The following is a 144,179-nucleotide window of genomic DNA, read 5'->3' on the forward strand; positions in this document are numbered from 1 at the left end:
AACCGAGGGGCACACGATCTGGTCGCTCATTTGTCTCTCGTTTCCCCACCTGTCTATCTTACACCCTGCTCTAGACCGCAGTGTTATGCTAAAACACTCTAGGTTAGAGCTCCCAATGAGCAGTTCATCGAAACAGGTCGCCCTGGTGACAACCATTGGATTCTAAGAGCAACAAATAACAAGCAAGAAAATTTGCAGCCATCTTTATCTCTAAAGTCCTATACTGCATACAACACGATAGCTAAATTACGATGCCTTTCCCCTCCCCCCCCCCCCCCCCCCCGCCCCCCCCCCCTCCCCTCCGTTTATACTGCTATCTGGTTCAGGAGACGTTCTAACTCCTCGAAACCCCCAAAACCTAATGCAAGCAAACCAAAAACCAAAACACTCAATTACAAAGACAAGCTAAAGACAACAAGAGAAAAACAAAACCAAGTAAATGAGGGTGGAGAGGGCATTTTTTTTTCACGACTGCTGACCAGGCCTTTTGAACTCCATGTCTAACTAGACACATAATTCCTCTTCTAATTAGCATTTCTAAAACAAAAATATATATTTTTAGTTGGTGTACAAGTTCCGTACCTCATTCATTTATTTTAAATTGGCTTTTGGTTTAAGTCTGCAGTGCGAACGCCGGAGCAGAAGGCGGCTACTTTAACTTTTAAGCTTTTTCCTATATACCCCAACGCAAAATATGACTCTTCAGTAGACGAAGTAGGATGTAGGTACAGTGTGCAATTACATATTAATTAGTTTCTCGTCGTTTTAGGCACGCAGATAGCGTACAAAGCCGCTAAAGGATTGATACAGAAATAAGTTAGTCAAAAGAAGAAAAAAAAAACAAAAAACAACAACAGGCAACTGCAGGATTCACAAAAACTGTGGAGATCAGCATTATATGATTACTCACGTGAAGCCTTTCTTATATGACTCGGTAGAGTGCTTCAATCATGGACAAACCTTCGGGAAAATAAAAAAAAAAGTTAAACATATTGTGTCTGCAATATAATTATTTTAAGGATCTACAATAAACATTCCGAGTGGGCTACCTTTGTACAGCAGGCAAAATATTTTAATGAGTGAATTTTAAATGGGTTGTTTAATAAGTAAAGTATACATTTTAATCTTTGGAATACATGTGTAGTTTAATGAGCTTACGCTGGTGCACGCATATAAATCGGAAGCCGAATGCTGACTTTGGAATTTGTTGTAAATGGCGCGCAAGTCTTTTTTTCTGAACAGCTTCAAGTAAGTATAGGTTGGATTTTGTAAACGGACCCTAAACAGCGGACGCATACTCTGAGATTGGCAGTACACATGTTTTCTTCTCTATTCATTTCACGTCGATTAAAGCATGATTTAAACTTTGCCTGTTGTAGCAAATGTGCCTTAATGCTTTGAGTACAATAAGCTTAAGCTCTCCAACGTGTATTATTTCAACAAACTTTGAGTTATTTATACGATATTACTCCGGCAAGCACAATATTAATCATGCAAAAAATATCAGAAAATAAGCTTCGTTTTTTGGGGATATATATATTCAAACACGTTTTCAGGCTGCACGCATTGTTAGTCCAATATTCGAGTTACACGGGCAAAATATAGACCAGCAATGGTCCAGAGGAGCCAATCGCCTCTCATAACTGGCTGTGCTATTGTATAAGGATTCCAGTGATGGCACAGCTTATCCGTAGGAAGACCAATATTGGAATAACGCTGGTAAAAGCTGGCAAACGTTGCCCCGTCAATTTCCTTGGCTTACCCATGTGGGATGAAAAAGGAATGGAATGGGCAATGCTGCCTGGCAGTTCAATCGGCTTGACAGTATTGGAGGAACACTGGCATTAAATGGTAAATGTTGTCTTGTCAAAACCATTGACTTGGCAACCCTGGAAAAACATTGGCATAAAATGGCCGACGTTGGGCTGTCAGTATCATTTGGTTGTCCATATTAGATAGATATTGGAACAGAATTACCAATGTTGGCCGGTCGATGTCTTTGACTTGTGAACATCGGTAAAAACTGGCATAAAATGGTGATTGTCTACCTTGCATTACCATTGGCTTGTCAACGTTGCAAGTGGGTGGTAACATGCAGGATGATAAATATTGGTCTGCCATGTAAATATTAGCATGACAGGCGTAAAATTGCGCCTGCTGGCAGAATTTAACGCACCACTCGTAAATTCCACAGTTACTCGTGCATACTGCACCTATTTTGTTGTCTATTCTTCGACACGTTAAAAAACTTTTTCTGCCGTAGAAAATTCCCGGATCGTTAGCCAAACAATAAGTTCGAGTCTGCGCGAAAACGCTTTTGCAGCACTAGGTGTTAGTGGCACGTTCCCCGGTTTTTCGATGGTGCGAGCGTAAACAAAAATTTGCCGTGCTAAATTTTTCTAAAAAATTGACGTCGCGTAACCTATGCAAAAATGCAGTTTCCCCAAAAAAATTAGCGAAAAAATAATGCGTCACGTGAGCTAAGCACCTACGCAACTTCCCCGCTAAATTTAGGGAACATTGGTGTCACACGACCTGACGTCACGGGACCTACAGACAAATTGAGTTTCCCCGTTAAATGTAGCGATAAAGGTGACCTTCACGTGACCCACGCTCCAATTCAGTTTCGGTGCTAAATTTGGCGGGAAAAACACATCACGGCCTTGAAATCATTGATTCAGCAACAACGTATCGACGCTAAATCAACGCAACTTCATTTTGATATCGGATCAATGCACGACGCACGATGGGCCGTATCTCAATCGATGGTCACCGTCATATTGTGGAATAAAGAGAGCAGCTTACACTGTCTAAAAGCATCACGTCGTGTGATCGTCGCGCAATTTCTTTTTAAGGGTTGCGTATGATGAATAAGTAGAAACAAGGCGTGCGAACGACGTCATCGTTATTGAATCCATGAATCGGCCCAAGCAGAAAACAAGCTGAAGCTTGGCGAGAGTCTCCGCAAAGAAAGTTTCTCACTTCGGGCGCCCCTCTTAAGCACACCAGCTTTTGGGATGTGCTATAAAATACAGATTTCATTGATTGATATCTCCAGTGGCTAGCGCTTGCTTTTATTTCAAAGAATATATTTTTAATAGCGTTATCATTTTGGGGCATCGATGTTCCCGACACGTTTATTGGACTCGGCAAATATTATAATGGGGAATAACCGTTACAATGGGTGGGCTCATTATCGAAAATCCGTTCAATAATTATTTAAATAATGGTTCAGGGTCGCGCCGCAATGGCGGTTGTAAAGAAGGAGCCGTTATTTGTTAGGGGCTATGCCAAGCAATCCATAGAATTTGAGAAAAAGGCAACAGCTCTTGAGATGTTTATTGATTCGCTCTTACACTTGTGTCGCTCAATTCTTTTAACGAGTGCAGAAGGGGCACCGGAAACCATACCCAAAATAACTAAACCGAATAGCCATAGACAGCTTGGCGACTGCAGCGTGCGGTGGCTTCCTTCACCAACTACAACCTGCCAAGAAAACGGCGGAGGCCCGTCGTGGCCACAACAGTCTTTGACGTATATCTGTGCGCGTCGCTTTCAAAGTTCAGTGTGATCGATTGACGGATATTTTTGACGGTAATACCCAAAAGTTTATTTTTATCATTTTACAGAAATACGAAAAAATGAGAGAGCATCGAAATATTTTGCAATTTCCACTAATTTACTTCAAAATTACACGTAATAACTTTAGTCACTTCTTAGAGCATAATATTTTCTCACCTCAAGTAGTAGATTCGTTGCTCAAAATTTACCTATTTTAGTCAACTTCTAGCACAATTTCAGGCACGACTTTATTATACTTTAAATATTCTTAAAGTATGCTTTCAATGTCTTCTTCAAAGCATCTCTCTAGGCTTTTTAATTTTCTTTTTATATTTTAAAGCGTCATTCTCTAGCTTCTGAAAGTACCTTAAAGAATCATTATAATATTGTTACAGTATATCTCCAAGCATTCATCTAGGCTTCTTAAATGTAGACAATAGTAGTGTTTTTACATATACTTGGAACCACATACGAGCACATTTAATGCTCGGCAAAAATGTCCTCTCGCTCATCGTACAGATGAGTGGCTTTACGAGATATTACTTTTGTTGCTACTGTAGGACGAATCATGATTCACCGCTAGTATAGCTACAAACCCAACGTTTTACTCCTGGAGCATCTGATCTAAAATATGTATCAAAATATTGATAACAAAATAACTCTGGTGGAAATATTTTAATGATACCACATTTCTAAAGTATGACTGAAAATTAGTTGGAGTTTTTCTTTCAGTTTCTCCTCAAGGGATGCCTCCGGACTACCAGACTTCTTATTGTGCTTTTCCAAAGCTCCTTCTCCTACGACTATTCCCTTTCTGACTCATCCAAAACATCCGTAAAAGGAACGAATATTAATACCAATGAATTCTTGAATTTTTTTTAGATGCGGAGCATCTCTTGCTCGGGCTATGTCCCGCGGCGTCGTAGTCCGCACTCACACTACGCATGCGCAACTCTCCTCGCTGCGCGTGCGTTCTGTCTCTCTCCAACAGCTGCGCGAAGTGCACGCAGCTACCAGCTGCGTCCCTCTCTCCAACAGCTGCGCGTGCGTTCTCTCTCTCTTCAACAGCAGCGCGAAGTGCAGGCAGCTACCAGCTGCGTGCACTTCGCGTGCGTTCGCTTCTATTCACACCGCGCGCGCAGGCGCAACTCTCCTCCTCTAGTTTCTTCTCCTTCACGTTTGAATATAAGCAGCGGTAGCGCGCTGTGCGCGTTCAAGGGGAGGAAGTTGCCGAGTGGGCTAACGCGTCTCAGCTCGGAGCGTGGAGCGAAAGCTTGCGCTGGGAACCTCCTGGGTTCGAGTCCCCGCCACCCCCGCCCGTTTCGATCTGGATGAGTTTCGTACCGGCAGGCGCTCGTGTGATGACTACTGCGTGATGCACGTTCAGGATCCCAGGTTAGCGGTTGTACTGCACTGGCTAAATTTCTCATCTACGGCTAAGAGACCGATTACCCGTTGAGGCGCATCTCCATCAAGGCTGTATAAACATAAAGAACAAACCAATTTCTGCGCGCGTTCAGTTCACCGCTGTTGACTCCACTTCACTTCGTTCTTCCGATGAAGTGTGATGGAACGATGCTCCGCATCACCCCATGATTCCCCTCGGGAAGATGGTGTAATTTTTTGCAAGTGCAACTTTCGCCAGTAATAGGATCAACTATCTAACTTTATTACATGAAAGCGAAGTCAGTATCTCGTTCTTGTAACAATTATTGCTCTTCTATTTAGATGTCTACATCCTCTTTCACATGCAGTGCGGTCAGAGTGGCAAGCCACGCTGTTGTCGTAAAGCATAGTGTGCTTTCTGGCATGAGGGTAACGTTTACAGAAGCATACCTCTCCTTGTAGTCAGCACTAAAAAGGAGTAGTACAAACCGAGCACATGCCCGGCTGCCAGAAGGGTGACATGGCGCCACAGTCCCACAAATACAGCGGGAAAGGTTAGGCGCAGCCCCACACAGCGGGTCTATGCCCAACTACTTTCATTATCAATGTTTTCGCGGCAGCACAGTGCAGCGAATATCTATTTACCCACTCCAGATGTTGTTCAATTGTGCAAATCTTTTTAGTGCCGACTGTACGTCTGCAGCATATACAAACAAAAACTGAGGGAGAGGAGCAGACGAGAGCGCGTGGAAATGTCTAAGTGCGGAGCTCTGGTTGGAATGATGGGTGGGTAGACGTAAAACTAGCTGTCTTTGTACACACAGCACTTCACAAACGCGTTCGAATGCGAAAATTAAACGCCGACCGCCGGCGTTCCGTGTTTTAACACATTCGACGAGTGCAGTGTACACAGAGACAGCTAGTTTTACACCCACCCGCTAATCATTTCAACATGAGTTCGGCGTGCTCTCGTCTGCTTTTCTTTCTCAATTTTTGCCCAAATAAAGAAGGAAAGCAGTCTTAGGACTTAAGAGGAATGACACATGAATGGACAAAGCTAATTATTCACTTCGTTTCCCGTCTGATGTACCGCAGTGAACGCTACAAGCCACTATCCATAGCCCGGAGCATTTTGGGCGACCTTCAGGTTGGGCAGAGCAACGTTTTTAGCGTGTAGTCGCGTGGTAATGCATAGAGCGTCGGATTAGCCATGATGAATCCTGGAATTCGTTGCAGTCATCGCAAGGTAAAACGGAGTATAGAAAGGTTTTATAAGGTTGAATGAGGCCCAGCTTGTGTGAACATGCGCTGGTGCATTCCAATTCCACTCAGCGCTGGTGGAATATTTGGCCGCGAGAGCAATCTGTCCGACACCGATCTTTTCCGTGATGAAAACATGTTCGAACCGCTGCACTCAATCAGAACACGCGGGAAAGGGATATTTTTTTACATCATAGCCTGGCCGAATCTCAAGAGTTACAAATTTGTTCAAGTGGCACTGTCTTGTGTCAGGAAAAATAAGCAGGCTAAATCATCCAGCCCTTTTCGACAAGCCTCAGATGAAGAAAGGCAGTGCCAACAATAAAAAGGAGTGGAATAAAATTGGTGCAGAATTAGGCACGACGAGTATATATATATGCCCTGTTTCGCGTCTGCCCATTCTTTTATTACTGCGTTCTCAAATCAAAGTGCAAAGGGTATTTCGGCCATTCCATCGGCACTGTGGGCTCTTAGCTATTTTACATTGTGCACACTGCTGATTGCAAGACGAAGCCTGAGAGATACGTCGCCAGCAGACACCTGTCGTTTTTACTCCAGTGCCATAGACCAGCTCTAACATATTCTTTACTCGTATTTCGCAGTTATTGAATCACGTGCGGCTCATCACCAACTGATAAACTACGTGCAAGAGGGGGGAGAACCATCATATTTGTTTAACTGAAAAGCCGGAGTGTGAAGTCCCGGCGTCGCACGCGGAACCGTACTCACGCGAACGGCGATATCTTTTACCGCTGAGGAAATTCAGTCGGCGGAAAGATCATTTTCCGGAAATGTGAATGAGGCATTAGACAGCAATAAGGTCTCCTTTGACCTCTGTAAACTGCTTTCTAGGATATAGATTCATACATTGTCCAATAGTTAGCATTTCTTTTTTTTTTATCGCGGAGGTGTTTTCTGACACCAGTTGCCTTGGATACAGCAGTGTCGGCACTACTTTCACGGCCCTCACATCAAGTAACCCTAGTCCAATATGACAAGTTCAATATGACTTGTCATCAACAAAAACAAGGTTCGCACATGAAACGAATTTCAATTGCCACAAACCAATCCACGCAGTACGTGGAAGATGAAGTGGGAAGCTACACAAGAGAAGCCCACACTAGCACTACGGGAATGCTGACGATTTTTACGAAACAAATGAAATTATTGACTCAAAAAATAACGAGCCATTCCACTCCGTGAACGTGGATGACCAGCGAAGCTGTATTTAGCACACGACACCGACGTGACACAGACGTTTGAACAAAGCTACGAACACATTTATTGTCTTCATTTGTGGTCATCGTGACGAAAGTTACGCACACAGATTTCTTGTTGTCTTGATCGGTGGTCATTATTTTGCATGGACGACTATATCCGCCCCGAGAAGCCGGAGGAAACAAGAGCCGTATATGGGGAGAGTTTGGTCAGTCTATGATCTCGCCGCCGTGACGCTCTCCTTCAAAGTGAGCCAATCAGCACGCGGCGTAGAGCGAGAGGCATGAGCGCATTGGCGTGAACTCCCAGCTGCTCCCACCTGAGTGGGGAGGGCCGCCATCTTCGATCATTCTCCCGGCGGAATGCGTGGGATCGGCGTCTAAGTCTTGATTATTGCCTTTTATATCGCTGGGTCTGGCAAGAAAATGACATTCTGTTATTCCTCGGTGGGTTAAAAAGCTAATAAATTAAGATTTTTCGGCGTAAGGCCACAACGTTTATTCAGGCGAAAAGGAAGTCGGCCCGTAGCAGGCGACGCGTAGCCTCAGAAGTGCCCTTCTCCGACCAGTCCCCGAGAGCGTTGCTCAAAAATGGCGGTCGTCTCCTCTCTGCTCCCTTCTTTCTCTCTCGCTCCTTCGGCGCTCTCCTCCCTTTCACTTACTTTTCTCCTCTCCGGCGCCTTCGGCGCCACACCCATTGGCCAAACTCTCCCAATATACGGCTCTGGAGGAAACTAGACACGAGCGACGGGACCGCCCCCCGGGAGAGCGGAAGAAAAGAAAACTAGGCACGCAAGCGCTTGCAACGATGACAAAGAGAGGGCGGCGCCAGCGTGGACGTGGCCGACGCGGGTCGCACAGTGGCAAATCTTTGAGAAACCTTTATTCTCTACGTGAGAGTTTACTGATCTTGAAAAGAGTGCCTATTTATAACCAATCTACTGAATGGACCTATTGCTAAATTACCCTATCATCAAGAGGAATTCAGAGAATGGTGTTCACGAGCCGCATGTGCCGGCGTCTGCTGCAGTAACTGTTCTAAAGCAAAAGCCTAAAACAAATGACATTTTGTACCCGCGTTCGTCAACCTTTCATTTTGGTTATTTACCTAAAATCTTTTATACGAGAAGGCGTACGCGTGCGGCCTCGGCCCGGTCAGGTCGCCATAATGAGGCTCGTAGATTTGTTTATAGCGGCGGTGAGCCACTTCGCGAGAATCCGCTTTACAGCGACCGTCAATGGGTGTCACCTTCCACAAAACATCCTTTCCCTGCGATCAAAACCACTTAGAAACAGAGGAACGTTCCTTTCCCGCGTACGTGCGCGTGGATATTTATATTGCCAGCAAAATATGTGTTACCATGTGGAATGGCGCAGCATCCCCTACTGAAAGCAGCCAATCCTGCCACTTTAGCCCTTCCTGTTCTATTATGTACGTAGCAGAATCGAAGAGCGCCCGCCATATCGGTTTGCTTACTCAAGGAACGAAGCCTTTTTATTGCACGCCTAGCACGGAGACCTATTTTTAGGCGCGAACTGTAACTTGATACCCGAGCATGTGAGCTTCCCCGCGTGCGAACCCCGCTTCAGCCTCGCTGCCCGTGACTGTATAGGCTGTTCTTAACCTTTTTAAAGGTTAAGAACATCATCATCATTTTGAGCGTTTTCAACGCAACATATTTTTTTGAAAGAGCAAAAGTAACTGAGCCTAAAGCAGCAAGTACACTTGTCCAATTAAAAAAAAACTAGTTGTGGAAAGACTGTATAACCGAAACCGAAACTAACCTGCAATTTTACTGGTCCGCCGTCTTGGTGTGACGTCAGATGTTGTATACACATCAGCCCATGTGCAGGTGAAGCCAGTTTCGCCCAGCGTCACAAGCCGTCAGAAGGCCGTCGCGATCCTCCGTGGCAAATAATGGACTGCGATTCATCAAGCTTGTCTTAGTCAAGGAATGGCCAGCAAATGTTTTAAAATTATCAGCACGAAAATTCAGACGATACGCCACTCGCATCTGATCCGCCGTCATCGCCTCCAAGGGGGCCTCCCGTTGAAGTGGCATTCGCAATTCGCCGACATTTAGGTTCAAAGACTGCTTCGAAGCAGAATGGCTTGAAATGGTTTATTTTCTAGCAACGTGTGAACTGTTTCCTAGCACGATGTGAATGCTAGGAGCCAGCGTTTGCGTCGGATTGCTCAGACCCGTTTTCCGGCGCAGCGACTTCTCGGTCGGAAACCAATAAGATATCACGGCTGCATCTCTTCGTGGTGTTATGGCACACCACAGCCATTCACCAATCTCCCCCTCCATCGCATGCCAAACACAATCTAAACCAAACGCAATTCTCAAAACCAAAGACGCTGAATATCACTGCAACGCTCAATGCCGTGGAGTAGGGAGCGGCGTCTGCTTTCGGATACATTTGACCTCACGAGTTCACCTGGTCCTTGTTGCCAGGAGAGCGACAGCAAGTGATTCGCAGGTGTACGCGCAAACATCAATATTTATTTTATCAAAAGGAAAGGAATATTTTTATTAAATATTTTGTTGACCTACTCAAGGGTCCAAACTTAGCGTTCAGGAAGAATGACGCATCTTCCCCTTCTAGTGTCCCCACGAGTTGTGTCTTGGCATGACACACCGTCTTCTGTACTTATAGGCATGTTCTCGTTATCAACAACCGTACGCGAAGGCTGCTCGGGAAGCGGGAATGGGTGTGTGCGGTATCGGCGCAGTGATCGTCTGGTCTTGCACGTAGCTGCATGCATACTATACGACACTTCTACATGCTACTACACTTGCTACTACATATATGGCCTCTCTTTCAAATGATGTGTGCACGCCGTCGCTTCCACCTCTAAAGCTGAGGGTTGTCTTCACCACAGCCACTGTTGCTTACCCCGCACCACAATTCAGAAACCGAGTGGACTTTTTGCCTATTTCTTTCGTATTGTACGTTTACAATAGACGTTATTCGTTATTAGCGCCATCTCTCCGCTGCCCCGCAAACTGGCGTTCGTCTCCGCCATCTTATGAGGCTTCCCCGCCGTTCGTGCAGTGCCTGCGTAGAGTTATTCGCAATAGTTCTTACGATTTCGTTTTTCTAGGATAGGGTGGAGGTGTTAGGTGCTTCGAAATACATTATATTCGCAAGCCTGGTTCAGGAAGTTGCGTTGATTTTGTTCCGAATTTTCGAAAAGACACCACGAATATACTTACCGGGAAAACTGTTTTCCGCACAGAGCGTGACAAGAATTGCAAGAAGGAGCTTTGTAAAATAATCGTGATGCGCATTTGTCCCGGTGTCTTTACTCTCGCTTTCATGTTTGGTTGCTAGAGAGGCAACCGATACAAATGAGAGAAATAGTCCATTTTCAAGGCAAACGCCACCAGGCGGTGCTCCAGTCTTCGACGCCACGGAGAACTTCCGGTTCATAGAAAGAATGAACAAACCCCCATTAACACCGTTGCTTGAGATGTCGATGAAACGTTCAAACGATTCTCCAGATGAACGCCAAAATACTGAAGATGCGCGAGATCTGACAAGTTCTTTCGAGTATTTATGCAAACCAACTTGACTCCTCCAAGACTTTAATTTGTTCAGCCGAATAGTCTCGTTAAATCTCTAACTTTGTTGTCCGTGTAACATCTATGCTTTCTTGCACTGGTGACATAAGCAAACTCAACAGGCTTGAAACGACCTCGACAGGCTTGAAGCATCTCGTACCGGAAGTCGCTACGCTTGGGACGCAAGCGGTAGTTCTTGTTGGTAAACAGCAAAAGGGCCTGTAATAGAGTAATGGGGAACGTGACGTGTCAAAAGAATTTCAAAGAGCCTGCGTTAGATGCAAGCGGCGCGGGCCCTGCCATTTCATTACATGGATAATACCGGTACCAGTAAAACACTATGATTTCTTCTAAGTATCGCTGTAAAAACTTCAAACTAAAAACATAACAAACGCAATGCGCATAATTACTTTTGACGAGCTCTCATTTTTTTGTTGATTTCCCAACGAGACACATCAGTAGTGCAGCATCAATTTCCCCACAGCAGCGCTCTGCCCGTAACCTCAAATATGGGTCGCCAGGTTTGAGGCTACGGAAGAACGTACGCGTAACGTCCGACACATAGCGCGCAAATCTAAATAAGATTAAGGCGCTGGGTGGATTTCATGAAGTTTCAATGCACCGCCAAGCTCGTGCATGCTGGGGTGTGATTGAACCAAAAATGTCAGATCGTAACCGCGAATGTAGTGTGCCGCGGCGGCGCGGCGCCGGTACCTATCTCTAGACCAAGAGGAGCGTGCTCGGAAACTGCGGGTCGTCACTGGTAGCCAAAAGAAACCTCTAGGAGCGTGCGCACATAAATATGGGGTATGCATTCAGGGAAAAATGGCGACGCATCGCCGGCATCCAATGGAAACGCCAGCGGCACAGGCATACGATGCCCTGACATGGACAGGTCAGGATATCCAGCGCTTTATATAAGCTACGACCACGCCACACGTGAGTGACACCGCGCCCGCCTACAGACCGAACTGATTTGCACAGCCTCTTTCTTAGAAAAAGACAATCAGCTTACTAGAGCAAGTTGTCATGAAATGCTCCATTTTCATTCTGTCGCGGATCGCCTCGAAAGCATTCTCGATTCATGATACTTTGATCCACCTATCAATATACCCTGTCAACCTGGCTGTAAATTGCTTTCTTGTTTCTCGACCCCGGACTTCGCCTCTCGGAATCTTTCACGATAGCCTTCATTCGTGTACCAGAATCTTTGAAGCAGCGCCAGTTTCATCTATGTATAATCCTTCGCAGCCGCAGCGGTCATGCGACCGACGACAGTCAGGGCTTCTCCTGTTCGACACAGACTTTAAGTGGCTGCCAACTTGTCCTGTGGCCAATTGAGGCCGGCGGCCATACGATCAAACCTGTGCCAATACGCGTCGAGGTCGTCGCGCGTCTCGTTAGACTGAGGCATCAGTTTATGTGGACTGGCCCGGTGACTTGGTACAGCCGGACCGCCGTTTTCCCCTTCGTATCGTGCATCGCGATTTCCTCTTTCCTGGGGTGTGATTCTGAGTTTTAGCACTTCCCGTTCCTTACCCGGTAGGACACAATCCGCTTGACGTGCGCGTTTTTGCGCTGCGTGCTCTTCTCTTGCCGCCTCGTGTGCCTGCAGCCTTTCTTCTCTTTGAATATTTTTCTTCTACTCAGCACAGATCTTAAGCTCCTCTTAAGAGTATCCTAGTTCCCTTCCAGTCACCGTCGATTTATCAAGCTCTACAACCTCGGCCCCAGTCATGGGCGCGAACTATCTACTCAGGACCAACAAGATCAGGCCAGTGGACTAATGCACTCCTGGCAGGGTCACAAAATTGTCATCGTCAGTCGGGAAGAAAGAGAAACGACATCAATGATAGGATCAAAAAGAATTAATATGTTTACAAGAAGAAACAATAGGAAAAGAATTAGCAACAGTAAAGCAAAACACTGACAGCAGTTAAACTGACATCATCATGCTCATAACCCGTTCCCGCTACCGTCCTTGCCTTAAGTCCAAGTCTTTCCACTCGGCGTCTTCCGGACCGTCGCCGCTCTAAGTGATTATGCAGATTCCGGTGTCTCGTAATCCCCCTGGAGGTGTTCGTAGCAGCCGTCACCGATCGAAGCGGCTGGTCGTCCCCCCCCCCCCCCCCCCCCCCTGAGCTCTAGTCGTCACCTTGCCCGACCCTGGCTTTCGCCGCTGCAATTGTTTTCCCCCGCTCGCCCTGTTTTCGGAACGCACTAGTTCCCTTCATGTTCTTTTCTTCCACCCGTAATAATCGTCACCGGAACGTGAAACTGCGCAGCCGAATCTCCAGTAAAGTGAAATGCTGAGGTCATTTGAAGTGTACTAGCAAAATACGCGTGGCTTGCATCCAAGTCCTAAGAGGTTATTTTGAATATCCTGTCTAACTACTTTGATACGAGGAAGTTCATAAAGTTTGTATTAATGTCATGAAGGAATAGGAATTCAGCAATGAAACTCGAATAGAGGTTTAGTTTTTTTCTGCGTATTCACCTCCCAAAGTCAAACACTTTTGCTAGCGATGGACAAGCTGCCGGAGGCCATGGTTATAGAACTCCTCGTTTGGAGTGTTCAGGAATCGTTCCACCTCAACAATCACTTCGTTGTCGTCCCTGAAATGCTGTCCACACAGTGGAGTCTTCATGCGAGGGAAGAGGAAGAAATCACTAGGTGCGAGGTCGGGTGAATACACTCTCAGAAATAGGGGGTGTACAAAAATACATCCCTTGTCCTATATGTAACCCCCCAAAAGTACATTTCGACGTTCTGTCCACCGACTTCAACTTGGCGATACCAACTTTTGCGTTGGTATCGCCAAGTTCAACCTACCCGACGGCGCACGATAGGTTCTGGCACCAGAGATAGATGATTTTCATGAGTTGGGGAAGCGTCAGGTGCGATCCCTCGAAACAGGAACCGCTTCGTACCGAGACCTTGCCCCGGCACTGAACCTTGACCAGCTTCCTCTTGGGCGCATCACAAGTCATCCACACACCAAACCTCCACGAGTAGCCATCCGCAGATCTACCGCGGACTTTCAGCGTCATCGCAGCTTCGCACTCTGGGCACGCTCAAGAACCCAGAAGCAGGCCCATGCCTTCGAAACAAATTAATTGCTTCGAAAGCGTCTTTCATGGCGTCATGGAGACGGCACAAGTTAAACGCCATGGCACTGCGATGCTCGCCTCTGGAAGAATATAGCGCCGAGGGGGTTGAACGAGAAGAACTGAGCGCTCCTTTGCATTTATTATTTTTATTTGATCCACCATCTTATACCTCGTGACACCATTCTAACAAACTGAGTAGTTAATCGGTCGGACCACACCATCGCGTGACGAAACAAACGCCAGTGGTATGACTAGAACGGTTGCTACGGTTGGCATCGTTACAAAGAAGAAAACAGTCGGACCCAACAACAAAATGAAGTAAGAAAGTGAATAAAAATTAAAAATAAAAAATAAAAAGGGAGCCGTTAGATTTTCGGGGGGCGTGTTCTTTGATGAGAGGCGGAGCGGCTGTGTTGCTTCCAATGTGCCTTGTTTGTTTTCTTTTTTTTTTACCCCAGAAGGTGCCACGACTCTTATTTGAAGCTGATTAGTTAATTTAATAACAGACAACGCGTTGGAACGAAGGAGGGAGGGAGTCTTGGGCGTCAGAATTTGGCGTGATCTAAAAGAAAAGAAAGAATGCACAATATACCTTATTGCAAGACCGTTATACTCCGCACTCCGCGAGCCCTCATGACGCCGCCGACGGCGATTAGGCTATTTATTTAGTTTCTTTGGATTTTTTATCGTGACGACTACTCCACCGTGCCTCAGATTTTTCAGCGGAGATCCGGCAGTTTTTAATCATTATTATTATTGTCGTTTCAAGGGCACTCTTCCTATGCTGCTTCGTTCCTGACGACATAAAAATATGGGGCGGGAAAAGTTAGCGCCACGTATAAAAAAAATAACAAAGTTTAGTTCATGGTCGGATTAGTATGTGGATACAATTAGTCAAATAAAATTAGTCCAATAATCAATTACTCAAATTATTTAGCTTCGTTATTAGCATCTTTTGTGCGCATGCGTGAAATACAGCACCCAAAGAGAAGACATGAGAAGAACGCTGCAACTGCTGGACCGAAGACCATTTTACCAAAAAACTGGGCTGGAGAACACTTGGAGATATCAGTGTATCGTTTTGAAAGCGCTACAAAAACCCGTCGGGACACTGGACTTTTGGACCAACTTAGAGTGCGTGCGCGTGTGATAAGTGCGCATGTTATTCTTTCTCTTTAGATTATAGGCGCGAAAAATGCACACTGACTGGAGCCTGAGTAACAGCACCCAGATGCTGGCCGATACTCTCCAATCCACGGGCTACCCAGTCTGTACAGACATGGGTACAAACACGCTGGTTCCTTCAGTGTAGCGCGCGTGCGGCCCCGGACATCTAAGGGCATGACAGACCTGTTATTGCTCTATTTCGGGCGGGTAGGAGCCGCTTGTCCCTCTAAAAAGGATGCAAGGTGCAAAGAACCACTCACCTGTTTAATAGGCTAGAGTTTCGTTCGTTATCGGAATCAACCAGACAAATCGTATCTTTTGGAGGAGAGAGAAGGCGCGCGGAAGCACTGATAGATTCCAGTCGTTCGTCTTCGCGGCCGCCAAAAACTACAGCCCTGACGCAGACGTAGACCTTTTCTATAGTGCGGAGGACGAGAATTCTGACAGCTCCGGCGACTTCGAGTGATTCGCTGCGCTGAGTCCGTCGCCCGCCTGCGTGCACAAAGACAACTTATGCGCAAATCGATTGTCGAGTGCTCGTTACGTCTGTTAGGTTCTGGTAGCGGTCCAAACGGCCTTTTTCAGGGCCCCCATAATTTGCAAACGGAGCTGTTTTCTGAATGCGGCACCCCGTGTTTCTGTAAAAAGTTCACAGCAAAGACCCAGCAAAAGTATGTGGTCCGCAACTTGGATATCGCGTGTTATGATTCAAATAAAAGTGTTATTGCTTATTTCGCGCCCTTGATCCCAATAAATTACGCCGTTGCAAACGAGCTAGAGGGGCTTAGAGTGATAAACCGGAAGTTCCGAAGTGGCACCCCCCCGGTTGCCGCCATGTTGTACACAAATGTGACCAATCGTCAAGTGACCTCGCAAGACCCGTGAGGTCATCGGTAAGATGGCAGCGCCCAGAGCTGGCGAATGCGAGTTTGTTCGGTGCGCAGTAGCCGGAAGTGCAGCTCCTTTACGACGACTTCGGGCTTCTTCGTGCTCGCTGACGCAGGTATAATGTGAAAATATGAAGGAATGAGACTTTATGCCTTTTTTTGCACAAGATCGCTCTGGATCATGTGGATATTAACACCTATGAGGCAGCATCAGCCGTATCGCCGTACCGGTGCTCGGATTCCCGGATGTGTTCGAGAATCGATAAAACTTTGAGTGATTTTAGCATGCAATTTTCGCATTTTCTTAGGTTTGTTTGAACAGTTTAATGTCTGAGAATCGACTCGAAATGTATGCGTCGGACGTAGGGCCCAGGGAAATTTGTTTCAGCCCTAGGCAACTGCATGATCGCAGCAACTTTTAGCGAGGAAGCTCCTGAGAAAGTTGAAAAATATTGACTACCATCCCTTTCAATCTCTTCAATTTACTTTTTTTCAAACGTGTGGGCCGCCTATACTTTGTTTCACCATAACTTAGAAAAGAGCAACCGTCACAGCCGTCTCAACCCAATCGGAGACACGGAGTGAAGGTGTGTGACAAATCTGTGCAGATGAGCACTGCGCTGATATGTTGTCATGTGCCTCTCCCCAACGTACATACTGATTGACCGAAACTGTTGTACGGAACGGCGTTCCTGGAACGAGTTTTTTTTTTCGGAGGAGCGAAGGAACGCCACCGTTCCATTTTGCATCAGTGGAACTGGAACGGGAACGCGTTACTTTTTTACTGGAACGGAAGAAGGAACGGCGTTCTTTTTTTTTCGTCCAGTGGGGTAATTTTTAATTTATTTCTAAAAAGAGAAATTCAAAAATGTATAAAAACAATATCATTACGAAGAGCAGGGTCTCGTTAACTTTTTTGTTGCTTATCTTAAGGCACACTTGTGCAACCGCGTACGACCGTGAGAGACAAGACCTGTTTTTAAGCAACTTATGACGGCGAAGGACCTGCGCCGCAGCAGCACGTTCGGGCCTACGCCGTTGTAAGAGGCTTAAAAACCGGTATTGTCTCGCTGAGTCGTACTCGATTGCAAGTATGTGAATGGCACTTTAAGGCCCGTTCACACACTTGCAACCGACTCGGACCGATCGAGACAAGACCAGTTTTTAAGCTTGTTGCGACGACTTAGGACCGGACGCGCTGCTGTGAAGCTGGTCCTAGGATGTCGCAAGAGGCTTAAAACCGGTCTTGTCTCTCTCGATCGTACTTGGTTGCAAGTGTGTCAATGGCGCTTTAGGGTTTATTTTGTGAGGTTTTCTCTTGGTAACAGGTGGGTGCAGGAAAGCTAATGGACATCGATAGTTTTTTTTCAGTGGCCGAGACTGCAGCACAAAAAACCAAAACGTTTAGTCGAAAGAAAAGACAGAAAAAGAGGGACGTCTCAAACTCAGTTACTTTTTTTGATTCCACGAATCCTCATACACCAGAAATGTAACGCCGACTACAGCCATCACTGAACTTGCAGAAGAAGACCTACAGTGACAACAGAGCAACGGGTGACCAGACATCAAACGCAACCTTGTATCCCGAAGACTGGTCACTTAAAGTGTACACAAAAATTAACCTTATTTCATTCTCCCGTTTTCCCTCACCTTAAAACAGAACAAATAATCTAACCTTCACGAAGTACTGGCAGCTTTCAAGACTGGTCTTCCAAAAACCCTACCCTCTCCTCCACTTGCTCGTCTTGCGGGCAGAAACATTGAGAAGCAAGTGTTGTTAAGTTCGAACAAGGAACTTTGTTAGATTGAAACGTGTGAGATTGTAAAACACGCGTGAAACAGTACATTTGGCTCATTTGAATCGCCTACCACAAATATGAATATAGCCCAAAGTTGAGAGTTTTAAACTTGAATATATCAACAAATGAAACCTTGCTTCCGCTTGTCTTCTTCTCCTGTCCTTCCATCACGGCATTCAAACTCGTATGTTGCCATTTGATGGGATAGATTAAAAAACAACAAAAACTACTGTTTGATCCAATTGAATATAGTAATCATCAGAATACAAATGTAACCTATATGCTACGGTACGTTCCATTTTTTTAACTGTAACGGGAACAAGTTCCTTTTTCACAAATGGAACTTGCAACGGGAACGCGTTCCAAAAATCAGGAGGAACGAGGAACGATCTTTCGTTCCTTTTCTTGAGGAACGTGTACAACACTGCTCATAATTTGACAAGCCTTACGTGAAAAACCGTGTTTTTTTTTTTGGCCATTCCGTGACCTATTTTTTATTTATCCGTAACATGGGTTTAACGTATCAAACTGCTGGATGCTTAACAGAGACCTGGCCCCGTGCAAGAATCTCTGATAGCAGTTTTCTTCCTCCAGGTTATTATGTGGTTCGCTTAGACAGAGACTCTAACGGAAGGGGTATTAACTTTGGGGGCGGTCACTTGTTGCAATGCAGTCTCAAGATATGACTCACCGTTGCAAAGTTGGGAGTCTTGTGAAGAGTGTGTGTCTGTTGAAATACCCGCGGGTGATTGCTTTAACTTTTTGATTGGGAATTATTATTTCCCTCTGCTTTTTGATTGCAGCGTTTATTGAACACATTGGAGTAAATTAAAAAAAAAAAAAGAGACCTCGATAAGTTACGCATTGAAATTTACGACGATTTTAATCTACCAGGAATTGAGCAGTCATCTGGCACAATTTCTTCAACGGCAAGAGTGATTTTGGTAAAGGCTTACTGGCTACTTTACCTTTTAAGTTTTTTTCTTTCTTTTTTTTTTAATTTCCGTCAATATGAGTCAATTCTTTATACTCTTAGTAATTTGCTTGACATGTGCTTATCAAATGTTCCGCTTGATATTACAACGCCTCCATGGATCCCATTAGTTAACATTGACAGTGTGGGGTCGCTCTAAAATAATCGCCACCCGATCAGTCTGTGCTTCGCTCGTCTCCCTGGGAATAACGCAACACACCTAGAGGACAGCGAATGCGATTACTGTACTTCCAGTCGCCCGTTCACGAGAGCCGGAAGTCCGGGCCCGCCGATCCTGGTTGTCAGCCGTCGTTCACAGCTCGCAATGGAGTGAATGTTAAAGCCTCCGGATCGTCCTTTCCACGCCAGTGCTGCGTAGCCTATCTGGCCCGGGCTATCATAGCCCGAGTCTAGCTGCGGAACCACTCCGGGATCATCATGGCCCAGGCCGGTATGGCCAGGGTTCGCCGTTCTCGCCGGTCTTGGTCCGAACCTCGCTGGCGGATCGCTCTGGGGATCGCCATGGGTCAGACCGGTTCCACCTCTCTTGCCCGGCCCCAGCCTCGCGCAGCAGGCTCTGTGACGCGCCAACTCGTGTCTCTTCGGCCAACCGCCTGTCACGTGCCCTCCGGCCCGTCGTATTCAACTCTCGTATCCCACAATAGCTATCACCCTCCTTTCACTACAAATTTTTTCTTAACATGCAGGCAACGTGTAAGTGATAATTCAGTTGCCTACTCTTATTCCCGAGGGAATTATCTTGAAATATGTAAATGTATGACTTGTTTGATATCTTAAATGAAAACATGGTCGACGCGGCTACCGATAAATTAACCTCTGCTGCTAAGGACACACTAAATGTATTTGTCCCGAAAAGGCTTCCGCAGTCCTTCCAGTATCCAAGTTGGTTTTTGAAAGACATAAACAATGCCTCACGAAAAAGCTACACTATAACCGCATGCTTAAGAAGACAGAGTCGCAACTATGGTATGGACAGTTCAGTATATATCGTTATCTAATAAGACAGCTTTACGAACAAGACAACCCTATGCATTTAAGTAGAGTCGAACATAGCCCAAAGAACATCCCTAATGAATTCTGGAGCTTTAGTAAACAACATCTGCATGAAAATGACCAGTCTGCCTTCGAGATGCTGCCGGCGTCCAGAGTTTACCTGAAGGTACTGCTAACTGTTTGGCGAATATTTTTAGCTCTTGCTATTCCCCTATTAGAAATGGGTCTTGGTGTTGCTGTTGTTGGAGGAATCCTTTGCGAGTCGAACATAATCAATGATAGCGTACATTTCTGCTTGCGTGCTGTGGGCAGGTTCTGTTGTGGCATGATAGAGTCGCCCCTGAGTTGACGTAGTGGTTTAGACCCAAGCCGTGGCAAAACCCGTTTCATCTTGAGGACAAGCGCGTCCGTGTAGACGATGCCGATATTTTCTTCCAGGCAGGCGGTTTGGGTCCTCTTGATATGTGTCCTGACGAATGTTCGTCTTCCTTCTAATTGCTCTTTACAGATTCTCAAGCTGCACATCGGGCTTGTGCGGATGTTCGGCACACCACCGTTGCTGTTGAGCAGCTCAGACTCTCCGTGCAACACTTACGTGCTCTCGGGCATGACCTCACAATACACTGGGCACCCCGACACTCCGGAATATCCGGCAACGAAAACGCTCACCGCCTCGCAAGCGCGCTTTTACTATCCGTGCAGGCCAGAGCATGACCCGAAGATACAGTCTGCCTTCCTCACGAACAAGTAGAGTCCCGTGCACTACCATCCCACCCAGCGGAAAAGATACTCAAGGCACGGCACTACCGCAGAGCCTACCTCTTGGCTACCGCCAAACGCCGCCTTACACCCCCTTCCCTGCTTCTCAACTCTTCTCTCGCCAGCTGCTTGTCACGCTCCGCCAAATTCAGGCCGGGACAATCCTCACCCCTAACCTGCTACAGCGGTTCCGTCAGCACAGCAGCAGCCACCCCGAAAAGGGCAGTGGTGCTGCTACCACCAACCTTCTTGGTACATGCGCATTGTGCCATAAAAACGCTGATTTGGAGCACCTGCTCTGAGACTGCCTGCTATACTCGGAGCCCCGAACTCGCACCTTGGCTACCATCCAGCAGGGTTTCAGGCCTACCTCGCTGCATGCCAGGCCCTGCCCGGACCCCTCCTTACCCAAAGTGACCGCTATCGAACTGTGGCGATTGCTGCTCACGTACATCCAGGACCTTGCAGCTCCCCCTGTCGGCACGCGGCTTCAAGGCATTCATCTCTACACCACTGAGCCCGGACAAAACACCAAGCCTGAACCTACCGTACATCTATCCTCTGACGCCGTCGCACCAACCGGGCCAACAGAGACGAATGGAGGCCCCCTGTCCCCCGCTCTTGTACGCTAAACGCTTTCACCAGAGCTTTTCTTAATGCAAAAAAAAGTGAAATAAACGTTCGTACCTACATAATAGAAAGATGGCGGCTATTGTGGCTTAGGCATCCAGTGTACTGATCTTTTGTCATCATTCATTGTCGATGGTAGGGAACGTTACCTGAACATTAAGATAACTAAATTTTAGCACGTTTTTTTATGCACAATAAACTTTATGCTCATCCTCAGTTATTCCGTACCAGTAGTTTTCAGAAGAGAACAAGTAGATGCTATTTACTTCGATATGTCCAAAGCCTTTGACCGAGTTAATCAAACTATTCTTGTATAAGCTTGAGCTGTATGACTTCAGCCCTTATCTATTTGTGTGGTTTATTAGTTACCTGAGTGATCGCCGTAACTCTGTTTATGTTTTGGTAGGTGCTCCGATGAGTTTATTACAAATTCTGATGTGCCGCAAGGCTTAATCTTGGGACCTATTTTCTTCCTTTGGTTATTAACGATAGTGTTTCTTGTGTTAAGGATCCAATGATCATTTTGTTTGGTGACGATGTTAAGCTTTTTAGAAGTGTGAAGTTTGTGTTTAACTGTTCTCGTCTCAAGCTGATATAAATTCAATTTTTAAATCGTGCTCAAAACACTTTTTATCGCTTAACCCTCACAAGACGAAATCAATTGTGCGATATGACGTAAGTAAACCCTGGAGAAGGGGAACAAGAGGGACAAAGGACAAACATAAATCTCCAAACACAGCTAGGTGACTGGTGTCCTTTGTCCCTCTTGTTCCCCTTCTCCAGGGTTTACTTACGTCATTCTTGTCCAGCTCGCTTGCTCCTTTGCATTTAATTGCATTATAATTGTGCGATATCATTCGCTTTTCCTACAACCATGGGGACGTTTCCATTCCACCGGTTTCTCTCATCAGGGATCTTGGCGTCTCTATCAACAGTGTGCTTTCTTTTAATAAGCAAGTCACTGTAACCGCGTTAGGCATGGTTTCCCAAATATGTTGTCAGTTGTTCTCTCCTCTTTGATTACTTCATTCGTTGAAGTCCTTAGTTAGATCACGGTTGGAGTTTAGCTCTGTTATCTAGAATTCTCTGACTCTTACGCAGAGCGCTCTGATCGAAAAGTTTCTGAAGCATATGATTAGAATTGTTTATACTATGTATATTGAGAGAGAGAATAAACTTTATTCTATATATATTGACCGACATTTTTTTGATAATTTCGAACCACTGCTTCGCCGTTTATCATTGCATAAGCTATATGTGAGGCGACAGTGCAGAGATTTTATATTTTTACCCAAGTTAGTTTACGGAGAGGTGGATTCGATGGATTTAGTTCAGTCTATTTATTTCCATGCTCCGACCTGTGTCAGTGAGAACGTATCAAATGTTTACCCCCCTTGTTTGACCTAGGCGGCATTTTTAGCGAGGCTACAACTGACTATTAATTCTGTGCGTGAAATTAGCTTCAATATTTTTATCTGTCATCGTGATTTCATTTGGCACGTGCGCGAATGAATGTCTTCCTTATTAGCATGAGGATGCGTGTGTATCCTTAGTTACCTACTTTTTTGTGTTTCGTGTTTAGTTGTAATAATGACCAGTATATTCTTGCGTTTTATATGCATAGTATTTCACATGTTTTGTGCACCACTAAGTAGACCGGTAGGTTGTTTGTCGGCGCAGAAAAATGAAGATTATTATTACTATTATTATTTTATTTCTCTCGGCCTTTAGGATAATATCAAAGTGTAGCTCTGGGCCGATTTTGCCTCCCGCAACCTGGTCGAAAGTCTTGTAGCACTACAAAATAAAGGTGCTCTATTTATTTGTGGTATAACTACTCTCATATAACCGGTATTACGTGTTTAATGAAAAATACAATACACCCTTTGGTGTAACAAAAACAACAACATGATCTGTATTGATTGTAGAATATTTCTCATCCAACAAACGAGTATTCACGGTGGAATTTCAACGTTCACGTCCTTGCGCCCAAAACAAATGCAAGACCCCTATAAAAAATGTAACGAGATATATCCGCTCCTGATAATATCGCGATACCAGGACTACATCTAAAAATGTATTTCCATACAGAAATAAAAAACATAATTGAAAAGTTGTATCGGGATACAGAAATATAAATACAACACCTTGCAAAAACACCATCGCGATACCGCCCACCCCTGGTTACACCCAACACTTGCAGTCCTTGTACGTTGACCTACACCTGAACATCGTTCATAGAGCCAAAGAATCCTGGAATATTTGACTAGTTAGATTAACCTCAGTCTCGAGAAGTTATCATGGTCTAGTTGTTTCTTGTCTCCAAAGGGGGCACGACACCGCTGCGGAAGCCATGACACAATTTCGCTTGTTCGTTCAGGTGCTGCTCCTTTCTTCAATCATTTCACCGAAGCCATCCGTGGATTACGCGCCCGATTCCCATGGTCCCGGTGACAACGCTGTTTTTCTGTCTGCGGGGAAAGATTGCACATCTTGGCCGGTTCCACCCGCTGTTCCACCTCTGGACACTTTCATCAACCTCGGCTGGCAACCAGGGACGTCGACGGAAGGGCGTCTACCAACGTTACTAAAACACTCAGTTGGGAAACTCGCCGTCGAAACCTGGCCGCTGGCGTCCACCGAGACCGAGCTAAATGCGACAACAGCGCCACTCTTTTTCGTTTGTCTGTACTGTGGGCACCTTGAGCTTTTTGAAAGCCTGTTTTTGCGTAAAAACAAACGAAGAAGACTCTTTTTGTATGAAATTTATTGGAGTTTAGTACCAAAAGTGGGGCGCGTTATGTTTTTAAAATTTTTAGTTTGCAGGGTTTTGCGGCACAGTTAATATTGTTTTTATACAACCATGCCTCAGCGGGCCTTTCAGGTAGCACGTCCCGCCCTAGGTGCATTTTAACTTCGGTTGTTCAACGCGGCGCGTCCGCCGGGGAGACGGGGGTGGCACCCCTGTAACCTCTACCGCTATATCTGTTCATAAAGCCAAAATAGAAGTCACGTGCAGTTCCTCGAGTGGCCGCTGCGGGAGAAATGGTGGCGTTGTGTTTGTCATTAGCTCGGTGCACGGAGACAGTTTGGGGTCACTTATTGAAAGCTGTCTCTATGGGAGTTTCCCAACTGAGTGTTTTAGTAACGTTGGCGTCTACTTAAAGGGCCCCTGAAAAGAAAAAAAAGTTTTTTTTTTAAACAGTCTGGTTGGGACACGCGTGTCAAAAAATAAATTTTACGCGAAAAAAAAAATTTTTTAGAGCAATATTGACGGCGAGAGATTTATTTGAAATTTTGCGCGCAAATTCCAGGTCATTCAGCTCGGCTTCTCATTGGTAACCCTGGTCATTCAAATCGGCTTCTCATTGGCCAATAGAATGAGTGACAGCTTAGCTGTTGGTTATAACATCTTCGTGACCTCTTGAGATCGCCTTTTGAATGACATATTTTTAGGTTTAAGAAAGAATCCATCGAATGAATGTCGCAATTGCTTACAAACGTTTTACAAAATCGTAACTTCCGTTCGGATACTACAAGAAAACAACAAACAAACGCTTCGCCATTTTGTTTTCTGTCATAGTCGCCGTCGTTGTAACGCGTCTCGCGTACCTCGGGTGGTTTTATAGTTTTATCGCGTTTATATGGAAAACCTTCTGAAGAGGGCTTGTTGCTTGTGTTAGTTAGTCTACGTAAGTACTTAGAAGTGGCGCGGTGTGACAGGTTTTTGTTTTCCTGCTTTTCTTTGCGTGATTCGTGTGCCCCGTTTACCCCATCTTTTGTATGTTTTCTGGCGCGCGCCAGTGCCAATTTTTTTTTAGATGTCGGTTCCCGTAAAGAGTTAGTGAAGGCACGCGGCACCGCACTCAACGTTTAATAAAAAAATGAGTCAGCACTGCATGTCCTCGCGGCGGCTTGAAGGGTCGTGCGGCTCAGACGAACTCGTCGAGGCACCCGCTTCGCCGCCTTCCGCGGCGAAGTAGGTGCCTCCTCGCGAGCGGTTGTCTCGCGGCGATCGGAGCGGACGCCTTCCGGCTGGCGAGGCGTGTTTTCGTACGGGCGAAGGCCCAGTTCCTGGCAGCGTTGAAGGGTTGAAGCAACCGACGCTTCAGATCGGGGTCCATCGTGCACGATACGACGCGGTACGTCGTGCGAACGGCAGACACAGGGGCTGTGTTCCAAATCTCCAAATGGATCCGAGTTATTCCGGCGGATCGGATCACGTGACAGCACAGATTGAAAAACGCTGTACGCGGGTAGGTTTTAGAACGCCAAGGGTACAAAACTCTAACCCTGGGGTAAGATCGAGTAAATTTTGGAACACGGCCAGGAAGTAGCAATGGCTGTCGTGCGGGGCGCAGCCAAGCCGGGAAAGTAGCCAAGCCGATCCACTACGAAGAGGCGGGGTGTAGCTCTCCTCCACGCGCCCGAGATGCCGAGAGAGAAAAAGGTGGAAAGGAGGTGACTGCCGACTAAATTGCGTCTGGCGCGGTCAATATTGCTCTAAAAATTTTTTTTTTCGCGTAAAATTAATTTTTTGACACGCGTGTCCCAACCAGACTGATTTTAAAAAACTTTTTTTTTTCTTTTCAGGGGCCCTTTAAGCAGCTCCAGCAGTCCGGCCAGTCGGGGCACGACCCCGCTGCGGAAGCCATGACACAATTTCGCTTGTTCGTTCAGGTTAGTTACCTCAAACACGTCAAATGCTATCGCAGCAATGACCTTTGTCTGCTTTTGGTGTCGTGCCCCAACGACGATGTGTGCTCTTGCTGGAAAGCGTTTTGTTATTACTGTTTCCAGTACTCGTACGTTTTTTCGGTCTCTCAGTTACTCTTACTAATGTCGGGAGATGTCGAAATGAATCCGGGCCCTGATACCGCCATTGACCACGTGTATAACCCAGGACCTCATACCGACAGCGCCCACATAGCGAGTATTCTAGCTGCTGTGCAGAGGATCGAGGCTACGCAGACAGACATGTTGGCGAAGGTTGTGTCTCTAGAGAGAGGGCAAAAAGCTACCAATATAGCAGTTCAACAACTCTTCTCTAGGATAAGTGCTGTGGAAGCTAAGTTGGCTGCGAGTGACACTGCATCGGTAACTACGTTTCAGCCTTCCCAAGGCATGTCTGTCGAGCTGGCGAATATCCAGAAACAGTGTGAAGACAACGAAAATCGACTTAGAAGGTCAAATCTGTTGTTTTTTCGTCGCCCTGATAGCCAATCTGAAACGTGGGGGCAATCGGAAGAAAGAAATATCCAGTTTTGCGCGCAGAACTTGGGCATTGCACTCGACGCCTCAAATCTTTAAAGATCGCACCGGCTGGGAAAATTCAATTCCAAGAAAAATAGAACAATTAATGTCAAGTTTGCCCGATTTAAAGATAAAGAAAACATTTTGTCCTCTGGCGTGAAGATTTTTCCGAGTCTGTGCGACTCGCTCGAAGCAAACTTTTTCAATACGGAAAAAACTTAAACGTACCGTTTAAAGTGCGTTTCAACAAATTGCATATTAACAATAAACGATTCGTATTTAACCCTGAGTCTCAATCTGTCATCGAACTCTCCTAACTAGCTCGTCGGAATGAAAACAAAACCAAAACGTTATTGTCATCACATCAAGCTGCAACACGCGATAAAAACCAAAATGTTTCTGTCCTCTTCACAAACATTCGCAGTGTCATGCCAAAACGAGACGAGCTTCATGACGTACTCGAGGATAGCGCGTCAGACATAGTCATTCTCACAGAAACGTGGTTAAAACCAGATATTGAAAACAAAGAAATCTCTCCTATTAACTTTAACTATAACGTGTTTCGGCATGACCGGAGTGAACAGAGGGGTGGTGGCGTGCTCATTGCGATAAAAAGGCACATATCTTCTTTTGGCGTGTGTGTATTGAACAACAACTTAAAATTTACTTGCATATGCGTTTGTACTCCCTAGAGTAAGATTATCATAGGAGTGTGCTATAAGCCACCTTCCTTCCATACCGATTTGTGCTCTCTTCTCGTTGATATTAAAGGTCGTTTTCTTAAAGCCGACATGCTGTTATTTGGCGACTTTAATTTTCCTTTCATTAACTGGTCAAAGTTATCCTCTGGTGGTACAGCAGCATCTAAGCAATTCCTGGAAATGTGTCTCACTTTAAACTTCACACAGTTAGTTGATCAACCAACCCGTGCAGATAATATCCTAGACTTGATACTAACCACGTCACCAGACATCGTAAAATATATTCATTACTGTGAAGGGCTAAGCGACCACAGACTACTGCATATTACCTTATCACTTCCCGTTATCCTAAATCGTCCTATTTCTAAGATCATTCAGGATTATAATAAGGCAGATTATGTATGAATAAACCGTGAGTTGACAACTTTTTTTTACTCTTACGTTGATAATTTTTACCTTAGATCGGTGGAGGAGAACTGGGTGCTATTTAAAACAAAAATGAATGAACTTGTGAAAATATTTGTTCCTGCGATTCGTATTCGTACAGACTAACCCATGGTTTACAAAAGCTTTGCTTTCATTGGGAAATAGAAAAAAAGAGACTCTTTGCGAAGGCCAAACGTGTCGATACGACCGAAGTTTGGGAGGCTTACAGTTCTTGCCTCCGAGAGTACACCAGGAGCCTTAAGCTGTCCAAAAATAAATTCTTCTTCCATGACTTACGGACTATTCTGCGGAATAACCCAAGGAAGTTCTGGAACTTAGTATCACCAAAAATTAATAACCCTATCGCACATCTTACCTATGAAAATGACGACCTCATCCCTGAGAGCGAGTACCCTAAAGTACTAAATGACTATTTTTCTTCAATTTTCACTATGGAGTGCTTAGCCACTATTCCGACTCTCACTGAAGAGCTTTACGAGCGAATGCCCCCAATCAGTAGAGACCCCGCCGGTATCGTTAACCTAATAGATAAATTAAAACTTTCATCGTCCGCTGGTCCTGACAATATAAATTCGAAAATTCTCAAAAACACCAGCATTATTTTTAGTGAATTTTTGTCGCTCATATGTAATCAGTCCTTATATGAAAACGTCCTTCCTTCAGACTGGAAAATTGGCAAGGTTGTCCCGGCTTTTAAACATGGAATTCGCTGTACTGTCTCTAACTATCGCCCGATATCTTTAACATCTGTCTCATCCAAACTACTTGAGCACATACTTTACTATCACATCATGACTCACTTAACAACAAACAGATTCTTCTTTAAGCATCAACATGGATTCCAAAAAGGACTATCCTGCGAGACGCAGCTCTGTGACTTCATTCATGATCTACACACTAACCTCGAGTGTCATGCCCAGACAGACGCCGTCTTTCTTGATTTCTCCAAAGCTTTCGACCGTGTACCCCAAAAACGTCTCCTTTCCAAGCTGTCCTCTTTCCACCTTGATCCTTTAGTGTTTGCATGGATACGCGACTTCCTTTCCTCCCGCGTACAGTTCACGGTCATCAATGATCACAAGTCCCCCTTAACAAATGTCTTTTCTGGTGTTCCGCAAGGCTCCGTTCTCGGGCCTCTGCTTTTTTCAATATTTATCAATGACCTTCCTTCCACCATTTCCTCTAAAATACGCCTCTTCGCAGACAACTGCGTAGTCTATAACAAAGTAACATGTGTGCATGATCACAACCAGCTACAAGATTACCTTCTAAAAATTAACCAATGGTGCAACACCTGGTTGATGTCACTAAACAAATCCAAATGTAAATTAATCCGCTTCACCAGAAAGAAATCTGTCCTATATCATCAGTACTTCCTCGACTCCGACCTAATCGAAACCGTTTCAATGTATAAATATCTTGGTGTAAGACTAACATCGGACCTCTCATGGAATAACCACATTGAAGCCGTACATGCTGGCTCATCGAGAACTCTAGGCTTCATCCGACGTAACCTGCGCAGTGCTCCTCCACTCGTCCGCAAAATGGCGTACGACACGTTCATCAAACCAAAATTAGAATATGCAGCTTCCATCTGCAGTCCCCATCAGGCCTACCTCATCAACCACCTGGAAGCAGTGCAAAACCGAGCCGCTAGATTTATCTTGTCTACTTACGATTTTTCTGTCAGTGTATCCGCGTTAAAAAGTCAACTAACCTTGTCTTCTTTGCAGCTCCACAGAAAACTCTCTCGCCTCTGTCTTCTTCATAAAGTCTACTATCATTGCCCCGACCTCAAGAACTCTTTGTTATCACCTCCTGACAGAACATCTTCTCGTCTTAACAACTCTTGCACAATCAAACGTGTTTCCGGTTCCACAAACGCATTCAATCAGTCTTTCCTTCCTCAAGCCATCTCTGACTGGAACAGCCTACCATCCTCCATCGTCACCATAGTGGACCCAGAAGTATTTCTGTCAAGCTTACGGATTCATTTTTCTTGTTATTAGTATTTTTTACCAGTTTTGTACGATTAATGAGCTTGACCTGGATGTGTAAATTAGCTTGTGTTTCTTCCTTTTCTTGTTTGTATAACATGTATATACCCCCCCCCCCCTTATGTAATGCCCTAACCGGGCCCTTAAGGTGAAAATAAATGAAATGAAATGAAATGAAGTGGTGCTTAAAGATGTCAAAGGCATCCGCGTTGCAAGTCGCTGTCCTTGGCCATTCCGCGACTGCCGCTGCCGCTCTTCGGCTAGATACATTCGAAGGTAGTTGAGCTTTTTGCAGGTAGGCACAATTGGCTCCTTTGAATTATTTCGTCGAATTTCTCCCAGAACCGACCACTGGGAAAGGATAACCTTGAACGGCGCAATGGTGAGTTTCGGCAACCTGGTACCTGCATGTCTTGTGGCTCGGACGTACGTTGCTTATAGAACATGCACTCTGCTTTCCCTCGCAAATCTGGTATATCAGATTTTTTCTACATGTGAGATCGCTGAGGCCGCGAGTCGCTTCGTCTTTGTAGTTGACGACTTTCTTCAATTCAGTTCCGAAGGAACCTTTCGGTATAAGGGTCGCAAAATATTAATTTCCCTTCCTTAATTTATACTTCGTTGCGTGCATGCAATCGTTCTACTATGGTGGAAATCTGGCAATTGTTGCCAAGGCAGCACACAGTTTTGCGTCAAATTTGCAGGATTGTGCCGATACCATTTTGATTCAGGCGATAACTTTCAGGTTTCGGATGGGTCGTGCCGACGTCAACCTGCCATACCGTACTCGCCGTCATTTCTCATTTTGTTACGTTAATGTCGTATCTGAATCGGCTAAATTGACGAGGCAGTTCGATTCCTTAAGAAACTGAAAATCAACATTTCAGAAAAAAGAAAAATATTGAGCATAAAGATTTTCATTTCCTTTTGTTACGAGAACGACAGGCAAAGCAAGCCGAGGGAGCTTAGCAGCTGTATTATAAAACATTTTTTCAACAACAAATATAGGCTGGAAAATGTAAAAGAGAGGACATTAAGACGGAATAAAAAATTGCTGAACCATTTAGGAGGACGACATATGGAGAGACCACGAGGAATTATTACGTACCTAAGCTTTTCCATAAATTACCGGATGAGCTTACATAAAATAAAATGCCCCCAGAATAATAAAATTTAAAAAAAAACTTGAAAAAACGATGGATAACTAAACAGGAACACAAGGACCCATAGAACGAAAGAGGAATGGATAATGAAGTATCCCCGCGAAAACGCAAAATGTAAAGGGTTGTCTTTACTTTTTATTTATTAAAATTAGCTTATAAGACGAAAATTCTTGTATTCTCCACGGTATGCAAACACTAATTCAATATTATTCGACGTGTTTTACATATATATTTTTCAAGTTCAAGGAATTAATATTAGCTGTAAAAGGAGGTGGAACTGCCGTACTTTATACTTATGTTGGTGTGCTCTGCTGTGGGGGGGTTCGGTTATCTGCGCAATTAAAGGCAGAGGCTGCTATCGCGTCCCACACACAAGACAATATTGACTTTTGGTGGCTTAATAATAATCCTATTTAAACGAAAATAAAGAAAGAAGGTTATTGTATTGTATTGAATTGTATTGCACTTCCCATTTTCCTTCGCCCTCGCCTGTTCTTAAGCCTCCCAGCCTTCTTTTTATTTATTTATTCACGTATTGATTTAATTACCTCTAAAGGCGCCGATGGGGTATTATATACAGTGGGGTTTCATATAATGCATATGCATAATTTTAAAATTCTATCAATGCAAAATAAGAACAATTAAATGACACAAATACAAATATGAACGACAAATTCAACAGAAAATAGTCACAGTAACCCAAGCTGGGCAAAACAAAACCTGGTCGGTGAGTAGATTTAGTCTGCTGCCTATATTTCCGTGGAACTACGGCAGCAGCTGAAGAAACGTACACGGGTTCCAGCCGCATGACGACGTCGGGAACGCAAGATGCGAATCGGAGTCCGGCAGAGGCAAATGTGCAGCCATAGCCTCCTCTATCGGGAGTATTCACTGGCGGCCATAGCCGTGTGCGCGACTGCTGAGCGCCTGCTCCATGGCGAGCTTCCAGAGTTCTTTTGCAACGTGCGTCCCACACCATCAAGATTGCCGGTCTTAGCAATCTAGTAATGTGAGTTCGTTCTGAGCATGCGCTCTAAACAACACCCACAAATATGGCGTCGAGTAAATACTGCTTATACTCACAAAGCCTGGCATTTCGATTACGTAGCCATAGTACAGTGTACTAGAATACTTGGGTAGTGTTGGGACCGGAGCGGCTCGGCAACGGGAACTCGTGAGGGCGCGTGTATTGACAGTTTGTGGCGGCGCTGTAGTCAAGTTATTCAGAAAAAATCGCGCTGCCCGCCTCTTTTTTTTTTTTTTAATTTTAGCGGTGCACGTGTTGGTACCACGCTTTTATACACTCCGTCTCACCTTGTGTTGTACCGCAGCGAAGGCTAGAAGCGCGAGCTCATAGCGTTGGCAGCTGTCCTTGGTGCACGAGAGCTTGTTCCGCCGAGATGTGCCCTAGAGAAAGGAGCTCGCGCTTGTAGCCTTTCCTGCGGTTCGACACAAGGTGAAACAGAGTATAGTTCCCTGTGTTTTTCACTTTGAGCGGTGCGCGTGTCGAGAACACGATTTCATAGTTCCTAAATAGTTCCATGTGTTCGATCGTAATGTGCTTTGAATCTTGTGTTCTGATTTTGCGGATGGTGAACGTACGCGTAAGGGTAGTGCCGAAATGCCGTCGGCGAGCTTGGGTGCGTATCCAGCACGCGCCTGTGACTTTTCCTGATACTTTGGCTGTGCATGCACACTCGAAGCTCACGAAGGTCGCACGAGTAGTGGGTAACTACTCGTGCCGTTTCGAGCCTTCCAGTGACTATGATCCAAAGTTTTACCAAGGGAATGAACTCAGTGTCGATACGTGCGTTAAAGCAAAGCATACGAAGAATAGTCTTTGTTCTTGCCTTGCTCCTGTTTCCTGATTATGCATTAAGATGCCTTTAATTCTTGTCCTTTTACACTTGTTTTATTGGGAAACTTTTGTAGAAGCGTTTTGTACACTGAACGAAATACGTTGCAAGCCCAAGGGTGCCAGCGGAATATAAGATTTTGTTATCTGAGTTTTAAAACAACCTACTTAAAAGCTTCTTATTCCCATAATCGAAAAGAGGAAATGGCTACGTATCGGGCATGTCCAATGTTGTGAGTTCATGCTTATGCAGGATATTTTTTTTATTCGTAACAGAACTTTACAGAATTAATTCAAAGGAGGTAGCAGCTACGTGTATGTCGTCTGTACTGTGCATGTGTAGATCCCGGCGGACCCTACATGGATGAATAAGCGTTGCAATATTTTGATTACATAGCCGAATATGGTAATTAACTTTTTAATGAACGGTTTAATGGGCTATGCTGCAATTGCAGGTTTAAAGGGAGCCATTATTAAAGGCCAACCCAATTTAGAAATTTCGCGAACAAACAACGAGCTTTGAGACCTTCATCGCTAAAAGTTTGCTTTTCTTCACTTAATCAAAAAAACTGCGCGCTGAAAGCGCGAGTGAGGTTGTGCTGATATTTATGCGTAGAAGAATGACAGATTTGTTTCTGTCCCCTCGTCACTAACTCGACAGCGTGTCTTCGGTGGACTCGCCGGCGCCACACATCAAGACGATTAAGTCACAATTCTACGTATTATTTTCAAAACGCGGTTTCCGAATCAAGCGAAGAAAGGCAAACTTTTGCGATAAATTTCGCGAACCTCGTTGCCTTTTCGCGAATTGTCGAAATTGTGTTTGCCTTTAAGAATGACTCCTTTTAAAACTGCAATTGCACCATGGCCAATTAGGCCGATAACAAACAAATTAACTAACTGATTTTGGTTAATTATTAAACATTGCAACGGTTATTCACCCATTTAGTCCACCGAGCCCGACGGATATTACGAAAGACGGGATCCACATATCTGCCACATCCTTTTTTTTAAATATGTAAAGTTCTGTAAAGAATAAAACAAAAACACCCTGTATATCTTCATGAACCAGATACGCCCCCTGTGGAACCATGGGTCTTTCCCTTAGAATACCCAGCTCAGGCGAGACTTACCTGGTTGTCAGAAAGCAGCTGTCGGTTAAATGTATTGTTATTAGCGTGTGGGTTTCGGGTGGTCTACCCTCAAGAAGATAATGCTCTGCAAATTGTAATCATGTATGCGCTGCACATTTCAACCATTATTTCAATGCCGTGCTGTGAACTATTACGTTTTCCTTGCCTGATCTACGTGTGCTCATGTTTTCTGCTCAAAATGTAGTGAAATAGTAGCTTGTTTTCTTTGAATATTCTAAAGCATTACTTGTTCAGCCCACGTTGTTTTAGTTTTTGCACTTAAGTTCAATGTTAAAACGCGTGATAAAAATTGTCACGGCTTATAAGCCATTTTTTACAAGTGAACGTCGGGTGGTCCTCCGATGGTCGTGTCAGTCATGAAGAAATAAAAGATTCTCATCCTTTGCGACCGTCGCTTGGGTGGTTCGTCGCATAAATGAACGCAAGAATGAGTGACAAGTGAAGCGAGCTGATTAAGATCAAGAAAAAGAAGACGGGCAGAAAAGAAAACAGAGAAGTTAACCTGGGGTATTAAAAACATACTAAAACAATCTCGGACTTTAGTATGTGCCGTTTCGTTCCATTATAAAATGAGATAGGAAAAAAAAATTGCTTCCGAGTTTTAGATATCCCTTTCAAATATCTAATGTTCGGCCTTTGCGACCAAGGAAATGGGCATTTCATTTAAAATGCTCACCATCCGACACGCCGAAAGTCGCAGCTAATTCTATGCTGAAACAACTTGCAATCCGCTTCTTTAAAGTCGCAATTGTTTTTATCTAAAGGAAGGGTAATGTAGCTTGTACCGTCCAATACATTGAAGCATCATGTTGCTAACGATCGTGCCGCAACGTAATTGATGCCGCGGTACGACCGCTGGCAGGTCGTACCTGCATCAGAAATCCTATGTGCACTCCACCAAAGCAACACCGAAGATTCATATTTTCGCACGTGCAGCCTCGCATGCGCACACCTTCTGGATAACGCGCCGGTGTCGACACCTGTCGCGATCTATACCACGCGCTTCAGGCGAGCCGCTCCGGTCCCAACACTACCCAAGTATTCTAGTACACTGTAGCCATAGAGTGCCAGCTCGCAGATTCGGAGCGCGAAGATCTGGTAGCACAGGGCATTTCTCGGGGAGTCTGGTATTCAGCGTACAGCTTTTTCAGCAGCGAGGACGCGAAATATGATTTTCAAACCCGATGAGAAAAGAAGCGGTATCGCGAGGAACGCGAGAAGCACGAGCGGACATTCTATCGCTCGGGTCAAGTGTGTTCTGGCGTATTGACACAGCGGGGCGCCCGTTACATGACCCTTTTAAAGCCCTTCATGTTTCAAAAGTAGCGCAAGATGCGTTCATGCACGAGGCACGTGTCACGTGCAGACCTCGGGAAGATCATGGCGGCACAGCGCAGCACTGAGCTGGATTTCATACGCCATGAGTTTCCAGAATTGGCGCGCGGCACGTGCGTCGAGAATGTCTACAACAATGAACGGCGCCACTTTTCCTAGGATGACCCTTGTCTGCCGCTCTAACCGCTCATTCACACTGAAAGCGGATCCGCGTTCGCAAAGTGGTTGCGAACACGGTTGAATAAAGATTCAGTACAATGTCACGCGCACTTGATGTCATCGAGTGCGCGTGCAATTGTACTGGATCTTTATACAACCTTGTTCGCAACCTCATTGCGAACGCGTATCCGCTTCCACTGTGAATGAGCGGTAATGGCGCACTCGCACTGAAAGCGGATTCGCGTTGTATAAAGATACAGTACGATTGCACCAGTGTTGTACACGTTCCTAGAAAAAAAGGAACAGAAGCACGTTCCTAGTTCCTTCTGATTTTTGGAACGCGTTCCCGTTACAAGTTCTATTTGTGAAAAAGGGACTCGTTCCCGTTACAGTTTAAAAACGGAACGTATCGTTACATATACGTTACATTTGTATGTTTTGCTAATTACCATATTTAGATACATCAAGCAGTTTATTTTTTTTTTATCTATCCCATTAATAGTCAACATACGAGTTTGTATGTCGTGATGGAAGGGCACCAGGGTTAGAAACACGCGGAAGTAGGGTTTCATTTGTTGATATATTAATGTTAAAAATCTCAGCTATTAACCATGTCCATGTTTGTAGTGGACAATTCAGAGGAGCCAAATTGCACGAGCGTTTTACAACAATTTCACACGCTTCAATTTAACAGAGTCCCATGTTAGAACTTAACAACAGTTGCTTCTCGATGTCGCTTTCCGCCAGACGAGCAAGTGAAGGAGAGGGTAGAGCTTTTGGAAAGTCAGTCTTGAAAGCTGCAAATACTTCGTTGCGAAGGTTGGATTTGTTGTTCAGTTTGAAGGTAGGGGACAAGGGAAGGCATAAAGGTTATTTTTTTGTGTATCTTTTAAGTGAATGATGTTCGGGATACAAGGTTGAGTCCGATATCTGGAAATCTGTGATCTTGTTGTAATTGAAGGTCTCGTTATTGAAGTTCAAAAATGGCTGTAGTCGGAATAAGATTTCTAGGTGTATGAGGATTCGTGGAACCAAAGAAAGTAGCCCAGTTTGAAAGAACCCTTTTTCTTTGTCTTTTCCTACGACTAAAATTTTTGGTTTTTGTACCGCAGTTTCGGGCACTCAAAAAAGTATCAATACCCACCAGCTCTCCTGCACCCGAAACTGTTAGAAAGCGAGAACCACACAAAATAATCCATAATATTAGTAGCCAAAAAGTTAAAGATATCCTGCACGTCGTAAAGATATTGTTTTGTACTTTCATACTTTCCCTTTGAAAAATAAAATAAAAATTACCCCACTGGACGACAAAAGGAACGCCGTTACTTCTTCCGTTCCAGTAAAAATGTAACGCGTTCCCGTTCCAGTTCCAGCGATGCAAAATGGAACGGTGGCGTTCCTTTGTTCCTCCTAAAAGAAACGCGTTGCAGGAACGCCATTCCGTACAACACTGAATTGCACGCGGATTTCGAATGCGCGTGCAATTGTGCTTGATCTTTATACAACCGCGTTCGCAACCACTTTGCGAACGAGGATCCGCTTCCAGTGTGAATGAGCGGTAACTTTTCATTTTTCACGGCCGTGTCACGCGACGGTCTGGCAAGCTTTGTCAGAATAGAGGAGGCTATGGTGCAGCCCTTCGCCAAGTCGCGCGAGAAAGTCACGTGAAGTGCCTGTTACGCCAAGCACGCGAGCTCGGACGCTCGGCCGCTCACCCGATGTCCGCGGTTTGCTCATGTCACGGCCGCGGCCGCGGTTGCGGCCAAGAGGGATTTTTATGTCTCATGACCACCTCCATGGAGACATGAATGCACCTAGCATCCCTGCCTAATGGCAGAGAAATCCGTGTCGCTCCGAATACAAAAGTTTAATTTCTCTCGCTCAAACTGGCCGGAGAGGCTTTCAACTGAAGTTCAGTTAACCACCCCTTTATACTTTAGGAGCGGCAGGTAAAGTTACGGCCAGGGGAGGTAAATTTGAGTTAAAATAAAAGAAAAATCACGGGAGATAAAAGCGGTAGCAGTGTATTTATATATCTCCCCCAGCGATGCGATTTACGTCGACTACTGTTGTCGAGAGGTAAAGGTACGTTCATACTCCGACGTCGACAACCTAACGTCCGACGACGTGAAACGTCGTCAGTGCACTGCGAAAGGAATTGTCGAACCGTGTTTATAGTCGGGCGTCGTTCAACGAGCTCCAACCAATTGGTTCAAACTGTGCATGCGCGTCACCATGGCGACCCCGCAATTTGGTCTCGCTGGTGGTGAATTTCCGCGTCCGTTTTCAATTTGCAGCGCTGCCCGGCTGAACCGCTATGGTGATGATGAAAGAAGTTAAAAGGTGTTGAAAGCTGCGATTCGCGGCAGTTGAAATATCCGCGCTGGGGTACGTTCGAAAACAAGCAAATCGCAAAGATAACTTGCGTAGAAAAGCATTTATATCTTGACAAAAGTTATACGTGGTCAGCGGAAGGAAAACAAAAATATTAGCCGCTCGTCGTGTCGACCCAAACGTTATTACAATAAATGCTAGAGGTTCAGGTGGCGCTAGTGTGCCGTTGCACATTCAAGCAGACAGCGAACAGTCTAAATTGTACTTCCGGTAATGCATTCCTATGGGAAAAGGTAAATGCGTTTTTTCTTTGCGCTCGATTATAAGAGGAAATTTCGATTAGTGTTGTGACAGAATAGAATGTTTGGAGCGTTTTATTATCAAATGTACGAAGCTATGTGTCAGAGCATTTTTCTTTAGGATTCATGGCGTTGAACATTGCGCTACAATAGCCAAATGCACATGTATCATACATGTTGACGTTGCAGACTGCTATTATAGGGCACGTATTTACGCATAGAGTCAATGCTATGAAGCACACGGAGTGAATCAGCCTGACAAAACACCAAAAGGATGCTAAGGTATGCCAAATCAAACAATCAAAACCGACAACAAGAACGAAGCATGGATTTATGGAACGAAGAACGCGTACTCGATTAGTAAGAAATTGTGCATTAGTAATAAACTGCGTTTTCGTCATTTGATTGCTATTACAGCTTGAATAAACCCTACGTACTTTTTAATTGTTCTTATAGAGCGCAGCTCTTAGGCGCCCCTTTGCAGGTTGAGCGGCGTCGGTTTCGCCGTCAACAACGGCGTAACCGCGTGTTGCATTATGGAACGTGTGAGACGTCAAGAGGGTTACCTACGTCAGGGTAACCCCTGTGAGGGTAAACCTCATGGGCGTGGCCCCCATGGGGGTTACCCTTACGAGGGTAACCAGGCCTCACGAAGGTTTTCCTCACGAGGGTAACCCTCACGGGGGTTACTCTCGTATATTAAGGGGGTGAGGGTTACCCTCACCCCGTGAGGGTAACATAACCTCCATGAGGGTTGCTCTCACGGTAACCGTCATGAGGGTTACCCTCACGGCGGTTACATTACCCTCACGGGGGTGAGGGTAACCCTCACTGCAGGTAACCCTCATGGGGGTTACCTCCAGTGAGATAACCCTTACTGGAGGGCTACCTCACGGGGTCACGCGACGTATGACGTCGCACGTGACGTCACGTGATATCCACGCATCTAACATTGCCAACATTCCAGCTAAATTTAGCGGGGACGGAGGAGGCGCATATCCTTCCCTCTGTACTCTCCCCTCCTCCTCCTCAAGAGATGCACTCAAATTCGGCGTTACAGAGAATTGTAAACGTCTTTCATGTTCTTTTGCTTGAATTGATAGCTTGTATTGATATATCTTGCTGTACAACATAGACCTGGGCCTCAATTTTTGCTAACTTAAACATCGCTCAGCACTAAAAAAAACATTAACGAAATAAATTACACTTCTATAATGTGAAAAAAGCTCCATAATACCCGTTACGAGTAAAGAAACTACGTTGATTTCTATTATGCCCTGGTGAAGAGAAAAATGTCACGTATGTTTTCCCATGGGGATACACAGAAAGACTGGAAAAGTACACTGTTTGCTGTCTGCTTCAATTTGCAGCCGAAAGTCCCGTAGACACTAGCGCCAGTTGAGCCTATGGCGTTTATTGTAATAACTCTATGTGTCGCCCAACATCAACGAAAAAGTAGCAGATACTGGTCCGGATCGACCAGCCTTTAACGTACTAATATGAGCTGTGCACAAACCTCATGACTAGCCTCTTGCGTCGAAACCTCATGGATACGACACTAGAATGGGTAGTCGATGTCCGTCGAAGAGGTTCAAGCGCGTCCACGGCGTCGTTAGGTCTACACATTTTCTCGGCTCCAAGACGGCTTCATGTCGACGCGCCGACTCACTCTATGGAGCGAACGGAATAAACGGAATGATTATCGGCAAACTGTGCACCAACACAAGTACATCCAACTGACCAGCGGCTACATTACATGCCACATGGCCGAACGGCAGGCAGACGAACACTCAACACAGCCCGACCAATTCCCGACTGAGGCAACGACGGGAGCACGGCAAGAAACACGGAAGCTGGTGTGAATGCTTTTGGGTAACGACCGTCGCCTGCCGACGCCGAGCTTCGAGAGGGGCCTACCTCGGCGACAGCTACGCCGACGGTCGCCGAGGCGCGCAACGCCACGTTACGTCCGACAGTCGTCGGAGTATAGACACTCTGTTTGCAGCAACGTAACACAACGCGGTTGGGCGAAAGGGCCCGTCGATTTTACGTTGGAGTATAGACGCACCTTAAGAGAGCCGGGACTTGTCGTCGTGGCGTGAAAGTTCCCAGCTCACAACGCTTCACAATTTTTTTTTATTTTTTATTTATATTTTGCCCATGTGCTTTACTTTTTAGATGTCAACATTTCTACAAACCGTCCTTGTTATTTGTGAGTTTGTGTTTCTTGCTGAACATTTATTTGAGTAGTTAGTTTCCCTCAATGTAGCGAATGTACTTTTGCTTCCCAAAACGTCTGGCTACGGTACCTATTGCGTGTTTTCGCCATTTTCGGTTCTGCAGCACCTGCATTTTTTTTCAACCGTTTATTGACCGATCGTGAAAACGTTCCACCGACATACTCACCTACCGACCAACGGACTGACTACGACTGATTTGCGGACCTGTCAACACTTTCCATCTGTGTGGGCTAACCTAGAGAAATGACATCTAGGTCGAGACGCCTTGCAAGGCGAGACCGGATGTATCGGCAGTACGGCATTCTGATGCTAGGCAGGAAACGCGTGTTCCGAGACCGCCGTAATCCTCTCGACGTGTTCGACGAGTTTGAACTGCAGCAGCGATTCCGCTTTGGGTATGACGGCATCATGCATCTGGTCGAGCTACTTCGGCCAGACGTGGAACCACCGACGTGCCGCAGTCAAGACGTTTCTACTAAGCTGCATGTGACTGTCGCTCTTCAGTGTATAGCCACCGGTAATTTTTTCATCACGTCTGACGACTGCGTGCACGTCCACGTATCCACTGCATCGCGGATCGCGATGAAGGTGACTGCAGCACTAGCCCGTCGTGCGGAGGTGTTCATACAGAAATGGCAACAAGTTTATACTTTTTCTGGCCTTTAACCGTATAACCGTATTGAAAAAACCAGCCAGGAAATCTAACTGATCAAGCTGGGAACTAAGCTGGTCAAACAGGTCAAGGTGGTAGTCAAACTGGTTTAACTGGCAATCAAGCTGATTTAAACTGGGCAAGCTAGAATTTGAGCTGGTCAAAATCTGGTTTTAGATTCAATCTGGTGTGGCTGGGAGCCAGTCTGGTCCTAACTGGTCAAACTGGTCTTCCATAGAGCCAATATGGTCAAGCTGGGAGACAAGCTGGTCAAGCTGGGAGAGAAGCTGGTGAAGCTGGTCGAACTCCTAATCGTGCTGCTCAAGCTGGTCTTGCTGGGAGCGCGCAGGTCAAGGTCGACTAGAGTCGGTCGAACCGGCACTGCTGGCAGCGCGCGCGCTAAGGTCGGCTTTTTCTGGGACGAAGCCACGTCCTGTTCTTTGTCCTCTCGTTTTTGCAAGACGATTGGGTGCTTCAGGCGCACTGCGAGCTGCCTTTTTGTGCACGAAAAAAGAGAGAGAGAGAGTAGTAGGAACGGATAATGTGAGACACGTTTGGCAAGCTTGGGCAGATTTCCGTAGGGACGGCTGTGTGCACGTTGTTTGGAGACTACTTGAACAGCGGTACAAGCGAAGCGGGTTTTGAGGAGACAGGAAGCGGCAGTCCGTTCAGCGCGGGAAGAAGTCGGACGCCCCGACTGAGGCGTCAGTTCGTCTCTTCGAACGTGTGCGTGCTCGTGGACGACGGTGGTGCCGAGGAGTATCGTCAATGCCATCCAAGCCGCACGGATTTTTTCGCCTGTATCAACTACGCCGGAGGCCGTTTCGCTCCCATCACTGGCGGGACCTAGGTTCGCTTCTCTCATCCGTGTAGTATTTTTTTATTGTTATTGCCTGTTTTTGCGTGTATCTAGTATTTTTTGGTTGAGAGATAAGCAATCTAGTTTTAATAACATTGTTTTGCACCGAGAACTACTGTCTGTGCGTCGGTTGGTACTCTGTCAGGGCCGAGAATGTGCAGCACCTGAGCTTATGTGAGCAGGCCGCGAGTACGAAAATAATAAATTGGATGCCCAGTTGGCTTTTCTAGAGAGATTGGCTTGTTTATTCTGTGTTAATTTAAGCTGGTCAAACTGGCGGGGAAGTCCACCAGCTTAACCTGCGTGACCAGTTCAACCAGCATGAGCAGTTCAACCATCATGCCAAACTGGGCATGCTGTGGCAATAACCCAGCTTGAAGCTGGGACTAGATCAACCAGCATGACCAGCATGCCAAAATGGGCATGCTGGAGCAGTAACCAAGCTTAAAACTAATACACTGGTACCAGCTTAAGCTGTTTTTTTTTCAATAGAGAATAAAGTCCTCGATTTCCTTGTTCATCGGATGTCATGTCAGGTAACTTGATACGGGACTATGTGTTCAGTGGTCTTAAAGGAACACTGACACACCCCAAACATTTATTTTTATTTTTGCCAGGCAATTTATTATGGGGGTCTCAGAAGACAACCTAATAAATCTTTTCCAAGAGCTTCACGTATATTTGAAGAAAGTACAAAAAATAGCGCAACTGTTTGAAACCGAAACTGGACTGGGGAGGAAGAAGAACTATAGCGGAGGATAGGGTCCGCGGAAGTCACGTGGCTGTGCCTTTTTTTTTGTATTTCAATCAACGTATTTGAAATTTTTTTGAAATCACAAGAAATGGAATCACATTTATATTTTATTTTTAATATTCAGTTTGTGTATTCGAAGATAGACGACTTCAATTATATTTCGTGTTTATGTCTAAACCACAGAAAACGGCATGTGACCTCGGAAAGAGTGAGCCCACATCAAACCGGCTAGTTCTCGATCGGCGGTTTTCGAGCGGGAAGAAAACAAGTTTTGAGCCGCAAACTGTTTTCTAGGTAGTTGTGCTTTGTAAAGTTTATATATTTGTCGCGTCTCGTCTCGTGACGTGAAGTCGCTCGTTGTCCTCGGGGTCTGTGCTGACGTCATTGTCGCCGATTGCTAGTCAAGGGTCCCTTCCTTGGCTCTTAGTGATGTCGGGATCGTAGACTTTTAGGGTTGAATGACTTGATTGAATATACAGGTATTATACACAAAAATACAACATAGTTAAAGCTCGCTAGTTCTCAAAACTCGATGTCCTCTGCCGTTTGACTTTCTAGGTCACACCTCTGCACTTTATTCACTCGATTTTTCCGCATCGCTCTCGATGGGACTTTTATCTCAACTCCTCCTGCACCGCTCTCGATGGGTCTCCTCTCAAGTCTTTCAGTCGACTCCCTCTTCTCAACTCTCCCGCTCCCAGCATAGCTACCCTTATCTCTTTCTCTCTTTCACTCTCTCCCTCTAACACGCATTCTCGTTTCTGAAGGACGGCTACATATATCCCGAGAGGCAAAGTCAAATAGCAAGTTCAGTTGGCGCTACCCAAAACAAAATGGCCCTCCGCCGCCGACACTGTAAACATTCCAATTATCGACCCCTACAAATGCACGTACAAGTCCTTAACATACCTCTCGTGTCCACAATAGCCGATTCCCGGTACAACTCCGAAAGGTCGACGACACGGGATGGGACGTGCTATCAACGGCAAAATGTGCCTACATAAAACAGAACACATTCCGAACGGAGCTGTCAAGAGCAGCTAAAAATAATACGAAGCACCATCGTAGACGAAGAAGTTATACGCGGTGCTCTATAAACAGGTATAAGGTTACAACGTTCACGTTCGCGCTTCCACTTGGGGACCATCGACCCCGGGAGGGGGTATGCGCCGTGTCGTATGGATGCTCGAACCCCCGAAGAAGGCAAAAACATACAAAATTACACAACAGGCTCTCATATGTCATGTCAAATAAAAACGTTCGAGAGCAAAAATACCCTGTCAGTGATTGCCGATACACGCGAGTGTAAAGGGCCGTTTACACACTTCCAACCGAGTACGACTGAGTGAGACAAGACAGGTTTTTAAGCCTCTTGCGACGGCATAGGACCAGATGCGTTGCTGCGGAGCAGGTGCAAAGCTGTCGCAAGAGACTTAAACACCGGTCTCTCTGCAGCCGGTCCTACTCAGTTACAAGTGTGTGAACGAGCCTTTAGTGTATGAGTGACGAGAGCGATATTAACCGAAGTGCAAAGCGTTAGACTATTCATAATTCTAAACCCTGCAATATTTTCGCTATCAGTTCTAATACCTGAAAAATAATCACATATTTGACGGTCCCAAGAGCCCTAGAAACAAAATGTTATTTTTCTCCTATCAAGCACCAATACGAACGTAGTTTAATTCCTATTAAAAAGAAAAGCAACAACTTTTGAGCAATATACACGTTTGCAAGTCCGGTCTCAGGGCGCCGCCATTTTCCTCAGTGGGGTGCGCTCTCGGGAGCGGCCATAATCCGATTACGACGCCTTAGCAAGGCTTCGTAATCGGATTATGACTAGTCCAAGCGCACCCCAGCCAGGCAACATGGCAGCGCCCTGAAGCCGGACTTGCAAACGTGTATACAGTTCCTAAGTTGTACTTCCCCCTCTACAATGTTAGAAAATGCATTCCTTCACAAGTATTCGCGGTGTTACGAGCTCATAGTTTTCGATAATTTGAACAACGTCGAATGAAGCATTTTGTGATATACCACAACACTTATTAATTTTAAAATTGGTCCACAGATTGATTACATTTTGGTATTTCCAAACAGCAATTAGTCGTAGTTATGGAAGTACTTTTTGGAAGTCTTCATTGTGTGGGTATATTTGACGAAAAATTCAGTGCATATATTCCAGAGCAGACCATAAATGTTTCGATGCAGGTGGCCAAATGGAGTTTACACGACTGAGGTGCAGCAGCAGTTTTTTCAAAGTGGTGGGCTTCCATTCCGTTGTGGGTGCTGTGGATTGTATGCACATTCGGATTCAAGGACCGTCTTACCACGAAGAAGCGTACGTCAACCGTCATAGCTACCCCGCCATCAAAGTGCAGCTTCTAGTGAACACTGCATATCAAATTGGAGTTGTTTCCGCTGCCTGGCAGTCGAAACGACTCCAAGAAGTTCAAGACCGCCCTTTTGGAAAGTTAGCTGATGGAACATACGACGGCTTGCTGGTGGGCGACAGCGGCTATGCGGGGAAGCGATGGCTCATGACACCCTTCCTGGTGCCCTCATCATCGTCATAGGAGCGCAACAAAGCGCACGTCACAACCAGGTGTATCGTGGAAAGGTAAGCAGATTCATTACCATGATTCAGTGGCGGATCCAAGAGGGAGGGGGGGGGGGGGGGCGACGGTGGCCGCCGCCCCCTACCCAAACAAAGTGGACCCCCCTCCCCCTTTGTGGGGGGGGGGGGCAATTTGCAATTGGTGGACCCCCCGGTGCACAAGAAAGAATGGGAGAATAGTATCCTTAAAAATTTCCCGCCCCCTCCACAAAATGGAGTTCTGGATCCGCCCCTGCCATGATTTGGCCATTATTGCCATCTAAGTGGTTCACACTGTTCGTGTCTTAGTCACACAGACACCCTCAAACATCTGTCAGACATTTGGTAGGATTAATGCCGACAGAAAGGCAGCTAGGTGTATCTAATATTAATGTGAAAAATACATAAAACAATTTGATGACGGCACTAATTAAATAAAAATAAAACCTTCAAATACAATAGTCTCCTTTCTTTTTTTGCCTTGCTTCCTTCTTAAAATTGACTAATAGTGAGCTATATCAACTAAAAAAATGAGCATTACATTCATATTTGTTTTTATTACAGCATAGCTCTTGGCTGAGATGTTTTTTTTTTCACCTATTGATACAGCGAAATGCAATTGAAAGAAAACAGTCTTTAGGCTCCAATTATTATCAATTTTCTTGTCTTTTCACATATATTGAATGTGATCTAACCAGCCTAACAAGTTTTTATCCGACAAATTATATATAGATTTTTTTTCTAAACACATTCCCTCTACGTGTACAAATTACTTCCGAAAAAAAGTAATGTGGCAATTACAAAATTGCTTGAAAAAGTAACGGATTACAAGTAATCCGTTATTTGTAACGAATTACTTTCCAAGCCTGTATAGTTAGAAGCAGTAATGACTTATCTCAGTTGCAGTCCTGTGCAGCCTCTTTAAAGTGAAGCCAGTGTCAAGTGAGAAACATCTTTACATAATCAGTACTTTCACCTGGAATACATATGGTCAGTGTGAAAAGATTTCGGTACTTTACTTAACTATACTCATTTCCTCACTGTGCGATGTACGGCTGGAGGTAGTTTTTTTTCCTTTAACAACATGTGTAAGTAAGAAGTAGATATTTTTTTTTAAATGACTTACGAGTGTATCGCCTGTCCTTTTTTCTGCTTTTTAAATATATGTGAACTCACACACCATAACCCTATTGAAAAATCTCATTTGTATGAGATATTTCTGTCTCCAATAAACAGATATGAATCATGCAAGATATGTAAGAACATATAAGAACCATATGAGAACAATATAATAACTATATGAAAACTCTATAAGAAATATAGCAACATATAACAAAGATATAAGAAACTTTTGAAAAGTTTCCTATGCGGAGGGCAAGTTCGTCTGCTTCTTGCGCAGGGGGTAGCGGTGGCGTCAGAACGCTGAGCCCTGATTGGCTGATCGCGACCCCCTATCTGAGCGTTGTCTGCTCGTTTGCAACGTCGTCTGCTCGCAACGTCGTCTGCGTCTGTGTCACCTTTCCTGCGACTTTTGAAAGTGCAGAGGCCAGATTCGCAAAACGATCTTACGCCAAAAATGTGCGTAAGACAAAACGTAAGAATAAATTCGTATTCACGAAACGAAATTATCGTAAGTTTTGCGGAGGTTACGACGGAATCCTACGACAGCTCCGAAGCTGTCTTACGCACTTCTTAGGATAAAATCAGCGTGGCCGACAGCGTCGCTAAGTTACTTGGTCGCGACGACCAATGGACGTTTATTTTTGTACGTGCTCTTCTCACGCGTCCCGACTACAAGCAGCAAGTTAAAAAGTAAAAAGTACTTGAAATAAACCACGACGAACAAGAACGCTGGATCCACAAACACCCGGGAAATGCTCCAACGGCCACGATTCCACTTACCCCGACCAAGCGAGCTCGGCAGATAGGCCTAGCAGGCACTCCGACTCGGCGCAGCGGTGTTTCTACGGTCTTTGGCCAAGACCGTCTGTCCACGACCGGCTGGCGTGCTGAATGGAATATGCCGGCGCGACCCTTGTGAACCCTTGTTAACACTTTCCGTATTATACTTTGATCGCTGACCTCAATTTGAGATTAAGAGGTCAATCTCTTCCTCTTGTCATCTCCTTGTTTTCCGAGGCAGCGGTGACTCTCGCCGGTGAAAAAGCGGTGAATCTCCGACAGACGCAGGAAAGGTAAAGCAGCCATCGCTTTGACTAGCAGACGTGAAGCAGACGACGTTAAAGAGTGGGGAGTCTTGCCGCACACGAAGGGAGGGAAAAAGTATTTGGGAGGGAACTTGCGGACACTAACCACCCTCACTCTCGGTTCTTAAGGCTCTGTTAAGCGTGAGACACACGCGCGAAAAATCCATCCGATCCGACGTCCGATCCGGCAATACGACTGCCTGATCCGAAAAATTTGGTCGCTTCAGGCGTCGGATCGGCGATCCGACTTGCATCCAACGCGCCAGATAGTTTCGCACGGCGGACGGATTGTCGGATGCGTCCAGCCAATGACAGCACAGCTAGCGTGAACGTCATGATGACGCATTGAGTCTGGCGGGACGAAGCGAACGCGATAACGGGATAGGCGAGGGGAAGCCGGACCCGTGAATCCCGCTGACCCATTCGAGAAAGATGGCCCCAGCAAAGAATGCACGCGTTATTGAGAACGAACTCGTAATTTCGCTCTTGCGAGTTGAACCGTCAATCTGGGACCAGAGATGACCTCCGGAGTCCGCTGGAACGCTTGGATCTCCTGGGTCCTGGGCGGAGCCCAACCGATCGTCGTGTCGCATGCAAGGTCGGAAGCGTGTGTCTCAAACTGTCGCGTGCGGCAATTCGGAGCGGCGTTTGGACTGTCGGTTCGGACGTCGGATCAGACGATTTTGCCGTCCATGTGTCTCGCGCTTTAGTTATACTCCGACGTAACGCGTGCGCGCGTGCGAGCGCGTCATAGCGACGTCACGTCAGCAAAAACCCTACGCTCTACACTCTAAAAAAAAATGGAGGAAAAAAGTAGCAACGGCGCGTCTTCCTTCCTTCTACTGACGCGCCCCCAAGCGGACACGAGAAAAGGGGAGGAACGAAACGTTTTTCTCCTTCTCCAAGATGAGTCGAAATAAAGCTTTCGCCCTCCCGACTCATCTTCTTTCGGTTTCGTTTTTCGAGCAGGTCGTGCACGTTGTCTAATAAATAGCTGCTGAGTTGATTGAGCTTCAGCGGCAGCGAAGGCCGCTTGTAATTCCATCTTCTAGTCTAAATGTGCAGAACATTTCGGTTGCATTGACGTTTTTATCACTAATTTTACCAAGAGAGCAAACGAAGCCGCTAGAAACAGCCAAGTTCCGGAGCAGTGCCAGCAGCGCCACGTACACTGGGGGACTGCCGTCTCCGGGACTCGCGCAGCACGGAACTCACGGAACTACAGTAGCGAAACCACGCGGAACTGTATCGACGTTTTCGACGTTATGGAAATCGCAGGAACTGCGTCCAAGACAGGCAGGTGTTGCTGCCGGCTACCTGGGTGTCTTCCGTGCTGAGTTCGGTTCTGCTTTCCGATGCCGAGTGCCAACCGGCGTTCAACGTGGTTTTGTATTTCTGTGTGTCATCAACATAGCTGCAATATCGTGATGGCAGTGTTGTGGGTTGTGAACAGAAGACTGGAATTATCGCCGATGTGACCGTGTGTTCGCGTATCAGTGGTGTAACAAGAAGATGAGATCGTAAACTGTTGGGAATTATGCAGCTGGTCGGGCCGTGATCGGAGGGGGCGGGGTGTCGCAAGTTGACGTTCCGCTTTACATTATAAAGTTTAATACCACTTGAGGGTTTACGTGCAATCGATCAAAGTGCGCATAGTCATGTTGGAACGCTGGTCTGAACAGTATAAGCTCCTATCGTACAGTGGCCAATGTAACTATTGTCTCGTCCCCGAGAGCGGTTGCGCTCTGGGGCAAGGACAACAGTACGAAATCGTGACGGAAAATACGTATATTTACAGTGTGGAATTTTAGCATTAAAAGCAATAGTCGGTAAAATCGAAAAAAAAAAAGCTACCCTTTATTTCGCTGTTTAAATATACTACGGTTCCTGGAGAAACTGCCCTCCAAGTGGCGCGCTGGGATGAGCGCTAGAAGTTTCGGGCTCGCCACGGCGTAGCTCCGTACACTTAACTCCTGCCGCAAGTCGCGGCTTTAACTGCATTCAAGTTGATCGAAGAGCGATTTCTCAGCCCGTGAAGCATCACTTCCAGCTGAGTGAATATCCGCTCTACAGAGATTAATTCAAGGCGGCAATTGCAGCTTTGCGCGAACAGCACAAATAGAAAAGCAAACTCTACAATAGAAATACAGGCTACGACGCGCCGTGCGGGGAAACAAGCTCATGGCTTCGAACCGCATTGGAGCGGCTTGATTTATTGCTTTCAAATCATTACGGCTTGATCGAGCGTTTGCTTTTTAAGAAGAAATTCATCCCCTGAGCCATTCAAAATACTCTCAGAGATATGACATTGCTGTAAAAAAGTCTACATGCTGGTAATATTTTTTATTGCTTATTCAGTCACCGGAATATTCCGTACGTTCAAAACGACCAGTATAAAAGGCGGAAACGCAGAGCTCGGGTGTAGTGTTCGGGCTAGTGTGGTGTGCCGCTGTATTGATGTTTGTATGCGCCATGTATGAGTATGTGCTCAATGTATGTTCACCTGATGCTTCTAAGAAGCGTAATGTGTGTATAGTAGAGGATCCCCAAGCGCACTAGTTGCCTGAGTAAATCAGATTATTTTTTGTAGAACATGAATTTGGCGTTATCTAGCGCCACCTAGCCTAGCTACTTGCAATTACTCTGCTTGACCCCGCCATCTGGTGGCTAGCGATTTAACCTTCTTCCACGCTACGCGACAAACAGCGGCTTCGAGTTTGTTCTTTCGAGAGCGGCTTTTGGTTTCGCAAATTGAGATTGCCCTTCCCCGTGATATGCGGTTGACGAAGGAATTGTGACTCGAGGAACACCAAAGGTAAGACGCAAAGTGCGCGAAGTAACTGGGTATCGGTTGTCTCCGTTTAACATCGCAGTGTTGTCGACGAGAGGGTTGAGTAACTGCTTTCGAAACGCAAGTTTCTGTACCTGTGGGGGGAATGTGGCTTCGGAAATAAACACAGTTCGCGGAAAGCTCGTGTTACGCTTTTATTTGCTGCTCCTCTCGTCCCGTACAAGAGACCTAGCGTCCTCGTTAAGCCTTATTGAGTTCGATTAGCTCGATTCAGGGCCGCCATAATGAGATGCAGGTGACGGAGGAACTAGTTGCTCCCCTGCTTTAGGGACGAAAGTTTCTCCCTTTCTAAAGGAACATAGGTTACAAGACCGTTCCTCCCCTAAGGGAGGACTATCCATAGCCTTTTTTCTAAGAGTGTATACTCCGGCGTCATGGCGTAACCGGCTACGTTCGACGCTGCCTGACCGCGTGGACACCAAAATGGAGCATGCCGTATTCCGCGCCGGCCGCGCCAGCAACGCCGGACCAGGATGCATCACACGCTGGCTCCCGGCTGCCCTTGCGCGGGACGGGAGCACCACTCCGTGTGGCGTCATGTTTGAAGAATCGGACTCGGTCGTCGAAAAGCTGATCGAGGGAATTCGTTCCACCCCTGTGTCTACGACACGAGGAAGCTTGAGTATCGTAGGCCATGGGCTTGTCAAAAATGTACCGTATGTACATTGACCGCCTACGCTTGCGGCGCAGGTGGTCCACCAACAGTGCAAGCGCGAGTTTCCGTCGTGCAAGGTACGTCCATGCCATCGCTCGAACTTGACGTTCAAGAAGCGCGAGAATTTTCGTCTGGTCTTCGAAACGAAAAGGAACCGGAAGTGGCGCACTCTCGCAGGAAACGTGTCCTCGTAGTCAGATTCTGCGCGTGCGCCGCGCCGGCGGCCCACCGACGCGCGCCAGGGGAGCCGCTAGGGCGGCCCGAGTGTAAAGAAGCCGAGTTTTTGACGCGCGCGGCGTGACTGACGTGACGTAGCCGACTTCGGCCAGCGTTCGCTTGAGCGCGCGCGTTACGTCGGAGTATAACAGAGCCTTTAGCAAACAAACCTCGGCGCCTCGGGAGTCGGGACACCTCGCCTGTGAATCTTTCGACTTCCCTCCTTGATGCGCGTCTGCTAGTTCTTAGACAAAAACAACGTACCGCTCGAGTTATTTCGTCTGCCCTCTCTGAAAGGCGAAGTCGAGCTCGCTGGTAAAGACCTGCACTTCGAAAGTCGCAGGAAAGGTAAGACAGACGCAGACGACGTTGCGAGCAGACGACGTTGCAAAGGAGCAGACGACGCTCAGATGGGGGGGGGGGGGGGGGGGGGGGGGCGCGATCAGCCAATCAGTACTCGGCGTTCTGACGTCACCGCTACTTCCTTTCTCATGCACAGAAGACGAAAATGAACTCACTTGCGAGGCGTATTAGTTTCTTTTATGGTTCTTACATTTATTTATTTATTTACAAATACCCTCAGGGCCCCGAGGGGCATTACAGAGCATCGTATATGAAAGTCTTGGGGCCAATGTGAAGTTTGTTCAGTCGAAGTTTAAAAGGCAAAGATTGACGTTTAGCAAAAGTGACGAGGTTATGGCGTGCAACACGAGTATTTTCGCTGAAGTCTTCCGATAGTGAAAACGAGCTACCCTACAGCCGAAAACTGCTCCGTAGTATTTCACTTTTGGTTTTAAATGACGCAAGACAAGTTATAATTGGTCGATTTTTTCCTTCTTGAAAGTTGCCAATTCTATGAGCACGTTCGATATCAGAACTCGCTAAAGATATGCCAAGCTTTTCTTCTTTGAATTCAAGGACTTCGTGTTCCGATGATGACCATGACTCACCGCGTGTGTCAAGAATACCTCGGAAAGCAAGTTGCAACGACGGGAACGATTTTCTAGATCGTCACTCCGAGTGAGGAGCGAGGCTGTTACTGTTGCCTGATCGGCAAGAGCACCGCGAATGCTACACACTTCGGCTTTAGTTTCGGAAAGTGACTGAAGCTCGTTCTCAATTCCGGCAATCTTGGCGTTGATGACTGATAAGGAGTTTTCCAGCTGAGTTTGTTTATCAAGAAGAGTTCTAATATCTGACTTGATTGACATCTGACCCTCTCCAAGTCTCTTGAAATTGTGGGCGGTACAACTAGTACCGCCCACATTTTATCCAACTGAGACTCCGGGACAGTGTCCGGGACAGTCTTCGGGCCAGGGTTAGACTCAACGTCACCGGACTGCATTAGCAAAGACAAAATAACTCTGGCGCACTCGCATGCCATGTAATAAAGCACCCTTGGGCACGGGAGCACTACAAGGCACAGGTTGTTAGACCTCCTAGAATGTAAAGAATAGCGTTTACAAACCTGTAACAAGTAAAACATCGTGGTATCAGCCACGACGGTCGTGTCTAAGCTCCCGTGCCCACTGACGCGCCGGCAGTAAGCGTTGGGGCTTTGTGCGCAGGAAGGGGGCGTCACTGCGTAGCCCGTTGACGTCACATCCGCTCCAGCACCCGTGACTGTGCGGAACTGCTGATAGCTTGCCCATGTCGCTGGTGGTAGACATGGCACCCGTAGATGACTAGCAGATGTCGAAATGACACTGTAGCAATCTGTGGTGTTGTGGACTGCGGTGGACGGCGATGGGAAGCCGAGAAAGATGCACAGAAGCGGGAGCTGTAACAAGTAAAACATCGTGGTATCAGCCGTGACTGTCGTGACCAAGTTAAGAAAAAGAATGCACGCAAGATTACGTAGATAATAAATACCAATTAAACAGTTCTGCAGGTCATATGCCCCACTGTGCATCCCGAAATTTAGGACTTATCCATAAAATATTACTGGAAATACAGAGATATTGGCAACTGAGCCTCGGTGAGCAGCTGTATATAACTGAAGATTGAAGCAATGTTAGTTACATACGCCTTGGTGTCGCCAGCAAGGACGTCATCCAGGCCAATAAAATTCGGTGAATCTTGTCCAATGACGACCAGCACAGCCTGGAAGATGGGCGTCACTACATGCGGGTTGGTGCTAGCACCTGTTGAGTTAAAGCATAGGAGTGTTCTAAATGTAAAGACAACAGTCGATTACAGGCCAAAAAGGAAGGGAGAGGAAAATGATGGGAGGGGAGGAGGAAGCAAGCCGGACGCTAGAGAGGGCAGGGGTAAACCTTTTCTCCTCTCTAGTGCCCCCTGCTTCCTCTTCCCCACCCTTCCTTTCTCACGGTCTTTGTTCTTGACCTCTCACCGACTATAGTTTTCTGCCAGTGGACTCATCACGATCTTTGCTAGTATTAGCCCTCCATATATTCCACTACATTAGAGTGCCTATGGTGAAGCATAACAAGCAAATTAAAGTTGTATGGGTTTGTTATTCACTCCCCTGGGTGTCTGATTTTATATACTACACTTGCCGGTATTACCAAGGGTTTTTTTTTTTTTAATGAAATTTATGTTTTAGTGCAGGTTCAAGTACAGTACTTTGTGTGACTGTACTTTCACTAAGAATTTAGACAAGGCCCTATGAGCTCGGTAAAATCATTGAGTGGGTAGTTCTGACTCACCTGTTCGTTGTTCGTGCGAGCGCATACATGTCTCGAACTTTCTATACCAAATTCCGTCACGCCTCCTGCAGCTGCCGTGCACTGCGCGGAAAGCTTATGTTGTTGAGAATATCTGCCCATGCCTTTCTTTTCGGTCGCCAGGTAACTGCCCTGCTGATTTTTTTCAGAATTTGTTGTTTCCGCTCTCCAATTTGTCTAATTAGTTCAATTTGTTGATCCAAAGTTATTTTAGGTGTTTGCGTTTGAGAGAGGGTTTGCAATGTCAAAGCCTGAATCATTTTTGCATTCGGTTGGGATCGTTTGCTATTCTAACTAAAATTGAACAAGTGATGTGTTAATACTACACAACGGTTTCCACAGCAAAATGGAAAGAGCAAACATATATACCTTTAACACATTCCATGCAAGTAAAAGTCTGATTTCTTTTGTTTCGGTTTTACGACTTTTTTAGATGTTTGACTTGCTGCCTTGCCCGTAGGATTTCACTCAATCAATGCATCCACGGTTGCTTTTTTTTTTTTGCGTGTAGTTTTGCGGAAGCTTTTATTATTTTTTTAATCGACAAAACTGAAGATGTAATAGTACTAAATAGGACTTCTTCTTTTTCTCTTTTTACCTTCAGCTCCTTCGCCACACTCCTCGCTTTGTGTAATAAAGACGTTTTCAACAACAACAACATACCGAATAGGCACGTACCTCCTGTTATTGAAAATAGTGGTAGTGAGCTCGTTGTATATTTAAAAAAAACGCATACAATTGTAGTTGCTGGGAAAATGATCCTTGTTTCGGCCCCGTTTGTATGCAAGTCATACCGAGGCTGTCATCTTGGTTTCCTTTTAATGAACATTATGAAACGGTTGTATTAGCGCATCAAGTTGACTTGATCTATTTCTTTTTCTTCCGGTGTGTCGATTGAACAGGTGGGACAAAGAATAACAACCGTGTAATTGGCGCACTCTTGTAGGCGGATGATTTGGATTATTTGTAAAAAGTATTACAGTTTATAAGTAAAACACACCCGCAAAAAAAAAAAAACAAAAAAAAAAAAAACTTTCAGGCTTGATTTGAGCCCGGAGGTTTCTCGTCGCGACGGCAAGTCCGAATCTCTTAACTCTTGACTAGAGCATAAGTTTTTTGTTGCTTATTTCTTTATTGTTCAACTAGAGAAGAAGACGTAAGTGTGGCCGCTGGCGCAGATATCTAAATACACTGCCACCGCTTTGATCTCGCGTGATTTTTCTTTTACTTTGGCTCATATTTACCTTCCCTGGCCGTTACTTTACCTGCCGCTCCTAAAGTATAAAGGGGCGGCTAATTGGACTTCAGTTCAAAGCCTTTGCGGTCAGTTTCTGCGACCGAAATTAAACCTTTGTGCTCAAAGCTATACAAATTTTTCTGCCACTATAGGCAGGGACGCTAGGTACTTCCATCTGCCCATGGAGCTCGTCATGTGACATAAAAATCCCTCTTGGTTGCAATCGGGGCTGAGGCCGCGAGATGAGTCAACCGCCCCAGGGCAATGAGCTAAGATATTAGAATCACGATTGCCGGAGCGGCGTCTCTCGCCATTTCAATTAGACAGGAGAGCGTCGCGTTGAAGCGAGCAACCAAACAAACCAGCAGATAAGAAAGAACGCGCGTGCGCACTGCGCGGTTCTCGGTAGCAGGCGGCGCGACGTCAGGGATTAGCTGTGTGACGTCACTTTCATGACCAAGTTTTCGTTACATTAAACTTCAAAATTTGCACCCCCTTCCAAGCGAGGAGAAACACTAGTTAATAGCCGATTCACATGACGGGCTGATCCGCCAACGGATTGATCACGTGACGACATGTCCGCGGTTTGTAGGCCTCCCAAGCGAATCCACACGAGGGAGACGTCGAGCATATGCCAACGAGGACGAATGTTCGCCATCCATGTGCCGCGAAAATTTAACATCGCACTTCGGCAACGTTGTCCAAGAGAGGTTGACGTTTTTTACAGCGATAAAAAATATCGCGCTGTTGTTACGTACAGATCGAGACAGAACACCGTGATAGACTTAACGCGGGGCGCCACTAGCTTCACGAACCCAAGGAATGCCAGTGACACAGGCATGGTCCTGCTCGAGAAGGCTGTTGTAGAAGCGACTAAGTTCTGGGCTCGGGGAGGGGCGTTTGTAGATGCTTTCACACACTCCGCGCTCGTGCACAACACTTTAGTACACCACAGCCGCAAAAAAGGTCTTGCTCAGTGAAAGGCTGATTGGTCGTTTAAGAATTATCGCGGCGTGCTAAACGAATTTCGACGGAAGTTGCTTGACATGGACCCGGAAGAGTACCGGAACCTGCGTCGCGTCTGCCGGGCAAAGATTCTGCAGTTTCTTTCACGCGTGGAACCAAGAATTCCGCGACAACATGAACGAGATAAACGTAAAAAACACAGCTATGCGCCATTTTTCTTTCATTCTCTGCAAACAAAAAGAACAAGAAAACATTTTACCGTCGCCAAACAAAATGTTTTCAAGTCAGTCTCCCGCCAAAAATCCGCGAGTGAAAAGACGATCGACTTTATCAGCCCGCACGCCCGCGGACGAGGCGCAGATCGCAGGAATCGGTGACGTTATGACTATAACGCAATTAAATGCAAACGTGCAAGCGAGCTGGACAACAATGACGAAAATATTTTCGTCATTCTTGTCCAGCTCGCTTACACCTTTGCATTTAATTGCATTATAATCATAACCTTAAATTGCAAGCTTCACCCTTGTTGGCGCTAGACTGGTGGCAGCTGATAAAATCCGTTTGCTCTACTGACGCCTAGCCCCTGGTTAGCTCAGTTGGTAGAGCGCTCCACTTGTAATGGAAAGGTGCCGGGTTCGATACCCAAACCAAGCGGATTTTTTCGGTCGCGCACCAGTCACCTACCTCTGTTTGGAGATTTCTGTTTTTCCTTTGTCCCTCTTGTTTCTCCTTCTCCAGGGATTATTTTCGCCATCGGTGACCTGACGGTCGTGTGATACACGGTCCGCGGACAAAAATCGCGATTCGGTCCGTCGTATTAATTGGCTACTAACGTCAAAAAATTACAAGTGCTCTTTCTAAGCGAGCGATCTTCATCATGGGCTGCGAGCCAATTCGACCGCCGCTTCGACCAACAGAGAGGTGGAGCGGAACATGTTACCGCTCTCCGTAAATAAAAAAAAAAATAAAAAAACAACGCTTGAACGTTTATTTTTCAAGTGACTCACTCTTAAGCGATGTAGTCATCTATTAAAATTTCATTGGTATGAAAACTTTATGTGTTCAATAAAAACAGATGAATCATGCAATATATAATAACATATAAGATACATAAGAGCATATAAGACTCATATAAGAATTTGTGAAAAGTTTCTCACAGGGTTCTTATATGTTCTTATATATCTAGTATAATTCATGTGTGTTTATTGGACGCAACAAATTCCTCATACAAAGGACTTTTTCACTAGGGCGGTGCGTCGTAGTCGGTTCGTAAAGGCATCTCCAAAAGCCACAGCGCAAGCCCAGGATTTCGTTGCTTCTACACAGAAACCTCCTCGAACAGGACTATGCTCGTGTCATCATGCCTTGGCTTAGTAATTGGCGCCTGGCGAAAGGCCTGTCACGGTGTAGCATTGGTGCTAAAACTTTTTTTCGCGGTAGCGCCGCAACCGTAGATGCGTAAGTCGATTACGCTCTAGGTTAACGATGGTGTCACTGAACGATGTTGGTGTTTTGCGTTATTGTGGGGTCGCAAACAGGTTCCGTTTATCCACGCAGCCGTCTGCTCGACCTGTCTTCCGCGTAGATGCAATTGGAAAACAAACGATCTGCGGACGTGTCGTCACTCGATCAATTTTCCGCCCATTAGGCCGTCGCGTGAATTAAACTTGAACGGCTAAAACATAATAACCTGCCATCTTAGTTTTGACCATGAAAAAAGGCTGTCAGGCTAACACGCTTTCCTGTCAATCCCCCTAAAAAAAACAGGAGTGAAAAGGTCCTCAGCTATTTCAGTCCGCCCGTACGCGGACGAGTCGCGGATCCGAGGAATCGATGACATATGTTCACGTGATGCACGGTCCGCAGACGTAAATAGCGATTCGGTTCGTCGTATGAATCTGTCATGAGCGTTGCCGAGATTGAGCAAACCATTATTTCCCTCATGGCAAAACAAAACAAAATCGCTTGGGCTTGATAAGTTAACGGCGGCCTACTGTAAGAAATATAGAAAAGTATCTGCTGGGTTTCGTCGCGCAGCTGGGTTATTTCATCTGAAATCGGGCAGGCTAAAATGTCTAATTTTTAATTTTCACGAAAAAAATATACGTTTTGGGGGCCTTTTTCAAATGAAGGAGGACGCAAACCGCATGTTCTCCCGATTTTTTGTTCTCGAGGTACGAGCCGTAGAAGCCGCCGTGGCAGAAACTAGTGTTTTTGCCTGCCGTCGCAGGTCACGTGTTTGACACCCTCTGGTGACGCTATTGTTTTCTCTACACCCTTTTAAGTTTCCCCCCTCATTTAATAGATATTATAAAGATACCTTGATGTATACAAATATTTTTAGGAATTTGATTGTTTTTTAAAACACATGTCAAACTCGTCACTCCGGTCGCTTTTTGGTCAAATTTGACAGGTCATTAGTTTGTCTGTACTTAAGGTAAATTTTCTTTCTTTGGCTCTACAGAAAGCCCGAAGCAAGTTCATTATAGATATAATAATATCATTATGATCTGTCGACTAGCCGCTACGCTACCTTCACGTAAACGTTGTAAGAAATAACAAATGTTGATAGTTTGAGGTCGATTTTCTCAAAAACGCCATTTTTGTAAATCTTCATTTTTCAAATTCTTTTAGACATATTGGTCGACTACAAGAATATACAGTCTAGAAATGTAATATTTTGGTTGTATGTCCTCTGTTTGAGCCGCAATCGCGTGAAATGTGTGAACATTTGTTATTTTTCACAATGGTTACGTGAAGGTAGCGGAGCGGCTACTCGGCAGATAATAATGATATTATTATACCTATAATGGGCTTGCTTTGGGCTTTCTGTAGAGCCAAAGAGAGAAAATGTACCTTAAGTACAGAAAAAGTAATGACCTGTCAAAGTTGACCAAAAAGCGACCGGAGTGACGAGTTTTACGCGTATTTTAGAAAACAATCGAATTCCTAAAAATATTTGAATACATCAGGGTGTCCTTATAGTACCTATTAAATGAGGCGAAAAAGTTAAAAGGGGGTAGAAAAAACGCTAGCGCCAGCAGAGGGTGTCAAACACGCGACCTGCGACGGCATGCAAAAACACTAGTTTCTGCCACTGCGGCTTCTACGGCTCGTAACTCGAGAACAAACAATCTGGGGAACATGCAGTTTGCGCCCTCCTTCATTTGAGAAATGCCCCCAAAGCATATATTTTTTTCGTGAAAATTAAAAATTGGACCCTTTTAGCCTGCCCGGTTTGAGATGAAAACACCCAGCTATAATTGAAGCGTGCAAGACGAACGAGTTTCCGACCAAATTCTTAAGCACACACACTGTACACATTCCCTGTGACGATGGTGAACAGAAATTAAGGAATATTATAGGATATAAATTCATCGCTCTTGGAAATATTGACTTCAGAAATAATTTAAAGTTTTAGCCCGTCGGTTACAAAATATTATATGTGAAATTGTCAGTGAGCATCAGGCATGTTGTATAAAATAGGATATAATTTTACAACTGTACTTATCGAGAGGCGCGAAATAGGGCTGTGGAGGAGGACGTTTACCAGGTTTCTGTGCTTCAGATCGACCTGGAGAAGACTTTTGACCATGTGAAATATTACGTGCTGTATAATATATATATATATAGGGTGTTCCAGAGAAGGCAGGCCAAGTCGCTCCTGCGAAAACTACTCATCTCAACGAAAAAAGGCTTGTGGCGTTTTGGTCCTGTGCCAGGGGTTACGGAAATTATAAAGTTCGAAATAATTAAGTTGTTCATTATTTTTGAGTCATTAACTTTTTTTAATATTGTGTTTAAGGGCATGGCTGAAATTAGAAAATTGCACAACATCATCGAAAAACACGATATCAACAAATTGCAGAACGATAGAAGGCACGCTATCGCATTTTACGACTTTCTGAAAAACCGCACAAATCGACAGGTTTTTAAGTTTCGGTTTGCTATCAGAGCGCATCTCGGCCCCGGCGGCACCGCTCCCCGTGGAAAGAGAGTGCATGCAGCCAACCTCTGTTGTGCTATCATTGCGCGACGCAGAAGAGGCTCGTTGCTCTATCTCTCCACGGGGCGCGGTGCCGCCGGGGCCGAGATGCGCTCCGATAGCAAACCAAAACTTAGAAACCCGTCAAATTTGTGCGATTTTTTATAAAGCCGTAAAATGCTTCGCGAGCCTTCTATCGGTCTGAAATTTGTTGCTTTAGTGTTTTTTGATGATGCTGAGCAATTTTCTAATTAAAACCATGCCCTTAAACACAATATTAAAAAAATTAAGCACGCAAAAACAGTTAACAACTTAATTATCTCGGACTTTAATAATTTTCCTAAATGGGCCCCTGGCCCAGCATTAAAACGCCATAAGCCTTTTTTTTTTTGTTGTGATGAGTAGTTTTTGCAAGAGTGATTTGGGCCTGCGTTCTCTGAAACACCCTGTATATGTATATATATATATATATATATATATATATATATATATATATATATATAGTATATGGGAGTCAGCGAAACCATAATTCGTGCTGTTCAAATGACTTACAATCCGTGTATATCACCGCTCATAATTAACGGAAATTTGTCAACGCGGATCAGTGTCGAGTCCTTAGTTCATTAAAGGGCAACTGCAAAAAAAGTGTGTTTTAAACCGCCTAATTGGGACAAGCATGTCACAAAACAAATCTTCCGCGAAAAAACAAATTTTCTTTAGCAACATTTACGCCACAGGACGTAAATTAGTCGGAGTCACAACCTCTCCACATTTAAAACTCCCGCTCTTTCGACGCGCGCGGAGTGGCTGTTATACGTCACTCCAAGATGTATAGCAGCCACTTCGTGACGTATAATACCAACTTTGTGGCACGCGATTTAAAACAGACGAGATAGCCGAAAACTAAAATTGGTCCCGCGCAATAAATATTGCTGTAAAAAAATTTTTTTTTGTTGGAAAAATTCTTTTGTGACACACTTGTCCCAATTAGGCTGTTTAAAAAATACACTTTTTTTTCTTTGTAGTTAACCTTTAAAAGGGTTGGTGCAAGATATCCAATTGGAACATTTTTCACTTTACACAAGCTTACTGCCGCTAGGGGGACTCAAGGATACACGCACTCAATGCCACTGGCCGAGAAACTTCTTTGTTGCGATGTAATATCAAAGACAAAAGTTATGGTCGTCATTCAATATCTCATTCGCGAAACTTGATGACGTAACTGGAGGATCGCAGTATCCTCCAGTGACGATATTTCAATCCGGCTCATAGATCGGACCCGAGCATTACGTGGGCACTCGATATGGGCTCGTGGTAATCAATAGCTTGAAAAGCATTCGGGTAGTGTCCAGTGTCCAATCGCTGCAATGACGACAATAACCGAACAATAACAATCTCTAGAACTTGGCGCGTGTCTTGTACCCTGCCAACCCCAGCGTATGCCTATGATCAATTATTGGCGACATATAATCGGATCCAGATCACGTGGCCGCTTGCTTTGGCTGCGAGTTGAGGGGGTGAACGCTGCTCCTTTTCTTTATTTCTTTTTCTGCGACTTCGATTGCGTGGGGTGAAAAACGAACGGGTGTTTCACGGCCCATTAGAGTCAACGATCTGTTCTAAGTGGTATTTGCGCAAAGTACAAAAAGAGTTGCATCGCCCCTTTAAGGATGCCGCGCAATCACCGTTGTTGTTAAGCATTTATTTTTAACCTTTCAGTGTGGATGTAACTACAAATAGTCTCATGGATTGTTCTTCGCTCCAAAGCGTAGAAATGAAAGCTCTGTCCTGTGTCGATGATGAGGCCATATTTTGTAAAGACAGGTGGAGAACAGACCGATCACACCAGCCACTTTGCCCACTCCACCGCTACAGCAATGCCGTCAGGAGAAGTTCAGGCTTTGTGCACATGCAACGACCTTGCTGAAGCTCTGCGCGGGCAGGGCATGAGAAGGTACGAGCCGTCTCGTGTACTGCACCGCTGCTTCCTGTGAACTAAAATTATGATGCCGCCATACATGCGCCGAACGCTTGGTGATATCGGTCTATTGCAGCACTCGTGAGAGGATAATCATACTCTGAGCTAATGCGTGCGGCTTTTCATTGGTAAAAGTGCTGCGGCCTTTGCCATAGAACTTTCAATATATTCCGTTTCTGCCAACGACGATCGAGTATGTTGGAGTTTTATTACATCATAAAAATAAATTAAATACCTGCTGGTCGACAGTTGCCCAGGAAACGAGTGGGGGAAGCTTGTAACAGGGAGAGTAGAATTTGTACATTTTTAAGCGTGGAGCTGTTTGTAACATTTTAGTTGCGAAATCCCCTCCGCGTAAGTGCTTCAAGTTGTGAGGTGTGCTAGACATAATGTAAAAAAGCTGCATTGCGTTTTTGTTATGTAAATCTGGCTGTCTGGGTGGTGAAAGTATGCCGCAATTATCAATTTCGTCGTGTCACTGAAGGAGAACTCTCATTACGGCATCTGCTTTTGAAGCAGGTCGTTTCGTGTTTATTGTTTTTAAGAGCTCCGTTAATATTTGCTTGTTTTGTAATCCAGAAGAGGAAGTCAGAAGAAATCCCATCATTGTTTTTTCTTCGCGTTATCGAAAGCAAAGCAGAATTTACAGTTTTCCTTGAAAAGTGACCAATGCGTTTTCTTTTCAGTGTTTGTTCTGCCCCCAAACGTTTGGCGGGTGTCCCGCGAGAACACGTACCCTGGCGTTACTTTTAGCTATCCCAACAAACCACATATTCTAAGTTCTCGGCCTTTACCCTTTCGAGTAGCTACTTAGTATTGCGAAATTGAAAATAGTTATTGTGAAGTCGGCGAATAAAAATGATGCCAAAACCAACATTCAATTATATCGGCGCTTTTCAGTGCCGTGACGTCGGTGGCGGGCAGTAAAAATATAGCCCATGCCGAGCACTTGTTTCGTGCTGCTGCGCGGGTCCTGGGGTGGGCTTCCAAAGCGTTCATTTGACAGCATGAAACTGCCTTTGATTGGCTGGGAAGGAATATGATACAGTCCGAAGAGTGAACCCCAGCTTGCCTCTGGCGTCAGCTTTTTCTTTTTGCCAGTGGATACTTTCAGTTAAAAAAAAAAAAAAAAAAAAAAAAAGAAAAAAACCACGAGGGCCGATTGCGGGCAAAAATTATATTTGCATGATATTTGGGACACAATTTAATCGATGTGTGTTGGTATCAGACTTGTACCGTACGCATTACAAGTAATCAAATTACTTGTAATTGATTACTTTTTGGAGTAATTTTGTAATCAGTTGATTACTTTTATTAGGCAGTAATCACAAGAGTAATCTGATTACTTTGTGAAGTAATAAAATTACTTGTAACCGTTACAATTTGTCCACGGGAACCCCCCCCCCCCCCCCCCCCCCCCGGCCGGCACACGCCTTTTTTTTATGAAATGACAAAAATAAAATTCGCTTTTTAAGTTTGTTTGTTTTTTTCGAACGGAAAAAAGAAAGATTTTTGCGGAGCTGTAGGAAACGAGGTCAATCTCTTTCTATGTACAATTTCTGTAAAATGTCCGTTTTCTTTTTTTTTTTTTTTTTCGAGCTGGGACTGGGAGTGGGATGCCCTAGGGAAGATACAGTGCGTGACAATGGCCATTCAGGGCGAAGTTTGAGGAAACAGAATGTAGGTTTGTGAGTCCTTCGTTCAAACTAGCCCCCTCACGCACACACACATATGAATAAAAAAAAAAAAAAAATCCTGCTTAGGGTACCTACTCGCAGCCCGTACGAGAACCAGAACCGAAGAATGCCTAAAGCGGATGCAAAATATAACAAAGGCAGTTGAAATATTTCCCCATTTCCCCTACGTGGTCTTTGTGACAAGCAAGGTTTCGAGTTGAGAAGTGGTCGGGGCGATCTCTTCCGCTAATGGATACGGGTGTAGGCCCGTTCGTAACATGCCGATTCGTCATAGGCCAACTGGTAATAGGACAATTGGTCACATAGGGCAATTCGTCATAGGGGAAGTCGTCACAGGAGAATTCGTCATATGAAATTAAAAAAAGGCACTGAAATGAAAGTTCAAGGTTTATTTATTTGTTGAAATTCCGACTATATAATGCAAGATTTTTGATACACAGTGAGTCACGAAACCGTCTACTCTCATACTCATTTACACCGGGCTGGTGCCCATTATTGCTGACGCATAACAGGTGCTGCCGCAGCTGGGTGCAATGAAAGTCATTACCTAATTAATAAGTGAATACCAAGTGCGTCATGATTACACTTGAAAACAAAAGGTTTATTAGTCGAGTAGTTAGCGTTTTAAAACGCAATATTTCGGGCTGCTGCCCTCAACGTTTCCAAGCGGTTGCGACTGTCGTAGCGGCTGACCACAATCTGAAGGCGCTTGTTGCAGTCAGCGTTCTTTTTCGACACCCTTGAAGACGTAGTGCCGCCCTCAGCTTGAGCGAGTTTCATTTCCGTCAAGGACTGCTCCCTCTTGACACATCCCAGGAAGGCCCAGATGTCGGGGGAGCTGCAGCCCACATTGCTTTAAAGAAAGAAAAAGAAAAACACGCGCAAACTGTTATTACTGTATAGTCTCACTGAGTACGCAACTAACCGCAGAAAGCACGAGCACAGCTTTACTATGAAGCATATATTTACGTAGAACAACATATGGGTGACGGAAGACAAAACGCGGTCATGTATGCAGTCATCATATTTTGGAGAAATCCCGGAGGCCCGTCTCGATTCATCTCTTTCTCTCTACCTCTCTCTCTCTTCATTCCCGAGCAGTGGTGATGATAAGGAATTTGATTTTTTTTTTTGTAATTTCGTGACAATATATTTTAAGTTTGCGCCCCCAATTGGTACTTAGAAAGGTTTAGTTATTTTACGTCGAAACACCAACTGCACCGCCCAAAAAACGAAATAATGTAATTCGCATTTGTTGCTACAAGCAACTTAGGAGATATTCGATTAATACCTGCAGTCCTCGGTCCCAAGCCTCGATGCTGTTATTTGTTCGTGGCATTTCCACCAATGTCGGTTCCCTCACTGACCAAACTGTCGGAAGGAAGATGGCTGTAGACATGCCGTTCCGACGGGGCCTGCCGATGTAGACATCTTCAAAGTAGTCGGCCACGTGTGCAGCCTCCGAGGGGAAAACCTCGACCAAGTCCTGGAATGCCTCTGGGATGTCGGAAATTGGCAAGAAGGCCAATGCAGGCAGCATTCTCATCTGAAAGTGCACAGGAAGTAATTTTTTTTTTGGTCTGAAACGCAGTTTATATCTATATATATATAAAGAACAGAAAAAAAAAGAAAAAAATAATTTTACATACCTTAACAGCAAACTCTTCATCCGCATTGCATCGACTCTGAAGACCGCTAGAGCACACCTTCCTGTATACCGACTGGGATAAATGGAAGAAGCATCCCTGAATCCTCGCGCTAGGGGCCATGGCTTTAATGGCGTTGATGGCAGCGATCTCGAAGTCAGTGTAGACCACCTCAACGCAGTGGGTTTCAACGTGGCTCAGCAGCATATTGAAGAACCTTGAAGGAAAATAATAATAACAATTTTGTGTTGTCAGTATTACAAATAAAAGAAACAATTATGTAGACAAAATCACAATAATGGCACACCAAGGTATCCGTTTTTGTAACTTTTAGTGCTTACCTTCTATGTGGTTTCGGATTTGTTGGGCAGCAAGCCGTAAACCATGAACACTACTACACCGTTGACGACTGCATGCACAGTGTAAAGCTGGTAGAACTGCTCAGGGGTGACCTTGAAGGTTCCGTCTGCGAACCAGGTGGTTGCCCGGGCCAAATAGCTCAGGTTGCGCTCAGTTGCAAAGATGAGAAGTCTCTCACTGTCGCCGTCGCCGCTGTCGTGCAGGAGAAACGATCTCCTTTGGCTGTGACCTGCATGAAGTTGGAACAGTTATTACGAAATCAAATACATAACGCAGGAAAGCATTTTACCTTAAACTCTGCGGGCATTCGAATGTCTGCCCTGCAGGATGGCACACTGTACACGAAATTCGCACGCTGCCTCTGTTTCGGAATCGTGCGCCGTAGTGTGGATGTAGCAGGAATCTGCGCGGCAGTGTCGTCCGTTACGGAGGAGGCTGCATCCAAAAGTATCTGGTGTGGTGCTAGGCGTCCTTCCACTGCAAGCAAAAATCACATATAAAAATTGGTTCTTGTTATGCAAAACTGGGAATATAAAAACAACTTTTCGCAACTTACCAGCTCTTAGCTTCATCTCATGACGTACTCTGAGAACACTTAGCTCGGTTGGGTCACCGGCGTGCGTGTGGTCGCTGGAGTAGGAGAGTATACGAGTAATGGCTAGGTCAGTTACAACTTTAGTTTTACGAAGTGTCCTTTGCCGGCAATCCCAGTAGAGCGTCGATTCGTTAGACTTAATACGAGTGTAAGAATGTCCGTCGTGGAGGAGCATAGCGCCACCCCTCTCTGTTGTGATCAACTCCATTTCAAAAGCGAGAGTAAGTTCCCATGCAAAAATGACGTTTCTTTTATACCCTGGTACATCCGCCATCCAAAAAAAAGAAAAGCAGCTACAAAATTCCTGAATCTGGCCGAATCGGGTGACACGCGTACAACAACAGAGCAAACAATGACGACCTGGCAATACTCTTAGACAAACTCTTTTTGTTCGTTTTTTTCTTTCTTTCTATATATGGCTTAGGTTCTTTGCGAGGTTTCTTTGTTTTCTACTACTTCTAGTTTCGTTCCGAATGTCGGACTTTCGGACTGATACCCGGAGCTGCAGCACCTGTTACAGAATCTTCGCCCGCGATCAACCTTGGTGACCTTGTACGGGTTTGGCACGGTCAATCAAATTTTTGAAGAAACCTAACTAGAAAGAACCATATGACAAATTATGGGTTACTATGTGACAGGTGGCCCGAGTTACGAATTATCCTATGGCGAATGTTCCGCTGTGACGAATGGGCCTATTACCAGTTGCCCTATGACGAATCGGCATGTGACGAACGGGCCGTATCCCAATGGATACTACACATGATCCGTTTCAAATCCTGGAGCTGCTGCTCTTTTGTATAACATGCGAGCTCATCCACATGTGAATAATAAAATGAGCGACACAAACTTTGAGCGACAACCCTTGCTCAAGCTTAACAAGATCTAGAACCCCCTCCGCTCCCCCCCCCCCCCCCCCGCCACACACACACTGGCGAACGCCCAAATCATTAAACGTCTTCAAACGAATTCTATGCTTGTGTCCGCATTGTGAAGATGCAACGACCACGAAGAAGGAACCAGTTTTTCTTCTTCAATACTTGTGCAAATGTGAAATATAGGTTGGAAGTAGTTCATTGTTACGAGCGCTAAAGATGTGTCTTCACACAATAAAGTAATCGGAAAAGTAACGATTACTTCTCTAAGTAATGTACAATTGCTTTTGCCATCGAGTAATCAAGTAATCTAATTGAATACTTTTTAGCCAAAAGTAATAGTAATTGTAATCGACTACTTTTTTTTAGTAACGTCTACAAGACTGGTTGGTATGTTAAGGAGATTTACAGACAAATCTCTGCCCACGAAAAAAAAAAAAACGGAGTACCCTTTAACGGGTAGTAGATAGTTTTTACAAAACCGGTCTACCGTACTTTGCTACATGCTGGCCCCAGGCAAAACGTTTTATTTATGGCTAAAAAATGTAGATTCAACCCTATATAAATAACCTTTTTAAGCTTCGCACAAAAGCACTTCATGTGATAACTTAGCTTGTCCAGAAAGAAAAATATTTTTGTTCATTGGTGTGTTGATTGTTTCCTAAGCAAGGAACCGCATTGTATAAAGCACGCTTTCTTTTTTTTTTTATTGTTGGGATGCGTTTCTATTTTAGGACGCCCTCCAGCAAATTCTCAAAACGGACTTTCCTTTAACACCTAGTGGCATTCGGTTCCTCCATTCTGGAAGAGGTAATGACGTTCCTATTGACTTTCACGTGATCCTGGTTCAGCACGCAACATGGTGAAGTAGAATGTCCGAGAGACTTGGTAGTTTTGATGCCCGCACTGTAAGATTGGCTTTTAAAGAATCTGTCCAGGCTGAAGTGTCCGCCATACTGTGTCTGTTCAGAACCAGCATAGAATCTGTCCAAGGTGGACGTTCTTGAAATCTCAAAAGAATTCTTACTGTTATGCACGCGTATAGTTTGTCTTGCATGTAATTATATCATTGCGATCGGTTTGTGTTATGAGTCAAAACTGGCAACTAAATCAGTCGCCTAACTTTCTCAAAAGGCAGAACGCCGTCCTATTGATTTCTAGGACTCGAATCTCGGCCGAGGTGCTCGGAATCCGGCAGTGGCTTATTACGGAGAAGGCGCCATGTAGACGAGCTTTTGGTTGCACATCAAAAGATTACCAAGGCCAAAATGAATCATCAGTCCCCCGCAGGGGCGTGTAAGACACCCTACCCTTCCTTAGTTTGGTACGAAAAACCCTCAAATATTTGTCATTTTTCCGCATCTTCGCTCAGCTGGACTCGCAAAACCGGTTACTTTTGCGCACCAGCGCCGCGTCGCACTCGCTCCCTCTTGCAAACTGACTAAAAGTTATGTATTGGCTGACACCAAACACATTCATAATTAAAACTCGATATTTATATTTACTAATGAGTTAATTATGATCAACTAATTGAGGCCTTCACGATATCAACGTTATGTATCCGCGTAAAAGGTTCACTGAAGTTAATGGCTACGGAATCAGTGCTTATGTATATGTTTCGGTGAATCCTAAAACCTTTTGCTGCCCTTTCACTAAAACCTATTTCAAATTTAGTTAACGTTGTTTGAACCTCTTGGTTAAAGAATATGCTAACTGTCTTGATGCTCTTTAGTCCTGATGTCAAATATTCTTTTACTATATTTAATTTTAGCTGGCTTTTAGGGCCCTATCAATGAAGCTTACTAGCAGAACCGAGACTTTGAAGGAAGAATAAACGTAGCAGCTTCGTTCAGTAAAAATGGGCTGGTTCTGCTGAACTAATTCGTCCATTCTTTTTCAAGCTGCTCATCACATTTGTAGGATCAGACCTGGTTCACACTTGCGAATCGGCGGGAGAATCTGCGAAAATTCGGCCGCCGGGCGTAACGTCCACTGTGCATTGCCGCGGCCGATTCCGCTTCGGCGGCGGCGGATTAGCTGTAAGTGTGAACCAGGCCTCAGTCATGGCGCCTGACGTTTTCTTGGCTAGGTTTTCTTGCATTGTACTTTTTATGTTTCTTGTAGAAAAAAATATTGGGTGGCAATGTCTTTCTTGTGGTTAAATTGACGGGCTCGTGTGCGTGCTTTTATATATATACAAGAAACGTGATCGTTTTAGTATAGAGAGGTGGGAAGAGAACAGGAAATCAAGTTGACGCACGTGTTCATCTTTTCTCGTCTCTCTTTGTTCAAAATAAAGCCTGCACTTATCTTTACTGTTTCTCTCGAGAAATGGCGCTTTCTATGTGAAACTCTGGTGACACCGAGCAAAATAGACGCAATGTGACAGTCTGGTAAAAAAAAGTGCGTCAATTCTGCTCTTTTGGCCGTTCACGCAAAAGTCAAGGGGCAAGGTTCTAAAAGCCAGGGCGCCGTTCGTGTCAACACGAGCTAACTACATGCCGCGCCAGAGCTCGGGGTCCTTCCGAACAAGGGCGGACAAAGGGAAGAGGGGTTTTTTTAGAGGAGGACGCAGTCAATTCGCCAGAGGCGCTGTCGCATAACGCATACAGAACGGCGCGTCCGACAAACGCCACACACTCACGCAGGGCCTTCAGCGCCACAGCCACGAGGGTAAACATCAGGAGGGCCATTTCGCCCCAAAGGAATGTTTTCGGTTTAGCTTTCGTTACCGATTACATTTTTTTTTTACCTCAAATTCAGAACCGGCAATACCAGTGTACGGGTAGTGCTTGATCCCTCTGCCTGACAAAGCCCCGGTGTGGTTCCTAGGAGTGTGCTCTTACCGTCAAACCAGAGCGGAACACGTGTGTGATAAAGCGGGAAAGACGTCGGCCTGGATGCGCTGCCATTAGTGTTTTAGCATATCGTTCATTCGCCCCCACTACGCTATCTGCAATTCGCTACGACTTCTACCATATGTAGCCAAGGGCAACTAGCATTTCAAGATTTAGTATAAGATTCGCAACCCACTACAGATTACAGCGTTAAGAGAACTAACGCAACGCCTCTACCGGCACTCTCAGACACTAATGCATGGATAAAACATAGGTTTGTAAACCCATTCTTTAAAATTTTTTTATTAACGTCGCTCTCCTAATAGAATGCTTCTTTTTCTTTATCGAATAAGTGATAATCGTTGCTTCTTTTTTAAGTAATTAAATTAATATTATGTTTATAATTGGATACAACTGACGGCCCAGCTATCCAAGCCAATCCGATATAAATCAAGCGCCAAAGCCATCGACAGAAATCAAGCGAAAGCAAATTGTTTTGTGTATGTTATTACCGCCGGAAGTTAGTCTGCCTCAGTGGGCATCTGGTGTCTCAGCTGTAGATGAGCAATTTCGCCAGTGCGGTGCAACCGCTAGCCTAGGGTCTTTAACGTGCCGCACGCAGTAGTGATACACAACTGCACGCCGGTACGATGCTCATCCTGATCGAAACGGGCAGGGTTGGGAATTGGCGACGTGCGCGACCGAAAGCGTCGCTGTGGTCGGCCTTCCACTAGAGTGCCTTCATACACACGCGCGCTTTTGCCTACCTTCCACGATTGGCCCAAAAGCTGACTATGACGTCGGAAAGGGTATACCATCGACGGAAATAAGAGGAATGAAAGAACTTTAATTTCGACGGTGTTGGCAGTGTTGCTTTGAGAACGCAATGATTTCAGACTTCCACCATGCTATTTACAAACACCATCGAACTTGTTGTTCGCAACGTAATGACGTCACAAGGGGGAACCATAGGAGGGCGCCACCAAAACATCTTGCCGCTGAGCTTTCGCTTCACGTGCTTCGAGCTGGTGTGCGTAAGCCCTCTCGGCCACCGATCCCCCGAGAGAAATCTTCAAACATGAATAGACCGATCTCACTAAGGGCAGAGCCGTGTATTGAGAGTGTTTGGTCAATGGGAGGTGCGGGCAGAGTCAGGGCGTGCCGCAGAGTCGGAAAGAGGGCTTGGCATGACTCTCTTGAGCAACCAGAAGCCGAAAAGAATCCCCTGGCGGTGGTAGCGGCAAACAGTTGTGATCGAAAGTCTATGTTCGTATATGGTTTTAATAAACGCGTAAGAGTGAAGTGTAGTAACTCTTTGTGGTTGAAAAAATAGGGTTCAGGTGCTGTTTTGATCATGATCATGCAGAAAGATGTAAGAAACGAATGCGCTGCGCAACTCTGTTTTGCGCGGACAGAGTGTGACCGTTCGGACGGCAGATTCCCGGCCCTGGGCGCTTGGCGTACGGATCATGTCGATCGTTCCGCTAGTCGCGCCCTTCCACGATCATTTTGTATTAACGTGATTGAAACATCACGTGTACCATATTTTCAGCCATTGAGAGTTACTCCGATGCAGTTATCAGGTTTGTTTCTCGCGACCACCGCCAGGGTATTATATCCGGCTTCTGGTTGGTCACATTCGAATTTCTGAAGACGCTCTGGAACACGCCCAGCCCGCTTGTGGCCAATGGCGCCTCCTCATTCGTCTCCTATACTTCCCAACGAATGGCCAAACTCTCAACATTTACGGCTCTGACTAAGGGTTCCACGCATGCGAGACGCCACCATAACTGTAGTCGCCAGTTCACGAGACAGCTCATGCCGCCTCGTGCTCTGCTCGCACAGACCTCCAGCGGGGTAGTCGCACGTGCAGAAAGTCTACAGCTCCCACGATGCATGGCGGCAGCAATGGCGTACTCGAACTAGCTGGTGAGATCGGTCTATTACTGCAACCGCAGTTTTTCTGCTGTGTCGTTGCGATCGGTCTTTCTTTTCCTTTTCTCACCGTTTACCGAGAATCAAACGCTCGGGAAATCCCTCAGATCCGTCCGCTCGCTTGCTTCCTGGGTCGGTTCTGTGCTCACGACAAAAGTGGCTTAGCAGGAGGCCGCACCCTTCGCTCACAGCACCACGGGTTGCGATGCTTTTTTGTTTGTTTTTTTGTTTTCCCCGTTGATGTATTTAGCATGTTCGCCATAAATCGCTACCTGTGTCAGTCCTGGGCCCGTTTTCTCGAACGCGAACCGTGGTCTAAAGTTAACTATTGTCCTTAGAAGGGGGAATTCTAAATCACGTGACTTGGAGAGCAGGGGCGCCGAGGGAGGAGCAGTACCTAGAAGCAAAATGGCCGTGCCGTCGCTCAACGAGGGCTAATAATTCTTCTTGGTTCTGCTGAACATTCATATCGATCCGGCTGTTATTTTAATGACGCACCATCAAGCTATTAGCACGTCAAGCAAAGTGGTAGTTCAGAGGGACTACTAAACTAAGCGACGGCAGCATTCCGCGAACGCATCACTCTTCACCAGTCCGGGATCCAAGACATATGACGGTACATAAGCCTTGCAAGTGTTTTTATGGTGAGTAAAAAAATGTTTTGCGAACGAGTGTTGGTATATATTCTAACACGTTTAATTTGTTACACTATGCATGCCAACTCGTGAGCAGCGATTACTTTGCGGAGAACGGGGGTTATCCACGATAAAGTCTTCGTTCCTGGTGAACAGCTGGGACAATGTACTGTTTTATTATTTTTTTTTTTTCGTAGTGCGCCGACAGTATGCCGACAGCATCGAGGTTTCTACATATCCCCGGTGGCCAGCGACTCAACGGTGACGAGGAGCTTAGCTTCTCTCGTCACCGGTGGATCGGTTGGGCAAATGGAACAGAGGGCAAGCAGTTGAGATCAGCGGGAATCGCAGAAACGTGCGTTGCAAGGAACAAAAACGAGATTACAGCACCGGCGTTGCCAGACTGGAAGGAACACGGAAAAGTTATGGGTTGTTTATGGCGAAACATATTGAAGGAGATGTTTTTTTAGATTTTCGAATATTCGTCGACAAACTGTGGCATAGTAGCTAAAATTTCTTCGTGCCATCGGAAGCAAATAAATTGGTCTTCAAGTACAGCACTACTATATTTTGACTTAAAATACCAAACTAGATCGGTGACAACCAGCAGAAAAAGAGGATAAACAAAATGACTGGCTTGTTTCACCGATAGATGGCGCATCTTATTGCCCAATCAAAAATAATTATTGTTGTTCTATATCCAGCCGTTTATTACAGTACCTAGGTACTTTTTACTTCCTAGGCACCGTGCACTGTTAGCAAAAATAACACGCCCAGACGTGTAAACCGTTGTCCCATAGCGGACACGTCGAAACGTGTTCGTTTTACACGGAGCCATCTGTGTTTTTCGTCTACACATGAGGTGCTGTGTAAAGTTAACACGCTACACCGTGTTTGCCTTCCGAGAAGCACGGTTCAACGTGTTCCTTATGAAACATGGCGGCGAGCAGCCGAGAACAGGCGAGGGACGAGCCCAGCCAGCCGCGCCTTTCAGCCGAACTGAAAGCATACAGGACGCGTTCGTTCTCGTTCGATGTCTTTTATGCACAGTAAACAGTCTCCGAGCGGCGGACGTAGCTACGTGCAAAGGTACCTACGTGCATCGTCGGCGGTCGGTGGCGTCGGCAGCTACGACAAAACCGCTAGACAAAAACAAAAACAAAAAAAAACGAATATTGAACTTACATGGATAAATAGCTCAAGCAAACTCTTGTAATTGGGCGGTAACTGGCGCCACCTAGTGCGATTTCTAGCAACCAATGAAAAAAAAAGCAGGAGTCGGTTAATACGGGTTAATACGCTGGGAACTATCACGAGTAGACTGCTATTCTCATACATCACAGACAACACGAGCACCACGTAGAACACAGCAGGACACATACACAAACACAACACCAACACTACGCCCGACACTTCCTACTAACAACGGACTCTCCCCGCGGCGTATATATGCTTGACATGTACGGGTGAGCTCTTTGGTCGCTGATCGTTACCGATTTATAGAAGAAGACACAAAACACGGCACAATGGACAGCCGTATGTAAGAACTGTTTGCATTTAAAAAGTATGGAGGCAAAATCTGTAAAATTAGTCCTTTGCGAAAAACAACGATGTACTAACAATAAATCTTAAACCAGCCATGAAAAAGTTCAAATTTTTGTTATTTTCATGCTCGACCAGTGTTATGAGCAGTCCGACTCGCTTGAATCAGATGGAAAAACAAATGATTGGGATTTTATCAGTACGTATTCAATAATCAATCGAAATTATACTTGCGCAAGGCATTTTTTATATATATTATTGTGAAGGACATCCGCCCAACACTTCACTTCCGCTAGTTGTAGTACGCGTTCGGGAGCAGACGCCTTCACTTTTGGGGCATTTTGATGCAGATTGTTGTCGTATGTCGTGTTGGTGTTGAGCGAAGCGGTGAGGCTTGGGAGTTTGTGACCGGTGTTATTCGTGATCATTAATGTGGCGCTGATGCGTTTTTCTTTTTTGTTTTGTTTTTTTAATATTTCTATATAGCCACATTGAAAATTCACGAGCCCGTGGCACTGCATTATGCTAAAATCGCGAGCTCCTTCTCTGTTGACGTCGTTTTTCTGGTAGCACTCGTGGATACTGCAAGCGTTTAAACAGTGCACAGTCTCGCCTACATCCGCGGTGACGTACTCGACCTGTTGAAACTTATTGCTTGCGTCATTTTGGAGTACGCAAGGCAATTATCTCGCTGCTCTGGTTTCGGTTATAAAAGCAAGGCAAAACGCTCGTAGTTCCCGCCCTCAGTACACGTTGGACATCTTCCACACTTTGACACTGGATAACTGGATGAACGAGGATTTACATTTACTTCAGAGGTCACACTCGCCGCTTCCTCACCGTCGAGCAGCAGGATCAGCTGGCAACAAGCCGCGTATGAAAGGCTCGAGCATCAACAGCCCAAGTGCACTCGGTGCCGATGCGGGCGATGCGGGTTTCTGTCAACCGCTAGCCCAGCACAGACCGTGACCGTTCCAGCTCTTCGTCATGACGCGGTGTTGCAGAAAGCAGCGTATAATACCACTACACGGACCACCGAAGCGAACGCACTGTTATCGTAAATCTTGGCTTGTGATTGCGCCAAAATTTGTAAATAATCTTATTCTTTTTTCTGGAGACGCAAACGAAGGGCATAACAAAATCGTTTTCATATTCCGCATACCTCGCAAAAGCATCAGTCACCTTGCGAGAAGCGCAAAACACGGTGTCCGCACCGTCCTGACTTCCCAGTCTTTTACCTGCTTTAGAGCAGTTTGTACCTGTTAGTAGGTATGTCTACTGAAACTGCAACTTGAAACTTGGGGCAGTGCCAGAGGGTAAAGAGACAAATTCGGGCCTCTTCCCAATGTAAAGAAAAACCACTATGTTCTCTACGTAAAAAATTGGTCTCAGTTCATGCATCTGTGGGCAGGTAGAAAATCTTGCCCTAGTTTATTCACACCGCATGATGAGCGCAACAAACTCACACGAGTCACACGAGATTTACAGGAATACATCGGTGGTGACTTAAGTTTCCCTGAAATTCTGTATAACCGGTCGTTTGCGGGACCGAATCATCTACTCGAGCGGTGTGCGTCGCTGTGCGAACACGTCGCTGTGCAAATGCAGTCTAACGACACGAAGCATAGAAACGGCAGATTTAGGGAAACTATCCGAAGTCCCTTGTTGAATTAAAACGACGTAATTTTGTTGAAAACGTCCGCAGCATTTTGCTCACGGTATGCGTCGGGAATCTTCCACATTTTGAAACGGAACGAAGGAAGATTTACTTTTAAGAACGCTCGCTGCGTCCTCCCCGACCAGCTGGACCGGATCAGCTGACGACGACGGGGCTAAACCCGTCAAACGCAACCCCACAACAACCAATATGAGCTCCGCGTTAGTGCGGGTTTCTACCTACAAGCACCGCACCACACACCACGAACGTTTCGGCCCTTTCTCGCATCGCCGTGTTGCCCCAAACAGAACGAGATCGCCGAAGAACGCAGCGCTGTTGGCGCTGTCGTGAACCTTGGCTTGTGGTTGCGCACTCGTGGACCCTGTGACTGCCCTCGCTTTCAAAGCACACACGACGAATGGTACTTTCCGTCTTCCGGGAACATCACAGGGGCACTTCTCCGGTCACGTCTTCACTATGTGCGCGCAAACTGCGAAGCTCTATGCGAAGCTTCTCGCGTCCCGTCAAACCAAAACAATAGCGGCTGCCAGAAATTTCTCCGGTCAAACAAAAAGAACGAAAGCCAACCGGCTCTTCCTTCCACCGTACATCGCTTGCAGTTGAAGCAGTTGAAGGTTGAAGCAAAAACGAAACCGACTGCAATGTCACGTGTTCACATCGAAGACACGCTTTTTATATCCATTTTAACTATTTTGAACGAATAATTGGACCCATGACTTTATTTGTGGTGTGTAAGAAACTATTATCAAGAGCCCTAAACTAAATGCAAACATGGGCGACATGAGGGAAGCCGCATTGCCATCGACCAGAAAATGGCGGCGAGCCACGGTAAGCGCGGGTTTCGCCAACGTCCCGCGACATGGCGTAATTGCTTTTGGTGCTTATCTGTTTCCGAGACATGTTTCTTTCCGCGGCATTTGTCTCGACGGTCCTTTCTAAGTGTGTCCCCAAGCATTCCGGTGCTTCAATAGCCGGCAATGCCGCGGTCGTCGCCGGAGGCGATGCGTGTTATCGAGGTCGGCTACACGGTTATGCGTGTATGACCGAACCAAAACACGTTTTTTACAACCTCGCATGATATCTGAACGTATTATCCGTTACTCATCGTGTAAATTTATGGTAATTTGTGTAAATAGCGTGTTGTTCACCCCAAATATTCACCAAATACACGGCACTTGCTAACAGTGTGGTTTACCAAAATGGGTTTACCATCGTTTTGAGAAAACCGGCCCTGGAATGGCTTTGCCGCTGCGACATCCCGCAGCAGCAAGATATCGACGCTTTAAACACGTGCCAGATTGAGCCGACATTGCCGTTTTTCACTTGTCTTACTGATATGCATCCGAGCCTCTGAAACGGGCGTTGGAGAACCTCCACAAAGGCCTATGCTAGGGCGAAGGACACAGTAGCACCTAAAGTAGCAATAACCTGTCCTGCTGTGACAATGATGAAGTGAAGCGAACAGAATAAGAGGAACCAAAAACTAAATTTCGGTTATGGAGGCGCCCATGCACAGCAGCCTGAAAGCATCTATATTCCGCCCCTGAGAATTGCGATCGCGAAGCGGACAGACGCGGCGCGGCGGCCATTTTGAATAGCGTCCCTCGCTGGCTCTCCCTAAATTTGCCAAGACTCGTTCTCACGAGACCTCACGCTAGAGCACAGCGCTGTATGCACGCTACGTTTCCGGCAACCTGGGTAAAATCGCGCGCCTCCTCTAGTTTCGGCAGTTCCGCTCATTCTCCGCTAGTTTCGCACATGCGCACAGGTGTCATCGCTGTAGCGTATAGCGTAGCGGAGGCGCAAAAATGACCTAATAAAACCAAATACGATATAGCTTTGCCAATACTGGAAACTCCTCCGAAAACCTATGCGAGCGGCTGCGAACGTGACAGTGGCGCCTCTAGCGGACTCGGAGTCGGCGGAAGCAAACGACGCAATGGAAGAGTATGGGCTCTGCGACGTCCTCGAGCTTTGCGTGCCCCGTTTCGTGACCCTTACAGCAAAAACAATTCATTACGTTCAGTCCGTTTGCAAAGTGGAATCCACTGATCGCAGCTTCCGCGGCAATCAAATAACAGCGCTGGCATAAACAAAGATAGAGCAGTTTATTTAGAGGACTCAAGCGCCACTCAGGGGGATCACATGCGTTTGAAGCGCATCTTGGAAGCGGGAAAAAGGCGTTTAGCTACGCGAACTACGTCGTAAGAAGCTACTGTTTATCTGTTACAAACCGCATTGTCCTAATTTCTTACCTGAATAGGTGATTATTAAAATGTGCGCAAACAATATGTCAAAATTACCAGAGCAAGCGCACCAGCCTCTGCAGCATTACAAAAACAAGAAGTAACGGGGAAAATTACCGTGCAAACACTTTCCGAACTTTGCAGAAAAAATGGGGTCCCCATCCAAGACGAAAATAAAAAGAGATGGGAAGGAGTCGCAAACAACGGCGAATGAAACGAAAGAGTTAGCAGCTCGATACAAAGATACAGATTACCCACCAAAGAGCTCTTTCAACGACGACGATCGCACGGGGCGTCGGTAGGAGCATTGAACATCAGCAGGAGGTGCTCGCCGTTGGTGTTGAGTTCGCAACAAACAAAGCGGAAGCAACACAACGAAACTAATAAAAAAAAAAAAAAAAAAAAAGAGCTTCACTTTTCTTCTTTTTCAGCTGCACGTTACAAGTTTGTTTATTTGCTTTCGCGGCGTTGGTAGGAACGAAGAACAAGCGAGAGGAAAGGAATAACGTAGTCCAGCTCACACTGCCCAGTAAATAAGAATCGAACGCTGCAATCTGCTTCGTGCTAGCAGTGCGTGACCTTTCTTTTTTTCTTTCGCATTTCTTTTCCCAGTGACTTTGGCAGGTTGTTTGTTTGCTTGCTTGGCGCTGCAGTTCAAAGGTACATTTTAGTGCTTGTTGGCGTACATGTCCAGGCAATCTTTGCACACCGTGCCTTTGTTTTGAGTGTCGATCAGCGGCCTCAAGTGCGTTTTCAGCTGAACTCTTGATTGGTGAAATATTCGTCTGTTGAGGCGTCAGTGGCGATTTTGAAGCTAGACTTGGATAGCTCTTCCAGTTTAATTTGAAGTGACTTAATTACTCACGTTTGTTCGGTCTTCGGGAAGCGGAAGAAAGATTTTTCACCCTATCAAAGAAGCTTGTTTTTGCAGTGGCGATGGCAGGCACATGACATGCCTGCAATCTCCAAGTATGCGCTAGTGTATGCCCGAAGGCGGCCGGTTGAGGAACCAACAATGACCCATAGCACACGTGACCGCGTACTCAAATAAAACTCGAACAGAAATGTATAACCAGCTTACACTTTTTAATATATTTATTAAGTATCAAATAGTACAAATGAAGATTTCGGATCAGAAACTCAACCGAGCGTGAACATACGAGGTTATCGCAGACGACAGTTGGAAAACAACCACAACAACAACAACAACAATAAAGTTGCAGACGGCCGTCCAAATGTCCGGGCATATAGACCTTTGTCCGGAAGTGCTCTTTTTAGCCTCGGCCGCAAGGAGCAAAAGCGAACAATAATCTCGAACCCAGACGCTCACGGGCCGACACTTCCCGTTGAGGGCTTCTTCGCTGGTGTGCCGACTGCCGTTTCGCCGGCATCGGTCCTGTTTACCGCGGTATGTGAGTATAGTGCCCGTAATGGTGAGAGCCGTGTGTCCATACGCCACTTTGCCGCTGTTGGTTTTCATCTAGTCGAGCCAGAAAACATCTCGCGACGAGTTGACCGCGCCGCGAGTGACGAAGAAGAAGCAAACATGGCGACGGTTTGTGCGATTCCTTTGGTGGCTCCGGTGTTGAGTGTCTTCAACGTCCTCGTGAGAAGGTTCCCCTGCCCTTCGAAGTTATTGCAAGCACCACAAAAGATGTGGAATCATCGTCTCAACTACAAATAAGCAAGCCTTCACGAGCAACAACGGTGCCGAGCAGGCGCTCGGCACAGTTGTGTCAGGCTCACGCAGCCAGCGGCACAGTTGTGTTGGTTGTGTCGTCAGATGTTCAACAACGCCGAGGTATTTTCATTTATCATTTGGAATGGCTTCAAGAGTGGGAAATTAATCTATTTCGCGGATTGTTAACGCCGAGACGAGTGCCCTCCGTTGCAGTGCCGTCGTCGCGCAAAGTGCAGAGAAAACCGGGAGGCGATGGTGGCGGTGCTCTTTGATCTTGCACCGTCGGGTTCATGAAGTCCGGAGTAAACGTACGTACGTGCGTCTGCTGTATCGGTGTTTTGGACGTCCTCAAAACTATTTCTCACGCGCATTTTCCTTGTGAAGCTTAGTAGCTCATTACACCTCATCGTCGACTGCGCTCATTTGACTACGACGGACGAGCCTGCCTGATGTGAATTTCACTGCCTAAGATCCTTGGTGTGCTGTAACGAGGGCTAATAAAATATCACCGCGAACTTCTGAACAAACGAGTCGAAGTTTCGTCTGCTATCATAACTGATCGCCTCTCACAATATTATTCAGTAGCGTTCCTAGACTCCGCCCCCACAGGCACCGTGCTTCGTTGCCCGATAGTAAGTGTCTCCTGGTACCTCGTAGAATTCCAGCTCCCACTTCAAGTAAGTACCATCCTTTAGAACTGGCAATTAATAGTTTCGAACCCAGACGCTCGCAGTGTGTGTGTGTGTGGGGGGGGGGGGGGGGGGGGGACGGGGACGCGTGCTAACATACTCGGAGCCTTCGTTTACGCCGCTTCGCAGCGGCAGACAAGGCGCCACATTACAAAAGAAAGCTCATCCGAGCTGTCTATGTAACTAGACCCATTCGCTAGTCATTCGATGAAACGTCGTGGTCTCGTTTTCATTCGCTAAAACGGCTTTCGGTCAAGTGAACGCCTCCCACTTATTTCGGCTCGGTAGAGCCGCGCTGCCGCAGAAAGGCAAGCAGATCGCGAAAATCAGTCTCAAACGTGCCACGAATGTAATGTCGTATACAAGAAGCCAACAATCAAGCATTTGAAAGCTACAAGAAAGCGGTAGCGAAATATTTATTACGCAATGAACCCGGACTGAAACGCGGATGTCAAGGGTCAGCAGACACCGAGAACATTTAAGACAAGAAACGTTTTCTCTTGTTTTCTTGATCGAGATGGGTTCTCGAATGTTCACGACATCTTATCTGCTGAAGAACGGGTCGCGGAGGCTTCTGGTGAAGACATCGTTCACGATGTGCCGGTGCATTCGGACAGCCTGCCGCATCCAGCTCCCCAAAGCAACGCCGCCAACGCAGCCCCCCCTCCTGCCTGCCAGTTCTCTCCGCATGGTGGCGCGAGCGTAGATAAACATGGCGGCGCCCTGGAATTGGCGCGGACACTGGTCTATACGTCGCAGACGAACCGGTGGGAGTAAGCGGCGAAGCGAAGGAAAGAAAGTAAAAAGTAAGCCAAACAAGGCAAAGCGAAATACGCGGTGGTTCGAACGTCAACTACGCACAAGAAAGAAAAAAGGAAACAAAAAACATAAACGCAGGAGGAAGAAAGACCGCGGCGGCGTAGCGTCGCCTCAAACATAAAAAGGAAGTACTAGACTGTGAAAAATGGAAGGAGGCGCACTACCGTCCATCGGGTGTTCTTTTTTGCAACTCCGCTTTTATTAGTTTCAGTAATAGCGTCAGATTTGCAAGTGCGCAATCGTCTTCTTCCAGAGCATACTGCCATCGCAGTAACGTACGTGGTTCGAAATTGCCTTTTGCTTCTTCATCCGGAGACAATCGGGATTAGCCAGCTCGCCTATTCGACGAAAAGGTTTTAAGCAATATATTCATGAGAAATTGAAATTGCAACAACAAAACGAATTTACCCATATGAACCGTACAGTTGAAACGTAGCAATGTTCAAAAACAATTGTTTACATTGCCCTTTTCAACGAAACAGGGCGAAGGTACATTCGTGTTTTGCCAGGCTTACTTAAGTTCTGACAGTGTTTTCTTCAGTAGAGTCCGAAAATTGCACCCTACACTCTAAAGAAAAAAAAGTGTAAAGGGGTGTATCGTTACATTCTTTGTCCCATATAATACACCCCAAGACTTCAATTCGACGTACAGCGCCCTATAGTCGAACAGACGGCCCCAAATTTTACGAATGGCTTGATAGCCGTGTGGTACAACTTATTAAAATAGCTAATGTACGTGTTAGGAACTCAAAAAAAAAATTATCGGGGTTTTCTTGGCCCTACTGCAAAAACTCAGTGTTTTCTTTATGTGGCCTTTGATACGCACTTTAGATATTCAAAAAGTTATAACGCACCGTTATCAAGCCCCTCGTAAAATTTGGGGCCGTCTGTTCGACTACTGTGCACTGCACGTCGAATTGAAGTTTAGGGGTGTATTTTATGGGACAAAAGGGTGTAAGGTGATACGCTTTTTTTTAGAGTGTACAAGCTGTAACATCTTTCCCACGCGACGAAAATGTCCTTGACGCATGAGGTGGAACCCACTTTTTAACATTCAAAGCAGCGAATATCCGTAATTTCTTTTTTTCATTGGTCACCTCGCACGGAGACAGGCAAAACTAGGCAAAACCAATGCGTGTGCAGAAATCGTCTGCTAGCGGAGACTCCGAGCTCGGCAGGGGCGCCGCGATCACTTTTCGCCCGCGATCCGCGGGAGTTGCCAGTATTGGCTTACATGGTATTTGATAAAACTCTCTGTAATGGCGGTGCTGACGTTTTCGTTTCCCGGGGGACCAGCGTTATGCGATTAGGTCGGAAACAATTGGAAGGAACGAGCGGCTCTGACGGGTTCTCCGCAGCGTCTCCATTGTCTCCCATTCTGCGTGCGTTTGCAAAAAATAAAAATGTATTTTCGATGTGACTGGGCTGCATCGATCGGGGTGCGTGCCTGGGCGTTTCTAAATTAAATGGCTTTGTCCGAGGCAGCCTTACAGGCGGTATCGGCGAAGGCTTGTCGCCTCCGTGTTGACTGTGCAGCGAGGCCTTAATTTCGCTATAAATTTAATACGTCGATGAAATGGCGGCGGGTCGGTTTCTTGCAAATTATGCATCATTTAAACTTTTATCTGCGTGCCTCAATCACAGCATTCTAGTGCACGTGTTCCTTGCATCCTCTGTAGTCTGAACAAAACAGTGTAAAAAAAAATAATTTCAGAGGAACAACTCCGCTGATCGTTATGTTCCCCGGCGGAATTAAAGGCAGTACTATTCTCATACAAAATGAAATATGAGAACACCCTGAGGACTCTGCACTTTTTCTACTTTCAACTAAAATTTCCTCTTCTGTTATTTTTTATTTTTTTTGCATTGAGTGTTATGGGTCATTTTTGTAGTATATTTTGTTTTGTGTCCATTATACTGGACAACCCTAACATTCAGGAACATTGTTACAGACAGACTTATAAGTAGAGTTGCTTGTTGTGGCAGATTTCTTTTCTTCAGACTCGGTAATAGTTTGAAAGGGATTATTATTTTGTCCCACAAATTCGGCGTGTTGGGGTAATATTATACGGTGCCGCGCGAAAAAAATGCAGGTTTATGGGGGCTGATGACGAGGAAAGGAGGGCACGGACATGGGATTTTCGAACCTCTAGAGAATGTTCACATGGCTTGAAAAATTGGAAAGCGCACCCCCATCGAAACGAAAGTGTAAATAAATAGATATGTAATAGTTATGAAAGAAAAGGCCTCGCTGAAGTTCACCAGAGGTTGTGTTCCGCGTAAAAAGAAATAAAAAAATATGGACATTTAATTTCTTCCTGTGGATCTTTTCTTTTTTCAAGTACTGCTTCTACATAGGATTTTTATATTTACCCATATTTCGACTAAACGGGCTCGAGGGTTAATTTACGGGATTACACGAAATCCCCCTCATAGGACACGTCTCAACGCCAATTTTATTTTCCCCTTGAAATTAAATATTTTTTTGCCCTAACTCAGACCTAGCATTGAACACGGTCATTACTAAGCGAGGGATGTGGGGAGTACACTACTTTTGTGATTTCGCTGCTGCAACGTAGCTTCAGGAACGACCGGTGCAATGTACTCGCGCCATCTAGCTGACAGAGAGAGCTAGAGTGTGCCTTGGGCAACACTAAGGCCCACCGCCCAGTGTGTCGCTTTAGACAGGTGCGCAAAATAATAAACAATAAGGACTCATCATGTAATTGACGACACCTGCCTGGAGTCCCACAAAACCACGTAAAGCACACGAATAAATTAATTGTCATCGTTATCCCGTCTCTCGACCACGTCATGGTGGCAGCAGCCACGATCAACTCGGCAGTGGCGGCGTAAGACGCCAAACGAAGGAACACAGGCTGTACACCAATATCGGTACTATGTTGGCCCCATATTTGTAAACAATGTTACAATATTGGCCCATATGGGAAAGCTCAACACGCAACTACCGGGCGTCCCATATAGCGGCCAGCATCTTTAAATCGATCGCAAAATTCAATTTCTTCACCTATCGCGCTACGATTTCGTGCTGCGTTGCCCACAGATAGTGTTTCTATATATTTTTTTTTGTAAAATTTCCAAAGAGCGAGTTTACCTGAGGAAAAAGTAAAAAAAAAAAAAAAAAAGGCTTAACTCCTATGAAACTGCAGCGAAGCCGCCGGTCTTTAATCCATAGGGCGCCTTATGGTTTGACGATTGGCGGCTTCGCTGCATTCTGACAGGAGTTAAGCCTTTTCCTTTTTTTTACTTTTTCCTGAGATAAATTCGCGCTTTGCGAATTTTACGAAAAAAAAAAAAACATCATCTGTTGGAAACGCTACGAAAAATCGTAGCGTGATAGGTTAAGAAACCGAATTTTGCGATCGATTTAAAGACCCTGGCCGCTATATTGCCGCGCCCAGGGCTGAGAAAGCAACGCTCGGTCACGGACCTCCAGAAAGTTCTCGTTTATTCATGTACCGCATGTAACTTCTATCATTTATTCCTGCTTTTGTTTTCTAGAAAGTGCGTGTTCATTCTCGCCCGATCACGCGACGCTCGAGCCGCTTTCGCCGAATCTTCGAGATAGCGACGCACTCTAGATAAGAGGCCGCCCGCGACCTTGTCGAGTTAGTCTCGCCCTAGCGCTCGATTCTGCTGACACGCCGACTTCGACGCCCGCGACGCTCTGCTTTCTTCTGTTTCCGTCTTTATTTTTGGCGCAAGTTCGCCACATTAAACGTTCATTTATTTCTATTTATTTCTTGTTTATTGGTCACGACTCACCACCCGTGACATTCCGGTGGAGGTGCGGGGTACCGCATGTCCGTGCAGCGCAGCCCTCCGAGTTCCCGCAGTACACTCTAAAAAAAAAAGGGTGTAGTACTTACACCCAGTGGGGTGTATGTGACTTGTCCCATATACGACACCCCCATGGGTATATATGCGACACCCCAAAAAGGGGTGCATACATGCACCTCATTTTGAGGTGCACATGTGCACCTCAGCGGGTGCATAAGACACACCCCACCCCGGGGTGTACATATATTCCGTTTCTCACTTACTGGGAATACTGATACACCCCATTTTTAGGTGTACATATATTCCATTTCTCACTTGCTGGGAATACTGATACACCCCAATCTTAGGTGTACGTGCATTCCGTTTCTCACTTACTGGGAATACCGATACACCCCATTCTTAGGTGTACTTATATTCCGTTTCTCATTTACTGGGAATACTGATACACCCCTCTTTTAAGTGCACATATATTCCGTTTATCACTTACTGGGAATACTCATACACCCCATTCTTAGGTGTACATAAATTCTATTTCTCACTTACTGGGAATACTGATACACCCCATTCTTAGGTGCAGAGATATTCCGTTTCTCACTTACTGGGAATGCAGTTACACCCCATTCTTAGGTGTACTTATATACCGTTTTCCACACCGTTCTCACTTACTGGGAACCGATAAACCCCACTCTTAGGTGTACATGTGCGAAGTCAACAAAACTAACACTAGAACATTTTCCATCAAATTGACAGGAAATGTCTTTGCAGCTCTTTTCCAAGCTTTTAACCGTCAAACGACGGTGTTTTGTGTCATTTTCATGTCCCATTTGTCAATCCGAAAACAATTAAGCTGCCAATCCCACATTCTATCGTCATTTCATTATGTGGCCTGGCATCATTTTGACGTCCTAACTGTCAACCTGAAATACAATTGAGAGCTTTTGTGTCACTCCTGCGAATATAATATTGTTAGGATCATGCAATATTTTATAAAATAAGCTACGAAAATTGGTATCTGTTCCTACATATTTATTGCTCATAAACACTGGGTGAAACATGTACTACAAAAATACACATTGAATGCATGCACCAGAAACGTCGCTTGTTTCCTTTCTTCTTCTTTTTGGATGTCTTATCTTTTAGTCTTGTGCCTTGGGTGTTGACCACCAAAAAGAGCCATGGAGCATTCCTGAAAAGCAAAACCCAGTTGTATACCATGATTAGATACATATAGGACACTGTCAAGGCCCCACACCTTACTTAATGAGCATTACCAAAAACCAGGAACTCAGCCAACTTCATAAATATTTTGCACACCATTGAAGAATAGTGGGGTGGAAAGTTTACCACTTTAGATACAGGTGCAAGGCTGGCAAACCGAAAACACAGATAACAAGCATGTGTTTTCAATATACTTAAACAACTGATTTTGGCGGTTTTCAACAATGCCAGCCTGTTTCTCATCGCAACTGTGTTTATTTTTTACTAATAAAATGCACAATTAGCCGAAAAATGCCATAAGCAACCTTGTACTGTGGCGCCTAACCAGATAAACGAATTTCAACATCAGAGGTGTCCTAATGCAAGCTTAATTTAACAAAATTTTGTACCATCTAAAACAGTGCTCTCAAACACATTTGAGTGTAGAGGCCAGATAGCCAACCCCCAAAAGACCGAGGGCTTCTGTAAGGCATGGGGGTCAAGAAATTTGTTAAAGGGACTTTGCGCTCTCCACATTCTGTAACTTGCAATCTTGACAGTGACATTTTTAGCCGTGATTTATTTGTAGTGCTCCCCTTATCCCTTTCCTGATGCAATCACAAGAATTAAAGTGGTACTGCCGCCAACATACTGGCATTTTGTAAGAGGACAAGAGAACAAGTACACTGTTGTTGCCGTTGCTTATTTCACTCAGGATATATTCAAGCTCAACATGTCTCGAAAGAATGCCTTTTGCTTTTCTGAGAATTTCTGATAGCACCAGCCAGAGCGAATACTTGTATTTTAATGGTGATATTTTCTGAGGGCGAGAATCCAGAGCTCATGAATTTATCTTTGGTGGTTGCTTCTGACAAGCGAGAGTTCATGCAGTTGAAGTGCATCCTTGGGCAAAGAGCTCGTGGTTGCAGCCTACCAGCGGAATTGTCGTGCAGGTGCTAAATACTAAAAAAAAAAGACGGGAAGGAAAAATAGAGACTAAACACCTGAAAAATAAAAACGAAACTACATCAACTATGTGGATATGTTATAAGAGCATAGCTACGTTTCCAGCGTAAATGAATAGACCGATCCCACCAAGTTTTCCACGCATGCGTGACGCCGCCATAACTGTAGTTCGTAAGAGGCAGACTCCAGTTCACGCGACAGCTCATGCTGCCTCGTGGTCTGCTCGCGCAAACCTCTAGCATGGTTGTTGCGCGTGCAGAAAGACTACAGCGTCACGATGCACATCGGCAGCGGTGGCGTACTCCAACTAGCTGGTGAGATCGGTCTATTAGCGACATATTATAATGCATGCCATTTGTACTGCTCGTTATGAGAACGGGAGGTTGCAGCTGGTTTCCTGTGGGCCGTGTTCAAGCAAGTCGCGAGCTGCGTCTTCAAGCACTGAGCAGATTAATTTTACCCAGTTATCTATTACCTGCCAGTGCATCATAATCTGTACAATGGTGAATATATTCCGAGTCACTACTTGCGCGCCGCACAGGCTAAGGCAATGCCCGAAGAGGGGAAAGGGCAAGCGCTAGAAAGGCGGGTGAGGAGAGTAACCTCCTCTCCTATCTAACATTCGTAGTGCTTTTCCCCTCTCCCCCAGCCCTGCCCTCCCATATGCCTTCCTAGTGCTCGCCTTTTCTCTCTTCGCATGGCCGTTGCATTCACCTGCACTACACACAACTAGTGACACGGAGTATAATTGAAGGACGGTACACTCACAGATGTCAAAGCACTTGAAGAGTTCGCAACTTCGGTGCAATGCCACCGGTTGCACTTTTGTATCGCACTTCAGATGGGTTGAATTGCCCGAAGTACCTGGAAAATAATAAGAATGATAGAATAAATTAATGTGCCATAAACCAGGGCTGGGCAGACACACTATAAAAAGTATTCGGGAATACTGAGATACATCTGCTTTAAGGCCAAAAATGGAGATACTGAGATACATTGTCAATTATGCAATGCTATATCCCCGAGACACTTCCGCGAAACTGGTGAAAAAGTATTCAGGAATACAGATACAATGTGTAGTTGTATCTGTATTGTAGAGGGTGTAGTTCGTGGGGAATATGTACGGTCAGTGGCGCTCCAACTTGTTTTCGAGTCAGGAAGGCGGGGGGGGGGGGGGGGGGGGGGGGGAGTGCTCTTAGTATCCCTTGGGCGCCGCCGGCCAGTCTTTAACCTGCCCTGTGGCGGCTGTTTTAGGGGGTGGCAGGGGGGGGGGGGACAACACAGGACAGGAGGAGGCAAAAGGGGAGGGGGGGGTATGCACACCGAGGCGCTTGCACCGTCGGCAAAGCCGCCGTACCGGTGGCTTTCTTGCACGGCATTTGGAGTCTGCTCCTCACGTGATCGGATATCGGCAAATAGCGGCGCGGCGGCACGTGGAAACCAGACGCGCAACTCTGGCTGGAGCCTATAATCTCAATGCTGCACTAGAGTACCAGTTCCTGTATAGGCTCCCTGCGGGAGCCAGAGTTGCGCGTCTATTTTCTACGTGCCGCCGCGCCGCTATTTGACGAGATCCGACCACGTACCGTGCAAGAAAGTAACGTTGCACGCGCCCCGCCGTACGCACCCCTGCTTTTGAGCGCGCCGCGCGCCTCGTCGGTTCGAGAGTCAATAGTTCCAGTACCCTCTCCCTCTTCGAAGTGGCCGAGCAGGGAGGGAATATGGTTTCGTTGTGTCGACCTCGGGGGCGGAAGGTTACGCACGATGGGGACAAAGGCGAGTTTGGGGAAGCAGTATCTAGGTCACAGCGCCTCAAGCGTTGAACAGGATGTAGCTGACGTTTTGGGTGTGGAACGGGTGGGAGAGGCCTTGCGCGCGCGTTGTTTTCTCGGCACTTAGCCTCGTGTCGAGGTGGCAGCACATATTCGCCAAGAGGTCCAAAAGTCGCGTGAGGAGCTGGATAAACATGCCGTGCAGGAAAGACGGCGCTACGAAGATGAACGCGCAACTCTGACTCCCGTAGGGAACCGATAAAAGAACTCTAACTGCCTTGTCTTGAAGCGCCGCCTTAGTTCCATCATCCCCACTGAAAATCGCGTTGCATAACCATACGTGCGAGCGAAGCCGGTAACAACCGCGAGCATGTTGCTCTGCAATCGAACGTTTCACCGACAGATCGTTTTATAGATACCCGATGATTCATCGCCAGAATGCTTCATCGACAGCACAAACTACCTTTTTTTCTGTAAGGAGCTGCCTCACACTGTTGCCACGAAGCGGATAGTACGTGTAGGATACACCCGCGAAGAAATGTCCCTACAACGCTAAATCCGCGTAACGACTGTCGATGGAGCGGTAGTGTCGACGAACGAGAGTCCATGAAACATCTGTCCACAAAAAGTGTTTTTTGGCGAAACGATAGAGACCCGTTGCTCTCAATGACGCCAGCTCTACACGCAAGAATAATGTCTCGAAGCTGCGATGTCGTGCTCGTTTGTACACTCAGAGAACCGGGCATCGCCACCGCGCACACATGCCACAAATACAAAAGCGAAGAAACTCTGACATAAACAGGAGAAAAAGGAAAGCACGTCCCCAGCTAGCAGGCCCCATGCCTCGCAAAACGCAGCATCCAACGAGTGCATGTAAACGGCAGACCTACCTTTATCGGGCGGGAACATCTTGGTTTGTGACTGCAGTGCAGCTACGTGCCAAGCATCGCTTCGTGAACACGATCCGCTTTGTCCAACCACCTTCTAAAAAAACACGCAATTCAAAATAGCGCGAATGAACAAAGGCGATGTCACCCGCCAGCCGAAGCAAAAGTATGGCCGCCGAAGCACGCCGAGATGGAATGCAGGAGGTGAGGAGGTCAAGTCTCCTAGCAACACGAAGGCCAGATAACGCGCGAAACGCGATCGCTATCGTGATAGGTTGTCAGTCGGATGACGTGTAACCAGTGACTGCTAATCAGGACGCGCGCTCTACTCTATTACCGCGCGCATTTTGTTTGTTTTCTTGCGCTCTCCTGATAGCACTCCCTCTCCCCTTTTTGAAAAAGGAAAGGGGAGGGGAGGGGTGTAATGGTGCACCTGGCAACACCCTCGCCTCGCCTGCCGATTCCTTTGGGAGAGGAGGATTCGCGTGATGGGAGTGCGATTACGCTCGCCGGGTGTCTCCAGTCGAAGGGGGGTGTAAGGGTGCGCGATACACCCACATACACCCTTTTTTTCTGAGAGTGTACAAGTCCAAACCCCAGCTCCGGAGGACCCGACGAAGACCAGATCGAGACCCGGTCAAGTCGCCGCATCCGAGGTCTACCCCCGGAACACGGACTTCTGCCACCCACGACCAAGCCGAAGACGACGATGGCCAACCAGGCGCAGACCCCGGCCGCTTCTGCCGTTGTGTACCTGCCGATCGCACCCAGGACTCCAACGCCTTTCCACGGAGACGTCCACCAGGACGTTGAAGACTGGCTGCAACACTACGAACGTGTAGCCCGCCACAACGGATGAACGACTAAACAATACCTCCACAATCTCTACTTCGCGCTTGAAGGAACTGCGAGGCATTGGTTTGAAAACCACGAAGCGTCCTTCACTACGTGGGAGTCCTGCGCCGCGGAGTTGAAGCGAACGTTCCTCAACCACCACCGTCGGCAGCGAGCGGAGGACCTTCTCCAAACAAGGGTGCAGGGCCCCAACGAAAGCGTGACCATGCTTCGTAGAGGATGTCATGCGCCTATGTGCCCGAGCCGATCCGGAGGCAGCCGATGAGAAGAAGCTCCGCGTCCTCATGCGTGGCGTGAAGGCTGAAATTTTTGGGGGCCTTGTCCGCCATCCCCCGACAACCGTCGACGGTTTTGTGGCTGAAGCCACTAACATCGAGCGAGCGCTGTCGGCCCGAGCAAGCCATTACCATCGACTCGCCGGCGTGCCTGCTCCTCGAACCGCCGCATCTTGCCGACTAGACCTGAACGCCACCGGTGTCGACGGCCTTCGGGAAATCGTCCGCGACATCGTCCGGGAGGAGCTCCGCAAGCTGCTGCCTGCTGCCAACCAGCCGGCTGAGCTGTCGATCGCCGAAGTGGTGCGCGAAGAAGTCCAGCGGGCAATTCAACCGGAGGCTCCTGCCTGCGTAGCACCACCCGAAGAGCCCGCCCTGACCTACGCCGCAGTGGCCCGACGGCCACCTCCTCCTCGCCGCACCTATGTCACGCCGCCCCGACGTCAGTCTCCTGCGCCGCAGCACGACCGACGCCACGACGACCAGGTCCAGTACGCCTGCCCGGAGCCTCGCGCACCCCGCAAGACCGACCTGTGGCGAACGCCCGACCAACGCCCTCTGTGCTTCCATTGCGGGGAAGCGGACCACACCTACCGCCGATGCCCATACCGACGACTCGGGCTACGCGGGTTCCACCCGAACGACCCGCGCCCCCGTCATGGTGAACGCCCTATCGAGATCGACGAGTACCTGCGACGACCTCAGTCCCCCGAGCCTGCGTCCCGCCGAGAGTTCCGGTCGCCGTCACCGCGACGTCCAGCTTCGCCGATGCACCCACCGCGACGTGAAAGCCTGTCCCCCCTCGCTCCTCGCCGGGGAAACTAGGCGCGGCAACCCCTGGAGGTCGAGTTGCCGAAGACGACCGACGCCAAGATCCTCCACGAACGTCGGGGGGCCCCCACTCGAACGCCACCAGAGACCAAAACGACGCCGCTGCAGTGGTGTCCAATACCCTAAACGTCGTCATCGACGGCCACGACGCATCCGCACTCGTGGACACCGGAGCAGACTACTCAGTCTTGAGTGGGAGGCTCTCCCGCCGCCTTCGAAAAGTCATGACGCCGTGGGATGGACCACAAATAAGAACCGCCGGAGGACACCTCATTACACCAGTCGGGAGATGCACCGCTCGCGTCGAGATTCACGGCGAAACATGCCCTGTGAAGTTCGTCGTTCTGCAAGACTGTTCAAGGGACGTCATTCTCGGAATGGACTTCCTGTGTGAATACGGCGCCATAATTGACCTTGCGGAGAACAAGCTGACGCTTCGGAAGCCTGCCCCATCGGTGGAAAATACCAAACCGACGTTAGCTGCAGTGCGAGTCCTCGCCAGCCACGTAAACCTGCCGCCGCTGTCGAGTGTCTTCGTGCCCGTCGGGACCGAAGGAGCCACCTGCGGTGTAGCACTGCTGGAAGGAAGCGTCCAACTTCTCCTCGGACGAGGGATTGGCATTGCAAGAGCCGTAACCGAGCTCCAGGACGGGCGTACAGTAGCCCTTGTCACCAATTTCCGGCAAGAGTCGCAGCATCTTACAAAGGGTACAACTGTGGGCTACGTCGAGGAAATTGAAGACTCAGCCGCGATCGCCGTGATCTCAGAAGACGCCTCTCCGACGCAGAACAAGACAATCACGTCCTCAGAGCTCGACATCGACCCATCCCTCCCAGCCCCACAACGACGACAACTTCGTGACCTTCTCGCTGAGTTCAGTGAGTGCTTCTCCACGTCGTCGAAAGTGCGCCAATCGACGGTTGCGAAACATCGGATAATTACTGATGACGACGCACTCCCTGTGCATCGGGCGCCGTACAGGGTCTCCGTGAAAGAAAGGGAAGCCATCCAGCAGCAGGTACAAGAAATGCTTGACGACGACATTATCCAGCCCTCAAGCAGTCCGTGGGCTTCACCGGTAGTCCTGGTGAAAAAGAAAGACGGGACTCTTCGGTTCTGCGTGGACTATCGCCGACTGAACGCCGTAACAAAAAAGGACGTCTACCCACTGCCACGCATCGACGACACCCTGGACCGACTACGCCACGCCCGATACTTTTCGTCGATGGACTTGAAGAGCGGGTACTGGCAGATTGAGGTCGACGAACGAGATCGTGAGAAAACGGCCTTCGTCACGCCGGACGGACTGTATGAGTTTAAAGTAACGCCATTCGGGCTGTGCACAGCGCCGGCAACCTTCCAGCGCGTTATGGACACCGTCCTTGCCGGCTTGAAATGGCAAAGCTGTCTCGTCTACCTCGACGATGTTGTGGTCTTCGCAAGCGAATTCGACGAGCACCTGAGACGACTGCGAGCCGTTCTACAGGCCTTCAAAGCTGCTGGGCTGACCCTCAAGCCTTCCAAGTGTCGGTTCGCCTATGGTGAGCTCAAATTCTTGGGCCACGTCGTGAGTGCTCAGGGTGTAAGCCCTGATCCCGCCAAGACGTCCGCTGTCGCCGAGTTCCCGAAGCCATCGGACAAGAAGACCGTTCGAAGATTCCTTGGGCTGTGCGCCTATTACAGACGTTTCGTTCGTGATTTTGCGCAAATTTCTGCACCGCTGACGCATCTGACGAAAGACGACGTGCAGTTCCAGTGGGGAGAGGAGCAAGAGCAAGCGTTCGACGAACTCAAGCGAAGGCTCCAGTCGCCCCCTATCCTCGGACATTTTGACCAGTCGGCGGAGACTGAAATCCACACGGACGCCAGCAATACCGGTCTCGGTGCGGTACTCGTTCAGCGACAAGAAGGGGCAGAGAGAGTAATCGCTTACGCAAGCCGGGCGCTGTCTAAGGCAGAACAAAATTATTCAACGACCGACAAAGAATGTCTTGCTGTCGTCTGGGCGATAACCAAGTTCCGCCTGTACTTGTACGGGATCCCGTTTCGCGTGGTCACAGACCACCACGCCCTCTGCTGGCTCGCAAACCTCAAGGATCCGTCCGGACGCCTCGCCCGCTGGAGCCTTCGACTGCAGGAATTCGACGTAACCATTGTGCATAAGTCCGGCCGCAAGCATAATGACGCTGACTGTTTGTCTAGGGCTCCAGTCGAACCTCCAATCTCCGGCGCGGACGACGATGACGACGCCCATTTTCTAGGCGCAGTTGACGCTACCGACATGAGGGCACTGCAACGCGACGACGCGGAACTTAGCTCCGTGATCGACAGCCTCGAAGGTCGAGGAGGCTCTGTCCCACGGGTCTTTTCTCGGGACCTACCGAGCTTTGTCCTGCGGCGAGGCGTGCTCTTCACAAAGAATTTCGGAACCAGCGAAACCCCCTGGCTACTGGTTGTCCCCGCCAGCCTCCGAGAAGAAATTTTTCAAGCGTGCCACGACGACCCAACGGCCGGACATCTCGGCTACAGCAGGACCCTTGCCCGGATTCGTGACAAGTACTACTGGCCAAAGCTTCCGAAGACCGTCCGTCTCTACACACGATCGTGCCATGAGTGCCAGCGACGCAAGAAACCACCGTCAAAGCCAGCAGGTCTCCTTCAGCCGATTACCCCGCCAACCAAGCCCTTCCAGCAAATTGGAATGGATTTGCTGGGTCCTTTTCCACCGTCGACGATGGGGAACCGCTGGATAATCGTCGCCACCGATTATCTTACTCGTTACGCCGAGACGAAAGCCCTTCCTTCGGGGACTGCTGTCGAAGTCGCCAAGTTCTTCATCGAGTCCATCGTCCTCCGCCATGGCGCCCCCGAAGTACTGATCACAGACCGAGGGTCATCGTTTATGGCACAGTTGACCCAAGAGATCCTGCGTCTAAGCCACACGGAACACCGTCGAACAACGGCATACCATCCGCAGACCAACGGGTTGACGGAGCGGCTCAACAAAACAATCGCCGACATGGTCTCTATGTACGTCGACGTGGAGCACAAGACCTGGGACGAAGTGCTGCCCTACGTCACGTTCGCCTACAACACAGCAGTGCAAGAGGCCACAGGAGTGACGCCCTTCCAGCTGGTGTATGGCCGGGCGGTGACGACTATGCTAGACTCTATGTTGCCGCACGAGTCAGTCAACGACGGGAGCGATGACGCCCAGGTGGTTGCTCAACGGGCAGAAGAGGTCCGCCAGCTAGTCAGACTACGAATTCAAGACCAGCAACATGTCGACGCTCGCCGGTATAATCTTCGCCGCCGCGACGTCCACTTCCAGCCCGGAGACAGAGTTTGGGTGTGGACGCCGATTCGTCGTCGCGGTCTCAGCGAAAAACTCCTGAAGCGCTACTTTGGGCCCTACAAGATCATCCGACGCCTCGGCGATCTGAACTACGAAGTTCTACCCGACGGAACGCGCCCATCTGCAAGACGTCAGCCGCGACCCGAGGTGGTGCATGTCGTCCGGCTGAAGCCGTATTACGAACGATAGGACTCTCCACTCTCGTCGACGAGTGAACTGTGGACTGTGAACTCCGGCTAGCAATTCTGCTGTCCTTTTGTTTTTTGTTTTCCGTTTTTGTGCTGCATCGGGACGATGCACTTTTAAAGGTGGGGGATAATGCCGCGCCCAGGGCTGAGAAAGCAACGCTCGGTCACGGACCTCCAGAAAGTTCTCGTTTATTCATGTACCGCATGTAACTTCTATCATTTATTCCTGCTTTTGTTTTCTAGAAAGTGCGTGTTCATTCTCGCCCGATCACGCGACGCTCGAGCCGCTTTCGCCGAATCTTCGAGATAGCGACGCACTCTAGATAAGAGGCCGCCCGCGACCTTGTCGAGTTAGTCTCGCCCTAGCGCTCGATTCTGCTGACACGCCGACTTCGACGCCCGCGACGCTCTGCTTTCTTCTGTTTCCGTCTTTATTTTTGGCACAAGTTCGCCACATTAAACGTTCATTTATTTCTGTTTATTTCTTGTTTATTGGTCACGACTCACCACCCGTGACAATATGAGAGACCCGGTATATTGCTGCGATATTGTGTGCCCATATTGGCCTTTGCTGTGGGACCGATATTGACCAATATTAGTGCACATAAAATATTATGGTGGGCTAGTTGGTCCAACATACTGAAATCATTATATTATTGATATTAACATTGTGTACCTCCAAAACCCTACATGCGGTTCAGGGTTTCTAGTTAGGTGGAAGCTCGTATCAAGCTCCATCCTTCAAAAGTCGTGTTGAAATAATGTTAAAGATTATATATTTTTAATGTCCTTAATAATATTTTTTTTTTAATTTTAAAATATTGTTTTAATATTTTGTGGCTTCTTATTTATTTATTTATTTCTACATATACATCCATATCTCGGTTTGCTATGATCTCCCTACTTCTTTAACTTTGTCGTTTAATATTGCACTTGTCTTCCCTATAACTTCTAAAACTTCTTTCTTCTCTTCCTTAGCTTTCTACTAAAACCTCAGTTGTGAGTATAGTGCTCTCTTGTCTACATCAAGTCCGTGTCAGTCCCTTGTGCTTTAAAATTTTCATAGTAATGCACATTTTCGAGCCAATATTTGCTACAAGAACTTTCACAATATTTACCAACATTGGTGCACGTTTTCTTGACGATATTGGCTCCACGAACTTCTACAATGTTTATCACTATTTGTACACATTTTCTCGCCAATATTGGCCGTGCAGATTTCCCCAATATGAACCAATATTGGATCACATTTTTAGCCAATGTTGGCTACACCCACTTCCCCAATGTTGTACTATATTGGTATACTTACTCTGGCCAATATTGGCTACACCAACTTCCTCAATATTGCCCTATATTAGTTCCCCTTTCTAGCCCATATTGGCAGCATAAGACTCCCCGATTTCGCCCTATACTGATCACATTCTCCTAGCCAATATAGGACATCCTCGTTTTCCTCATAGTGACCAATATTGGTACACGGGTTTTACCCTACTACCATCAATAACAGTTTTTGTTGATTTACATACATATACAGAGAACTTTTTTTTTCGTTGCACTTTTTATTATTCAGAAACAAAGGAGGCAGGCAGGCAGGCAGGCTCTTCACTCTTCGACACTTGGCACAGGGCTACGGCTCTGCCCCGCTAGACCTTGCGTTTTTCCCACTTAACCTTGTGACTGCCCCGCTCCGCCTTGCACTTTCAACATTGAACCTTGGACCTGCCCAGCTCGGGTGATTCCTACGCTACGCCTGCCACCCTCCCAGTTCGCGGCACCAGACAAGTACTTCCCAGTTACTTTCTCGATGTGAACGGCTTTAACGCTCTGTACTCACCCTTGATGGCGGCTGAAAGTAGAAGCGTAATACTCGACCTCTCAAATTAATGTTACACTGAATAGAACACAAGTGATACTTGGACTTATGCAAATTAGGGCTCAAGTGATAACAGGTGAACAAGATTCCAAAGAAGTACTATATAGAACCAGGTCTAGTCAAAAATACTAACATCTTAGCAGAGTTATAGTTAGTTTTTATACGACACTTAGATTTAAAAACGAGCAAATTGGAGCTGTCAAGCCAGCATCTGTTGCACTGCCATGCATGACTGGGTGCTTCACAGGAATCAGCACGTGAAAGCATGTGCAGCGTGCGTGTGAGCGTATAGCGTTGGCTGCAGAAACTTGTCAGCACGAGCAGACACATGGCGGCGGCAATTTGCCCTGCTGTAAGTCGTCTTTGGGGAATATTAACTGCCGGCCATATATGTGTGCAGGGCTGCTGAGCGCGTGCTGACGGCGAACTTCCGCACTTATTTTGCAACGTGCATTCCGCACCATCAAGATGGCCGGTTGTAGCAGGCTATTAATGTGAGCTCTACACATCACTCCCAAATATTAGCGGCGAGATGTTTTGGTGGCGCCCTCCTATGGTTCCCCCTTGTGACATCATTACCTTGCGAACAACAAGTTTGATGGTGTTTGTAAATAGCATGGTGGAAGCTTGAAATCATTGCGCTCTCAAAGCAACAGTGCCGACACCGTCGATATTAAAGTTCTTTCATTCCTCTTATTTCCGTCGATGGTATACCCTTTCCGACGTCATAGTCAGCTTTTGGGCCAATCGTGGAAGGCCGACCACAGCGACGCTTTCGATCGCGCACGTCGCCAATTGCGTCCAGTGAATACACCCTATTAGCGACAAAATGTTTCGGTGGCGCCCTCGTTTGGTTACCTTTCGTGACGTCATTACCTTGAGTTCAAAAAGTTCGATGGTGTTTGTAATGGGCATGGTGGAAGCCTGAAATCATGGCGCTCTGAAAGCATTGCTGACAGCACCGTCAAAATTGAAGGTCTTCCATTCCTCTCATCTCCCTTGATGAGACATCCTTTGCGGACGTCATAGGCAGCATTCGGCCAATTGTGGTGGGCCGACCACAGCGACGCTTTGGATCGCTCACGTTGCCAATACCGCCTTTCATACTTAGTATACAACGCTGTCAAAGCTACTGACGGTCGCGCGTGACAACGTCTATATAGTTTTGTTTGCACGAGAACGTGTCCAACTGAACTGGGAGATCCAACCCTAGGCGGAGCGCAAGTTTATCTGCTTCTATCTGCTTCTTGCACAGGCGTTGCGATGATGTGAGAACGCCCGGGTCTTATTGGCTGATTGAAAAAAATGGAGAGTAGACCTCAAGCCATCTAGCATTGTGGTCTACCCACTATCCTTTTAATCAAAACCAATCAGAGCACGACGTCGTTCTGACGTCACCGCCACTCCTGCGCAAGAATCAGGCGACTAACTCTCCGCATACTCGCGTCAGCAGCTTTGACAGCATTGCACACTAGGTATGAAACAGATCACAGAAAGGTTTTTCATTTAAGCAGGGGCAGACTAAAAAATAGGCACAGAATGCAGCTGCCTAGGATGGCAGAATTTCGGGGGCGGCCAATTTGTGGCCACCCCCACACTAATTGGATTTTTTTTTCTAAATGTAGCTCCGAATTTGGCTACTTTGAAAATTCTAGCTCAAAACCTAGCTATTTCTGAAAATGTTAACTCCAAATTTAGCTACTTCCCCCCCCCCCCCCCCCCCCCCCCCCCCCGCCCTCAACCCCCGTTCACCATGGCCACTGACCATGGGGAGATGGGCGGCGCTGTTAGAAGCTGACTAGTGTGGCGAAATTCTAAATCTGCCTCTGCATTTAAGTCCTCCGGCCACCAAATGATCACAACTTTATTCACTTGAACTAAATATGCTCCATTTTTTACTTCGACAAGAGCACGTGTTACCACTGCATGCAACGTTCTTACATCTACCAGTTGACGACCTCCACAAAAGAGCGGCTTTCGAAATCTATTCCTCTCTGTGGCCTGCGCGTCACGCGATTGGGTGCGGGCGGATAGCGCTCCTAGCGCCACCGACGTCAAATCCTCCGTGGAAAGACACAGGGAAGAATTCCTTTCCACCGTAAATAATTCAGATCCAACGTTTCGCCGATTCCGCGGCTTAAGTCCATTGGGAGGCTGATAGTGTAACGAGCGTCATCGAGCGGACGCGCCACGAAAATGCACCAGGGTTCAATCAATACTTTTTGAATGAACGTCGCACAAACTTCCGCTGCGCGTAGGGCTGGATCTCCCAGTTCTCGTGCAAACAAAGCCATACATGGAGTCACTCGCTCGCGATTCTCAGTAGCTTTGACAGTGGTGTATACTAAGTGTAAAACGGAGTATAGGGGGTATTCACTGGACTCCATATTTGAGAGCGATGTGTAGAGCTCACACAATTCGCATACAGTGATAGCACGTGCTCTTTTCAAAGTAAAAAAAATGGAGCATATATAATTCAAGTGAATAAACTTGTGATCATAAATTTGTTGCAAGAGGACTTAAATGCCCCCGAGGCAGACTTAGCATTTCGCCGCCCCCTCACCCCTCCAACCCTCTCTCCCCATGGTCAGTGTCCATGGGGAACGGGGGTTGAAGGGAGCGGGGGGGGGGGGGGGGGGGGGGGGGGGGAGGGAGGCGGGGGAGTAGCTAAGTTTTGAGTTAACATTTTCAAAAGTAGCTAGATTTCGAGCTAGAATTCTCAAAATAGCCAACTTCGGAGCTATATATAGAAAACAAATGAAAGCCGCTTACAACTCCCTGTAACACCGAATTAGAGCGCAGCTCTTGAGGAGGAGGAAGAAAGGGTACTGAGGAGAGCGCATACCCCTCCCCCCTCCTCCTCACCTTCTTATCCTGCCTGCTACTCCTCCCTCCGAGTGGCGTCAGCGTCGCCGTCGCCGTCGGCGTAACTGTGAGGTCACGTGACCCTGGTGACGTCACGTGACCCTCGTGACCTCACGTGACGTCACGTGACGTCACGTGAACCCGGTGACGTCACGTAACGAGGTTACGTGACGTCACCGTGGCGTGACAGCAGAATCGAACGCTCGGGCGAAACTGACGCCGCTCGCCATGCGGAGTCCCTTATATACCCACGTGGATTTCTGGATCATTCGGCGCAGAACGTTTGGTGCGTAGAACTTTCGGAACTCGGTCAGACGAGAATATTCTCGAACTTGCGAGAAGGCCAAGTTGAAAGAATAAATAGAAGGACAGTCGCCTGACTGGGAATCGAACCTACATCTTCCGTGCGACAGTCAAGCGCGGTAGCCACACGGCCATGCACGCGTGCTTGCTCGCCAACGCGCGTGGCATTAATATTCAGCAAGCGATTGGAACAACACCGTCACAGTTTGTGTCCCAGCTCGCGTTTGTTTTGGCGCATATCTCCCTGTTCTAAATAAAAAACGGGAACGGTGCTGTGTGTTTTACGGTGACTTTAGGTGTAAAGATCTGTGGGGGTTATTTTTAATTAATGGCCTTACGGCTTTCACTGATACCTGATAATCGCCATAAAATCTCAAACCACACGTACAGATTTGGTAAGCGCAGGGCCTGCTAAGAAGGCGCTACATAATTCAACACCAGAAAGCAAAGCAATTGTAGTTCAGTAATAGTTCTGCCCAGGAGACATTTAAAACCGCACACGGATGCACTATTTATCTTTAAAAAAATGTAAGAGACCTTTGTACATTCTATCGCAGGCTGTACAGCAGGGCTCATGTTTGCACGACGCCACGGTCGCGTGTGACTCTAATTAATAGTAAATTCACAGATTTTGCTGTGCACTCACCACGAACACTTCAATATACATTTCTTGGTATATGCAAAACATAAGGCGTCTCGTAAAAATTAGTAATAAAACTCTGCTTGTTTTTCAGCCGTCTGAGTGGCTAGTATTCGCCATGGATTCATTCTTCCATGGATATTAGAGACTAACACCGTTCTGATGTTTACAAAATCAAAATCTAGCGTGGAAACGTCATAGCCCTGCACGCGCATGGTCATAACGTCGGAAAGCTAGTGAAACAACCGTCATGGCCAAGAGATCTGAAAATGGCACCGACCAAAGTCCGTTGTTGGAATTGCCGACAAAGTACGTATTGGTGCTGCCAGCGGGAGCTTGTGCCGTCACTTCAAAGCATATGTATTGAGTACGCTCTTGCTGAGCCCGCAATCTGTAGCATATAGGATCAAATAAAACTCTGTTACCTCAATCGCAATGTAGAGCGTGATTAATGTACTTTCGGAGTTCGGGGATTCACATTCAGCTGCAAAGGAACGGGCGGCATGCGACCCAGCTAAGAGAGCTCATGCGGTGGATTCACTCATGCGTAACAAAAGAGCGGGTTGAACCGAAATAAAATTAAGAATACTGCATTTCTTCAAACTGGTTAAAGTTAAAAAAAAAAAAAACACGTCTTCCCGCACTTCCTTTAATGGCAAGTGCAAGCGGAGCGGAAGCTAAAATCTCGAGGCGGTCGTCTTTAACAGCGTTTCGACTGCAGATAAGTAAATGATCGAAGCACGAGGCGCGCGCAAGTCTTTAGCTTGGCTCACTTAAAAGGGGTCTTTGCGCGAGCGCTAGTTCGATTGGTTGATTCCTTTAAATGAAATTCTAGAGGTCGCTCGTTCCGTATTCGGCTAGAACCGGCGATTTGTGAACGCTGATTCCCAACTTTGTAACTGCTGCCTTCACTTACAGTTTGGGTGGATCAGTCCCAACCACTGGAGCACGAGCACTGGGATCCAGGGTTAGTGGCTAGTAGGCCTATGTGTATACAAATAGCCTCCTCTACACTCACAAAGCCTGGCGGTTCGATGACGGAGCCACAGAGTGCCCGGTAGCAGATTTGGAGCGTGAGGGTCTTGTAGCATACACACAGCATTTCTCGTGGAGTCTGGTATTGAGCGCACAGCTTTTGCAGCGGCGAGGGCCTGAAACATAGTTTTCGTACCCGACGAGAAAAGGAGGGGTAGCCCGAGAAACGCGAGAAGCACGAGCAGACATTCCATCGCTCGGGACAAGTGTGTTTCGGCGTCTCGCCGCAGCGGGGCGCCCGTCACATGACTTGTCTGCCGCTCTACCTTTTCACTTTCGGCGGCCGCGTCTCGTGGCGATCTGCCAGGCTTTGTCTCTATAAGGGAGGCCATGGTATATGCAATTACTGACTACAAGCAGAAAGTTTTAATAGATAGTTTTAGTTACCAGTCCTCTCCGATCCCAGCCAACTGAGGACGCGCGGCCTATTAAGACTGGTTCACACAGCCCCGTTTTCTTATATTGCGTTACGTTCGAAAGCTTACGCCGGAAGTCACCTGGACATCTGTGCTTTATGTTAAGCTATTCAGATAGCCTGGCACGCGACATTCAAAGCACGCATGTTTCGGAGACTAAGTTAACGGTGGTGTGTGTCCGTTCTCGGCTATGTTCCGGGTCTTCGCGAAAAATATCCGATGGGGTCAGGGGTTGGGGACGAAACAGACAGATCCATTCATTTGTTTTAGGGCATTGCAAAAAAAGAAAGCTTTCTTGAAAATTGGCCTTAAAAGAAGCCGGATCCCGTTCAATCGTCGTGAAGTGACTGTCGTCAACACTCGATATAGGATATGCAGTGTTATTTGAGATATCTCTAAACTAAATACTGTTCAGATAATGCGACACCATGGGGTACGCACGATATATGTTGTTCAATTGATGAGACTCGTTGAATTTTATGCGGTGAGCGGGAATACCCATATCATTCGCCATCTCGTGTGGTCAAATAGTTTCGAGAGTTAAGAGCTTTGTAGATTGACAAGCTCGGTGTATGGCGTCGAAAAAAAATCAACATAAAATGAAACAAACATTCCTGTTGCATGTTCTTTCGCGCGCGGACTCACCAAAGATGGCTTCCTTTTGTTTGGTTTTGTTTTCAAAAATGGTACAACCCTTTTTTTACCATTCTTGGCACAGAGGACGTGCTCGTACCTCCCAACCCCCTTGACGCGGAGCGCGTAGATTGCAACATGCGACAATGTGATGAGCGCGTTCGAAAAACACTTTATACCTCGAAAGATGCCATCTACCAACGAGCGAAGTTTAGCTACAGTAAACAAGAGCTGCACGAAGCTGTCGACGTCTTTGTGATCGATCTTTGCGAGATCGCAAACAAGTGCGAATAAGGCCCTAACAAACAAACCGATCCAAAGCACTCGTAGTTGGCCTCCAGGACATGAATCACGGTGAGAAATTGCAACTCAAGGCCAGGCTCACTTCAGAAAAATCCATCGCATCGGCACGAATTTAGGAAGTAGTAAAGCAGCAAAAGAAAAACAACGACAACAACGATGGGTTCGGAAAACCGACCTTCTAACTTCAAAAAGTCTGAAACCCGGCCCACTGAGATAATTGCTGCAAAGAAATGAGGAAACTCCCGTCCGAGTGTTAAATGAACAGTTCAAGGTAAAGTGATGAAGCAGGACGTTGCAGGTCGTGCGGCGGTGCGGTGTGCGGCACATGACCGCACAAACAATTAGTGTCTTGCCGGAAGCAAAATGTGTAACCAGTGTAAAAATGAAGACATGTATGCATCAGTGCGCATGTCACAGAAGTCCAAAAACGAAGCATTGCCAAGTTCTGCAAACCACGCCAAAAGATTTTAAGAAGTGCACCTCGGTGAAGTTCGAACACTTAACTACAGAACCACCCAGACGCTGGGATATCTTGAGGCGCCAGATGTTCCTTTTAACAGAAAAAAAAGAACACAAAAATCTTGCTATTTACCGTCTCCACAGCGCAGATAAGCTGCCACCTCAGACGTTCAGTGCCCACCGACATGGAACTGCTTACGGACATAGATGTAGCTACATTCCTGTGACAAAAATATTATAACTTAAGATTTGCTCTAACGAGTAATGCAATAAATTTCTTTTCTGAGCTGATAATTTAGTATTGTAATGAATTTCTTCCAGGTTGTAATGTTGAAGAAATCACCCATTACGTGAAGTAGATGAAAAAAAAAACGTTTCGAGTCATGATATAGATGGACGCTCATGTCTCCGTTCACGAAACACCTAACACGACGAATATACGGCGCCACATCATCAGGAATGGTATCAGGGCACGCCATTCACGCCAAAAATATCAACACATTTTAAAATATAAGTCCAAGAAGTTAGTCTAAAAGCCCCTTGCCAATGTTCCAGAACTTTTCGTGAGTTGCTTTGTCCTTGACAGGCCAAGGTGGTTTCATGTTCGAAACGACAAAAAGCGAGCAAAGCAAGTGCTGCGCAAAAAAGTGCCTATTCTTGATTCGTCCGCGATATGCCTCAGTGCGTTTTCCTTTGCCTTCACCTCGAGAAGTTTGTGGGGATTGTGATCCCTCAACATTCTGTCGCGTCAGCGTTTTGGAGCGCCGTGGCGGCCGCGCTGACGTTGCGAGAGGTGGCGCTGCTTACCACTGTGACTGGTGTCCTCCTCTCCAACTTTTGGGGCGATTTTCGCTACGAACCCCCGCAGAAAGGAGATCGACGTGTCGCTCCCTGATTGGCCCCTTCGCTCCCGCGGTTATTTAAAAACCAGCGGACAGCAGGATCTCGCTCTCTTCTTCCACGGATTTCGGTGGCGGCGACAGCGGGGAACCGTCCGGTGCACCGGTGAGCGTTCACCCCGTCCTTTGTTCTTTGTGAACGACCGTTCAGCCGTGGGTGATCTCCACACCAACGGCGTTCACCAGCTTATAGCCACTGCTTTCTTGTTATTTGTTTCGTTGTAAATAAACAGAGATTATCACCGTGACCAACGTGACTGGTGTCTGCTTACTCTCAACGAGCAGCATGCCACGTGAGTACGAACCCGCTTCGCGGTAGAGCGTCTCGCCGCAAACGTGGTACTCCTAAAGGCAGTGGCCCCAAGGAGAACCACAAGTTTAATCAGGAAAAATCTGACGCGCTGATATTGCCGGTGGCTCGTTGGAGACAAACCCAATTTAGGAGGCGCCCGCCACCCCTCTTCTTCTCTCGCGGAGTGTCCGCGCAAAAAACATCCGGCCTCCTTGCGTAAGGACCGGCGATAAGTTTTACATTTGTGTTTTGGAACAACCCACCCTAAAACAACATGGCGGCCGGTAAGCGAGAACCGAGTCGAAAGGCTTCTTCAGCTGCACGGCTTCTCATTGGAGTGACAGCGCAGAGCCTATATGCCTTTTCCACGTCTTTTACGCGCATTTAGACATTCAAAACATCCGTCTTCAAGCACCGGCCTCATACTTCGTACGGAAAAGACAACAGTGTGAGCGTGTGGTGGTTCGGCTCCTAGGACCACGTAGTGTTATTGATATAGCGCCCACCAGATGGCGCTGAAAACGGCAACAAGAAAAGTCTATGGGGCACCCTTTTATCTTCCTCGCCATTCATACACAAACAAAGAATATACAATACAGTGCACTGACATACAAGCAGACAAACGCACAAAGAGCAGCACAACAGCGAAACCAATCGCACACACTTCTACGAATGTCAAGTTGACCCGGCCGCTAATATGGCAGTCTTATCGGCTTGACCGGTTACTTTAACTTTTGTCGCATAAACACATAGAGGCTGACATAATATTAATTCTACCTAACATTGCTTTGTGATTTTCCAAGGGAATTGTTTATATTTACTCAACGCAGGGCCCTCAGAAAAGTCTCAATCGATCAATTATCTAAAATATAAAAATGACTGCTTACTATTGACTCGATAGCTCATGTTAAAAATGAAGTATTGATGGTGGTCCTTATATAGGGCTATACAAATGATTAAATCTTGGTTAATTATCCAATTATCGCGTAGATTATTTTCTATCTAAAATCCACCGAGCCACAAAACACATGGGAACACGGCATTCATGTAACCACTTTGATCAAAATATTTTGGATTTAAAATCGCACTACTTCGAACATTGCCCTAAATTAACACGCACTTCTGCGAAAGGTAATGGGCTAGGAACATGCCACGAAAGTTGAAATCATTCTCACATTTTTGATTGCGTAGAACTACACATCTATCGAGCAATTTTGAACCGCGAACGCCAAATTGTTTCTGATCTAAACCTCCCTTTTTATTCCGACAAAGTTGGGGTTTGGGAATTTCCATTACTTAATGCTAGTCTTTTCTGTTTACTTCTGAAATCTGAAACGATTCCAAAGGTTTGGTGATTAAAATACTGGTGCGGTTTATACGTCCATAACTTTAATCTCAACTAAATAAATCATTTTTATGGTATAATTCAAGTCAGCATTGGTACCGCTCGGTACAAGCCACGATAGGCAGCACACGTGACGACAAGACGAAGCCGAACACATCAATGAGGTGAACGAAAACCAGCCGAATGTTGCTTCCGACATGCACAGCGGCTCTTCCACGTCGCGGCGATCACCCAGTGTTAGGTAGTTTTCTATTTCTGCTAAAATGCTTTCCTCGTTATTGTTGGGGAACGAAAAACAAAGAAGAGAACAGCCTTGAGTTGCATTCTATTTTACACCAGTCGCAACTACTTCAACATAATGGTAAACCGAACTGTTGTTTTTCCTGTTAACCCCAAGAGGCATAGGCAAGCGCTGGAACCAGTCCGTCAGTGAAAGAATGAACGCATTTCCTTTCCTTTCCAACTTCCGATAAAAGGCGCGCCGGACTGGTGATCGGGTCAACACCTCCTAGATAAGAAAGCCAGCGCTAAATTTTGCTGCGTCATTAAAGAAGGCCACTGTGGGCCAAAGATTCGAGGCGACTTCGGCCTCAGCGTTCGGCTAGGAGTCGTGCTCTTAGTGATTGGACACTAACTCCATCCGAAACGCTGACGCACCACTCGGGCCCAATCTCTGTCCTACGGTGGCCTTCTTTAGTGACGCAGAAAAGCACTTATACCCCTGTCAGACGGGCTAGTTTAGTGTCACTACAAGCGAGTGCACTTCAGCCCGTCGAAACACACTCCAAGTGTGTTGGTGCTACACGGGAAAACTTAGTGTCACTCCAAAATGATGGCAATAACAATAGGTAAGTAATGGGCACGCAACATATTACAGTGCATACGCATTTTTTCATAAATAACTTCGCCGTCTTATTAGAAACACGTTACCACACATTGTTGCGCTAAGTCACGAGTTTTAATCCAAATTTAAATCCAATTTGATCATTACGATCAGCCATTACAAGCCGGTGATACACGTCCGCACGCCGGTACGATACACTGTTTCACCTTATGATGTACCGCAGAAAAGGCTACAAGCGCGAGCTCCTTGCTCTAGGGCACATCAAGGCGGCACAAGCTCTCGTGCGTTAAAAGTAGCTCCCAACGCTATGAGCTCGCGCATCTAGCCTTGTCTGCGGTACAACATACGGTGAAACAGAGTACAGATCGAAACGAGCAGAAGTAGGGATGGAACCCAGGATTCCTGAGTTCTGCAGCGCGAGCTTTCGCTCCACGTGCTCCGAGCTGGTGTGCGCGAGCCCACTCGGCCACTCGCCACTCGCCACAATGAAACATCATGGAGTGTGTGCATGGAGGACGAGCTGGAGGGCGATATCCGCGATGTTGGACAGTGGAAGCGCATGGTTGGGGCACTTTTCTCCATGAGAGCCCAACGCGTTTCAGATAAGAGGCAGCTGGACCTGGATGCCGAAGGCCCGACGCACAGACAAGAATTTCAAGTGACATCGATCAGCAGCTGCAGGCCAATGCCTTCACCACCGTGGCCTTCACCATAGCCGATCTCATGACCGACAACCTACCCGTGATCAGTCGACAACGGTGGACTTTCCAGAGGAACGAACGGTGGTTCGAAGACACCTTGCCCCATTTGGGCGAGTTCTACTTCAAGCAAGCCTTTCGCGTCTCTCCTACCACCTTCAGATTCCTGGTGGAGTCGTGCAGGTGCCTCCTGGCCGTCGTTGGCCGTCGCGCAGGAGCCAAGGCTGGAAACTAGATTAGCCGCTTGTTTTTCTACAATGCACTACTTTCCTGCCAACAGGAAACAAGTGCGCATCTAATATTACTCCTATCAAAATAATACTAATTTTACGCAGCGTTAATTTCTTCTATTCTTTTAACTCCTTGAACACTGCTATCGAGATTACACACTTGGTCTACCGGAGCGAGCGTAGTGTGCTCGCCGAACTCAGTTCATTGGAAGTGTGTTCTTCGGGCCGGGCTGGGGATTGAGCTCAGGATCACTGGGTTCTCCTTCTCCAGCGCGAGCTTTCTCTCCACGTACTCCGATCAGGTGGGCGCTAGCCCACTCGGCTTCGATACCCCTTAATAAAGACACGTTAAAAAAATTAGACGTTTACGATTCTTTGTAATGCCGAATTGGAGCGCAGCTCTTGAGGAGGAGGGAGGAAGGGTACGAAGGGGAGGGTATGCCAGCTGCTCCCCCTCCGTACCCTCCCATCCTCCTCTCCTGTTCCCATCCCACTTAGCGTAAAATTTCGCTAAATTTCCCGCTAAATTTAGTCGGGAAACTTCCCCGCTGAATTGACGTGTGACGTCACATGATACGTCATCTGAAATTTTAAGTGTGACGTCACGTGACGTCACACGGGTAAAATGTTCCCTCTCAATTTAGCGGAAATATTTTCTGCCCAACTTAGCAAAAAGTTTTCCCGCAAAATTTAGCGGGACATTTTAAGATGACAGGTCATCTGAAATTTTAAGTGTGACGTCACGTGACGTCACACGGGTAAACTGTTCCCTCTAAATTTAGCGAAAAAATTTTCTGCCAAACTTAGCAAAAACTTTTACCGCAAAATTTAGCGGGAAAATTTTACCCTCGTGACGTCACACATGACGACACACGTGACGTCACGTGTGACGTCATTTTGGGAAACAGCCCTTAATGCAACGCGCGGTTACGCCGACGCCGCTCAACCCAGAAACCGGTGCCTAGGAGCTGTGCTCTAAAACAACATTACATTAATGAACGATTTTTATGCAAATTGGATGATTCTGATCGATCATCGCAAGCCGAGATAAAAAACGAAGCATATTCAACTTTGGCGTTCCGCTTCGTTCCACGGAAGTCTACGAGGAGGCCCTGCCCTATTGGAAAAACGTACAAGAAACAAACCTGCTGCTTGTACAGTCCTGGTATGACACCACCAAAATTTATTGTTATTATACATGCAGCTAGTTTGGGTTTGCGTTCTCCATAACTGGAGATACCGGCACCGCTATGGCTCCGGGTCTGTCTATACTGGCAGCCGGTTTGCTCACCGATATGACTCGGTATGGCTGGTATGATTTTGCGTCCGATGACGTAGGCGACCGCCATCTTTCCAACGAAACGCCTATACCACAAGACCACCGGTATAACTAAACCATACATGCAGAAAGACGACCGCCATCTTCCAACAAAAACGTCCATCGTTTACCACCGGTATCGTTACATACATCATACATGTCGAAAAATAACATAAGCCGCGTTTACATGAATGCGACTTAGTCGCATTGAATCCAGTTGCCGCATTCAATATGCGGTCATGTAAACGGCATAATGCGCAAAGCGCATCGCATTAAAGTCGCTAGACAGAGGTGGATCAAGATGGCGAGTGCGCATTCATTCAGCCCATGTAAACGAAGATCGCATCGCATTTTGGAACGGGGAGGATTATCGGAAGGCGCTCGCTGCGGGAGCGAGTGAACAGCTGAGAACATGGTGGCGGCCAACCTCGTCGGCGGCGCGGAGAGCGGTCCCGCAATTTTTTTCCCGAGAACAAACGCAAGCTTTTATTGCGATCATAAGTAAGCGGAATTTAGCGGAGCTGCTCGGTGAGGGCGGCCCCGTCGAAACCTTTGCGAAGTACGACTTGCGCGTCCGAAGGGGTCACAAAGGCTTCGGTGCAAGCACGCATGACACCGAGAGCTCCGAGCACTGTACAGCACTGCATGGTTGCGCAGAACGAGCAGCTCCTACCTCGCTGCCGTTCCTCGCTGCGCAAGAGCCTCTCGGACTCGGGGTCTGGTCGCGATCGGCGAGGTCTGGCGCGGCGAAACGTGGAGGCTTCCTCAAAGCGTGCACACACACGTCGCCTCTCGTTCAGAGTGGACCGGCGGCCCGGACTGGAGTCCTAAACGCCTTGGTTTTGATGCTTCTTCCGTCTCCCAACTTCTTCCACAGCACCGAAGACAGCGGGCGCGATCTTTACGTTCACTGAATGCGTCGAAAGGCCTCCACGTGCGATGCACCGGAAAACGTGGTGCGGCTGGTGCCGGAACGGAACTGACGGAACTGCATAACTTCGGGCTTTGAGTCAACGTGCACGGCAACAAACCGATCGTGACACTAAGCCGCGGATACCGCATCGCCGGTCGACAGGGGCAAATGGCCCGTTGCTCGTATCGTGGGCCGTGACTCGTACTCGGCCAACTCGGCGTCTTTTCGTGGCCCCTCGCGTCGTCGCAACCAGCCGCAAACATACCAGCCCGCGACCGTGGCCGATGTCGGAGAAAAGCGAAACCGAAACGTAAAGCTTCCGCCCAGTGGCTTCCGCTGCCGCGCCTTTTCTAACTTCCCGGCCAGTCCCGGTTTACACGCTTCCGGTCGTCGCGGAGATGGCGACGCAGCCAGACGCAGCGGTTTTGGCGCTGGCTCCTTCTGCGTTTTACGGGACAGATGTTTTACGGTCCGTTTCTACTGCGTCTCTGGCTCTCAACTCGACGACGCCTCTCATGGTTCAACCAGGCGTGGTCAGCCGGGGTCAGCACAGCGCGGCCGGCTCAACTCGTCCGATCGCCGGACCGCAGGCCACTTCCAATTTCGGCCGTTAGGCCTAGGATCCGAAGGACTCTGTTTCCGTGAAGCGGTAAGCGAATCTCGTCCCGTTTTCGTTCTACTTTTAAATTACGTTAGGTGCGCTACAGTGTAAGCATGCGTGCCAAGTGTTCGTGACAATTTTGAACTTGAATATGTGTGCTTCATTGCGGTTTGTCATTTACGAAAAAGTAAATCGAGCAATGAACGAGGAGCCATGCTTGAAAACGATGTATGTAAGATGTTAAAGGGGCCATGAAACGCTTTTCCAACTTTTTCCTGTTTAGCTTTCCTCCTCAACTCATAAATCGCGCATTCCACCAAAAGAGTTAAACAAGACGAAAAAGGGGAGACCCCTCTTTCTCGCACTGTCGTTTGTGTAATCCGGACACATCCATTCTCCCCCTAGAAGATTAGCCCGTCGCTCAAAATTCAGACAAAAGTTCCTTTCCCCACCCCGTTCATTCCGAAGCTGACAGTGCTGTTGAAGCTACGTAATCGTTGGGCCAGCCACACTTTCCACGTGAGCGTGGCAAATGTGGCTGCAGAGAATGAAGTCAGGTGATGAAAGGGAGGCGGCTGATTGGTCCGGCAAGCGTGTAGCTTCCACCACAATGTCAGCTTAGGGGTGAAGGGAATAAGTGAGGTCCGGTTGCGTGTGACGTCAGTTTGGACCCGATGATGCGCTTTTGGGACCGCGGATGTATCACAGTGAAAAGGCAGAGAGGTCGCGAAGGGGAGGAGGTACGAAATAGTCCGCTCTGTTTTCAAATTTTCGCACTGAAAGTCAGGCTTTTGACTTTCTACCTTTTTTCTTTTGGTCCACTGAACAATGTGCTATTAGTAAAATCCCAATCTAAAATGATTTATCCCAACCCAAAAATCGTTTCATGGGCCCTTTAACTTCTACCTGGGCGGCTTAAAAAAAAGTCAAGACTGGTTACGGTTGGATGCGAGGCTGGTCCCAATGCAATGGTAACCACTTAGAGCACCTTTCTGAACAGCATGTAAGCAATATAGCGATCAATGAGACGAGCGACGACGAGAAGCTACGAGTGCCGGCGCCGAGCGACGAAGATTTCTCACTCTCGCTGCTTGCGCCGCTCGGTTCCTGGGCTTCTAGAAAACGTCGCTCATCGCCTTGATCGCTCGCACCAATCGCTTTCATAATGTGTGTCTCGTCGCGCAGCTGACTACCGTGTGTATTCAAATATATGTCGACCTTTTTTTTCTTTTCTTTTATCTTTTTTTTTTTTTTTTTTTCGGAACTCGTGACTAAAGAATTTCGACCTACATTCGCGACCAAATTTTGCGACCGTACCGGAGGCATGAAGCTATCGAGTCACCGAGCCGGCGTTGCCGTAGAGCTGCGCCGCTTCTTGTTTCCAAAAGCTTTTGTTAAACAACCGAAAACAACAGCGGTGGCCGGTGCCGCTTTCGCGCGCACCTCTTGGGGCATTGGATTTCGCCATCGCACCTCTAGCGTTCCCCTTGCTGGGCAATGGGGAAGGAGAGGAACGCGATGCGCCATGCACTTTGTCCTCCATCCTCGCAAACGCGCACAAAAAAAGAAAAAAAAAAAAGATGTTACTTTTGTTAGTTGCTTGAGGCGGCTCGGCTCGCGTGTTGCTCATGGCGACACGGCGGCTTTGTTTGCGTCTTTGTAGTTTGTCTTTCGGCGCTTCGCACCTTCTTTCGTTTCTGGTCGCCATTTTACAACGGTGTCAGCGAAGTATTGTGGCGGATTTGCGAGGATGTCTACCAAGCTGTGAAGTGATGTAAATAAAGGTTTCTTTCTTTTGCCCAAAATTTCCCCTGTTCTTAAAAAAAAAAAAAAAAATAAGTCGACCTATATTTGAATTGTTTTTTTTATTCTCGGTGGGTCCAACAAATAGAGTTCGACCTATTTTCGAGTAAATACGGTAACTTTAATTTTTATTTTGGGTTACGTCGGACGTAACTCGAATGCTTGACAGTTACGTTGGGCGTAACTTTAATTTTTATTTCGGGTTCCGTCGGACGTAACGTTAGACACTGCGTTACACTTAAGAAAAATAGGGGCTGATGGTTCATCATATAAACCAACCATTTGTGTTTAATTAAAGCGAATCACTGGCCTAAAAAAAATACTGCTGTCCTATAGGAATGTAGCGCTTCAGATAAATTTGTTAATTTTTGCTTTTAGTCTCTGCCCCACCAGATACAACATCTGGCCTAAAGCAGTGTTCCGGATCTCCTTCCAAGACCTCAGGCGGGTCGACATTCAATCCAGGAGGCGGCGGCGTCTCATGGGCGTGTTGCTGGTGCTTCTTACTGGATGGTGCTACCGAGGGAAAAGTGGTCGTGCTTGGGAAAGGCAAGTATGGCCGCCGTAAGTATAGATATTGTTTTTACCTTTGCTCGAACCCACCTTTAAGAAATGCACAGTTCGCATGTGTGCATCTCTCAATGCTTCTACAGTCTGCTGTTAATATTTGGAGTGCTCGAACTCTGTCAGTGCTAGTTTCTCTAGATTATGCAAATGGGATGCAACACTAAACCACATATGCTCTCGCAACAAACAGGGCTCTGCTGAAGCACGCACTGTGGAATTTACTCTAGCTTTATAATGCAGCACAAAATAGTTGACTCCAAGTATAGCTACTTTTGTGACTCCGTTTTACCAAAAGCTCTGCCGAAATAAACTTGCCACCTTATAGGTAGTGCAAAAGAACCTCGCGTGCCTAACCTGGAGAAGGGCATTTTTTTCATAGGTCAATTTTTTCTTAAACCAATACCTTCAGCCTCCTTGAAATGTTAACATCATGTGACACTCAGAAGAACAGTAAACCCCTTAATGTTGGCGAACCTTTAATTTTCGCGGCCTTTAATTTTGCGGAATTCAGTGGCTGCGATTATGTCCTCTGTGACCGATTCGAGAAGAAATAGGGGCCACCAAGATAAGGGGGTTTTACTGTCCATCGGAGGAGAGAGGAAGTCACCTTTGTTTGTATGCAAGAGTAAAAGCAACAACAACAATCATGGTGCCGACACTTTGTGAGCCTATCTGTGTCTATTGAATGATATCAATTTTGGTTTTGTTCGTTAAAAATTGTTGCCTGTCTATGTGGGATGTCGTCTTCAACACGAGCAGTGGTTTTCCTCTGAAGCAGGCAGCATGGACGCGTGCCGCAGCACAACATAGTTTATTTGCAGGTGGTACCGCAGTTTGAAGGATGGTTCGCACAATATGGGGGAATCGCAATTCAATGTTCTACCTCGGGCGTAGACAAGATTTGCTCATTCTAAATCATTTTGTCTACAAATCGGGAACTTGCAACGAATATACCCGCATGGTTGGAAGGGCCAGACAAGCCTTGCGAGCGCTTCGTTTTCTAGCCTCTCAGTCCTGAACCTACTCACGCACCACATGTGTACATGTTCCGGTACGTGGGAGCACTTATTTGGAAAATGGTGAATGGCAACTGTTGTTATCTTTAGGTGGACTGCATATTTGCAGTACTTTTCCTCACTTAAAAATATGTCTTACTAAAAATATGTAGTGTAGCCGATGACAAAAAGAGAATGGCTGGGCGTCCTCCAGCACATGCTTGTGCTTTTCACCCCGCTTTAGACAGATGTGCTCGCTCCAGGCTCATCAGGCGCTGAAACGTCATCGAAGGTAGCAGACGGGCTGGAGGTCGAACAACGGAGACTTCTCCCTGCCTTTCTGATGGTGTCAGTGAGCATGGACTTCTATACTCTAACTTAGCTTAACCTGCACAGAGCTGAGTAGAATAGGCTTGGCAAGTGCCCTTATTGCATATGCATTTGTACAGCTGAGGCACGTTCTAAATCAAGAACATTGTGTACCTTACCTTCAAAAACACATCATTTTGGGGGTGCAAAAGGAATTCTAAGGCATATTTTTGTTTGTATTGTCCTATTACGCATCGACTCCTTCAACTTAATGCGGAGTCGACCCAAGCCTCTTGAAAAATTTAATGCTTGCCAGGTAATTGTTTTGCATTTAGTTGACATATCAGTATTCAGTTAGGTATCCCAAGTCATTAGTCGTTGAGGTGGAGTCTCTTTGTAAGTCAGTCATGTTTAACAGTCATAGAAATGCTTGTCAAATAATGGCACTGTCGAGGACATGTATTCAGCTCGAACAATCGCTGGGCACAAGCTGGTCGTGTGGTTACAGGCAGCAAACGTCCCGGTTGGAACGTCCTATTTCGCAATGTAGCTGCAGACTAGGTGAGGGCCCCACTCATAAACGTCTATACTTTTAGTCTCTTTAAGCTGGACCACTTTGGAAACTACAAGCCTTTGCAGCAAAAACAGCATGACGCATGATTATAAGCTCGACGTACCATGGCGTCCAACTAGAAGGTCACATGGCTTGCTTTGTGCACTGAATTTGCAAGGATGGCTTGAAGCTTCTATCGTGGTTAACTTTAAGCTGAGATAGTTTAAAATAATGCTCTCAGTTTTTAGTGTTGCCCGGCATGGATAACAAGTTGGTGATATAGCGCTGCATTGAAAAGTCTGTGCATTCATGACTGTATCACCTTATGAATGCAAGCTACCTATTAAACTCTTCGTTTTTCAGAGAAATGAAATGCACTTTGCTTCCAATTGCACCCGCTTCTGTAACTTCATGGTATGAAGCACCTTATGACTGCAAGCTCTGACCGATCTTGTTCTGTGGTCTGCGCAGGCCCATATGAGGGAGTCACTCCGAGAGCCTCACCAGAGTTTCCTGCCCGTGGTCGTTCTAAATGTTTTTGTTGTAGGTATGCATCCTTTTTGTCTTTCCCTTAATTGTACTCAAACGTCTTCTTTTCATTGTCGCCGATTTGCCTCAAAATTGGTTAAGCACACAAATGCACGCTGTACAACTGTATTGTACATATTTTTTCCAAGGTAACTTTTCTTTGCCAAAGTTACAGATTTTTTTATGAAGGTTAGTCTTTTTTGTTTTTATTTTCAAATTTATGTGAGTTTCCATGGGCAACACTAAAACGTTATGCCAGAAGCAAGGACAAGTTCACTGCTCTAATTTGTTCTCAACTGATTGCAAGAAATTTCATTAATGTCGTGAAACCTCCTTCCAGCGCTTGCTTTGCAGCATAAAAAAAAAATTATACATAGGACATACTCTGTTTCTTAAACTGCTTGCTCATTCTGCAGGTCTGCCTGCCATAGATGTCGTGCTACTGGAGAGCAGGCGAATTCGATTGCTGGTTTGCCATTGCTTTTTTTTTTTTTTAGACGTTGTCTTAGTAGTTCTTGTAAATTTGGAAATTTTCCTAAAAAGCAAGCCGGGAAGAATATTTAGTTTAGTTAGGAAGCTGAAAATAATGATTTAGTACCCCTTTGTCAGTAAAATAGATACTGTGTGCCGCTGTTAGTGTCAAGCCGAGATCCACGCTTTTTTGGCATTTTGCTCAGAGTGGTACCCATTCTTATTCGTTAGCCTCTTGGTGTGCCAACTAAACTCTTTGTATACAGACACCTGCCCTCTGCTGGTACACTCTACCCTCATGTTCAGCAAGTGTATGAACCGGAGTTGTATCCACAGTCGACACTCGCTGAGCACGAGGGTAGGAAAATCTTTCCATTGCAGCAGAGCCATATATGGGGAGAGTCTGGCAGTCTATGATTTCGCTGCCGTAACTTCTCCCTTCCGAGTGAGCTGATCAGCCCGCGGCACAGAGCAAGAGACGTGAGCGCATGCGCGTGAACTCTAGGCTGCTCCCAGCTGAGCGGGGAGGGCCGCCATTTTCATTCATTCGCCCGGCATGGGATCGATATTCAAATTTCGGTTCTTTCCTTTTATTTGGCAGGCTCTGGCAATAAAATGATATAGTGTTATTCCTCGGTGGCTTAAAAACCTAAAGAAAGAAGTTCCTTCATGTTTGAACGCACTTTTATTTAGGCAAAAAAAAAAAATAAGCCCGTAGCAGACGACACGTAGCCTCAACAGTGCTCCGTGCAGACAGCTTTGCGTCAAAATGGTGGTCGTCTCCTCTTTGTTTCTCTGCTGCCTTCTCTCTCCCTCCTTCGGCGTTCTCCTCCCTTTCCTCCTCTCCGGCGCCTTCGTTGCCACACCCGCTGGCTAAACTCTCCCACTATACGGCTTTGCATTGCAGTAGTAGTTTTATTTGTAGTCTTTACAGTTGAATGTGAATATTTGACAGAAGTCTCAGGTTGGGGCGAAAGGGGGTTAAATGAATGCATTTGATCATTCACCTAAATTCGGTACCCATCATTTTAACGCCTACGTAGCTTTGTCCTGGGGGGTGACTATGACTAAAATAACAGGATCTATGTGCTGATCACGAAAGAATATGCTAGCCATTCTAATGTAGCTCTGCCAAGTACTTGATTGTGATTTGTTTTTATTTTCAGCTACTTGGGTGCCTCAAGATCTGGAGATCCTAGGGGCCACAAGCTTGGACTCAATCTTTTTCTGTGGTCTGGGCAGGACCATGGGGGAGGTAATCCCAGCAACAAGAGCATCGCAGTATCTCCCTGGCTGTGACTTTCGGTCTGCGTCACGACAGGGGAGTCCTCGTGCCACCAGGTGTTAGGTATGCCACTTGAAATAAGCATTTTTCTTACCTATTAATAGAACAGCAAAAGCACTACTAAGCCTAAAATGCAAAAAAACATTTTCAAATCTTGGGTTGGATGAAATTCCAATTACAAAAAGGAGTCTGCAGACATGATTTACATGTGAACTTAAAGCCCGCGGATGTAGGTTCGACGGTGTCACAGAAATAACTTCCCGCAGATCGCCTTGCTCGTGCTATACCCAAACAAATTCTTAAAATAATCATTGTGTTTCGTTGGTGTCATCAATCTTATGTCCCTACCACACTCACCAGTCGGGACATGTGAAATATAAAAAAACAGGAACTTGCACATTGTCAGCTCTGCAAAGATTTATATAGTAAACAGAGCATAGCACGTTCAGCTTAAGAAAAAAAATTCAGTGCAGGCCTATATTCATGGTTCACATATGTTTAATTGCTCTTTATAATGAAGTGAAAACTGCTTAAGTTGTGGCCCACTACAGGCTTTCTATTAGTGTTAAAAAGTGCGGTAGAAAATATGATTGCGCTTGGAAGACGGGGACATAGGAAGGACAGACACAACAGAGCGCTAACTTTCAACTGATTTAATTCAAGAACCTCAGCGTAGAAACGGACTGTGTCACCGCACCACATCTCAACCAATCCGTGGCCCTGCCACGGACCGCAAGTACGCCAACTCCTTATCCGCCAAGTCAATTGACGCCACACTGACACAACTTGTGCCGGAACTATTTATAGTGTCAGCCTCCATAATCTCGCTAACAGTCCTATCTTTGTGCCTCTCAAGAACAATAGACGAAGCAAATAATGGTTTGCACCCGCAGTCATGACAGTGACATGACAGATCATGACTGCGAGTGCAAACCATTATTTGCTCAGTCTACTGTTCTTGCTAGGCACAAAGATATGACTGTTAGAGAGATTATGGAGGCTGATGCTATAAATAGTTCCGGCACGTGTTGTGTCAGTGTGGCGTCAATTGACTTGGCGGATAAGGAGTTGGCGTACTTGCGGTCCGTGGCAGGGCCACGGATTGGTTGAGATGTGGTGCGGTGACGCAGTGTGTTTCTACGCCGAGGTTCTTGAATTAAATCAGTTGAAAGTTAGCACTCTGTGGTGTCTGTCCTTCCTATGTCCCCGTCTTCAAAGCACAATCATGTTTTCTAACGTACCGTACCAACTTGCCCAACAATCAGCACTTGCTAAAAAGTGCTATTGTGTTTTAAGCAGCTCGCACCAAATATTTTCTTGAAATACATAGGTTCATGGAAATTATTATGTAGATGTTGGCAGACAGTCATGGTGAGGCCAATCTTTAATGCCAAGTGGTCCACTTATTCAGAGTTAATTGAGTTTGTAAATATTGTAGGTCGCAAATTAAATTTTTATGGTACGCAATGGGCACAATCATCCGTAATGACTAGCTCTACCTAGGGGAACTTCATACGTTTACAACGGCAAGATGGTTTCGAAAAACAAAGTATTTAGTTTATTCAACTCCTGCACTAACCTTGTCTTTAGAAACTTTTTATATTCTTTGCGATGCTGAGATAAGATTCTGGAAATAGTTTTTCTAGAACTACTCTAGATATTTCCAGTTCATCATTTTTCTCGCAAAGCATTCGAGAGAGCCAAACCCTGTAATGTACGGAGGGAACTCACAGAATGATGCGACTGACAGTTTGGAACATTTGGCACTGTAACAGTAATAATGACATGTCACTTATGTAATGTTCATTATCGCAGATCAAACTGCTTTTTCCGTCTACACTCATTTTCAGTAGACTCATTCAGCGAACTCCCACCTGAGACTGCAGCGCTGGGTTCTGCAAAGTAATTTGAATGAATATAGATGCAACAGGTTTCTTTGAGCGTGCGTCTAACACATATTCTTCATATTGAATCTGCTAACTGTATTCATGTCCATGTCCATAATTCCACATTCCAGCTTGTTTTTATTTTGACATTTGAGTTTTCTTCAGTACTTTTCTCAACATCTGTGCTTGCTGAGCCGTACTCAAGTCCATACATCTTGTCTTTCGCTATTACATTAATATATAAAACTGTTGATGCCGAGTGAGAATTCAAGGTACCGAATCTGTCGTGCGAGCTAAATAAGAACCAATAAAAAGCTCTACAAAGGAAATTTTGTTAAAGGATGCTGTATGGGCATTAGAATAGCACATGCCATGCTAAAAAAAAAAATACAAATTCTTGTTAGGTATGCGAGGATGACAGTGCTGTGCTGTTTCTGATGTGTCACAAAAAAAATCAGTGCCATACAGTGTTCCTTATGGAAGTACAAACTGTTGAATTCGAAGCCCAGAAGTTTTATTCAAGAATGTTCCTCAATACAAATGTATTTAGAGATCTGAGCCACTGACTCATACATGACTATGTGGCAAACATTAATTTTCATGTGGATTATAGTTTACAAGGTCTAGTCTGCATTGATTTATTGCATTCATGCTGAAACTGGGAGGGGTTCTCTGGGTATGAATAAAGAGATAAACATTTCTTGAAATCAAAACATTTGAGAACGGGCAAAAGGAAGGATCTGAGAACGGTATCTTAGATTCTCTTCTTTTTCTTACAGTATCTCTAATGTTCACTTTATTTCACCTGATGCATTTAGTTTTTAGCGCAGCTCTTAGCACCCGTTTCCGCGTTTCGCGGCGTTGCTGTCGGCGTAACCACCCAACTAAACTTGGCAGGAAATTGAATTAATGTTGTGGTCATGTGACGTTAATATTTCCGCTAAGTCTAGCTGAGAAACTGAATTTTTTTATGGATGACGTGACACGGTCATGCGACGTCATTTTCCCTGCTACTTTTAGCGGAAAAACTGCATTTGTGTTGAGGTCATGTGACATCAATTTCTGCGCTAAATTTAGTGGGAAACTTAACCAGCTAAATTTAGTGGGGAAATTTTCCCGCTAAATTCAGGGAAGTTTCCTGCTAAATGGGAGGGAGCAGAAGAAAAGGAGGGGAGGGGGAGGAGGGGCATACCTTCCCATCCTCCTCTTCAAGATCTGTGCTCTAATTTCACGTTACAGAGAATTGTAAACGTCTCATATTTCATCTCATGTTTATTCAACTTTTATATTGCAGGTGCGCTCGCAGCACAAATCTGGGTTGTGCTCATCCTCTACGCACAAGTTAGGAACTCCTGAGTGGCAAGAGTGGGAGTTTGGTCTGACAGCTCAAGGGACACCATTGTTCAGTATTGAATTTTTAATAATCTTCTTTTAAGAAAAGTTAAGCTTTGCTGCATGCAGTTCTTGTAAAAATAAATACCTGCAACCAAATTTACCAGGTCACGACATTTCGCCTCTGCTCTTAGTGGTCCTGGTGAGCCTCGGATAAGAGCTTACTGGTGTGCAAACACCATGCTTGTTTGAAACCACTCACTGATGTAGAGACTCGCTGACATCCAGCATTCCAATGAAACGCTGGATGTCCACAAGTCTTTCTTGAACAATGCAAGAGGGGAAGGAAGCATACAATCGTATCGTATTGGGGGACATTCTACTGAGTTTTTTTTTCTATGTTTTACAGATTTTTTTTAAAAAAGCCGTAAAAGCTACATTTACGCGGTCTGTGCACGTGAGTTATATGGCCAGGGTGGCATAGTATAAACGGCTAATTTGTAATGATCCGTCGGCTTATTACAGAGATGTGCCAGACTTCTTTCAGAAAACTAGATGGAGGTTCATTCTAGCGTTGTTTTATCCCGCGAATCTGAATATCCCGTTCGTTTTCCTCAAAGATATAACTAAACGTGAGAAAACACACAAAACATCCCACCAACAGTGACATCGTAAGAAGACCTTTCGGCCGCCAAGCGTGTGTCGCTTAATTGCCGCGCGTCCAATCGCAAGTTTTCTAGGTATGTTCTCCGGCACTGGCACCAGTCGTGACACATTTTTCTGCCCTTTTAAAAAATAGCATGTGCGTGCATAGCTTTGATAGGCGCTGAAGATGCGTGAACAAAGATTTTGAAAGCTGCTGTTGTGACGTCGCTCTCTAGGGAGGTGCTTTCACAGCGCTTAAAAAATGACTATGCAGCCTTGATTAATTAAATTAGCAAATAATTTTGATATTTGAGATTCTGGAGGTCGAATGAAGAAGATTTAAAAGTGTTTTCTCAAATACAAAACTGCTTCAGCCTCTCTCTAAGTATAGTATGTTCGTGAAATTTTTAATCAGTGAAAATAGACCCATGGTTCCAATTAGAAACCTGCTAAGCATCATCAAAACACACTAAATCAATTTTCTTTGTAAAGATATAAGACGAGTAGCATTTTATGGCGTTATAAAAAAAATGGTCAATTTGGACGCATTTCCAGACTTCGGTTTCTTACCAGAGCGCATCTTTGCACCTGCGGTCCAGCTGCCCGGTGACCGCAGTGCGAAGCCGCCCCCTCGCCTCCCTCGTAGGATGAAGGGAAGCAAGGCGCATGTGTGTTGCGTGTCTATGCCCCTGGGGAACAGGACCGTGGGCGCAAAGATGAGCTCTGATAAGAAACTGAAACCTAGAAACTCGTCCAAATAAAGCTTTTTACAGAATGCATAAAACGCTACCCCTGAATTATATCCTTCTAAAAAAAACTTGATTTTGTGGTTTTCAATGACTCAGCAAGTTTCTAATTGAAACCATATTTTCATTTTCACTAATTAAAAAGTTGATTAACAAATTGTATTTAATTATTTGACTGATTTTTACGACTAGGTCCCTATACTACGTACGCCTGGCCGTATAACTCGCCTGCACAAACCGCATTAATATAGCTTTCACGACCTTTCTAAACATATATGTAAAGCTTAAAACTAAATCGCCCTGTACAACAGTGAAAAGGCGAAACCAGCACGCTGGAGCCATATGGCTCCACCATGCTGGTATTGCCTTTTTGCTGGTATAGGATGTCCCATATTACGTTATGCATGTATGGTTCCGTCCGCCTACATGGTTCCGCCTATATCCACTACGCTGGTATAGGATGTCCCATAATACGACACGCTTCTATGGTTCCGCCTACCTGTATCGTTCCGCCTTATTCCACTATACTGGAGCCGCCTTTTTCGCTTGTATAGGATGTCCCATATTACGGTTACGCTTGTATGAGCCTTTTCCGTCATCTTTCCATCATCGAGATTTTCCAACAGGGTGACACTGCCTAATCAGATCTTAATTATCGTGTTGTCTCAAATAGTTACATGCTGAAACAAAAGTAGGCTCTATCATTCGCTGTACACTGAAATTCGCTGCTAACCAAGATAGCCATGAATGACTGACTTTGTCGTCGTCTTTTATCAATTCAGCGCTCCGCTAATCTTGATTCAGATCAGCCTAAACTCCAAATCCACCCCACTATTTTTTTTTTTTTTGCAACGCCACTTTTCTACATGTCGTCTCTTTCACGAATTTCTTTTTTTTTTTTGTGAAATAAAACTTACGACACGCTTTTGGTTTCTGTGTTGTTATGTTTTACTGTTGAAACACCTGTATTGATGCCACGCACTCGATCGAGCGAAGTGAGTTCGTCAAACTCACTCCAAGCGAAGTGTGTTCCTCAGGAAGGAACCGCGTGGCACACTACAGAAATGACACTAAAGGCGAAGTGCACTCGCTTGTAGTGACACTAAACTAGCCCGTCTGACAGGGGTATTAGTCTGTCTTATCTAGGAGGTGTTGATCGGGCACGCTTTGTGAAGTCGCGGAAAGAAAGGGATGGCGCGGTAAGAGAGAGCAAAATTTAAATTTCCTTTCTAAGAGTGGACAGATCCGAGATGCAAAAAGGCTCCCCAAAATCTCTATTAATAAGATTTAAATTTAACGCTACATTCTAAAACCTCCCACTATGTAAATACTAACCAAGCACTCAAGCTGCGGTTCCTGCCGTCACCGATTTGTCCACCGCTGCCGATGTCAACATACAGGAGGAAGTTTTCGTTCCTTTAACAAGCTCTACGAGACGGCGCTGCATGTGAATCAATAAAATGGAGAAACGGGAGCAACCTTTGCACCTTCCCTAGGCGACAGGGGAGAAAGACATTTTTCCTTTATTTATTCTTTTTTATTTTTATTTTAAAGTGTATATTTTTTTCGCATCCGCTGTTGAGACCGGCCAAGAACAACTAATGAAGATCTCTAAGAAGTGCGCCTTCCCTTTTTGGGTCACGCACTTTCCCTACTTATCCCCCCGGCATATCACCCGGTCCACTGCTGGGTACGCAAAGCTCCTGTTATTCACCGAGAAACACACGAGGTCGGCCCTTTCAACAAACGGGTGTGAAGTTTACCCCCTCCCCTGAACACATCTACCAATAGGAACGAAATTATTTTTAAGGGTCCGTATAAACTAGAAAACTAATAATATTATGATAGGGCAGTTGAAAAACAATTTTTTTATCATCCTTAGGTTAACCTTCATTATAGCTGCGTATTAAGCACCACTCTTCATAAAGCTGTAGTGGAGAAAGACTTGCAAAAAGAGTTTCTACTAATCGCTCGCTCACGCGGCAAACATGAGGGTAACTTTGACGCGGGTCCTTGCGCAATCGGTGAATCAGTTTCGCACCATTTGGGTAGCGATAACTTGCCACACACAGAGGACCGCGATCTGATTGACCGCCTTCTCTAAAAGTCTTAATAATTGAAATACGTTCAAAACACTACAAACTCTTCTAATTTTGTTTTACGCGAGGTGATACATCGGGTAGTCGAAACAATGGCCAATTAATTTCGTATTTAGTATTTTGATTTTAGACTTAGCAAATCAAACAAAATCTAAAGCGGCCACTTGTGACCTCGCGGTTCAATGGGGCGACAGGCTTCTCTGAACGATGTCCAGAGTATCCTGCTTTTCCAAAAGAGGTTGTGGCTGTCGGAAAAAGGGAATCGCCGGAAGTCCCATGGACTGCTTCAGACTTCTCGATTTCTGGAACGACGTATGACTTTTTATTTGTTTATTTTCATAATGAGCTCCTTTACGAGCCATCCTAGATAATGTTTCCTTCCGTTCGCTTTTCGGTAGTGAAAGGTCGGTTGTTTTCTATCTGCAGGAGTCTAACAAGTAGTGTGTTAGAGTAACTGTCGAACTTGAGAGTAACGTTTAGATATTTTTGTCATATCAAAAATGTCGATTCTTCATATAAAGGGGATAGGAAAGTTTTTAGAATATCTTGTTTTTGTGATATTTCTATTCAATTTCTAAACATTAAGTTTTATGAAAGGTATAGACAATAAGGATGCCCAGAAGCTATAGACAGTGGATAGATGGTGGGTAAATGGTTTTTAGACATATATGCATCTGTACATAATCCTCTATAAAACTTCTGTTGAAAGTGGTTAACTATTTTTTGTAAGGGATTCCATGAGTACAATTATCGGAAATCTGTTAAGAGCATACATTTTTTTTTAAAGAAATACTTAAACCGGACTCAATTGATATGTATGTTTTTTGCTGTATGGCTTCGTCTGGTAAGACTCGCCGTGTTTCTTCATGGAGACGTCCCACGGCCACCCAAAATCAAACGACAAGCAAAAGCGATTTACTGGCTTTAGATTTCTAAATTTCTGTCAATCTCTCTGTTGCAGCTAAACCGACAAGCTCAAAATCGGGCAGCCGTACGCATCGGCAGTAAGCGCCTCTAGTAAACAAGTTTAGACAATCTTGAAGCCAACTGCACATTTCACGCTTCACGTGTGATTGTACTGTCCATGCTAACCGCAACTACTATTCGCAAGACAGCAGATAGACTCGGACTGGACAATGGGCCTACATGTCTGAATCTTGAGCTGCGTTTTCGGGTGAGTTGAGTTGTAGAACGAACCATTACCTCGCAAGCGTTGATCAACTTCGTACCATTGGATAGAATGCAGGCACTCGTGTACACCTGCTCGCGCAAGCCAATACTCACACCGTGTCCATTGTACGTCACCTTTAAGTTGGTCCAGCGTCACCAGACTGCCATACACTTAGGCCCTGTCATCTGTGCAATTTTTATTGAATCAAGAATCTTTTATCGTTTTGTAGCTCTAGTGTTATTTCTGGAGGTCCTGTAGTTTTTTGTGAATGAACTGAATCACGGCTCACCTTGCACGAAGAAGTCAGTAAGGGAGCATAGGCCTAGTCTGTCTTTGTCGCCTTTTACCACTGTATACCATCCGGTCGTATTCCCAGAGAAAACGACAGAAGGTAAACTAAGGAAAACAGCCTTTGCGTAGTTTTTGGGGCGTGTCTCAGCAAGAGAAATGCAGCCGATATTGCAGCGAATGTAGCAGTTTGGGAAGGATGCTGGGCAAGCGCACGAATGACTCCTTTCTCAGACCTACGCGGGTGGCCAGACATTCATAAAAGCACTGAATGTGCGCTTAGTCGATTCTATTTGCTATAAGCGGAATTTAAACGAGAACAACAAATGCGACCCATACCTGTCTGAACCTTTTGTCGACAACTTATTTTTATCGGTATTTATGGTGGCATTTTCAGGGAGTTATTTTTGACTGACAGTGTTGAGCAACAGAGTTAAGGGAGCAACATAGTTAAGGGAGGTACAGAGTTAAGGGAGATACAATATGTCACTGTTCAGTTTTTGTTTGAACCAGTGGAGCAACAGTCGAACTCTGAACTTCGTCAGTACCTCGAGAAATGTGTCTCGTGAAAACACCTATACACTCATCGGAAACAGGACATACACATTAGGTTACTTTTTCTAAAGTATCCCACCGGAGCAGATGAGATATAAAGGTATATCACTGCTTGGTTTATTTTAAAATATCCCTTAGAGTAAATTGGTTACAAAGAAATGTCATCATGTCTGTAGCAAGAGCCGAATGAAATAATTTTTAGTTTGATTTATCTGGGGCCTTCCTAATTACCAAAGACAGAAACGAACTTTGGGCAGGCCAAAGTATCCAAGAGCGTGAGTAACAAATAATTCAGCGTTAAAGCAACATATGCCTTGTTAAAACTACGATTATAAGGTGGTCCACTCAGTATATTCAGACCATCTACACTGAGTACACGCACGTTTCAGTAAAAAAAAACTACCGGCCTACTTCACGTGTACTAGATGACTCCGTCGAATCTCTGCTATTAAATCCAGCTTTAGTCATTCTTCGAGCGTAATGATGCATGCCATCATAATGGCGACTGTATTCATTTATGTGCAACGAACTTTTAATGATCTTTTTGAAGCGGCTCAGAGGCGGTAAAGTAGCACATAGCTGGGGTCACGAAATGAGTTACCTCTACGTAATCGCCACTCCATTCCCCTATAGGGTGCTTAAAGAAACACTAAAACAAAAACAAAACGTTTTTCAAAGGATTTCGTTGTTGTTGTTTTCACACGAAAAGTACTTTTTCGCGCAATATTTAAGCCGCCAGAAGCAATTTACGAGGGCGTAGCACCGCTCCAGGTTCCACCCAGGAGCCTAGCAAGCTACGCTCTGTCTCTGGGTTCTCGTTGGTTAGAGAGATGTTTGTAGCATGTTCGTTGTATAATTGTTTGTTCGCTCCGTAGCAGTCTTTTATTCGACTTTTTTATGTCTGAAGCAAACCATATAAAATGAGTCATCATTATTTTCAACAATATCACGAGATTGTCTTTTCCCTTTTCGTTTCAAACAATAACAAACATGGCTGCCCGCGACTGCGGCGAGCAGTTGCACGCACCGCGTAGCCTTTTGAGTTGGCCCGTTTTTATGAAAAAAAAATTGGGTTGGGTGATATTTATACAGCATGTAGTTGGTCTGCCATTTAAAGTTGCGACGAGTCACTCGCTGTAGATGAGCAATTTAGCCAGTGCAGTACAACCGCTAGCCTGGGGTCTTTAATGTGCACCACGCACTAGTGATACACGACCGCACGCCGGTACGATGCTCATCCAGATCGAAACGGGCAGGGCTGGGGCTCGAACCCAGGATCCCGGGTTCTGCAGCGCGAGCTTTTGCTCCACGCGCGTCGAGCCGGGTATGGAGCAAAAGCTCCACACCCGGCCACCGATCCTTTTTTTTTTCTTTATTGCAAGATTTCGACAGTGAACAAAGATTCACAATGCACGATAAATTTCACTTGAACATGTGTAATATTATATTGACGACGCTAGTGAAGGCGACGATAGAACGTCGCCTGTAAGGTTTGGAGAGGCGGTGAGAATTTTTAAAATTCTCTCATCATCGACAGCTTCAAAAATGCAGGCAACCACTCCAGTTCCAGACATACTTTCTCGTAGACAGCTGATATCAAGTTTATATTTTCAATGAAATAATACCGTACTGGACGGGCATCCAGATCCGCGTGACGAACTGCCATCCTACATCTCCAAATAGCATGCAGGCCCAGTAAAAATACGAGGTCATATGGGAAAGGCGTCCCTTCCACAGACAAAAAGCGTATTCCCCGAGCCGTGAGCGGTAGGTCTTTTTTAAGAGTGCGTTGGAGCACGTCCCAGAACAGGATAGCATCCCAGCAGTCCAGGAACACGTGCTCTACGGTCTCCGGTTTCTTGCACAAAATACAATCCTCGCTCCATGGTACAAACATGCCCTTTTTTGCTAACCATGTCTTTACTGGAAGCGTGTTGGTATGTAATTTAAAATAAAAGGTTTTGACAGATCCGGGAACTAGCATTCTTTTCACGCGGGAAAGCACATCACGGTCAGTACTGTCGGAGAACAAAGAGCGATACAATGGGACGGGAAACAGGCATTCAACAAGATCTCGCTTCAGACGCTTTCGTGTGACAGAGTTTAACTACTCTCTTGAAAATCGCACACTAAGAAATCGGTACGCACAAACAAACTCTCTAAGAAAGCCCGTTACTTGGCCTTCACATGTGTCACACGTCGAAACAATGAACTCGGGTAACTCTCTGAACAACCGTACTTGAATGACAGTTCTCAGAAACGGGTCAGCCTGGTCTCGCAAAAAGAAAAACCTCGATACCAGCTGTCGTATGAACAAATGCGACAAACTAAGCCCACCCGACTTCACGCGGCGAAAAAGGTTATCTCGTCTAGTCCTTTCCCAGGTAGACTTCCATATGTACACGGCCATCACCCGGTGCATGCGTTGCAAATGCACACGAGAGCAGTGCAGAACCTGTAACAGGTACCAAATCTTTGCAACAGAAAATAAATTACACACTGTTGCCCGTGCGAAGATAGAAAATTCCTTGCCATCCCACTTCGCGGCTTTAAGACTCATCTCCTCTGTTTTGTTACGCCAAAGCTCGTTGCTTTCACGGTAATTGTTCAAAGGCACTCCCAAGTATACACCGGGCTCTGTAGACCACTGAATAGATTCAAACACACGCGGAGTCACGTCCCAGTGGCCGTGCCAGATCCCCAAGCATTTCGCCCAGTTCACAGCACACGCTGTCTGGGCGCAATATGATCTCGTGAGTAGAGCAGCCGCTGAGACGCTTTCTCTATCACTACAAAAAATCGCAACATGATCCGCGTACGCTAATATTTTAACATCACATGCATTTAAAGAAAAACCACGTATGTTCCCACTCTTTTTGACACTTAGGCAGTAGGGCTCAAGAAATATGGCGAACAACAACGGCGAAAGTGGGCACCCTTGCCGAACAGAGGATAACACAGAAATGCGTTTAGTTACTTGTTTGTTAATTACAAGACTAGTCGTGCAGTTACTATAGGCCTTCTTTACTCCATCAAAAATAATTTTACCCACGCCAACATGGTTTAGAATGCAAAAAAGAACATCGTGGGACACTCGATCAAAAGCTTTTTCAAGATCGACTTGCAACAGAGCAACTTTCCGGAAATTAGCATCACATAGTTCCAACACACTACGCGCAACATGAATGTTACTCATAATCGTACGTCCCTTGATACCGCACGTTTGATGTTCTCCCGCCACATCTCCAATCACCGATTGCATTCGTCTCGCAAGGATTTTCATTAGAATCTTATAGTCCGTATTAGCTAGTGTAATGGGCCGGTAATTGGCTACATTACGAAGTTTATTAGCGTCTTCACTTTTGGGGATAAGGACTGTGTGGGTAAATAAAAAGGAAGAAGGAAAAACTTGGTTTTCATAACATTCGCGATACACTTGTAACAAAATACAAGCTAAATCTTTTTTATACTTTTTATAAAAGGCAGCACCTAAACCATCAGGGCCCGGTGATTTTCCGCTTTGCAAATCATCAATGGCTCTTTCTACTTCGGACACACCTATTGGCTGTTCTAACCATCCTTTTATTTCACTACCTATCTTTGGCAGAAGGGGCAAAAAATTTTCTGTGAAACCTTCTTCTTTTGGGGCTTTGTGGCTCAGTAAGTTTTCGTAGAATTCAAGAAAGGCTCCCTCAATTATGCTAGAGTCACGCGTCGTGGTACCCTGATAATCAATTTCAGTTATTTCATTGGCGCGTGCGTATCTCTTTTCTGTGGCTAACGCTCGTTTTGTTGGTGCTTCACCCGCGAGAAACTTTTCTACCCGGGCACGTATTATCGCACCTCTGTAGTGCTCAGTATCTATGAGCTGTAGCTTGCTTTTTATTTTATTAATGTCATCTATAAATAACCCGGGGGATTTACACACTTCTAGAACAAGCTCCTTTAAAGTTGAGCGCAGCTGCTTTTCCTCTTTCTCTTTCTCGTACTTTAGAATGGTTGATCTTTCTATGGCGTCCATTTTAACTACTCGTTTAAATTCTTCCCATTCTCCGGTCATCTCGCTCCCGCAGATGTTTCTAAAATTTTCAATCCTTGCATTTATCTTGTCGTTAAACACCTCGCCGTCAAGGAGCTTGTAATTCATTTTCCAGTTGTGCCAATCAAATCGGTGTCGTTCTTTTCTCTTTGATCCTAACCCGAAAGTCACAAGGCAGTGGTCGCTAAAGCACACCTGCTCGACACTATAGTGTCCACACAGCGGAACTAGCTCAACTGACACGTATGCTCTGTCTAGCCGTGCGTGGCCACTTCCTTGGAAATGTGTGAACTGCACGCCCTTCGTGCCCTTTCCGCAATGTGCCACGTCCTCCAACCCGAAGGAAAAATCCATCAATGTAACCCTGTTTGGCAGTCAATGTTTTCTAGTGGACCGCTGACTGTGCCTGACTGTACGTCAAGCATGTCTGATTGGCCAACAAGTTACTCTGACCGACAGTCAGACTCCAGTCAGACCCCGCTTGTCGGCTTTCTGATGGTTTCCTGGTGGCAGTCGGCCGCCGCGAAATGCCATCAGGATGTCTTGGTGGTGATTCTGACTGTACATCGATTGTCTCTGACTGTACGTCAGAAAGCTTTGACGTGCAGACAGACGTACGGTCAAAGGACGTAAAGTTCGTTCGGATACCACTATTTCGTCAAATCTATGAATACGAAAAGTAATCTATGCACGAGAAAACGATTTTGGGACGTGAGCCCATAAAACCGCTGACGTTAGAGATATGACACGCAACCGACCGACAACCTTGATCAGAAGCCCGCCGAAGCGCCGAACACGACACTTCGCACTTCGCTTCGCCCATAGAGGCTTCGCCGAGCTTTCATGAACGATCGCTCTCGGCTCGCTTTGTTTGCCCGCTCGCTCCAACCTGTCGATCCTGCCCGGGCTCTACAATGTCTTATGTTTTAGTAGAATTTCTACTCGACAAGACCCAGCCTATTGTGAGTTCCGACGATGTAAGGGACTTTAGCGGTGTAGTTGAAGACGACAGGGTGTACCGGGTCTACTGGGCCGGCGATGCGCGAACAAAAGGATCGTTCTACGACGCGAAAGTACTCTACATGGCAGGTGAGTAGAACTGAAGTACGGCGAGTGATGTACGAGTGCTTTGCATAACATGCTGACGACTTAACAGCATTTGCAGCCAAAGCATTTCGTATAAAACGAATAGTCAAATCGAATTTCTCTAACGGTGGCGTGGTATAACGGTTAAGATGTCCGATTTGTACGCATGTGGTCGCGGGTTCAATGCGCGGTGGTGCTGTTTTTTTTTTTTCTCTCGAACATTTTGTTTTGTCGAGGTATTTGGCGATATTTATGAGTGCGTATAGCTTTACTCTCATATATAAATGCTGCCCTTGTCGATGAAATTCCCTTGGCAGTAGCACTCAGACGTCATCTGATGGACCATCAGATGACGTCTGATGGTCCATCACGTTCCACCAACGCTGCTGACTGGCAGTCAGTGTCCCAAATTACGTAGCTTGATGGAATTTTCGATAGGGAAGTAATGCTCATTTACCAGTTCATTCCAGACATCGCCACTGCTATCCCTCCGGCGACTATGAGGGGTCCTGTCTTCTGCAGCACATGTACTGTTAAAATCCCCCACCACCACAAGCAGTCGTTCGCACTTTAAATATTCCGCTATACTTTCAAAACAATGGCATCGTTCCGTCTCTACAGTCGATGCGTAGATACAGATTATACGAAACTTTTGATCTGAAAAGCAAATATCACAATACACGACTCTCCCATCTTCACGCGAAGCAACATTCTCAACAATAATACCTAAAGCATTTTTCAAAAAGATGCATACACCTCCCGACCTCCCCACCGCATGGCTTACGCATACATCGTATCGCGACTCAAATTGGCGCACCATCTGCTCGGTCTGCTCCTCGCTCTCAATCTTGGTTTCCTGGACCGCTATCACGTCGAGGTCGTTTTCCAAGAACAACCTTCTGAGCTGGCACTGCCTTCGCCTTGCAGAGAGTCCTCTTACGTTCAGGGTAGCTATACGCAGTGCGACCTCGAGCTGTTTCATAGCTTTAAAAACTTAGGAGCTTATGACCTTGCGCCAGCTATCAGACACTTGCCAATCAGGGGGTTAGCGGGGAACCAGCTTACTGTGACAGCCGGTCTTCACGAGCCCTCGACGGCGAGCGGCTGCGTGTCGTATAGCGTCCTTTTTTCCCGGCGAGCTTCCACTGATATTCCAGGCGTCGCAGTACCTGCTCGCTGGCAGCAGCACTGCGTGCACCCAAGTCCTCTAGTGGCCGCTTCGAAGTGATCGCGTCCAGGGACATTTCCTCGCTGGGGCTGTTCTCCGGTGCCACTTCCTTTTCCTTACACGTAGCCGTATTCTCCGCTGCTTCCTCTACTGTAGCTGCATCCGAACCGGCTGAGTGCTCGAAATCCCCCGTGGTGTCCTGGAGCTTCGCGGTCGGCATCTCGGCTGGCGCTGTGACCACAAAAGGCTCCTTTTCTCCGTCAGGTTTCCCTTCGCACTCCTTGCTAGCGGTTACTGTTGCCTTTGAAGTCGCCGACGCTACAGACGCTTGCGTTGAGGGCGCCGCCGCCTGTTCCGCCTCTTGTTCGTCCATCACAACTCGTTCGTGTCATCCTCGGCCTGGCGTCCTCCTGCGACACGAGCGTAGGATCGAACGCAGTCTTGGCGTTCGTGACCATATCCACGGCACTCACTACAGCGAGGCGCCCTACAATCACGGCGAATGTGTCCAGACCGTTTGCACCGCAGGCACATTGGTGCACGTCCTGGAACAACCACAAGTACAGGGCCGCCGGTGAACCGAAGCTGGTGAGGCAGGCTTTCCAGCGTCATGCCTTCCTTCAGTGACAGCCGCGCCACCCGGGTCGACGACTCGACGCCGTCAAACCCGTCGATGTGCCATTTTTCTCGGATTACCTCTCTCACCACGCCAAACTCCTCCAGTGCCCTTTTCAGGGCTTCGTTGGGCACGTCGAAAGGCACCCAGTGAAGCTTGAGTCGGACCTCTCGTCGATCAGGGTCCATCGGCACACACCAACCTCCTTTCACCTTGAACTTGCCAGACATCATCAGTTTCTCCTTGGCAGCAGTCGACTTGAGGCGGACAATCCAAACGTGCCCCATCTGGAACACCCCCATACCGGTCACGTCGCTCAGGGCGCCAAGTTGCCGCAAAGGTTCCCTGAAATCTTCAATGCGGTACGGCCGCACTCCGATGTCAGCGAGCAGAAATGCCGTGCATTTCGAAAAGTCAATCGCCGGTAGCGTCGGCAGGATAAATTGATAGTGAGCAGGAAGATCCAAAGCCCTATCACCGCGTCCTAGCAGGGACGCTTGCTCAGCTCCAACGGAGCTCATGATTCCGCGTGCGCTTTCGACGACGTTCGAAATTGGAATCTCGGCCACCGATCCCCCTCCTTTTTTTATGAGTGCAAGTCGTTTCGCGTTCGCCGACGTGTTTAGCGGGAGATATTCTCAACCGACGTAGTTTGCAGCAAACAACTGTCGTAAACGCACGCCTTAGAAAGCGCTGTACGGATTCTTCTTTTTTTTTTTCGTAGCGAGACTGGCATAAGCTCAGACAGCATCTAACGACATTTTTGTTTGATCTGGCTTCATATATTTTTTTCCGCGTTTTCATGCTGAATAAATAGGGAGTTTTAGTAGACCGTGTTTTTGGGCCACGCAATTTGTAGCGAGAGCTCGCGCTGCCACTTCGATGCATGCTGTGAAGCGCGTGCCCGTAGCGGTAGCGGGTCGTTGAAAACGATCTACTTAAACTCTCTAATGAGTCGCTTCAAATAAAAGAGGCCCTGCTGCTCTGAAAATCCTGCAACCGTCGGGACTGCGACCACAGTTAAAGTACTGTGAGGTAACTAACACAGGTAAGAATTTTCGCAGTCCATTGGCTGGAAGAAATTTGGTGTTTGTATCGCACTAGATTTGTTCAGGTATGTTTCCGCGATTTCGCTCCGGAAGGCCAGTTGCTCCCCTACTTCGAGCGCTGCACCTGGCTTGCTAGTGCAAATACTCTTTGGTCGCGTTTTATTAATTATTTGGCATGGCGCTCTACTATCATTCTTGTGAACACTATACAAAAAAAAATCTAAAATGATAAAAAGATTGAATATTAATTTCGTTGAATTTTAAGATATTTCAGTCAATTTTTAGCGCACACCGAAAGACGCTGAGAGAAGTTCGTATCAGACCGTGAAATGGCATTCTAGTGCTCCATACACTAGAACGTCATTTCAGTTGCGTCTTAGGAGCGTCGCAGACGCCTTTAGGTGGGGGCCGAATAGCAGACTAACGGACGCGAGCGATGGCAGACGCGGACGCACTGCTTTCATGGCCGTATCTTACGGGCGTTCTAAGAGTTGCTGTAGAGTGCGTTCGGAGGGCAGACAACGTCGCACGCTATTGCGCGTCTTCCCGCACAACTACCAGACGGCAGGCTATAGACGCACCGGACGTCGCGACAGGGAGACTTGGGGTTTGCGAATGTTTTCGGCCGACCAGACTTGCCAATCGGGTAACAATGAGTGGGGTCGCCGTTCTCTGGGCGGGGCCTAGAGCGCCTAGTGATTTCAACATAAAATAAACCTAGCGTCGTAAATATTGCGCAAACGTGCTTATTTTTTTCGCGCAAAAATTAAGGCAAAGATTACGTGAATTTCATTCTCCCCCATCTCGCCCTAAAACAAAACTGCTGGGCCGATTTGCATAAAGTTTATCCTCTCTCTCTCTCTCATATAAGCTGGTTAAGTGTGCCTTAAAGGGGCGATGCAACAATTTTTGTACTTTGCGCAAAGACCGCTTAGAACGGATCCCTGACATTAATGACCTATGAAACACGCGTTCGTTTTTCACCCCACGCAACAAAAGTCCCAGAAAAACATTAAAGAAAAACGAGCAGCGTTCACCCCCTCAACTCGCCGCCAGAACAAGCGGCCACGTGATCTGGAGCCGATTATATGCCGCCAATGTTGATCATATATCCACATGCTGGGGTTGGCAAAGCACAGGACACGCGCTGAGTTGCAGACATTGTTATGGCTCGGCTATTAGAGAGTTTTAGTGGATCGTTCCCATGACTCCGATAACGATACCCGATACTCCACCACCGCCTTCCTTGCGCATGCATAGTATCGTTATCGGGGCTATCGGAGGTATTGGAACGATCTATTAAAACTCTCTAATGTCGTCGTTGCAGCGATCGGAAACGGGCCACTACCCGAATGCTTCTCGAGCTAGTAATTATCACGAGCCCAAATCCAGTTCCCACGCAATGCTCGGGTCCAATCTACGAACCGCATTCAAATATCGTCATTGGGGTGTACTGCGATCCCCACGTTACGTCATAAATTTTTTCAATGGAGGGATTGAATGAAAATGATCGTTTTTGTCCTCGAAATTACACCGCAACAAATTAATTTCTTGGCCAGTGGCGTTGCGTGCGAGTATCCTTGAGTCCCACTAATGCGAGTAACCTCGAGTAAAGTGAAAAACATTCCAATTGAATATCGTTGCACCGCTCCTTTAAAGGGACCATGAAATGACCTTTTTACTTTTTCCAGATAACTTTTACATTAAACCGTCAATGTTCACTGAATGCCGAACAGGCATCCGTTTTCGTCTCGGTTTATTAACTTCTACACAAAAAATTATTGAAATATCGACTTTTTCATTCTCTCCAACTGACCGCAAAAGAAGCCGTGACGTAGACCGTTTTCGGAACCGGAAGTTCTCTCGGCAGTAGGAGAATGGGAGTGTTAGCGGCAAAGAGTTGGGGTGCGCCGGTAGGTTTTACTGCGCTGATGTCACCGACGTATTTCCTGAATCGGCGCCTCTCATCGCCGCATCGCAGCTGAGCGAAATTCAATGAGATATGTTGCGCTACAGCGACAGCATGGGACTAGTCCCATACGCCGGTATGCCTGTTGGGAAGTGCAGCGAGTCTTCCGGTGAAGACTCCAGAAGTCAACCACCCCGTCATTGTTGGCAGAAGGGCCGGCCCGTGTCAGTCGTTTGCAAAGCGACGTAGATGGTGTTTTTCGCGGCCTCGGAGATGCAGGAGCGAGCCGACGTTAAAAAAGATACGTTTGAACTACGAGTGTCAGCAAGAGCCACGTAAATACCTGTTTACAATCGGAGCGGACGCGCGCGCTTGATGGAAGTCTTGTATTCGCGCTGTTTGTAAGCGCTTCGGGACCGTTCTTTTACGATTGCAACTCGATACTGACGCGACACTCGGCAAAGAAAGGTTGGACCGGGGTTGTACGTATACCTCCCACGAACTGTTATAGCTCGACAGTGACGTGCAGTCTGTCAGAATAAAAATGGCATACCAATTCCCTAATGAAAAATACACCAGGAAATCCTGGTGTGACATCAAAGAATCCTGGTGTGACACCAGAATATCTAGTGTGCCCACCAGCGATGCTGATGTATCGAGCACACCAGCCTGGCGTGCCCACCAGAAATGCTCGTGTACCCGCACATCAGCCTGATGGGTACACCAAGGTAGTCTGGTGTCACATCACAAGGACTCATGCGCCGACCAGGCAGCCTGGTGTGCACACCACGCAGTTTGATGTGACACCAGAGTTGTGTTTTTGTTGACTTCTCCCCCCGGTCCGCGCGCGTGTTTTCTATTAGTTTGTGTGCCGCTCCGTCCCCTGACGGGGTGCCTTGTTTCCTCCCGTCTTGGCGGTCGCCGGAGACCCCGCGGCGGGCTCCTTTGTGCTCGAGAAGTGTCCCCCTCGTCCCGAGCACTTTCCCGGGCGGCCTTGAGCAGCTTGGGGCGCTCGCCGGCTCGCCTCTTCGAGGGTTTCTTTTTCCCTTTCCGCCGGTATTCTTGTTGAAGTTTGAGAAAGTAAAGAAGTCTTCTGTGTGAGTCGAAGCCGAAAAGATGTGTTGGTGCGCTTTCCTTACTTCCGACGAGCTTGGTTTGGTAGCAAAGAAACAAAGGAAGCTAGTAATTATTACGATTTTTGGGGCCGAAATGCCTACTACGAGCGAGGAGGGCGTCGACCGCCTGAAGCGAGAGAGGATTACACTGTGAGCCGCCACAACAAAGATCATCAACGAGACTGGCGTCTGCTGGCCACGGATCCAACCGACATCGGTGAGCTCGAAGAAACATTTGATATTCTTCTACTTAAGGAGGCTTCCCTGAAAGAGCTGGACAAGGAAATCGAGCTATCTGTCGAATATGATGCCTTAGAAGAGGAAATTTCTGGTGCGGAGGGGTATGCGGAACGGATCAGCGTAACTAAGACACGAGTCAACCGCAAGCTGAAAGGCCAAGAATTTCGGAACGACAGGGCGTCCGGTTCTTCGACGCACGGCAGTGGCTCCGGACAAACTCCAGCTGATCACGGCCAACTCCCTACAACAGTAAAGCTTCAGAAGCTTTACTGTTGTGCTTTTTGCTTTTTTGAATAAAGTAATTATGGCAGCAGCGTTGTTGTCAAACTTATCATTGTAAACTTTTTTGTGAGTAAAGCAACACCCAGTCAACAGGTGGTCTGGTATCATATTACAACAAAACCCGATGTCCCGCCAGAACACCAGATTTCTGGTGTAACATCAGAAAACCAGATTTCTGGTGTTATACCCACACATCAGATTTCTGGTGTCACAACAGAACACCAGGTTTCTGGTGTCACACCAGAAAACGTCCCAAATCACATCTGTGAAAAAGTCTGGTGTAACATCAAGTCACACCAGCCCTCGAGCTGGTGTATTTTTCACTAGGGAATAACAAAGTGTACATACCATGTTACGAAGGTAATCCATACGGCGTTTATTTCAGCTCTATATCACACAAAACAAGAAGATAGAATCGACAAGAGTCCCTTATCGACGAGTGTTCGTCAACACTGCCACGGAAAACAAGCGGAAGAGATTGACCTCACCTCTTAATCTAGAATTGAGGTCAGTGATCAAACTATAATACGGGAAGGGTCCACAAGGGTCGCGCGGGCATATTCCATTTAGCACGCCAGCCGATCGTAGGCAGACGGTCTTGCGACGAAGCAACGCAGCGCCGAGTCGGAATGCCTGCTAGGCCTATACGCTTCGTCGGAGTCGGTGGATCCAGCGTTCTTGTTCGTCGTGGTCTGTTTTAAGTACTGTTTTCTTGCTGCTTGAAGTCGGCACGCGCGGGAAGAACACGTAGAAAAATAAACGTTCAGTCAGTCAGAGTTTTGAGAGGAAGGAAAACAAAGAAAATAAACATTCGTCGGTCGCTGCCACCCAAGTAACTGTCGGCCCTGCCCTACTGCGCACGCGCAGTAGTTGCTTCGTTTACCACACGATAGATGGCGCTTGGCTCTCAGCATTATCAAATTTGGCAATTTTCGCCACACATCTCTAATTATGCTACAAAATGTGGATCTGAATATTATTTAACAAAACTTTTAGGAAACATTCGCCGGCTATTTATTGTTTACGATCGCGGTGCTGGTGAGGTAGGCTCTTACCCAATAGGCGACGTGAAATTGGCTGACGTGCTCCATTTCCGCGGATGCATCGTAGTGAACAGGCGAAGGAAGGAAGGCGCAAAAGAGTCCAGTTTTCTTTTAAAAGTTCTATAGCAAATAATTTTTTTTGGCTCCCTATTTTTGTGTTTTTGTGTTTCTTTTCACACCTTTTACGACGTGCGGTGGATGAAACTCGATTTTAAAATCATTTCATGGTCCCTTTAAACGCAGGCCGCGCGCAATCGGAAACTGTTACAATTTGAAGATACAATTTCCGGAGCTCCAGATACCACGTCAGGTATAGGCGACATTATCCTGTTTTTGCATTTCGCTCGCCGTGAACGCTGTGAACTGCATTAACGTTTTACACATTGTGAAATGATGTAACATTTCTGTGGAAACCCGTTTATTACGATTTCGGACGAAGCTTCCGATAACTGGCAAGAATGGTCTATAGCGCGTCTCATGTGTCCTTATTGTGGAGAGTAGCTGATTTCTTGAGCAAGAAAAGCCAGTGGCAACCAGTGGGCGTCCTCCCGTAAGTAATGGCGTCACAGGCCGGAAACGAGCCCGGTAACGACTTGTGCCGGCCTGGGAGCGGCGCTATAGGGTACCCCATAGAAAGGGCTGGCTAGGTTTGACGAGCGAGGAATTATACCCGGTTCGCGCACGGGTGCGCCTGGGGCCGAAAGATAAACGGCGCCGGAATACGCTTCGATCGAGGGCCGGAGCTCATTTCCGGGCTCAAGGGAATGCGGCCATGAACTCGCTTGGAGAAGCTGACTTGGCGGGAAGTGCAGCTGAATAATTCACGCGCTTTTATTCTTCATGGTCGATAAGCCGCCGTTGGCCTCGTCTGTTTGTCGGCCATGATCCTGCGTGGGGAACTTAGCAAATGGAAACTTTTAAATAGCATTACATTCCAAAATTCTCGTTAAAAATTACTAAATACGGCCTTCTGAGAAGAAAAAAAAAGTGGAAAAAAAAGTTTTTTTTTATTTATTTATTTTTTTATAAGATGCGTCTAAAGGGTGTGGCGTTTAGAGTACCTATCGCTTGAACGAAAATAAAGAATTCGGCGTATTTTTTTTTTTTTTTTTTTGAACGTGGAGTGTTTTATTTACGTACAGTCGGCCACGAAAGCTTACAGACCACGCGTGGCGTGGCCGAGCTGTATTACCACGTTACCTTGCCTCGCGAAGCCTGTGGTTGAGAGCCCCCGAGCGCGCATCCACGTCCTTTGGAACTCGCAAACATGTTAACTCTCCCGCTTCTGGCCAACCACCTTCTCACGAAAACGGCGTCGGGCGCCCCGCTTCGATAGCCACCGATGCCAGCTCTGCCGCAACTGTATCTCGATAGCGCAATGAGTGGCAGAATTCGAGATATCAACTCTATACTTCACGCCGTCTGGCGCTGTATCGTTTTTATTGGCGGAAGCATTAACTGTCTCATTGGGCGAGCCGACGTCATCAGCTTTGAAACCATGCTGAACGGCACCTTTCTGAAACAACGCGCAAACCCAGCCAACAGCACTTTTACACTTCGGTCCCATTGGCTGGCACGCGTCAGTTTGTGTGGTGTCATCCTGACTGTGTTATCACACTGTTCTGTTATCACTGATCACCGCGTTCGCTCGCCTGTTATCGGTTGTACGCGCGTGGAGATATATACGGCGCATGAAATAAACCCAGGGGTTCGTTCTGCTGGGAACTACGTTGGTCTGTTCTTCTCTCGCGCCGCAGGGCACACGGCAGTTTGAACGATCGCTCACCCGATGGCGCTGCGTATCCACGAGGCAGCGGCTCTACCGTTCCACTCTCGAGGTCAGCACGTTGTACGCCGCAGATTAAAGACGGGAGCAAAAAGCGGCGTGCGTGCTTTCGCATTCACAACTCATAAAAAGTGCTTAGGTGTACCTTGAGCCTTTTTCCCAGCTCAGCGACCGAAAAAAACAGTCATTCTGCCTTTTCCTATTGTTTTGTTTAAGAAGCCTTTTATTTTTCTCTGCACTAGCTGCCCTCCCAACCTTATGTGACAACAATTTGTCCAGAAAGAGTAATTTCATATAGATTGCGGAAGGTATTAAATAAAATATTCAACGAACTTAAAACGCTTTCGAAACGAAAACACACAAAAATTAAAAAAAAAGGAAAAGAAAATGCAGAATAGGCGTCTTCCTGGCCGCTGAGCTGGGAAAAACAATTATATGCCGGACTGCTCAAGATGGACTTGATATCAAATCTTATGCCAGTCATCCCGGCACAGAGATACAGCTGCGGCACGGCAACCAACAGCGGCTACCGAAGCGGCGCCCGGTGCCGTATTCGTGAGAATAAGAAGGCGTCGATTGAAAGCGGGAGAGTTGATATGCCTGCGAGTACCAAACTACTTGCCTGGGCACGGGGGGAAAGGGGGGGGGGGGGGGCGCATCACGAGCCTCGACAACGGGCGCGGCGCCACAAATTAGCGCAGTGATGCAGCTCGACCACGGCTTGCATCGTCCGTACACTTTTGTGGCCGACTGTACCTGACGCCAACCATGGATGTGCAATGGAGCATTATGGGTTCCAGAGACCTCAAACGTTATTTGATACCGGTAACAGTATCCACTGTAGTGCTGCTAAACCAGCCTATGCTAAAATAGCAACCCCGTAAATTGCTAAACATTGTCTAAAAATAAATTATGTGCGTTAAAATTTATTCTATCTTTCCATATCTTCTGCACAATCAATGATCAAATGCATATTCACGTCTAGCATAAACTATAAAAATAATGATACGGCTAATTGCCGGGTGTTTGAAATAAAAGAGATCCGTGTTTTTCTCGCCGCCAAAGCGTATTAGGCATCGCCGTACTTTCAGCAGGGTGTTGAACCGGAGCCGAACCGAACTGAAAACCGGAATCGAAAGGTTATTTTTAGACGAACCGGAACTGAACCGAACCGAAGTTTTCGCCACCATATTGAAAGTGATCCGGAACTGAATTGGATAAATTTATAACGGTAACAGGTTGAAAACAGTTCACGGTATTTTTTTTCTTTCTTACAAGTAGCACAAAATTAATATTTAGGAATAAAACAATTAGCACCTGCATGTATATGTATATGCATTGATTGTATGTATATGCATTGATTGTATGTATATCCATTGATTAAATGGCCATATACAAAATAACGATGTATAAGCAATTGTGGGCCTTCGTGGAGCTTTTGTACTGGCACCATGATTAATCATGTGTCACGTGGTCACATGACGTTATGATATCAAGCCATGCTTTCAAATACGTGGTTCCGGGACGTCACGTGAAGGTTACACGTGACTCACCACGTCAAGTAAATTTATATTGAGAACGACTTTAGGTTTATTAACATTATTGGCACCGTGACGTAACGTGACATCAGGACTTCGCACAGAGAGTTATGTGAAACCGTGACGTACACAATTTTTATGACCCCGAGCCGAGTTCTCGGGGTAGTGACAATCGGTATCGCGAAGCATTCGAGTAATTGCTCGTGTTCACTCGACAAGAATGATATCGCAATTCTAACAATATATGATGCTTTACCTTAACACTGACGGTATACAATTAACGCCAGATCACGTGGCCACTTGTCTTAATTGAGAGTTGAGAAGGGGAAGGCTGTTTTGTTTTATTCTTGCTTCTGCGATTGCGCGGGGTTGAGAACTAATGGATATTTTTGCAAACTGTGAACGTCGGTAATTACTTCTAGCGGTATTTACTGAGAGTAAGAAAAATCACGCACGACACATTTTACATGTATACACATCATTGAGCCGCACAAACACGTCTTCGTCGGTGCTGAACCTCCTCGAAAAGTTGTGCCCGAAAATAAATGTATTAAAATGACAAAATGTGACTTATCAATCCGACGTTATATAGAACTATAAGCGCGTACAGGAGGGACACCAGAAATGAAATATCCTAGCGATTTGACAGTGAGAGCCGAAATTTGGCATGCTCACTGTCTCACAGGAGTGTCTGAAGTTTATCCTCAAGTTTTGGCCACCTCCGTATTTTGTCTAAACTTCACAGTTTGGTGAAAAAAAAAATATAAGTTGACAGGTAACAAGTGACACAAATATAATTGTCGAACTAACACCCCCAAAAGGACGAGGCCGACCCTCAGGAATAAAAAGTATTCTCTGAAGGAGCAACGAAAACAAGAAAAAGGGTCTCTCTGGTGTTTGCGCGTGTGTATGGGGAGGGGGATAGTTTTAAAAACAAATTGCGTTGTAAAGGTTCCTCTACCCCACATCTTCGGCAGAGACCAAAAATCGTGGCCTCGTAAACTACTTTGTTTCCAAAAAATACTCTTCCCAGAGGGCGCTGATGGTGCCAGACACTCGCGCCATTCCTCAGGACGCTGAACCAAACAAAAGTAATTTGCATGTCTCTATTGCATGACTTGCACTGAGCGCGATCCTTCTGCCGCGTGCATTTTGTACCATCAAATTTTATTTTCTCAGCAAGAACAAATCGCAATGGCCACGAGCAATAGCTCAATGAGGTCACGTGCAAAGCATGTTAAGCAGTTCAGCTTTCTGCTGAAATGCGATGTTCGCTATATGTAGTAATCTCGCGATGATTTACGGCAGCCTAATTAAATGTTAGAGGGCACGACTGATAAAGCACAGAGTTGTAAAGAGAGGGCCCAAAACAAGTGCACGTAAAAAATAGTATAATATTCTTGCCGAGGCTGAATTTGGGAAGTTTTGAACTCAATCATGCTGATACGCCAATGTGATTTATAATAGGATTCTTAGATTATTCTTCTGTCATTCCCGTTATTTATGAATAATTAGGAATATCATTGCATTTATGTATCTTGTATCTCTTTTTTTCCCTTGCACTAAAGCGTTTTGTATGGGATTATTTAGAAACATACTATTTATTGCCTCTCATTCTGCACACTTCGTGTATCTGCCTTCCCATCTTTCATGTAAGCATAAAGTAATAATTGATATACCCTGCAACCCGGTGTTTCACACCGCCAAACAGCGAGCAAAAAAATTACGTTTCCGCAGACTCGGCAGCGATCGTGTTTCCAAGTATCGTCTTACCGGGTCGGTTTCAAGCGGTTATGTGAACTACATACAATCAAATAAATTGATGATAATAAAAATATATTTAATTAACGGAAATTGTACATGTGTGTGTGTGTGGGCTGGACAAATACAAAAGTACACAGGGGCGCGTGACGGAACTATGAAGATTACGCACGCAAACGGTCAGAAAGTGACTAATTAATTACCTGCCATGTCAAGTAGAGCATGAAATACAACTTTGTATCTTCCAACGAACAATCGTCGATTGGCAAGGATGGTGCTTATTTGGAAATAAATGGACCGGAACTTTTTCAAGAACAAACCTCAACAGCCCGGCTATGACAGTTCATTCTGTATAAGGAAATGTTCACTTAGATACGCGC

This window comes from Ixodes scapularis, unplaced genomic scaffold, assembly GCF_016920785.2.
Source record: "Ixodes scapularis isolate PalLabHiFi unplaced genomic scaffold, ASM1692078v2 PGA_scaffold1__304_contigs__length_218370807, whole genome shotgun sequence".
NCBI lineage: Eukaryota > Metazoa > Arthropoda > Arachnida > Ixodida > Ixodidae > Ixodes > Ixodes scapularis.